Below are 120,828 nucleotides of genomic sequence, written 5' to 3'. Positions count from 1 at the left end.
AAACTGTCAACTGAACAGTGTCGAGTCTTTTTGTTGAACGGAAGAATTCTGGAGAGAGATAGGACAGCAGTCATTTGCAACCATATTTACTGAACTATATAATGCCTTCATTCATTGATGCCTTCATCCAGGTGTTCATTTATTAAGTGCGCCAAATTCGTAACAAGCCCTTTACTGGGAATCGGAAAAATAAAGATGATATGATCTCTGCTTTCCAGTAGCTACGAATGGAGGAGACAGCTCTGGAAAGCCAAAATAAATACAAAATGAAAGTGCTATAATTCCATTTAATAAACGTTCATTTAGAACTTAGCATTAGCACGGGGATTTCATACGTTTTCATCCAGCCCCATGGTGAGAAATACATTTTACATTACAGCCAAATATCACAGAACCCTGTACTCCGAACGTTTCTAGTCTCTGTCCCCACTCCGCCCTGCCCCATGTTGGTTGTCCCTTTGTCATTGAATTTATTACTCAATAATGAGCGATACCTGCAATTTGAAAAAAATACTGGCTAACGCTTAGAAGAAGCACTGTGGTATAATGGAAAGATCACAGGTTTTGTAACCAGAAAACTTGACTATATTTAAACAAATACCGATGAAGCGCTTTTGTAAGGCAGGCATACCACTGAACCAGCTGCATTACCACTTTCTAACCCTTCTGTACTTCACTTCCTGCAACTATAAAATAGAAATAATAGTACCATCCCTGTCTCACAGGCTTATTCTCAGATCAAACAAGAGAGTGTGTGGAACACTTTCAAAGTTTACACTCTGTAAACTGTAATACAGATTGTTATTAATATTATTAGGGAAGAGATGAAGAAAGGAAACATTAACTGTATGTATGTTATCTCATTTATTTATTTATTTTTGTGAGGACAATCAGCCCTGAGCTAACATCTGATGCCAATCCTCCGCTTTTTGCTGAGAAACACTGGCCCTGAGCTAACATCCATGCTTATCTTCCTCTACTTTATATGGGACGCTGCCACAGCATGGCTTAACAAGCAGTGCATCGGTGCTCGCCCGGGTCCGAACCTCCAACACCCAGGCCGACCAAGCAGAGCGCATGCACTTCACCGCTGAGCCAGCCCCTGTGCTAGCCCATTTAATCCTCCACACCCTTCAAGCACTCATTGATTGCATCAGCCTGTGCCTCATTAGATACCTATAATACAATTAAATAAGTGTGAGGACAGAATATGTTTAAAATACTTTAGAAGCACAGATCAGGAAGCGATTAATCCTATCTGGGGAGTGGGAGTGTTAGAAAAGCCTATACAGAGACTTGATATCTGAGCTAGGACTTGTCTGAATAGGAATTTACCAGATAGAAGGGGGTGGCAAATTCCTGGCAATGGGAGGATCATGTGAACTCTCAGGAATGAGTCACGAGTATATTTAATAAACATACAAGCAAATAATTTATGAAGGTTTAGGGCTGTGAAGGAACATTTACCTCAACATGCAGGTGATGTTGGGGCTTCAGTGGGTGTGATGCCTCTGGGCAGCTTTGTCCTGAGGAGGAGAAGCAGCAGCTAGCAAAGTATGTTGGGACCAGACTAGGAAGGGACTGGACTTTATCCCATAATAGACACAATGACAAGACAGTGGGGCTTGGACTGACTTTGACTAGGTTTGCATTTTACATAGGTCATATGCTCAGATGGCATGGAGGATTGTCTGGAGAGGGAAAAATCTGAAGGTAAAAAGACTCTTGCTTTATCGTTAGGGAGAGAGGACACGAACTGAATTAGACCAGTGGCAGTGGGGACGGAAAGGAGGGGTCAGGTGGCAAAGATATTCATGAAACGAAATGGCCTTATTAAATGATTGGACCTAGGGGTGAGGGAGAGAAGGGGGTGTAAAATGACTCAGCTTTCTCCTTCTCTCTTTCACCCCTTATCCAATTACTGAGCGAAACTCGTAAGCATCTCTTGTATGTGCCCACTTTTCTCCTTCCTACCATAACCACCCTAGTCCAATTCAGTAGTCCAAGCCACTAAGGAAACTGTTCACCCCTCATCCGCATTCTTTACACCCTGAGCAATCTTTTAAAAATGCAATTCTAAACATGCCCCTCTTGTTTAAAATCATTAATGACTTCAACTTCCTCCTCAGTGAAGACAATTAACAAAGCTCTCCTAACTGGCCTTCTTGCCCCTGAGTGGCACTTGCTGACCCGCTGGCATTTGCACTTCCTCTTCCCCAGCCCCACCGCCCCTTCACCTGGCTAAGTTACGCTCACCCTCCTGGGCAGCTTCAATGCTTCCTGCCTTGCTCCAGAGGTCTCAGAGGCCTGGAACCAGGCCTTTCCTAGGTTCTAGGCGACAAGCTCCCCTAGAACCCTGTACCTCCCTTTTCATACATGACACCGCACTTGTTTCATCTTCCTGGTTCTTCCAGGTACCAGTTACACAGCCTTTCGCAAGTCATCTGTACCTCTGCTCACTGGCCTATAAATGGAAATCATAATAATACCGAGTTCATAGAGTTGTTGAGAGGAATAAATGAGATATCCATGTAAAGCACTTAGCACAGTTCCCGGCACACAGTCAGTGCTCAGTAAAAATTCCTTTATCTTCCCTGCTAGACTTTAAACTTCCAGAGAAGGGGAGATGGCACTCTTCTGATTTACTGCTATGTTCTCCTGCTTTTGCAGCTCCAATAAATGGCCATGGAGGGAGCGGAGCTGAGTTCAAAGGGATGCTGGTAGCATTCCACCAATCCCTGTGTCCCAAAGGATGGATGGGGGTTGGAGACACTGTCCCCCCTACATCTCCCTCCACCTAAGGCACAACCACACCCCTCGCATTCCACTCCACCCCCTTCCCGGCTTCACCAGCTGGTGAGAAGAAAGCACAGGAAAGGTCAGGCTGTGTGTGTCTGTGTGTCTGTGTGTTTAAGGGGGGTTCCTAACCCCCCTTCTTCCCAAGCTATAGTTCTCTGCGTAGAGAGACATCCTGGGGCTGCCCCTGTAACGGGAGAAGCACGAGAGCTGGTGCCGGAAAGCATAGGTTCGATTCCCTGCTCTGCTACTGGTAGAGGCGCGATCTTGGCCTGGTTCGTCAATCTCTCGCCTCTGGTGAGACCCACTCGCCGGGTAGTTCTGAGCTGCCAGCGAGGTAATGGCTGTAAAAGAGCTTCCGTTTACTGGAACGCGCCGTCGGAGGATGCACGAGGACCATTACGTCGCCGTCGCCGTCGCCGCCCGAGCGGGTCAGGGCCGTCGCCCGACCCGCTCCCCCGCCCGCAGGCGCCGCTGCCTCGCGCCGGGAGCCGCTAATGGGATTTATGCTAATGGGGCGGCCGCGGGTGAGCGCCCCAGCTCTCGAGCGGCGGGCCGCCTGCCCAGAAGTCGCCACAGAGGAACTGTCACCGGCCGTCCCTGGGCAGTGGGGGAGGCCTGGCGGGGCGGGGGGAGACTCGGTCCCTGGCTGCGCTCCGTGTGGTCACCGCCCAGGGTTTGTCCTCATCCTCTCTCCCCCTCTCTCTTTCTGCCTCCCGGTTCCTTCTCATTTGATCTCATTTGATCTCTACCTCCATTCGAGAATTATTAATTCCCTTTGTCAATTAAACCAAGATGTGCTGAGCACTTCTGCGTTCCAGGAAGTGTGCCAAGCACGGAGGTGGGGTGGGGTACAAACAACGCAGAGGGCAGAGGTGGGCACTGTGTTCTGGGGGTTCAGGGAAAGCGAGCCACTTCTGGCTGGGAACCAGGAGAGTCTACCTGGAAGAAGAGGCATTTGAGCTGAAGGATGGATAAGATCCCAACCGGGAGGGGAATGGGAAGTGAAGACATCAGGAAGTGTGAAGAGAAAATGAAGTCAACCCAGTCCAAGGATCTTGATGGGAGGGGTGGAGGGTGGGGGGTAAGACTGGAAGGAATTTTGAGAGCACGGGGTGAGAGACCTTGAACACCATGCCAAAATAAGTTAAATTTAATTCTTGAGGCACTAGTGAGCCATGGAAAGTTTCTAAGCAAATGACAGGCCTGTACTTCCTATTTCTCTAAGAGAAGCAGCAAAGCACAATGGTTAAATGCATGGGCTCTGGTGTTATATGGCCCTAGTTCAAGCTCTACTTGCAGTACTTATGACCTGTGTTATGGGACATCTCTGTGCCTCTATTTGTCTACCTATTAGATGGGGATGATAATTATAGGGCAAAGGGCTGTTGGGAGGATTAAATGAGACAGTTTGCTGGGGCTGGCCCCGTGGCTTAGCGGTTAAGTGCAGGCGCTCCGCTGCTGGTGGCCCCGGTTTGGATCCCGGGCGCGCACCGACACACCACTTCTCTGGCCATGCTGAGGCCGCATCCCACATACAGCAACTAGAAGGATGTGCAGCTATGACATACAACTATCTACTGGGGCTTTGGGGGAAAATAAATAAATAAATAAAATTATAAAAAAAAAAAATGAGACAGTTTGCAAAACTCTCAGCACAGTGCCTGGGACACAGTAAGTGCTCCATAAGTCTTAGTTATTATTATTTTGGTTCTCCCTGTCTTCCTCTCTGTTTCTTTCCTCTCTTTCTTCTGATGACTTTTCTCCATCTCATCAAAAAAATGAAAACAAAAAAAAATCTTCCCAAATCTGTGGTTTTCCCTGCTTCATGCCTAGGAATCACTCTCTCACAATGAATAAAGTGTTAAACTAAACCAGACTCTAATAGAACCAAGTCCCCTTCAGAAACACACCTGTGCCTCTCCAACGTGCCCAGGCTCCAAGCATCTCCACCAGACTCCAGCCTCTTTAAAAACACAGATTCATCTCTAACAACATGCCCGACCTTCAGTGGGTCGCTACGCTATACCAGCGGCTCTCAAACGTTAGTGTGCTTCAGAATCTGCGAGGGTTCTTGTTAACATGCAGACCGCTGGGCCCCACCATTAGAGTTTCTGATTCAGTAGGTCTTTGCGGGGGCCCGAGAATGTGCACTGCTAACACATTTCCAAGTGATGCTGATGCCACGGATCTGAACCACTGCTTTATAATAGCTATCGCATGGCTACATCCAAGAAGGTAAAGTAGCCTCCCCATCCCTTTCTCACGCTCTGCTGGTCATGAGCATCTAAAATATGGATCCAAGGCCTAGAATCGTGAAGAGTGAGACTCAGATTTTCTAAGAACTTCCCAGGTGATTCTGATGGCCCAGACCTTCTACTGCCCCCCACACTCTTGTATTCCCCTCCTCTCTGTGCCCACTTCAGCTAACCCTGCCCCAGGCAAGAGACACTGCCTGCCTGTGCCTTACTCAGAGGACACTCGGCTACTCTGGGTTCAGGGTGGCTGGAACTGTAGGGAGACAGGCTGAGAAGAGGGAGAAGAGAGGAGCTGGTTCAAAAAAAAAGACCAGAGATTTATGTAAATTGTAACAAGTACTACTTCTACTAACTGTTAACCCTAAAAGTCAAGCCAAGAGCCAGTCCTCAAGAGTCAGACCTGGAGTCAAATCTAGGCTCTCTCCCTCTCTGTTCAACTTCTGTTACCTCCAGTGTTAAATGAGAATAATAGCATCTACTTCCCAGGGCTGATGTGAAGATTAAAAAGGAAATTACGGATGCAAAGTTCCCTTCCACAACCACTTTGCTATTCACCCAGAGCTTCCACACGCATTTCCTTAGATTCTCCCAACAGTCCTCTGGGGTGGGAAAGGCATTGTTCCCACAATTGTTCCCATTTGACAGATGACTCTGTCCCAATGACAGAGTCTCAGAGAAGTTAAATGACTTGCCTGGAGTCTGTGCAGTCTGGGAATATGGGGGAAAGGGCTTGAAGCAGAGCTGGCTGCTCCCCTCCACTCATCCCTCTGTTTGTTCTTCTGCCGTCTCCTCCCCTTAGATTCTTTTTGCAGCTCTTCTAGGCACGTTTTACCTGAATTCAGGGTGGGGGCTCTCCGCACCTCTTGGAGATGGTCCTGTTCACCTACCCCCTCAACCCTCTGCCTGCAACTTCCTCCCTATTTAGGCACCTGAATTCAAATTCTGGTGCAAGCCCCTCACTAACTGTGTGAATTTGAACAGTCTCTTCCCCTCTCTAGGCCTGTCTCCTCATCTGTGATGTGAGGAATGGTTTAAATCTGTGGTTCCCAAACTGCAGCTGCCTTGGAGTGATCACAGGAGATTCAGCCCCTGGCTCCATGAAGACGGTGAGTAACCCATCTGGGTGTAACTGATTGTGTAACTGTGTTGTTGCTGGGGATGAATAAAATACAAATGAGTTTTAATGATGTGATTCAGAACTCAGTCATTACATACTTTATCGGTCAACACATCAAAAATACAACTACTAAGATGTCGCAGTTGTGGAAATTCTTGTGGAATTCAAAAGGATGGAAACCTCTGGTCTAAATACCCTCTGAAGGCCCTTTCAGCTGCCATGGTACCACCTGCACGAGAGAAGGAGCTGTAGGCCACCAGGGGGCGCTGCAGCCCTGTGCAATGCGGACACTGAGGCTGTGGGCAAGAAGGCTGCTCCAAACGGGGAGAGGGTGGGGCCAAGGTCCCAGTCCTGGGTCCACAGACCACAACTGACCTGTTACACACCAGGCTCTGCTACACACCAGGCTCTGCAAGAGAGATCTATCTCCAGAGCCGGGGGAGGTAAGGGACCCAGAGGGGACAGTGACCTGTCCCAGGTCACTCAGCACTGTGCACACATCTGTGGTAGTGAGTGGTAATTCTTATCTGGTTGGACCTTGGGTTCCAGTTCCTGGCCTGCCACATAGAAAGTTTCTCACATTTCTCCTCAGCTTTCGTCAGGCAAGGGGAAGGGGGGAGTGAGAGAAAAAAAGGTACTGAACAAGGTCACAGATGACCATCCCAAGTGAGTGACCTTCGCACGAACCTCAGGAGTGCAGGGAGCAGATGGAGACCTGTGGAGCAGGGAAGGCTTTCTGAAGGTGGAGCTGGGGACAATCAGAGAGGAGCAGAATGGCAGTCCAGGCAGGGGGTTCTGGCTAAAGAGGGAATAATTATGAGAAGACCTTTGCTAAGATGTGGGCCTGCCTTTCCCAGCAATAGGAGACAGCAGCTCATGGCCAGAGAGGAGGACAGGAGAGGCCAGCACCCTCGCTCCACTCCCTCACCCCCTCACCCCTCCACCCCAACCCTGAACCCTGGGCAGAGCTCTGACCCAGCTCAAGCTCTCCAGTCAGGAGTTTCTCCCTGGCAAGGGCGAGAGAACCTCAAAGGGAGAAGTGGGCTCCCATGCACACACCCCAGAGGATGAGGCCCTATCACACTCATAAACTGTCATCATCCAGAAGACTTTCCAGCCCAAGCTGAAGGTGCACCCAGACAGACAAGTGCTCACCATGATGGGACACAGGGACTCTCCTTACCCTGGGACAGACAGATACACACACACACACACACACACACACACAAGCGCAAAAGTTCAGGGTTGATTTTAACAGAACAAATGAAGAAGGGCCCAGGGCCTCCAGCCCCCTCAGGCCAGAGGACTGGACACCCCCCAACCTCTGCCCGCCTCACCCCTGTTCTACATGTGCCACCCTCTTCTACTCCCTGGCCAAGCTCCACTCATCTGCTGTTCCCTTCTCATGGACCCCCAACTGGCTCTGAGCAGCAAACTCCTCCCCACAATCACTCTGCCCTACTCAGCCCATCTCCCCCTTTGCCTGGGTTCTGGGCACCAGCCCTGACCCCCAGGCTGAGTGCCTCCCACCCTCCCACACCTCTGGCCCTTCCATGGTGCCTTTCTGAGGTTTGCCAAGCCGGAATGCTCATCTAAGCAGGGAAGACCAGGAAAGGCAGCCAGAGGAGCTGGGGGCATTCATATTGGCAAAGCTTCTCCGGGCAACAGAGTGGACAGCAGGACAGGCGGGGCAGGCCAGTCACTCTGGAGAGTGTGGGCACACCCTGCCTACCCCCATCTCAACAGGACCATCTCCCAAGCTTAGAATTTTGGCTCCGACACACACACATACACACACACACACAAACACACACCAGGCCTGTCAGCTCTGCAGAAGTCTGTTTCTCTGGAGCCCTAGGACCTGCTCCCTCATGGCTCACCAAGCTTTTCCCATCTGCTTTCACAGGGAAACCCTCAATCATGGGTGCCCCCCAGAGATCTCCAAATTCTTGAGTCTCTTTCAGCCTGCTAGAGACAAGGCCAGGTTGAATCTGGGATCACTGCAGCTGCCCCACTTACAGCCCACCCCCAGCACCTCCCTCCCACCTTGGCGCATCCCTCCCGCCTCGGTGAAGCCTTCAAGGCTGGGAGGGAGGTCAGAATGGAGCCCATCCTGGCAAAATGAGAAAAGATTAGAGCAATACATTTGCTGTCAATGGCAATAAGGCTGCCTGAGCAGGGGAGGAGGAATATTTGATTTCGGGCTCTCGGGGGGTCTGCGTGGAGGAGCACTGGCAGCCTGCGGCCCCAGGCCTGATGGAGTGGGGAAGGCTGGTCCCAGCGCCAGCCAACTGGGGACCCTGGTGTCCCAGCCCTCCCATCTCCAGATCGACCCCATCCTCCACAGTCACTGCAGGGTTCCAGCTCCCTCCTCCCTCCCCTCCCATCCTGTGTCCCTTTTCACTGCCAAACTTGTTTTCCTGAAGCAGTTTTTCTACTTGGTGCAGGGTGATGGAGCAGAAAGAACACTGCTCCAGGGGCTGGAGAGGAGGCCTGGGTTCTAACTCCCGTACTGCCTCCAAGCCAGGGACTTCATGCAAGTCACTGAGCCTCTCTGAGCCTTGGGGCAGGTGAGGTGGGGGGACAACATGGTATTTGGTATCCTGAGACCTGGGCTCAGCTCAGCCACTCATCAGTTCAGTGGTCTTGGGCAACATCACTTAACCTCTCTGAGCTCCCATTTACTCATCTATAAAGTGAGAGTGGAGCAAATAACGCCTATGTCCTAGGAGGGAGGTGAGTATCAACAAAGCCAGGATAGGAGAGCTATAAATAATTGTGCGGAGAGCATTGTCTTGTTGTTACCTGGGATTCGTGTTACGTTCCCTGGCTGAAGCATGGGCCTGAGCCTCATCCAGAAGCTCTAGAGGGTTCCTTGCAGCCCCAGGATCCTGGTTCTGGGCCCTGCCCTCCCCAGTGGGTGGAGGGTGTAGTCTCTCCGGGAAAGGCAGATGATTTCTTGGTCAAACGGGCCTGAACTGAGAAGTCAACTCTCCTGGACCAATCCTGGAAGACATTCTGAAGGAAGAGGTTTCAGAAGGAGCTGGTCAATAGTGTCCCTTTCCTAACTCCTCCTACCCTCATGTCCATGTGTAAATGGTGCCCCCTGGAGTCGTGCAGTGTGGTGGGTCTGCCTGGATACCAGTGAGACAACTTCTGCCCAGCCACCAGGTGAATGGACAAGGTGCTGGGCAGGAGAGGGCGCTGGGACGCTAGGAGATGGAATTAACATTTATTTCCAGGCTGCCTGGAAACACACGCAGTGTTTTTCATACAATATCTGGTCTATCCAACAGACGGAGAGGTAGGTGTAATTGACAGGGAGGTTGAATAACTTGCCCATTGTTATCAGCTGGAAGGAACCGCGACTCAGCTCGGCCAATCCCACCCTTCCACACTGCCTCCTGCTGGAGCAGAAGGCTCGAGGCTTCAGTCCCAGGCCTGGCTCCTCGTGGCTGAGCTGAGAAACTGAGCAGATCTTTAAGAGGACAGCACTACTAACCAACTTAGCACAAAGAATGCTTTGGAAAGGGTAGAGCCCTGCCCAAATGCTTTATACCTCATGTGCTGCTTCTCTGGTTTCAACCTCATTTTCCACCGCTCCCCTGCATGGTCCTCTCCTCCGGCCAGATCTCCTCACTCCATTTTCCTCCTGACACATCACACTGATTCATGTCTTCCCCTCCCCCACTCCCTTTCCAGGATCTCACCAATCCTTTGAGGCCCAAATTAGGGGACCTCTCCTCCATGAAGCCTTCCCTACCACCCAAAGTCACAATTAGCATAGATTTCCTTGACTTACTATTCATTTTTTATGAATATGTCTTGATTTCCCAAAAGAGTCCCCAACTGATTCTCTGAGGGCATAGACTATGCCACCTACCTCTTTGTAATGTTGAGGCTTGCATAGAGTCTGGTATATATTGGGTGTTAGAAAGACTTTTGGGACCGGCCCCGTGGCTTAGCAGTTAAGTGCGTGCGCTCCGCTGCTGGTGGCCCAGGTTCAGATCCCGGGCGCGCACCGACGCACCGCTTCTCTGGCCATGCTGAGGCCCCGTCCCACATACAGCAACTAGAAGGATGTGCAGCTATGACAGACAACTATCTACTGGGGCTTTGGGAGAAAAAATAAATAAATAAAATTATAAAAAAAAAAAAGAAAGACTTTTGCAGCTGGAGGTGATGCTTGTGGTGATGGTGCTCATGATAGAATCCATATTCAAGTTTAAAGTAGAGATAGGGATGGTGGCGACAGTGCTGATGGCTGCGATGGCAGTTGTGGAGGTGAGTTTGACAGCATGGTGGTGTTGGCAGTGATGGTGGTGATATTGTGGATGTGTGTTTGAATATGGTGGTAGTGATGGTGGTAATGATGGTGATGGTGGGGATGACAGTGGTAGTGGTAGTGATGGTGGCTATATTAATTATCTATTGCTACATAACAAATTACCCCAAAACTTCACGGCTCAAAACAACACACATTTATTATCTCATAGTTTCTGTGCGTCAGGAATCTGGGCACAACTTAGCTGGGTGCCTTTGGCTCCAAGTCTCTCACAAGACTGCAAACAAGGTATCAGCAGGGGCTGCAATCTCGTCTGCAGTCTCCGGTGGAGGAGGATCTGCTTCCAAGCTCGCTCACATGATTGTTGGCGGGATTCAATTCCTCTTGGGCTCTTGGACCTTGCTGGGCATTAGCCTGAGGCCTCCCTCAGTTCCTTGCCATGTGGGCCTCTCCATTGGGTAGCTGACAACATAGCAGCTGGCTTTCCCCAGTGCAAGTAAGAGTACCCAAGAGGGAAGCCACTGTCTTTTTGTTGCCTAATCTTGAAGTCATGTCCCATCCCCTCTGCTGAAGTGAGTCATTAAATACAGCCCACACTTGAGGGGATAGGATTACACAAGGGCATGAATACTGAGAGGAGGGTGTCATTGGGAGTCACCTTGGAGGCTGCCGACCACAATGGTGATGGTGGTGATGATGACGGAGGAGGAGGAAAGTTGGAGAATGGTAATACTGATGATGGTGGAGGAGGAGAGATGCAGAGTGCTATTGGATCAGGGATGGTACAGTACTGGAGAGTGAAAGTATTGGTGTCCATATTACAGTTGAAAAGTGGTTCCTCCAAACTATATCTGAGCATAGGAATCCAGCTGAGTAGAGCCAGATATGCAAGACCCACCCTCCTCCATCACACTCCAGCCCCATTCCAGGTCCAGATCCATATCCATTCCCCTAGAGTCCTCCCTCCCCATTACTTTCTTTGTTGATCACCCCCACCCTAGGCTGATGCTCTCCTTTAGACAACTAATGAGCTAAGTAATTGCCAAATGGAGAGCAATTACCACCAGCAATCAGAGAGTGGTCAGAGGCCCAGGGGAGACAGAGGGGTGCTGCCAGTTTGGGGGCTGGGCTGTGGTGCTCTGAAGTTGGATAAAGCCATCCATCCTATCCTATACTGAGTCTTCATGTCCTTGGTCTCCAGATCCATATCCCTATAGGACACAGCCCACCACCACTAATTTATCTTCCCTCTCAATTTTTCCCATAGGCTTTAGGCCAGAGCTTTGCTGATCCCAGGGGAACCCATCCTCTTGAGTCCCCTTGCCTCCATCTCCTGCCTCTAATCTCTCCCCACTTCTGACGACCTGCTATTTCTTAAAATCCCCCCAATATCACCCCTGTTCTTTGATAAGCACAGAAGGGTCTCATCTTTTCTGATGGCTCATGCCTTCAGTGACCACTGCCAAGCCCCCTAACCTACCCCAATGCCAGGGCTTTTTGGTCTGGCAAGCCAAAATAAAGCTTACTTACCTGGAAAAGTCTCTTTAGGCAGGAGGTGATATTGGGTGTCATGGGGCCAAGTCCTCTTGCAGTAGGATCACCAGGTTGTGTGACAGAGGTAAAATATATTAGATCAGGAGTCAGGAAACCAGGATTCTAATCCCAGCTTTGTCACCACTAATTGTGCCACTTCTGCTCTCTGGCTTCTGTGTCCTCATCTGTTAAATGGTAATAGTTGAAGGTAGAGGCTGAATTAGATGATCTCTAAAGACCCTGCCAGTTCTAAACTTCTCTGATTCTGATTCGCATGAAAAGGGTAGAGGTTGAATGGAGGGTGAGAGCGACGCCAGAAGGTCAAGGGCCACACAGCTGAGAGAAGAGTTTCTGTTTGCAGAGGATGGTCAAGCCTGGTCACAGTGGGGATCCTTCGTTCTGTGCATTGTAGGAACCCAGGGCCACTCCAACCTTCCTTTCTGGCCTCTGCCCAGGCACCCCACCCCCAGGGTGCAGGGCCTTAGAATCTCCCACTTCCCCTCTAGCCCCTCGTCAGCAGGTCTATCTGCCAATTCCAAGACATCGCTCACCTCTTTTGTTTCCTTTCTCCCTCCCGACACACCCATCCTGTCCCCACTGTAGTTCAGACCTTTGCCTCCTCTGCTGGACCTCAGTAAAGCACACCTAACTGTCCTCGTGCCTCCCACCCCTGGGTCTACGGGACACCTCTCTCTCCTGGTTCTTCTCTTTGACCAACCTTCCTCAGTTCCCTTTGTCTCTCAGCTACCTTTCCTGCCTCCCCTCCTTCCATTCACCCCTTAAATTTGGGTGAACTCCCTAAGGCTTTGCCCTTGGCAGTCTCAGAATGGCAACATAATAACAAAAGCAAAAACAGCTAGGATTTAATGGTGCTTATACTGTACAAAGGGCCTTCCATGGATTTTCTTTTGATTCTATGTGGGAAACTATTCTGTCCCATTGAATAAAAGTCACTTTTGCCTTCATGGAGTCTCTGAAAACTGTCCTTTTCTTTTTATTTATATTGCCACTGCTCTAATTCAGGCCCTTAATACCTGGTCTTAGCCCCTTGCTTCAGCGGCGAGCTGACAATAGCAGCGGTCTTAGCGGCTGACGAGAAGGAAAGGATGTGGTTCCAGTTAACCAATCCACCAAGGGCTTTAGACTTAACTTACAGACCAGACCCACTCGGAACACAGTGGGCTGTACTGTAAAGATAAGACACTCAGAACTAGAATCATTTTGGGGAAAAGATTAGGGTCACACACAAAAATTCAGAATCTATGATTGGTCTGAGCGTTAGGAGGAGAGTTCCTGATGAAATCCGCGAAGCCCTGTATAACGAAGTCCAGGAAAATCTCCTTGGAAGCCCCACCCTGCCAGGACCTTTGTGCTGGGTCCCACATCATCTCCAGTCCATCCAATCTGCAGCCTCACCCTGCAGCAGCAGGTAAACCTCGACTCTCTAGTTTAAGTCAGGAAAATCCTACCCTAGGAAGGAAAAAGAATAAGGATAAAGAAAATAATATTAGAACTATTGAACAAAGAAATTTAACTTCATGATATTGTTTTTGTAATGTGCTTTTTTGGGCAATCCTCATAATATTGTTTGTTTTGTCTGCTTTTTTTTTTTTATGAGGAGATCAGCCCTGTGCTAACATCTGCCTATCCTCCTTTTTTTTTGCTGAGGAAGACTGGCCCTGGGCTAACATCCATGCCTATCTTCCTCCACTTTATATGGGACGCCGCCACAGCATGGCTTGCCAAGCAGTGCATCGGTGCGTGCCCGGGATCCAAACTGGCGAACCCCGGGCAGCCGCAGCGGAGTGCATGCACTCAACCGTTTGCGCCACCTGGCCGGCCCCTGTTTTGTCTGCTTTTAAATATATTTAAAGCTTTTAAGAAAACCTGATTTATGAAGAGTTTGATTTTATTTGTAATCAATGTTTAAATATTTTGGGAAATATAATTTGCTAAATTCATAAGTTTTTTGGTGTAAATAGTATAAGAATATTCAGGGGAATTTTTTTGTGTGTGTGTGAGGAAGATCAGCCCTGAGCTAACATCCATGCCCATCCTCCTCTTTTTGCTGAGGAAGACTGGCCCTGAGCTAACGTTCCTGCCCATCTTCCTCTACTTTATGTGGGACGCCGCCACAGCATGGCCTGACAAGTGGTGCGTTGGTGTGCACTGGGGCCGTCAGCAGCGGAGTGCACGCACTTAACCGCTATGCCACGGGGCCAGCCCCAGGGGAATGTCAATAATTGAATAAAAATTAATAAATTGGACATCAAAGTAGAAAAAATAATGAGTATTCCTCTCCATGCCCAAAAGTGCCTGAGACATTAAAGAATTTATCATCCTAAAACTCCCATCTGTGATTTCTGCTGACTTCAGTTAGTTCCCATTCTATTGCCAACACCTCCATGACCCTGCTTCCTCATCTATAAAATGGGATGATATTACTACCTAAAGAGGGTGGTTGTGAGGATTTAATGAGAGAATTACTTCCACAGCACTTAGAACAATATCCAGCACACAAATACTCAATCATGTTGGCTGTCTTCATCTTTCCCCAATACTACTTTGTTCATGCCACCTTCTGTTCAAAACTCTTCAGTTGCTCCCCAGTGACCCAGACAAATGCAAGCCCCTCCACACGATGTCAGGAACCTTCATGTCCTCACCTCTGCCTGCTCCCCAGCCTTGACCCTCACTATTTTCCCTCACCCACCAGAAAGACGAAATTACTATCTCTTTGCTTCACCCTGGTCCCCTATCATCATTTCTTCCATACTGTTCCTCCTCCTGAAATGCCTTGCCTCCCTCCCATGCCATTACGGCCAATTCAAACTCCTACTCATCCTTCAAAACCCATCTCAAATGCTATACATCCTCCAAGACACTTTCTTGGCCATAATCAATTCCCTCCCTCCTTGGAGCACTTTATTAGTAGCTCTTTCCTGGCAAGCATCACATTCTGTCATACATCAGAGTCAATTACTTATGTGTCTGGTCATCCTAGTTGGGCCATAAGCTTCTTAAAGACAAGACTCACTTCTAATTGATCTTGGGGCACACACGGCTGCCCTGCCCAGGTCCTGGTGTATAATAGGTGCTCAGCTAACAGGTGGTAGATTCCTCTAGCTCTGGGTAGTTGCAGCATCTAAGCAGAAGCAGCAGAGACCTGCAGGCTCCCCAGGCCAGTGTCCCCACCTTCCTTGGCCTACATAAACCATGGGGGCACAGCAAACCGAGGGAGCCAGCAGTCCGCGTGCACCAGGGCCCACGGGGAGGATGGAAAGATAACAGAGCCAGATTCCAGGAGCATGTGGAGCTGTGTCTGCTCAGCTCATCAGCATTCCCCCAGACATTCGGCCCCTCAGTCAATCAACAATTTTTTTAGACTCTTCTGTGCCAGGCCCTGTGTGAGGTGTGGCTGACACCAAGGCTGGTGCCACTTCCCTAAGAGTATGCCCATGTGCTGGGGCTCCTGTGTGTACACATACATGTGCCCACGTGTGCACCCCACAGGCCCCGGAGTCCCAGCCGCTGAGCCATTTGTGAGCCCAGGCTGAGAGGGCCGCCTCTTAGCCTGTTTCCAAACAACTCCCCTTTCTGCGCCAGTCCGCTGCTTCTCCCGTCTGTCTGTCTGTTTGCCCCTCGCCTCCTCCTCCCTCTGTTGGGGCTGCCGCTGATGATGAAATTTGGCTTGCAACACCCTCTTCCTCCCCTTCCTGCAGGCCTGGGAGAGGATTAAGCCGCTGGAGTCTGAAATCGGAAAGATCCCAGCTTCTGCTCCCCAACACCTCCCCTTGCCCCCTCCCCTCTTTGCCCATGCAAAACCAGAAAATTAATCTCCCCTTCTGCCCGTGATATGGCGGGCTGCACTACAAGCTGGGCGTCGAGATAAAGCAAGGAACCGCAGGACGGAGGCCCAGCGAAGGGGCCCCGGGTGGGGCCAGCCTGGGAGATAAGGGCCTCTCAGCCCCATGAATTATTCACTGGCACTGCCTCCTCTGGCTCAGAGGCCGCCATGGGCGCTGAGATTGCGCCTTCCAGAGGGGCCTGGGTAAGGTGGGAGGAGGGTCCATGGGAAAGGTGTGGGCTGTACAGGGGTCCTCCTGTCGGGGGGAGCAGAGAGAGGGAAGGACTGTGCTTAGTTAGGGGACAGCTCAGAGCCACAAGCGCCCTGCAGGGCCAGCTGATGCAGAGGAAGGAAGGTGTCCCCAAGCCTAGGGGACCCCCAGATGCAGCCATGGCCCCCAGGGATGCTCCTCATTTATGCAACTCACTAAACACCATTGAGCAGCTGCAATTGCCAGGCAGGGCCAGGTCCTGGCATCCTAGAGCTGAGACACAGTCCCTGCCCTCGAGGCACCCAGGATCCGACTGAGTGTGGATGGAGCACAGTCCCCTCCCGGGGAGCTTCCTTGTACACACCCCATCCCCCCTTGCCTCCTCTGGAGGTCAAGACAGCCGCTGCCCACTCTGGGGGAACACCTCGCCTTGGGGAGAGGGTGCGAGGGGAGGACAGAGGACAGACCTGCTCCCCGGGCAGCCAGAGCCCATAAAACAGAGAGACAAGGGCAGCTGGTGCAGGAGGGAACTGGAAGTCAGTGCTAGGGTAAGGGATTAATAACCAGGGAAGTTTCCTGAAAGGGGAAAAGCCCCAGGCACTTGGTGGGCCTTTATTCTCTCTTCTCAAAGACCCAGAATTTTAAAGCAGAGTGGGACCTTAGCTGTCTCTTCCCTATGTCTATTTCTACATCTCTCCTTACTGCTTCTCTCCATCTCAATCTCTCTCTCTCTGCTCCCTGCCCCTCCTCCTCCTCCCTCCCAACCCTGCATCTGCCCTTTTAATCTCTGCCTTGGCCCCAATTTCTCTACCTCTCTCTTGTTCTCTGCCTTTCTCTGTCTCTCAACCTCTACGATTTCTCCTTAATCATCCCTTCCCTCTGAAGCCGTGACTCCCCAAATGACATGATGACACACAAATTGGTACTTGTGATGGAAAAAAGGTGACCATCTGCCCGCCCCCAGGGAGGAAGGGAGGAAAAAGTAGTATCCAGCATGGTCCTGAATGTGCAGACGAACTGCCAAGACCCCGAGAGAGGCAGCAGTAGCAGCATGGGGTGAGAGCTCCTCAGAGATGCACTGGCACGGGAAAGAGCCTGAGACACCCAGAGAGCCAGGAGTGAGAGGTGCTGGGAGAGGGTGAGGACCAGAGGCGCCCCCTTCAGTATTGCAGAGGTGGGGACCCAGCCTGGCAGGCAACCTTGAACCCGCTGACTCCTGTGGCAGATACAGAGCCCCACACTCGTGAACCAGTGAACAAGGCACATTTTCTGAGACCCACACTCAAGTTGGAGAGGGAGAGGTGCTGAGGGGAGAGGGAGAAGGGGTGGGGAGTGAAGAGGGGCCAGAATGAGAGGAGGACATGGGGAGGAGGAAAGGGTGAGCCCCTGAAAGATGGAGAAGGCAGTGACTTGGGTGGGAAAGGGAGGAAAAGCTAAGTAGGGGAGGAGAGAGAGTAGAGAGAGGGATGAGGAAGAAGACAGGAGAACAGCACAGGTTGGGGGTGGGGGGAAGGCAAGGGTAGCAGAGAAAGGAGAGGGGAGGGTAAGAAGAGCATTTGGACCTGGAGGGGGGCTGTTGATGGGTCCCATTAGCCTCAGGTCCACAGCCCCTTCCCCTCGCCTGCTAATTAACTCCTTAATTGTCTCTGCATTTGCTGAGCTGGCAGATGAAGCGGATGCAGACAGATTGGGGCGTGTGTGATTTCACGCATGCAGGGAGCGCAGAAGAGCTGCCTGGGAGTCCCAGGGGGCCTTGTCCCCCTCTTTGGCCCTCCCTCCTCTCCCCTGTCTCTGAGAGGCTGAAGGGTGCTTCTGCACCTAGAGCAGATGGGGCCATCTGCAGGGGAAGTGTCCATGGGGAATTTGCCCCCATCAGCCCTACAGGGATAAAAATATTTGCCACTTTCAATGGAACACCTCCTGTTTACTAGGCACACATTGTTTCATCACTGTGGGCATTAGCCAGATTTTATGGTTTCTGGAGAAAGTGAGGCTCAGACAGGTTAAGTAACTTTCCCAGGATCACACAGCGCTGGTGAAACAGAGGTGGGCTTTGAATCCGGGTCAGCATGATACCACAGGCCTGGGTGGGTCCTGGCCAGATGCCTCATGCCAGCGGAGGGAGGAATATCTTCAGGCCTATTTCTCAGCCCCAGGGGAGAAAGGGTACTGTGGTCTAGGGACTGCAGGGGCCAGAGAGGAGGGAAGTGTGGACAAGAAGCCAGCAGGTGAGTGAAGGAGCTAGGATCTGTCACGGCCTGAACAACAGGTAGGTGGGCCTGGAGAAGCAAGAAGGAGCTGTGGGACACTAGTCACAGTCCTTGGATCCCTCTAGTGTCACCTTACTAAAGCCAACTTCCCCTTTTCCTCATCCCTGCACCAAAAACCCGTGTCGGTGAGACTTGCCCCTCTGACACTCTGTGCTGGTGACCCTGGCCGGTCCCTCAATTTCACTCTTGGCCTTTGCACTAGAGTCAGTCGTCAACACGCTCATCTCTCCTTTGACACTGAAGAGATCTTGAAGGCAGGGACTATGCCACTCCTCACCACATCCCCAGGACCAGTCCTGGGGTGTGACACAGGAAAAGCCTCAATGAAGGTTTGCTGAACTGTACAGGTCGGGGAGGGGGGTGTGTGTGTGTGTGTGTGTCTGTGTGTGTAGGGATCCATCTCACCTCAGATGAACAGGAAACAATAGCATGAGAGACTTAGGTTGTGCATAAGAAAGAACTTCCAAGGCTGGGGCCTGTCATACAAGGAATCATAATGAAGCCTTGATTCAGGCCCATGGATTCTGAAGATCAAGGTTTCTCAATATCAGAAGTCTTGAAAAGTTAGGAAATCTTGGCCCCACCCACAGAGATTCTGATTTAATTGGTCTAAGGTGGGGCCACAGCATCAGCATTTTTAGAAGCTCCCCAGGTGATTCAAATGTGCAGCCCGAGTTGAGACCCACTGTCAAACTTGGGGCCAGCCGGGTGGCGCAAGCGGTCAAGTGCACGCGCTCCACTGCGGCGGCCCGGGGTTCACCGGTTGGGATCCCGGGCGCGTGCCGACACACTGCTTGGTAAGCCATGCTGTGGCGGCATCCCACATAAAGTGGAGGAAGATGGGCATGGATGTTAGCCCAGGGCCAGTCTTCCTCAGCAAAAAGAGGAGGATTGGCAGATGTTAGCTCAGGGCCGATCTTCCTCAAAAAAAAAAAAAAAACTTGGCTGCACTGGTGGTTTTACCACTGGATCCAAACACTAATGCTAATAATAATAGTTATGACTTATTGAGGATTTACTAAGTACAAACTAAGGTGCTAAGCACTTCCTATGCATTAGCTCATGTAATCCTCAGAAACTCCTGTGGAATAAATATTATTCCCATCCTATAGATGAGGAAACGGCTCAGAGAGGGCAAGAGACTGGCCCATGCTAATGAAAGGTATGGCCAGGTCTAGAAGCTGAGATTACCTGATTCACATCTCCTATCTTCCCCTAGACGCCTCCTGAGCCTGCTCGTTGGCCTCGATCAGTCCTTGCCAGCCTCCACCTCACCTCATCACCTTTCTTCCACCCCCGCTTCTCCCACAGTAACATCCCAGGTGACTGAAGCAATTTGCAGCCATTTGAAGAAGCTCCACGTGCCACTCAGCTTGCCAGGATAGGGAGTTAGGGGAATTACAGATGCTCCAAGATGGTTCTCCCCTCCTCCTGAGGACACTTGGAATTCAGGAATCAGGCTCTGCCCAATGCTTCATTGACTCCCTGCTTGGGGCCCTCCCAGGCGGAATTCCCACTCTCAAATGCCCCCCTTGGGTTGATTCTAAGAATCTGGGAGAGTGCTGCCACCCAGTGGCTGCCCGGGGACATGGCAGCCCTCGCGCACCTCCTGGTGCTGCTGGACAGCTCCCCAACTCAAGACCAGAACCGAAGAGCCTCCCTTCCTTCTGGCAGCACCGTGCCCAGGCTCCTAGTAAACAGATCCCATTCTCCCTCCTCTACAGTCCTAAGCCCACACTCCCTCTACGGATTTCCAGCTCCCTTCTCTGGCTTCCCATGTGTCCCCTGACCCCAACCTTTCACAACTTTTCATCCAACTTCTTTCCACTGTGCCAGCCCCTTCTCATTTCACGTTCTTTCTTCTAACTTAAAGCCCTGGGAACACACCTCTCACCTCCCTTCTCCCAGAGCTGCACCAGCCTGCAAGTGGAGTGAACAAGTTGCTAGAGATAGAATTCTGGTCCCCCTCAGCCCCTCCTCATCATCTGACACCATCAGACCTCAACAGACTCTGTGCTAAGAGCCCCTAATGAGCATCAGCAAATTAACAACTTCCCTCTGATTGCTCCTTCTCTGTTAATTGGATAGGGAGGGCCGCCCAAGGCCTCTCAGAAAGGAGGAGGGAGGGAGAGAGGTGAGAGCTACAAGAGCAGCTCTCAGGTCTGGGCTCAGGGCCCCAGAATTCTGCTCCATGCCTGAGTACAGCTCCCCCTTCCATCCCTTCCTCCCCCTGTCCACTCTCACCCACCTAACTCTCCATCCTCCCAACACCCCCCTCCTCCCTTCCCTTTCCCTGTTTCTTGACTGTCCAAATTCCTTTGACCTCTGGCTATTTCTCCTTCCTTCTCTCTGCTCCTTCTTTAGAGGTTTGGCAGTGAGGAGCTGCAAATATACCCAAGGCAAGCCCAAGGCTACAAGGATGGGGTTTGGGTAGCCAACGCTGTGTGTTTGTTTACATATGTGCATGTGTGTACGTGTCACATGTAGGTGGGGAGCAGGGATAAGAACAGGTGGAGCAGGGATAAGAACAGGTGAATACGTGTAAGCTCGTGAGTGCCTGCCCTGTGGGCAAGGCCTCTAGGATGTGTGGGTGTCTGTGGGGTGTGTGTGTGGCTGTGAGTGGTGTGGTGTAACTCTGGTCTGTATGTGTGACTGTGTCTCCACACGGGCAAGTGCTTGAATCAGTCAAGCGTGACTCGGAGCTTGCGTGTATGTGTGTGCACGCGCGTGTGCCACCAGAGGAAGCAGTAGCAAGAGGCAGGAGCATCGATCCGGAGGAGACAGCGCGGGGAGGGCTGGGGGCAAACACCCTCCCTCCCGCGCGCGCGCGCGCGCGCACACACACACCCCGCACATAGTCTCACACACACACACACACACACACACACACACACACACACACACACGCCATAGGGCCTCGCAGGCAGGGAGACGGCTTCGGGACCGGAGGGAGGCAGCACCGCCGAGAGCGGCCGGGAGGAGGGGACGAGGCGGCGGGGGGAGCCCTCGGTCCCGCTCCGGGGTCCAGGGGCCCCACGCGCACCCCTGCCCAGAGACACCCTCGCAGACACTCGTAGGCGCGCACGCGCACCCTCTCTCCTCCCCCTCCGCCTCCCCTCCCGCCGCCTCCCGGCCGGACGATGGATCCCTGCAGATCCCGGGGCTGAGAGCACCGCGCACCGCGCACCGCGCACCGCGCCGAGCCCGTGCGGATCCTGCCGAGGCGAGCGAGCGAGCGCGCGCGGGCGGGCGGGCCGAGCCGAGCCGGGCCGGGCCGGGCGGGCCGCTCCCTGCAGGGCTCTGCGCGGCGTGCCGCGGCGGCCGCCGGCTCGCACCCCGGGCCATGAGCCCCTCCGCCGCTCGGCGCTGAGCCGCGTCCGGCCCCACGCCCCAGGACCCGCCGCCGGTTGCTGGGTTCCCGAAGCCCCCTCAGGTAGGTCTCCGATCCCCTCGTCTTAGGCTGCGGGACTCCCCAGTGCCCTGAAGCCGGGACTTTCCTCCCTTCTCGCTTTCCCCAGCTGCTGGGGCGGCTCGGTGGCTGGGGAGGGGGGCGGGGGCCGGGCAGGGGATCTGGCTGCGTCGAGAAGCTGGACAGTGGGGTGGGGGGAGGGTTGCGTCCGGGGCGGGGACAGTTCGTTGTCATAAGGAACCGCGCCCCCCCCCCCACGACGCATCCACCTCAGGCTGCCCTCCAGCCCCCACCCCCCACCCCAAACATACACACATACAGGCTGCGCGATTATGAGAACTGGAGACGCCCGCAGGTGAGGACTCAGGCTGGGCCCCTCCCTACCTCCTTGAGGGATTTCTGGCCCCGCTTTAGCTGACCGGGGGCGAGAGCCCAGTACTGGGGACACCCTTGACCACGAGCTCCTGACCTCGAGTTCAGCCCATCCGGGGGAGTTTTAATCTCCAGGATGGGGTGGACATTCCTGTCCCAGAGTGACCCCACATCTGGAGGGAACTCCTGTGCCTGCCTGTGGGAACATTGGGACTTCCCTTTCGCCCTCGGATGACGGCATCTGGGGTCTCCCTTGGCCTGGGAAGCTTCCCTGGCAGAGCATTTTCTTGGCGTGAGCTGACACCCACCCCCCCACCCCCAGCCCCTGCATTTGGAGTAATCCTCTTCTGGGAGTGTGTTTCTCTGCCAGCCACCTCTGGGCTCACACACCCGGGAAGTCTCCTGCCCCAGAGGCAGTGACCTCTGGAGATGGGGATTCCGGATGGACACATTTGGAGGGACCCCATGTGCACTCTCATCCCAGGACAATGACAGACACCCCCCTCCCACCCCCAGGATCCCCTCTCCCAGGATGGAACTGAAGGCTGAGGAGGAGGAAGTGGGTGGCGTCCAGCCGGTGAGCATCCAGGCCTTCGCCAGCAGCTCCACACTGCACGGCCTGGCCCACATCTTCTCCTACGAGCGACTGTCGCTGAAGCGGGCGCTCTGGGCCCTGTGCTTCCTGGGCTCACTGGCTGTGCTGCTGTGTGTCTGCACCGAGCGTGTGCAGTACTACTTCCACTACCACCACGTCACCAAGCTCGACGAAGTGGCTGCCTCCCAGCTCACCTTCCCTGCCGTCACGCTGTGCAACCTCAACGAGTTCCGCTTTAGCCAAGTCTCCAAGAATGACCTGTACCACGCTGGGGAGCTGCTGGCTCTGCTCAACAACAGGTGGGTGGCTCCCACCCATCCTCCAGCCGGGCTCCTGGAGTTGCATGCATCCCAGCTCCCAGAGACCCCATCAGGGTGCTTGCCCCTCTAACCCACCATAAAGCCCAGGCAATGCTGCCCTCCAGCCCCTTCCCCAAACCTGCCACTGACAGCAAAGGAATTTGGGTACCGCTGAGTGCTCGATTAAGGGCACCCAATCTCTGATCCCAGGATAGTCCAAAACAGCTCTGCCCCTCCCCAGCCTGAGCTGTGAGACATCGTCACCCTCTCTGGAGTGACCTTGCCCACCATCCTGTCACTATATCTTGATCTTCTCCTCACTTGGGAGATGGGGACAGACGATCTTTAAAGGATAGAGACTATAGCTTAAAAGCCACCGCCTTGATCTCTCTGCCCACCCCACCCTTCCCCATGTGCTGAGATGCCCAGCCCCTGGGCAGCCCCTGCAGATCCTTCCGTCTTCTCAGACCCCATGAGGCAGGCCCTCTGGACATGCCCAGCTCTCCTTCCATGCCTATGCCCAGGCCTGATCCCCAGGGCTGGATGCTGCCCTCCCTCCCCTCCCCACGAGGTTGGGTATGGGACACTGGAGGCCAAAGGAAGGAGGAACCGAAGGTCATGCTGATGCATGCGCCGCTCACCCCCGGGCTCTAGGTATGAGATACCGGACACACAGATGGCAGATGAAAAGCAGCTGGAGATACTGCAGGACAAGGCCAACTTCCGCAGCTTCAAGCCCAAGCCCTTCAACATGCGCGAGTTCTACGACCGCGCGGGGCACGACATTCGAGACATGCTGCTTTCCTGCCACTTCCGGGGGGAGGTCTGCAGCGCCGAAGACTTCAAGGTGGTGAGTGAGTCCCCTGGTGTGGGGCGTGGGTCAGCCCGACCCCCAGAGGAGGAGGAGACTTCGGGAGCAGGCAGTCTTCTCATCGTGCTCGCTTGCTGCTACTCGGGGCTGTGTGTCCCTGGGGTTCACTTCTGGCAGGAGGGGACTTTGTTCTGCACAGCAGCGCATTTGCTCTGTGTGATGGCCTGAGCCTCAGCCTTGTGTCCATGATGGCAGGAAAGAGAGCCCATAGCACACAACACACAGTTGCATACACCCCGCCACACACAGCCTGGCATGGCCCTGACCCCGTCAAGCTTACCTTCTGGGCCACAGGTGTCAGAGCTGGAGGTGGTGGTTAAGTAAGCTGCAGCCTTGTTACTCAAAATGAGGTCTGAGGAACATCATCTGGGAGCTTGAAAGAAATGCAGGACTTTGCCACCCCGCTTTCCAGACCTACTGAATCAGAATCTGCATTTTCACAAGATCCCCAGGTGATCTGAATTAAAGTTTGAGAAGCACTGTGAAACACAAGAAGAGAAGCTTTCTCTTAAATAGCCAGACAGATAATTCTCTCTGTGCCACCCACCCACCCACACACACACACACACACACACACACGCACACTGTCCAGTTGAGTTCCCCACCGCCAGCAATAGCCACAGAGCCGGGGGCTGAGAAAGGGGAGATGATTTGGGGTACACAGTCATGGCTGAACTGGAGGCTCCCTTTGCTTCTTAAAATGGAGATCCTCACAGACACTCACACCACCCCCCACAGAGGGGGCTGTCTCAAAGTCAGCACCCCAGGGAGGGTTAGGGGAACTGACTGGCATCTCACGTGTCAGGTGATCCTGGGCAAGTCACACAGATTCCTGAGGGGTTAGATTCAGAGGCTGGAAAGGGACCAGAGAATCTGGAGTTGTGTATGAAAAATAACACCAAATGAGGGGACGATGCTTGTAACTCTTCAGAATGCTTTCTCAGTTCTCCTTCAATCCCCTGGATAAATAGCCATATTATCTCTATTTTACAGATTCACAAACTGAGACACAGAGAGGTAGAATGAGTTGCCCGAGCTCACACAGCTGATTAGTGACAGATTCAGGATTAGAACTCATGTCTCCTTAAGTCCCAATGCAGTGTGCTCTTTTTGTTAATATTGCTGACCCTCGAGTCAGCGTGTCCACTTCTAATTCTGGCCATTGCTCGTTGAAAACCCAGTCACCCCTCGGGCCCCCTTGCTCTCCATGCCTGCCCCAACTCTCCACTCTCCTCCCTTTTCTTCCTGCCCATGTTCTCTCCCACTTGCTTGCTTGCTCCTAGCATTATGAGAGCATGAACTCATTTGTTTGTGTAGAAAGATTGGAGCCATGGTCATGCTTGTTTTTTACTGCTGAGGTTACACAAGACTTCCAATCTCTTTAAGCTCTGCAGACTGGTTTCATTGGCCTTTGTCAGTCCTGCTGGACAGAGGTAATGTGACCACACTCCTTGCTGAGCTGAGCTAATGGGAAGCTTAGTGTGATACAAGAACCACTTCCTTCCCTCTCTTCCTTCTTCAAAACAGGAGAGTTCTGGATTACCCAAAGCCCGAGACCAAAGAGTTCCCAGGCTCACCAGCTATGTTCCCAAAAGTAGTAGAACTGTAGTGAAGTTGGAAGTGAAAGCCAGAGCCCTCCTTCCCTCCAACATACCCAACGCATAAGCAGAAGGGACCACCAAGAAAAATAGAGAAAACCCATTAGTCTGGATGGTTTGTAGTGTTGGATGAGGGAGGGAATTGCTTGGCTCAACCGGAAAGGTGCTAAGATATAAAGTGGGGGTACAATTAATCAATAGAGAGTATTCAATTGAGGCTCCATTTGTCCCTCATGTCCAAAAGGATTCCACGTGGTGATGCTAAGACATGTTTGGCTCATGGAAATGGAGACACTGAAATGTAATTGGTCCATGTTGTCTTAGGGGACAATTCTAAGCAGTCAAATGGAGATATGGTTGGTTCACAAAGTTCTGGAGCAATCAGAGTTCTTCCTCTTGCTGGGGACAGAGATAAACAAGCCAGTAGCCTGCAGGCCCAACACTGGCACTTCTTGGTTCTGGGTTGTCAGGGAAGACCAGGTTTTTGCTGTTTCTGAGCCCATGTCAGAGACCTGACCCTGAGTCTGGCTGGACCCAAACCTCTCAGCCTATCCTTCCACCCTTGTTGGCTGGCCTCACACTGGCCCCTTTCCCTGTCAGGAATTCTACCACTTCTGCCCATAGGGATGTTCCTATGGGAGTTTTGATGGGAGGTTGGTTGTGAGTCCATGTCTGGCATCTCCCGGGAGGAGGAGAAGGGTTCTGGCACTTTCCTCCAGCTCCCTGCTGCTGAGGGGTGCAGACACACCCTGCCTGATGCTCCACCTTCTCTGTCCTCTCCTTGGTCTCCTGGTTAACATCTGCCTGTCCATCCTTGCCATTCTCTGCTAGGCCAAGAGGTGTATATCAGTGCAGATGTGGCACTGACAGAAAACATCTGTCTATCGGGTCAGAGCTTAGGGAGACAATGTTGGCATCTTCTGCCATCTCAAGAGCAGAGGTTCTTAAATGGGGGTCCAAGCCCTAGCTCAAGGTGTTTGCAAAATCTAGTGTGCATGGGCACATGTGAAAGCTTCTGTGGGGTCCAAGGACAATGCTCACCCAACAATAAGAACCCTGCTCCTGGAGGACAGTTCAGGGGGCATAGGAAGGGCACACTCTGGTCCCTCAAAGCCCCCAGCTCCACTGGTGGTAGTCTGCAGTGACAAGCATGCCCCCCAGAAGTGCTTCTGAAGCCAGTTCCACCTCAGTGGAGGGACTGGTGGTCACAGAGTGTTTGACCAGGTCCATTCTCCCACTGGGGCTGAGTCAGCTTGGGAGAGTGGGGTTAAATATGGGGACCCTGGGCTATATCTGAGAGAAACTGGTTTGGAAACCCTTTGGGACTGAAGAGCCAGAGGGCAATGGGGGAAGTCTCCCCACGGCAGTCCAGCTGAGCAGGCCTCAGCAGCTCTCTCCTGAGCTACCAAAAGAGCAACCAAAGAGCCACCCGCAAGGCCCCCGCTTCCCTGGCCCCCTTTTCCTTTGTGGTAGGGTGCTTGGTTTCCCGGGCAACAGGGTCTGAGGCTTCACTCTCCCACTCCACCTCAAGGCCAGCCAGGCCAAGGCAGGGCAGGGGTTCCGTGGAAGGGGGCGGGGGGCGCAGCTGTCTGCTGGTGTCTGGGTGAGAGCCGGGGAAGTGAGCACAGCGCAGCTGGTGCTAGCCTCCAGCTGCACCTTATCTGTCCCTGGCAGTGGGAGCCCCAATGTGGCTGGAATGCTGAACAGCACCAAGGGGAGGGGGCTGGCAGATGGTTGCCCAGTCTGCCCTATGCCACCCCCCTCCTCCAGCTGAGACCCAGAGCCTTTCCCTGGGGGAGAGAGAGGCAGGAATTCATTTCTGGATCCTGGAAGAGAAGGAAGGGGAAGGCAGAGAATGGAAATCCTGAGTGGGTGTGCAGTGGGGATAGTATTCTCTCTCAGGAGGGCGTGGAATTGGGGGATGAGTGATGGGGGACAGGAATCGCTGAGGGGCCCACAGGAGTCCCCCCAGGACCCTGGAGTAGAGGCAGGAATCCCCCAGAGGAGAGGATGAGTGAGGGGGGTGGGCACAGAAATCCCCCTCAAGGTTCTGGAGGGGGACAGGAATCTTCTGGAGCACCTAGTGGGGTGAGATGCTGATATAAGAAGTGGGTGGAGGTGGCTGATCCCGGGACCCAGAGTGGGGAGGGAGAGGTCATCTTAAAGCAAGCAGAGCAGAGCCTTAAAGCAGGCAGGTCCCAGGGAGAGCCGGCACTAGCATGGGAGCTTCCTTATTCCCAGGGTTGGCTCTGCCCCTTCACTGACACCCCTCACACCCACACACCCTAGCTTGCCTCACCCCCGACCCCCATGGGGTTCAGACCAAGAGTGCCTGGGGAATGCTGACCTTACTACTTGGATCTGTTCCCTCCAGCTAGGCAGGGAATGGAGGGGCTCCTGAGGGGAAAGGCTGCCCAGACCTCTAAGCAGGGAGAAAGGAGGGTCACAGGCCACCCTACCCAGAGGCCCAGCGGTCTTGGTGTGTGCGTGGCCAGGGCGGGGGGGGGGGGGCGGGGAGGCGTCAACAGGGGAGCACATATGGATTGCAGAGGGACAGGGAGGCTTTAGTGTAGAAGTTAACTTTGGAGGAGGGGCGCCCCCCACCAGGCGTTCTTGGATACCTCCTCCAGCCTATCCTGCCCATCTCTCCCTCCCTCCCTCCCTCAGAAGTGCCCGAGGTTGGAGGGAGGAGACTGGAATAGAGCCAGTTGCAAGAATCCAGAGAACCCTGGGTTGGAGTCTCCCTCTCTCCCTCTCTCCCTCTCTCCTTGTTTCCCTGCCCCCCCCATCTCTCTCTCTGTCACACACACACACACACACACACACACACACACACACACACAAACATCCTCTGAGTAACTTACTTTCCTCTCTCACCTCCTCCCTCTCTTCCTTCTCCTTCCCAGCCATTTCTGACTCCACCCCTCTCCCAGAGTGCCTTCAGCTAAGAGGCTACTCTAAGTTAATTGATCTCTGGGCTGTTGGCTAAAGTAATAGAGAATTGATGTAAGTAACTCGGTGCCTCTGGGGGCAGAGCCGGAAGCGGAGGGGTGGGGAGGAGGAGGCCTCCATGCCTGTGGAGTACTCAAAGGGATGCCCGGGCGTGGCTGCACCCGGTGTGTGTCCAGGAAGCAGAGGGGAGGCCTGCAGAGAGGTTGGAATGTTTCTGCTATGGGTGGAGGTTGCTTCTGAGCAGGCCTCACTTTTGTTGAAGGCAATTTCAATTCTGGGGCGATGGTGAGGCAGATGGAATATTAGGAACGAGGAGCTGGGATTGGGGAGTGTCAAGTCCACTTGATTCATTCCTGCGACAGACAGAGACAGACAGAGCCCCGTGCTGGGTGCCAGAGGGCAGTGGTGACCAGGCAGACCCTGTCTCTGCCCTCAGGGAGCTTAGAGTTAAATGCAGTACCCAGGGAGGCTCAGAGCTGAGAAGGTGGGGTGGTACTAAGGGAAGCCATAGGGCTTCGGAGCAAGGAGCAACGTGCCAGGGATGAGAGGACCCTCAACATCTAGGTGGAGTCTTTCCAGTCTCCCCAGCTCAGCTCAGCTATTCAGAAACTCCAGGTGTATAGAAGGTGTGGTGGTCCCACCCCGTCCTCCCCCAGCCAATGACCAGCCCAGTTCTCTCTGGCAAGGGTCATTGCCTGCCTTTGGCCAGGCCCCCCAGGCACAAGCCCTTCCTCACTGTATGTCAGAGGTGGCTGATCCAGGAGCCTCTACCCTCTGGCTGAGAACCTTCCAGTCAGGACTCTTGTGTGGGGATTCTGGGAGGCAAAACTGGGAAGGAGGCAGCAAGAATGAGAAGTAGTACCTAGTTGGGGTGGAGGATGAGGCTGGGCGTTGGGAGTGCTGGGTTCTATTTTGGGCATAGTTTCATTGGGCTCCATTTCTCAACTGCTGGGCCCAATTTCCCATGAGGAAAGGGGGCTCTAAGTGGATTGTGAAGTTGTTCTTTGCCAAGGGGCAGCCTCTCCTTCAGCCTCGGAGACTCTAGTAAGCCCATGCTGGCCCATGTGTGGAATGGATGTGCAGTACCAACCTTCGTGGACACATTGCCTTCCTCTTCCTCGTGGAAAATTTTAAAATGAGCATGAAACTGCTGTGCATTCACCTTGAGGGGAAGTTCCCTTAAGAAAATGTAAGGACAGAGACTCTGCCACCCCAGGCTCTCCAAGGCCACTCCTCAGGGAGGAGGAGGAGAACTTGTGATTTTTCTGAGCTCCTGTGAGTTCTTGGAAAGAAAACCCATTCCCACCCTTCTCATCTGTGCCCCCTCAATACAGCTGACAGTCCTGGGGGCCTATGTAGCTTAGCGTTGTGTGTCTCTAGTCAGTGTGTCGCATCATCATGCCAGGCTGGGCACATCCCTCGGGTAGAGACTGCTGCAGTAGTCTTGACCATGGACAGCAGCCAACTCAGCCTTCCTCATGACACACTCACTGCATGTCTGCCCCAGGTGTGCAAGCACACATGTGCAGCTCCCTGTTTGTGTCTGAGAGTCGGAGAGTGGACGTAGACTGGGGTGTGAAGTGGACACGTGGGGATGTGCGTGGGCACACGCAGCTCGCTTTGTGTGGCTGTGGGAGAGAGCCTGAGTGCGGGCAAACCCTGGTCACATGCAGAGCACATATCAGCAAAACTAATCATCTCTTTCAGTCGCACTTTGCAATTTACAAATTCCCTTTACTTCAGCTCTTCTGATCCTCATGATTCTGGGAGGCAAATGTCTTCATTTGAAAGATGAGGAAACTGAGGCTCAGAGGTGTTGGGTGACGTGCCTGAGGTCACATAGATGGTGAATGACAGAGCGGGGCCTTGATTTCGGATCTTCTAAGTCCAGGTTCTTTGTGCCTGACTGGAGGAGCGGGAGTGTGTGTGGCGGAGGAGGGTGCTGTGGGCTCCCCACCTGCCTGTGCTCTGGAAAGAAGCAGTGTGGTGAGGCAGGAAGGGAAAGAAAGGGTGCAGAGGAGAAGGAATCTCAGTCTCAGGTGGAGTACACCAAGTCTTTTGACTCCTCTGCCTTTTCGTTGCACCAGTTGGCCAAGTCCCAACCTTAGATGGACCCATCACTGGCTTTCCTCAGGGTGCCTCCAGGGCTGCCAGGCTCTGCCACAGGAAGTCACACAACAGGCCAGCTTGGAATCATGTTGCTTTCATAACCAACATTCTTAATGGACCTGCAGTGCTGCCTGGCAGCCCCACTGTGTTCTCCTGGTCAACTTGCTCTCCCCAATGATTACTGCAAACTTCTCCACTCTTCTCAAACAGCCACCCTTCCTAGCCCCCTCCCACCCTCAGGAGATGACCTTGCCTCGTGTTTCACAGAGAACATAGAAGCTTCAGACAAGATCTTCCTCTTCCTCTGGGTACCCACCCCCAGAAGGGAACATCCATCTTATCTAGGCTGAAATCTCCACCTCCTCCTATCTTTATAGGAATTTTACCCTAAAGATTCTGCCTCTCCCTCCTCTATAGTCACTTTGTCTCTCCAGTGGAACCTTCCCATTGACATTGAAACATGCTTAAGATTCTCCCATCTTAAAATATATAGTTTTCATGACAGCTAACGTTTATGGAGCACTTTCTATGTATCACACTTTAGCTTAAGGTAAAATCCAAAACACGTTTCTCAATTCCACAGCCCCATCCAGCCCCCACACTCTCTCTCTGCTTTCTTTCACAGACAAAATTCTTGTATATATTCCGCATCTCTATTCTCTCCTCTCTAACTCACTCTCTAATCCACTCCAGGCTGCCTTCATTCCCCATCCCCAGCACTCCACCAAAATGGTCTAGTGAGGCTGCTAATGATCTCCATGTTGCCAAATCCCACAAACATTTTTTATTCTTGATCTCTCAAAAACATTCAAAATGGTTGACCACCACCTCTCTTTTGAACAATATTTTCTGACAACCGTACTCTCTTGATTTTTCTCGTTGGTCTAGCCAACCCTTCCCTGTCTCTTTGCCAGTTCATTCTATTCTACTTGGCCATTAAATGTTGGCACTACTCAAGTCTCAATCCCAAGCTTTCCTCTGCTTTTAAATCGTGAGGGTATGATTTAGTGGTACAACTTGATGAATTTTTCATTGGTATATTTTTACATTGGTGTATCTTACAATGTAATATTTTACATATTACATTGGTATGTATTTAGATTGGTATAAAAGTGTAAAACATTTCCAGCACCCCAGAAAGTGCCTTCAGGCCCTCTCCTAGTCAATGCTACCCCACAAGAGTTAACCATAATTCTGACTTTTGTCAGTATAGGTAAGTTTCACCTGTTCTTGAACTTCCTAGAATATATGTATTCTCCATACAGTATATACACTTTTGTGTCTGTCTTTTTTTGCTTATGATTATCTATGAGATTCAGTCTCATTGTTGTGTGTGGCAGTAGTTAGTTTTTTTTCAATTGTGTAGTATCTCATTATATAAATATACCACAATTTATTTATCCGTTCTATTCTTGCTAGACATTTGGGTTGTTACTAGTTTTTGGCTGTTATAAGTAAAGCTACTAGGAACATCCTTCTTCATGTGTTGGGTTGACATATGCCCTCATTTCGCTTGAGTATAGAACTAGGAGCTGTGGGTAAGTCAGAGGTTAGGGTTCTGTTTAGCATTAGTGGATACTGCCAAATCAGGCCTTTTTCCTATCCTTTTTTTTACCTTTATAGTCTATTCTTGGGCAGTCTCATCTTCACTCATGACTTCAATTACCATCTACACACTGACAACTGCCAAATGTATGTCTCAGCCCAGCGCTCTCCTCTTAGCATCAGCCCCTGTGGCCAATTTCCCACTTAACATCTCCACTTGGATGTCCCCAAGGCTCCAAAAAACCAGCAGGTGCAAAGCCAGATTCATCATCTTACCTCCCAAACTGGTCCTTGACTTGTATTCCTGATCTCATGAGCAACCCCACCATTCACCCACTTATGCAAACTAGAAATCATCCCTGACATTCCATCTCCTCACCTCCCTCAATGGGATTGGCCAACATTGCCTCCTAAACATCTCCACTCTGTCACCCTGTTCCAAGCGGCCCTACCACTCCACATTTCACCTAGACCATGACAGTGGCTTCCTAATGGGTCTTCCAGCAACCCCTCTGGCCCTTCCAGAGTGGGCTCTTCAAAACACTGCTCTGATCACTTGAAGTCTTTCCATGGGGAGTCTCCCATCGTCCTTGGACCAGAATCCTTTCTGTGGCTTTCAAGGTGTTGAGGGGTCTGGGTCCTGCCTGCTTCTCAAGCCTCTTCTTACCCTCCTCTCCGGCTACGTCCTCCTCCTCTCAGTTCTCTTCCCTCAGGGCCTTTGCACCGAGTCTGTTCTCTGGAATACCATCCCCTCATACACACACCTGCAGACCTTCACCTAATTACTCCTCCTTATTCTTTAGATTGCAATTCAAACATCACTTCCTCAGAGAAACCTTGATTCCTCAGTCTGGGTCAGATCCCACTGTCATTCACCCCCATAGAACCATTATTTTTTTCATAGCACTTATCATAGTTTGTAATTCAATATTTATTTTTGCAGTTTTTAAAAACAGAAGTCTGGGCCGGCCCCGTGGCTTAGCGGTTAAGTGCACGCACTCCGCTGCTGGCGGCCCAGGTTCGGATCCCGGGTGCGCACCGACGCACCGCTTCTCCGGCCATGCTGAGGCCGTGTCCCACATACAGCAACTAGAAGGATGTGCAGCTATGACGTACAACTATCTACTGGGGCTTTGGGGGGTGGAAAATAAATAAATAAAATTATAACAAAAAAAAAAACAGAAGTCTGTCTCCCCCATTAGAGGGTAAGTTCCACAAGGGCAGGGTCCTGGTCCTTTATCTGTTCTCCACGCATCCTCAGCACACAGACACTCAGTCAATATTTGATGAGTAAATGAAAGAATGAAGGAGGAAGAAGGGATTTGGAGAGGGAGGACCTAATTCTAGTCTCAAGCCCACTACTTGCTCTCTACGAGTCTTGAACAGGTCACCGTGCCTCAGTTTCCTCATCTGTCAAATGCAGGTGAAGTTAGTCAAACCTGCTTATTTCACTGGATTGTATAAGGATCCCATGAGATATCAGTTGAAAAGCATGAACAGTTCCACAGATATGAGGGGTGGTCAGAGTTGAGACAGACATGTAGAGAAAGTCAGAAACCACACAGCTTAAGAGAGGTAGTGGGTAGGGAGTGGCCTGGGGAAGCGTCGCATCCTTGGACAGAGGGTTCAGAATTGAGTGTCGTTCTGCATGTGTGTCTGCTTGGGGGCTTCTCTTGGGGCCCTCTGTGTATGCTTGAGGGTCTGTGTGTGTTGCTTGATACTTTCCTCACCTCCCCATTACTGTGAAAAATTTGGATTCGTCTACTGGAATGAGATGAGGTAGGAGAGAATGTTAGATGATGGAGGAGGGAAGAAGTGCAGTTGGGGTGTGTGTGTGTGTGTCTGTGTTGCCCCACAAGAGGGCTTTGTGCCTTTGTGTAGTGATGTGTAGGTGTGCAGTGTGGGTCTTTGTGTTGGTGTGAAGGAAGAAGTATCCAGCCATACCAGATTTGCTGTCCTCTGAAGCTGCTCTGTATGTGCATGCCCTTCTGTCTGGTGAGGCCCCACACTGGAAGCTTCCCCTGCCTTAGTTTCTTCTCTCTGGAAGTCCAATCTACTTCCCCTTCCAGGTAGTCTAAAGGAAGAGAACAATGCCCTCTAGTGGGCATGGAACGCATGGGCAGCTGCAGCTTCCCCAGCCCAAGCCTGAGCCTAGGCTGGCTCCACCCCCAACCCAAGTCTGGAACTCATTTCTGAAACACATCCTGGGGACATGCAAAGCCCTTCGAGAGCTGAGGTCTGGTAGGCAGGAAGAAAATGCGTATGGGACAGGAAACAGAAAAGGAACTCATGAATTCATCCACGAGAAGCCTGAGAACAACAGCTGGGGGTGGGGGGCGGTCTCTCCTCATCTCTGCAGTGACTTATCTCAAGTTGCCCTGCGCTGAGTGTTCCTGGTCTCTCTTGGTTCTTGTTTCTCCACATGGTCCCTGAGTCCTACTCTATCAGTCTCACAGTCCCTGTCCTCAAGAAGCAACCGGTCACTACTCATGCCTGAAGGGCCTTGAGCAGAACTGGACCCTTCAGTGTGTCCCCTGGGTGGGCACTAACTCTGCTGTGTGGAGTCAGGGGGGGCTTGTTGGAGGAGGTAACATGTAAGTAGGATCTTGAAAAATGAGTAGAAATTCTCCAGATGGAGTCCAGGGAAGGCATGGGGCTGTGGATGAGCCTAGTGTGTCTACGGAATGGGAGACGGGCATGGTGACTGGACACTGGACTGGGGTGGAGGGGTAGGAGGTGAGGCTGGAGGGTAAATTGCAAAGGCCTTATAGGTCCTCCTGGAGGGGGACTGAATTTTACCAAGCAGCACTGGGGAGTGAGAGGAGGTCTTCAAGCGGGAGAATGGTCAGAATTACAGAGCAGGTGGGGAGAAACTGTGGGGAGGCGGGGAATTAGGGAGACCAGTTGGAAGGCTGTTGTTGAGGCAAAAGAGGAGGAGGCCAGTCTGGGGGCAATAGTGAAGGATGGAGAGGGGCCAGACCTCAGAGGCTGCTCTTCTTCTGGGGCCTCTGTGTCCCTGGCAGCAAAGCTGAGGCCAAAGGTCCCACATCAGTCAGTTCTGCTAGAACCTGGCACCCTGCCTCATGTTCCCAACACACCCCGGGGTCTGCGCATGCAAATGGAGAAGGAAAGAGGTGTGGGAGCAGTGCGTGAGGGGAGAAAAGGGGGTGTGTGGCCTGGGGCTGTGAGATGGGTAAGAATGGAAAGGCCCAAGTAGACCTGCCTGACCCACACTGCTCTTCCTCTGGCCCTGAAAAGGAAGGGTTAATACACTTCCCCTCCCTCCCTCCCTCCTCTCCCCTCAGGTCACCTTTTCAGCCCAGGAGACTTGGCTGGTGGCTCAAGTTTCTCGACCAGTGGCCCTGAGTAATCAGAGCAGAGAGAAGGGCCAGGGGCTGGGGGCGAGGAATGATACTGGGGCCAGGGGGAGCCTCAGAGACTGAGGGGTTAGGGGGTCTGCGAGGCTGAGGATTTGAGGGTACCCGAGGTTGGTTCCCAGCACTCTTCCCCTGACCCAGGACCCTGTCTCTGCTCTGACTTCAGTTTCTTCCACCCACTAGAAAAGAATTCCTCGAACTCCTCTCCTGGACTGTTGGGGGGTGGGCATGCTGGGAGGGGTAGTGGTGATCTGCCAGGAAGCTTTTCAGCTGCAAGAGACAGAGTCCCTTCCCCTGGTGCCGGGAACTGGCCATAAATGAGTCTGTGGTCAGTGAGAGACCTCTGCTAATGGAAGCTGGGCCGCCCCCCAAGCCACAGAAGGGAGTGGAGGAGGGGAAGTGACCTAAGTGTGGCTCATTGTGGGGGAGGGAGCTGACTTGAAGAAGAGCCAAGGGTCAGGGAATGAGGGGAGGAGAAATGGGGTAAGGGACTGACTGGAGCGAAATTGGAGGTCAAGGGAGTGATTGCGGGGGAGTTAGGGGTTCAAGAAGTAACTGAAAGTTAATCGAGATCAGGACAGTGATTGGAAGGGAACTGAGCATCAAAGGAATAATTATAGGGGAACCGAGGTCTAAGGGTGTATTGGGAGAATTGGGGGGGGGGTCAATGAAATAATTGGGGGAGATTATGAGTCAGGGGGAATTAGAGAGGAATTAGAGGTCTGAGAGAGTGCCGAGAGAGTTGGGGGCTCAGGTATCCCACAGGAATGACTGGACCAGGTGAGAATGAGAGAGAGGACCCAGAATTGGTATGGGAAGACTGAGGACCTGCTGAGAAGCAGGCTGGAGGATGGGAGGGAGCTCAAGTGTGTGTCATGAGGGAGGGGCAGGGACTGTTGCTGGCTGAAGTTGTCTTGGCAGCCAGAGCAAAGGACTCTGCTAGGTCCCATCTCACCTGCAGAGGTGGGTACCAGGAGACCCTAGGCTTTTCTAGGGTTTCCACTCTCTCTTCAACCCCCTCTGTCCTGCTGGAGCTGGTGACAGGAGAGGGGCTCCAGCCCGCCTGCTCTCCATCAGCCTCCCTTTCCCACTGCCATCAATTATTCATCAGCCCAGACACCCGCCCTCCCTGGCAGGGCAGGCTGGTCCTCCTATCCACGCCCCGCCCACCTCAGCCACACTGCCACAGAGGCCCTGGAGAGACAGGACGGCCAGCTGGGCTGCGGAGACCTGGCAGAAGGGCTGGGTGGCTGGCCCTGCTGGACCCTGCCTGGGATCACATCTCCTACCCCTTCTCCTGCCAATCCCCCGGTGCCAGGAAGCCCTTGGAGAAGATGCCCATCCAGATTTTCTGCTCTGTGTCATTCACCTCTGGAGAGGAGGCCCCGGGGCCCTTGGGAGATGTTTGGGGTCCCCACCAGCAGCAGCAGTGGGACAACTCAGAATCAGAAGAGGAGGAAGAAGAGAAGGAAAAGGAGGCAGCGAGGAAGGAGGCCAGAAAAGGGCATTTGCCCACGGACTTGGTGGCCTTTGCCAACAGCTGCACCCTCCATGGCGCCAGCCACATCTTCGTTGAGGGGGGTCCAGGGCCAAGGCAGGCCCTATGGGCAGTGGCCTTTGTCCTGGCACTGGGTGCCTTCTTGTGTCAGGTAGGGGACCGCATTGCTTATTACCTCAGGTACCCACATGTGACTCTGCTAGACGAGGTGGCCACCACGGAGCTGGCCTTCCCGGCAGTCACCCTCTGCAACACCAATGCTGTGCGGCTGTCCCAGCTCAGCTACCCCGACTTGCTCTACCTGGCCCCCATGCTGGGGCTGGACGAAAGTGATGACCCTGGGGTGCCCCTTGCCCCGCCAGGGCCTGAGGCCTTCTCTGGGGAGCCGTTTAACCTGCACCGCTTCTACAATCGCTCCTGCCACCGGCTGGAGGACATGCTGCTATATTGCTCCTACTGCGGGGGGCCCTGCGGCCCCCACAACTTCTCGGTGGTGAGTGGGGGCCCATGCCTGGCACGGCACCCCAAGAGTGTTTGCCATGGCTCACCCTGACCATCGCTCCCTGGGGCTAGGCTGGTGACCATCCTGCCCCTCCTCCACCTCACCTAGGCCACCCACCTTCTGTGACATGCCCTGAGAGGCCTGGCCAGAGCTCATCAGGGAGCCCCAGGGTCTGGAGCTGGGCTGCTAGTCCCCAGTCTGTGCCAGTACTGTTCTTCCTGTTAGAATCTTGAAATACATCTGTGCTAGGTGGTAATTAGTTGCTGCCCTGAGGCTCCTGGTGTCTCCCTGAATATCCTCCAGCATCTCCAGCCCTCCCCCAGACCTCGCTGTGATCCAGCAGAGCCTAGGGCCTTACTCCATCTCTGAGGTCAACCTTTGATCTGACGGTGAGTGCCCATGCCTGGCCTTAACAATTTTGACTATCACCCCTGGACTGGAGCTAGGGCAGGTGCCAGCTGGTCTCTGGAGGTGCAGGAGAAGGGTGTGGAAGGGAGGCAGAGGGGTGGGAGCAGCCCCCACCTCCAACCCACCGCACTCTGTCAGCAGCTCCCACAGCAGGGACTTCATTATATCCTCACTTGGTCTTCCTGTGCTCCTCCTGCAGAGTGTGTGTGTGTGTGTGTGTGTGTGTGTGTGTGTGTACCTGAGGGAGAATAAAACAGTCCTCCTCTAAATCGTTCCCCTCTCCCCCAGCTGTAAATGACAGGGATCCTCTCCCCAGCGGAAGTCCTCATGGGACAGTTGGCCTCCTGCTTGCCCTTCCAGTCTGGAGTCTAGGGCCTTCCCTGCTGAGGGACCAGGTGGCGTCCCACCCTCTCTCCAGTTCAGCTTCCGGTTCTGTCTGGCCTGACTCCTCTCCTGCCCCTTCCAGGTGCCAGATGCCAGTCCTTCCCTCCCCACACAGCCATCCCTCCATGCCCTACCTCCTACCTAGTGCAGGGGCAGGGGGGTTATCGTATCAGTGCATCGTGGACCGACTGCAGACAGACAAAGTCTGGAGGTTTTGGCAACTGTGCCTCAGGCAGGCCAGGAGATAGAGGAACATGGGACAAGGAAGGGGTCAACCTGGTTTCCTCTGGACCTAAGGGTAGAGCAGACACTTCTCACACAGGACCACCAGGTGGCGGCAGCAGTCCACTGGCTAGCAGCACAGCCCTCTGAGTCACTGCCAGGCTGTAGCTCCCAGCTGGCCTCAGCCACCTGGAGTCCCTCACATCCCCCGATGGAGGGTAGGCATGGGTGTGTGTCCAGCCCAGAGCCTGTGGCTGAATGCCACAAAACCTGGTAGTGGGGCTGGGGCATTAGGAGTCATCAGAGTTCTCTCTCTACCTCACCTCTAGACCTCACCCACAAAATAATGGAGAGCACATGTTTGCTTTTCTAGAGTGGGGAGGAGGAGGCTGTTCTCGGAAAGGGGAAGAGGGCAAGGACTCTATTTCCTAGTACCCCCACTCCCCCCGCTGCTCCAGTCTGGCCTGATACTCTGTCTCTCTCTTTCTCTGGGCTGTGTCTGTACTCACCTTGTGACTCGCTTTGTGAACTTTGTCACCATCCAGCAGTAGGAAAAGCACATTCACCCCATCTGTGGGAGCCTGGAGACATTCAGGAGAGCTGTGGGGAAAGGGCCATAAAGAATTGGTTCACTCTTCTCTGTGGCTGTGTAATCAGAGCTGTGATAAGGGCCGCTCTAGGGCATAGAGTGGGGAGACTGCCCCCAGGGCTGAGATCTCTTTGAGGCCCTCAAAGTTCCGCACAAGCATTGCCAAACATGCCATGCCCTGGATGCTCAGGACCAGATTCTGCAAACAGAGGTGCTGGTGCTTGGGTGAGCATTGCCCTTGGCATGGCAACTGGGTCTACTTTCAGATTCTGGTGATAATGGGACAGTGATGGACATAAGGGGCAAATGGCCAGAGGAAACTAAAAAGCCTAGCTTGGTTTGGGGCAGGGTCTTGGAGAGAGCAGGATTTCAGAGGCCTGGAGTGAAATCCAGGAGAAGACATGTCTCAGAAGGCCCCAGAAGCTTGGGCTTGAGGAGAGAGTTTCAAGGAGGGACTAGGAGTATGGCAGTGACGGGATCCTGGTGATGGAGGTGTATATGTTAGCCATTTCCATTTGGCTAGTTTCGTTGAAAAGACTTTAACAAAAGGACTGTTTACAGAGCTGTGGGCAGAGTTAAGGAAACCAGTAAGGGGGTCTGAGGCACCTAGCAATATTGGGAAATTGTCACATACAGGCTGAAGGAGCACAAGGAGGCAACAGTGCTGTGCAGGGAGCCCTCCTGGCAGGATTTGTAGTCACAGAGGGTCTAAGCCACTGCTAGAACATTCTCAGAGGGGTGAGGGGTGGGGAAGGATAAGTACCCTGATCTCCCCTTCCTTCCCCCTCTGAACCTTTACTGATACCTCCCCTTGACCAAATCCAACCTGAAGCCCATCCAGGAGCAAAGGAGCACAGGCAGTGAGCCCCACAGGGATCAGCTTTCCAGGGCACACAGCAGGGCAAAGAAGGGCAGAGAATGGGTGGGAAGGAGGACAGGTGGAGAATGGGCTGCACAGGAGGAATCATTCCTGATGCTGTTGAGATTCCAGCAGCTGGGGGCTCTGGGGACAGCCCTTGGTGGGTAGGGGGTGCCAGCAGGACTCTCAGGCTCTCAACTCTGCCCCTACCAGGTCTTCACACGGTATGGAAAGTGCTACACGTTCAACTCGGGCCGAGATGGGCGTCCGCGGCTGAAGACCATGAAGGGTGGGACTGGCAACGGGCTGGAGATCATGCTGGACATCCAGCAGGATGAGTACCTGCCCGTCTGGGGGGAGACTGGTATGTCACCTCTCTCAGGGGCCCCATCCCCATGGCTCCGGGCCTCAGCCTCCGCCAGGGGCCCCCCGTGCTCCCCTGGGGGACGTGAGGCAGGGCTCGGGCTCTCCTTCCTTCCTCCCAGCATCTCGCCATCTCCATCTCCAACTCTACCTGACTGCCACACTCACATTTCTCCGGCTCCCCCTTCCTGGCTCAGTTACTCTCCAAGGTAACCAGCCATCCCTTTCCATCAGTGGCCGCCGCTCACTCTATAAATAACTCCCTCTCTTCTTGGGCTGCCTGCTGTCTGTCTGGTCTTGGGGACCTTGGGGCAGAGAGAGATGGGGGAGAAGGGAGAGAAGGACGGGGAGAAATGGAGAGCATCTGAGACAGTGAGAATGAATTTGAAATACCAAGATGCATAGCCGAAGCCAGGTAAGAAAAGAAGTGTGTAGGACACAGGGGTCATCAGGGCAGCATGAGGCTGGTGACCCCAGAAGGAGGCTGGGGATGGGCTAGGGCCCCATAGACTATCCCCCCTGCCCCCTAGTCCCAGTGTATGCTGTGCTTATTCCCAGGAGAGGTAGGATGCCCCAGCTCTGAAGGAGGTTAGAGAGTCAGAAGCCCTCCCAACACACACCCCCCCTCATTCCCATAGACGAGACGTCCTTTGAAGCGGGCATCAAAGTGCAGATCCACAGTCAGGATGAACCTCCCTTCATCGACCAGCTGGGCTTTGGCGTGGCACCAGGGTTCCAGACCTTTGTGTCCTGCCAGGAGCAGCGGGTGAGAGGGCCATGGGAGGTTGGGGTGCTGAGGGGTCGAGATGGAGTGGTGGGCAATCAATAACAGGAGGGACAGGTGAGCTAGGGCCTGGGCAGCGATCTGACTAGCCAGAAGCATGAATGATCTAGTGAACAGGAATGCTCTGTAACCTCTGAGACCTTCAGAGGCTGTGGAGGGAGAAGGGCAGGACTCCTGAGTTCTGTGTCTTGTCAGAGAAGTCCATCAAGGTGACTCAGGGAGAAGTTCCCACACCCCCCAGCTCCCCGCCTCTCCCAGCAGCTCATCTACCTGCCCCCGCCCTGGGGCACCTGCAAAGCTGTTACCATGGACTCGGATTTCTTCGACTCCTACAGCATTACCGCCTGCCGCATTGACTGTGAGACACGCTACCTGGTGGAGAACTGTAACTGCCGCATGGTGCACATGCCAGGTCCGGCCCCAAAGCTCCAGACACAGTCCTGGGGCCCCGCAGCCTGCACTACCCCTCACCAGCTCCCCATGCATATCAACCTCCTGCCAACATGGAAGCAAGACCAGCTGGCTTCTCCCCACCCCAGTTCCAGCCCCATTCCAGCCCCATGCATATGAAATCCAGCCCCATGCATATGGCTCTTGTCTCTCTGACCTCAATTCCTGCCTGTACCCAGAGGGATATGGTACCCATAGGGATACAGGTGGGAAGGGTCCAGGAGGGATGGACTGTGGGGTGGGTCACCTCCGGGACAGACTGGGGGCTGACTAGTCGTACCCTCCCATCCTTTCCCAGCTTCCAGCTTCTAGGCCTTTGGTACCACCACTGTCACAAGACCCCTTTAATCTCCATCCTGCACCACTGTCTTTTCTCCTCTGTAGGGGATGCCCCATACTGCACTCCAGAGCAGTACAAGGAGTGTGCGGATCCTGCTCTGGGTGAGCGCCCCTGTCCTGGGGCAGTCTGGGGGAGGGAAGGAGGTGCTGCCAGCCACATGCATAGGGGTTTCAGACCAAGCTCCTAAAACTTCAAATAACTCCTGGATCAAGCTTAACCTGAACTCTTCTGTGTCTGACTTTAGCAAGGCTGGGAATAGCATCTCTAGAGGCTCCTGTGAAAAATGAACAGGGGTCACCTAGGAGGGGCCCTCACCCTCTCTCATCAGTACCTCAGCTGGTTGACCCCTGAGGACTCTGAGGGAATGAGATGTAGGATTAAGAAATATCCACGGCGAGGGCTGGCCTGGTGGCGTAGTGATTAAGTTTGCGCGCTCCACTTTGGAGGCCCAGGGTTCACAGGTTCAGATCCCAGGCACAGACCTATGCACTGCTCATCAAGCCATGCTGTGGTGGCATCTCCTATACAAAATAGATGAAGATGGGCACAGATGTTAGCTCAGGGCCAATCTTCCTCACCAAAAAAGAAAGAAAGAAAGAAATACCTATGGGGCGGGTAAGTGAAGATCAACACAGGGTAGGCACAGGGCTGAGGTGAAGGACAAGTCAGAAAAAGAGAAGGGGGCCCAGGGTTCCTTTGGACAGGGCCAGGATGTGTATGTTGGGAAGGTGCTGGCAGAAGGGCACCACTCAACTGGCGCCTCTCACCTGACTGGGCGCAGACTTCCTGGTGGAGAAGGACCAGGAGTACTGTGTGTGTGAAATGCCCTGCAACCTGACCCGCTATGGCAAGGAGCTGTCCATGGTCAAGATCCCCAGCAAAGCGTCAGCTAAGTACCTGGCCAAGAAGTTCAACAAGTCTGAGCAGTACATAGGGTAAGAGCAGGACACGGCCCTTGGGCTGGGACTGTGAAGGGTATGAGTGGGCTTTGATGGGGCTGCCAGAGAGGAGGAAGTTGAGATAACATGGGGAAGGCAAGCAAAGAGTCTGGGGGTGGGCGTGGAGGGAAGATCAAGTCAGAACAAGCAGAGGAAGCACCTTTTTCTCTTTCCTCCTCACTTTACCCTCTATCTTCATCCTCTTAGCCATAACTGGAATCACCTCCTCACACTTACCAGTGTGCAGAGCGTCTTTTCATATACACCACCACATGTAATCCTCACCACAACCCCAGAAGGCAGGTATCCCCATCAGCATCCCATTTGATGGAGATGGAGGCTGATATTCAGAGAGGATAAGTTGCTAAGGTCACCTAGCTAGTAAGGGACAGAGATGTGACTTGAACCTAGGTCTCTTCCTCCAACCCCTTTGCAGGGAGAACATCCTCGTGCTGGACATTTTCTTTGAAGTCCTCAACTATGAGACCATTGAGCAGAAGAAGGCCTATGAGATTGCAGGGCTCCTGGGTGAGCTGCTGATGGCACCTGTCCCCTTCCCATGCCATGGGCATGGAGTGACACCCTACCATCTGAAGTGTCCCATGAGCTCCTCCTCCCCTGCGATCCCCCGGGGCCTTTCCCCAAACTCTGTTGTCTGGGTATGTGGTGGGGGGAGGAAGATGGGCTGTCTGTTAGAGCAAAGTTGAAGAGGCCTGTGGGCGTGAACATGGGACTATTTCATATGCCCTGGAAAATCTGCCCAGAGAATAAGAGTGTTGGAGTATTTTGTAAACAATTATTTTTTTCTGAATAATACCTGTTCACTTTAGAAAAGTAGAAAAATGCAGGGCCGGTCCCATGGCTTAGCGGTCAAGTGCGCGCGCTCCGCTACTGGCCGCCCGGTTGGGATCCGGGCGCACACAGACGCACCGCTTCTCCGGCCATGCTGAGGCCACGTCCCACATACAGCAACTAGAAGGATATGCAACTATGACATACAGCTATCTACTGGGGGGGCTTTGGGGGAAAAAAAAAAGGAGGAAAAATGCAGAAAAGCATAAAGAAAATAAAAATCCCACCAGAATTGCTTTGTGCGCCTTCTATATGAAGGCTGTTGATGCTTTTGCAGGACTTGCCTGCCCCTGTCCCAGTGAGCTCTGCTGCTCCCTCGGTGTCCTGACCCCACTGACCTCCCTGTGTCCCCCATGCAGGTGACATTGGGGGCCAGATGGGACTGTTTATCGGGGCCAGCATCCTCACGGTGCTGGAGCTCTTTGACTACGCCTACGAGGTAAGCGGGGGTGGGGATGGAGGTGGGGCCACGAGAGGGGCAGGGTTCCAGTCCGCCCACCCCTCCACCCCAACCTCCCTCCCAGGTCATTAAGCACAAGCTGTGCAGACGAGGGAAGTGCCAGAAGGAGACCAAAAGGAACAGTGCAGACAAAGGCGTGGCCCTCAGCCTGGATGACGTCAAAAGACACGTGAGAGAGAGAGACAGGGGCGCCCTCCAGCCCTGCCCCTTCCCCCACCACCCTAGGACCACCCCCCCCCCGCCCCCGCCACCTTTTCTCCTTTGCCTCCCCCACTCCCCAGCGTCACCTGTGGCCCTTCGGATAACCAGTCGCTGTCTTGTGCTGTTCCCCCAGAACCCGTGTGAGAGCCTCCGGGGCCATCCTGCTGGGATGACATACGCTGCCAACATCCTACCTCACCATCCGGCCCGAGGCACTTTTGAGGACTTTACCTGCTGAGCCCTGCAGGCCACTGTACCAAAGGCCTAGATGGGGAGGGCTAGGAGAGCAAGGGGGCCCCCAGCTGGCCCCCTGCATCTGCCCTGGGGACTCACTCCCCGCTCCCGAGGCAGCCCCCAACTCCTGGGCAGTCCTTTCCTCTTGTCTGTGGTGAGGAAAGAGTCTTGACCATAGAGTCCTCTCCCTGCCTCTCTCCCATTCTTGTTATTTTTAACAAAACTAATCTAAAAAAGAAACTAAAAAGAGAGAACGGGCAAGTGACCTCAGGCTGCCCCTCTCTGCTCCATGCTGCCTCCCCTAGCTCCCAGCCTGAATTCTGTCTGTCTGGCTGTCTGTCGTCTGAGTGTCCACCTACATTCTGCTGCCACCAGTCACCAAAGCCCCCTCCCAGTGGGGGGTGGAGGGGATCCTTGGGGTCTGGAATTTGGCCCCAAACCAGAGAATGTACCTTGAAGGGGAGGGCTAGTGGGGGGGGACTTCCCCAGCCTTAAGAGACCCTCTCAGCCCACTGACCCCCCCCCCCAACCAAGTCTCCAGGCAGGAACTAAGACCCTAGTCCCCCCAACACCACCATGTGAAGTCTCTTGGGAGGTGGGGGATCCCCTGAAGAAGTGGAGATGGGGGCAAGATGTGGCCCTGGTGCTCTGGCCACATCCTGATACCTACAAGTTCATCCCCACCCCAGAGCTGCTGGAGAGAAATCCCAAGAGGCAGCCCTCCTCTATCACCCATAAAAGATCCAGCTAGTTGGCTTCCAGCTCAGGGAGAGGGGCACTGGTGCCTAACCTCACTGGTCCCTCTCCCAGGGGCCCCTGCAGAGGGCCACATCCATAAATTTTCTTATGGAACTCTCCCAAGTCCTTTTCCCCAACTTCATTTGCTTCTCTCAACAACCTCATCTGCATTTTCTATTTCTATACGATACAGACTCTATATTGCTATATCTCTGTATATACTTTCCCCTAACTCTGTCTGTCTATACCCCATCCCCTCTTGTCTCTAAGAACCATCTTTCCACCCCAAGTTCCCCTTTCTGTGTTTCTGCCCCCTCCCTGGTCTCTGAATGCCTTCACCTGTATAAAGAGTTGGACTCTCTCCCCTGGTGTCTGTACTGTGTACACACATCCCTCTGAGAAGCACAAGGAGACGACACGCGCATTGTAACCTTCGCACTGTCTCGGTGGCGACATAAAGGAAGCTGTGAATCACAAGCTCTGCCTCTTTCTGGCCTCACCGTCTTCCCCCAACCCCAGGCACCCTCTGCCCTCCCTGCAGCCTTAACATTCCCTCCCCTGCTCCACCCAGCCCAAAGTCCTTTGCCTGGCTGATGGTGGCCTCCCCAGGGAAGGAGTTGCTGCAGAGAAAGCCCTCACCCAAGGGATGGAGATCTGCTCTGTACACTAAGGCAAGGGTGTCAGAGACAGAGGAAGCTGTGGATTGGTAACTCCTGCAGCTGGAGCGGTGCAGATGACAGGCAGAAGCTGAGGTCCTTAGTCAGTGGCCTTTCCCTCCTTCTGGGTGCACAGCCCCCTTTCCTCACCTGACATCCAAGCCCACCACTTATATTTTCTGGTGAGGTACGGTTTGGTAGTGGGAGGAAAGAGACAGGCCTAGAGGGGAGCTTGAAAGCTCTGCTCTTCTGTCCTTCTCTTCCTACGTTAGTGAGAAACATAAGTGAGGTAGAGGGCTCGCCACGCCCCCTCCACCAGACACTCCTCCCAGGCCAGAACCCTCCCCCTTCCCAGAGCTTCTCTGCCCAGCTGTCTCTTGGTCTCCAACCCCAGAACAGGAACTGTAGTAGGTCACCTGTGCATTGGCCTGGTGCTGGAGAGGGAGGCTGTAGGATCTTTGGGAACTCTTAGTTTGTAGGAGTTCCTTAGAGATCAGACCTCTCCAGAAGGAAGCAGGAGCATGGCCAAGGGGTGTGCACCAGATGGGGAACAGCAGGCAGGGCTATGGGGGACGCATGCCTCTGGTCTAATAAACTGGGTTTCAACCATCTCCTCTTCAGTGTCGTTTTTCTCTTATTTGAAGAGTATTTAGGCCTTCCCACTAAGTGCTTAGAGCTGAGTTTGGCTTGGAGCCAAACAATCAGGGGAGGAGTTAAGGAGGCTTGAGCAGGGAGACCCTGGTCCTCCTGGGGTGGGACAGGCTGACCATCACACCAAGCATGGTTTGAACCACTGGGCAGGGAAAGAGAGGCATCAAAGGCAACAAAGATCCCAAAGAGAAGTCCTATCACAAAGGATTCTTTGGAGAGGGGGCAGGGTCAAAATTCAAAATAAACTTAAAATCTGGAAGCAGGTTAGGTTAAAGTTCAGGGACAAAGTTGGGTTGAAGTTCTAGGGTGAGGTAGTTATTGAGGCACTTTATCTGTGGAATGAGTCCCAAGCTATGAGCCACAAGATCTGGATTCTAGGCTTCGGCTCTACGGCTAACTTGTTAGTTGACCTTTGCCAAATCATTTACTCTGAGTTCAGCTTTCGTGTTTGTCAAATGGAATAAACAGTGCATTCTCCTCTTCAGCCCCCCGGGCTTACAAACAAAAAACAATCAAAGCGCTTTGGGAAGTTAAATGCACCGCGCCAAGATGAAGCAGTCACTCCATCACCCTCTTCCTCCGAGCTTTGGGGCTGGGGCTGTGGTCCCCTTTCCAGTCCTTGTCTTCCTCCCGTCGCCTGGGGGCGCCCCCTCACAGGGCCTCTCTATCCCGAGTTCGTCTCGATGGTTTCCCCTCCCGGACCGTGAAGGGGGGGAGGGAGTGGTCAGCACGCCTTTTCCGCTAGTCGCCCCCCTCTAGCCCACAGTCTCGCTGCCCCCAGCCTCCCGTGCCGGCAGGCCGGCCGGGCGGACAGACGGGCGCGCGGGGGGCGCGCGGGGGGCGGGGGGAGTTCCGGTTCCGGTTCTTTGTGCAGCTGCAGCCGAGGCTCCGGGGAAGATGGCGGCCCGGGCAGGTTTCCAGTCTGTGGCTCCGAGCGGCGGCGCCGGAGCCTCTGGAGGGGCCGGCTCGGCGGCTGCTCTGGGCCCAGGCGGGACTCCGGGACCTCCTGTGCGAATGGGCCCAGCGCCGGGTCAAGGGCTGTACCGTTCCCCGATGCCCGGAGCGGCCTATCCGGTGAGTGGGGCGGGAGGAGGGGCGCGCGGGCCGGGGGCGGGGCCGAGCGGGGGCCTGGGAGTGACAGGGGTGGGGGAGAAGTAGGAGGACCTCCCCTGGGAGGGATTCGGGCCCTGAGTGGGGGTAAGGGGAGACAGTGCAGAGGAAAGGAGGGGAGGCACTTAGCATCCCCACCTGCTTCTAGGGGTATTGTTTCCGTGGGGAGTCAGGGTATAGAACCCGCGGGATGAAATGGTGGGCATATGAGGGCTGGAGTGCAAAAGGGCTTGGGCAGCTCCAGTGCCCACAGGAACACGGAAGGTGTAGCTGGCAAATTGAGGTCAGCTACAGTGCTGAGTAAATGTAGGACTAGGAGAGCTGTCCAGTGTGTCACATAAAAAACTGGCTGGGGAGAATTTGAGTATAATTTGATTATCTCTTAGCTTTTGGGCTGTACTCTCCTATGGAATCACAACTGGAGCAGAGGAAGCTCCAGTTATGTTTTAAAGAGGGAGAAGGCTCCCCTCCTGTTGTGCTCCACCCCACCCCCAGCCTTGTTTCATTCAAAGAACTCAGCCATCCCCCACTTTACCTTTATTAGTGGGGTTAGTAGGGGAAGCCATGACATCTCTGGGTCCTCTCCTCTCTGTAGAGACCAGGTATGCTGCCAGGCAGCCGAATGACACCTCAGGGACCTTCCATGGGACCCCCTGGCTATGGGGGGAACCCTTCAGTCCGACCTGGCCTGGCCCAGTCAGGGATGGACCAGTCCCGCAAGAGACCTGCACCTCAGCAGATCCAGCAGGTCCAGCAGCAGGCGGTCCAAAACCGAAATCACAAGTAAGATGCCTCAGGGCAGAGGGAGGGAGAAGGGAGGAGGAGAAGGAGGAGGCCTGAGGCCTGTGAGGACACAGGTGGTGGGAGTACCTGAACCAAGAAGCAGTGGTGCTGTGTCAGCAGATGGGTGCTCATTCTTGAGAATGCCTCATGTTGGTTGGGGGCAGGGGGATGTCTTTGATTTGAGAGAAGCTTTGCAGTCTCTCTACTTTACTATAAATGGAGGTGCTGACAGCCTGTTTGCATGTTCTGGCTAGTTCCATCCCAACCTGATAACAGTATTTATTCTAAACAGTGCAAAGAAAAAGAAGATGGCTGACAAAATTCTACCTCAAAGGGTGAGTCCAGGCTTTAGGTCTTCTTGTGGGTGTGGTGGGTTTGAGAATAGAGATGGTCAGCTCTAGATCCCAATGATATCTTTCTGTTTCTAAGATACGTGAACTGGTACCAGAATCCCAAGCCTATATGGATCTCTTGGCTTTTGAAAGGAAACTGGACCAGACTATCATGAGGAAACGGCTAGATATCCAGGAGGCTTTGAAACGTCCCATCAAGGTAACTCGGGAGAGGGCTAGACAGAGAGCCAAAGGCGAGGACTCGGGAACCTTCACTAGGCTCAGGATGAGAAATCAAAGGCGCAGCACAGCTCTCCTTGGCATTTAAATTATATCTCTCCCTTCCGCCTACGAACTGAGTGTTACATTAGAAGCATGAGAACAGATAGCAAAGGGGGAGGGGCTTTTGATATCTCTTGCACCAGAAACGTACCCTCTCCGGGTTTTTGCTTTAACAGCTCTGCCGCCTTAGGAACCTGGCACCTTGCGTGAGTTTGTCCACCTGGCATCCCAGTGTATGCACTTGCACTCAGGCCAATGGCCAGTACTCCTCTTCTAGATGGACTCTCCATCCACCCACCCCAGGGACTGGGTAGACAGTACTCCTGTTAGGAGTAATTTTGGGGTTTGGGGAGACCCTTGTCTTCAACATCAAACCACTGAAGCCCCACCATCAATCCTGTTTCTGCCTTCCTCAGCAAAAACGGAAGCTGCGAATTTTCATTTCTAACACTTTCAATCCGGCTAAGTCAGATGCCGAGGATGGGGAAGGGACGGTGGCTTCCTGGGAGCTTCGGGTAGAAGGACGGCTCCTGGAAGATGTGAGTTCAAGGTCCACTGTGGTTGGCATCTAGGGTGGGAGCTGCTGGGAACAAGCAGTGTTGTCTGATTGGCAGGAAGCCTTACTGGTGCTCACAGCCCTTGTTGGGAACAGCAGGGAGAGGTCACAGTGTTCCTGTACTAAAAGACAATGGTTCTTTGTGTCTGGTTCCCACAGCTTGGCCCTCACTGTGGTATCATATCAAGAACGTTATTGTCCTGGGATTTGATTTGTTGTTTACCTTCCTCCTGATGCCGCTGGCCATTGGGATGTAGCAGTATCTGCAGATTATTCAATTAAGTTTTGTTTTTTTTTTTTTAATCAAGTGAGTTTGCACTGAGCATTTGAGGCCATGCTTTCCTCTCTGAGTCCTTGATTCCCACTGGCATCTCCATCTTCCCAACTTTCATTGGAGACATCTCACAGTTTAAGTGGGATAGATTTCTCTGACAGGCTCTTTGTTGCTTCGTGGGGAACATGAGCAGACAGGTGATAGCCCCCAAACTTCCCACCCCAGAAGCTCCTTGGGGAATCTCACCTTTCATTCCCTTACACTCTCTGGCTCTCTATTTTAGCTATTCACAGGCAAGCTAATTTGAATGCATTTTTGCAGGAGAACCAGGGCTCAGTGTCAGCCTCCTTCTTTTCTATATAGGTCCAGTCCATCTGCTGGTGGTGTCATTCCATCCAAAGAAAGCTGTTTTTGTTCTGGCTGCTTACTGCCTGTGATTCATTTCCCCTCTAGAGTCAGACTTTTCTCTGTTCAGACTCGCTTTGTTATGTGCATCGATTTGGCTTAACTTGCCTCGTTTCTCTTGGGGAAATGAAGTGAGTAAGTCAGCGACCCTGTACATGTTATAGGCTGCTTCTTCAGGGTTCTTTTGCTACTGTGACTTGTTTAATACCCACAGATACCTACCTTGCCATTTCCTAAGAAATACTCAGATGACATTTTTGAGTTTTTCCCCATTGTTGTTCTGGGTTCCTTTTTTATGGGACTTTGTCTTGGGGAATTTCTTCTGGCCTTTTCTAACATGACTTCTCCTCTCTCTCCTCTAGTCAGCCTTGTCCAAATATGATGCCACCAAACAAAAGAGGAAGTTCTCTTCCTTTTTTAAGTCCTTGGTGATCGAATTGGACAAAGACCTGTATGGCCCAGACAACCATCTGGTAGAAGTGAGTAGTTCTGCCTTCTAGGTGTTGACTCTGTGACTGGAGGATGATGGACTTGGGAGCCAAACTTTAATGTCTAGGGAGAGGGGAGGTATATTAAATAAAGGGTTACCCCAGATGTACAGTACTACCATTGCAGTTTGCACATTGACCTCCTGGTGGCACTGGCTGTGTTTAGTTCTGGTACTGTTTGGACCCAAGAACTCTTACAGTCTGACTTGTTCCACCTTTTTAATGTTACTATCCTGGTTGCTGCCCCCTCTTTCAAGGGAAGTTCTAATGGAGGCCTCTTATGCATGCCAGGCCATCTCTGCATCATGCTTATAAATAATGGTGAGCTGTAGTTATCCACACACCATTCATACTTTTTTCTGGCAGCAGGTGCTGTCATGAAGGGGCTTAACTAATAGGGTTCTAGTCCTTGCCAAGGTTACCTTTATAGATCTTGGACTTCCTTCTGGTCTGTGCTCTGTTTAGATTCACATGCCAAATCATCAGAAATCCTTTATTATAATGCCTGATTACACAGTGTTCTAAAGACCATGTTAGCGAGTGTTCTTTGGGATACAGTCAAAGCCAGAGGGAGACAGTCCCATGCTCCAAGTGAACTTAACCTGCTCCTTTCTTTGCCAGTGTAGCTGCAGCCCCTTAACCTCAACCACTAAGAGACATGGGAAGGTCTTTACCATCTAATAAGGGAAGTAAGTCATAGAATCAATAGAAATTTGTAAATATATTTACCTTAACTTTATAGCAGTAGAGCATAGTGACTGAGAATGTGGACTGTAGAATCAGACACACCAGAGCTCAAATCGCAGCTCCACCATTTACTGGCTGTTTGACCGTAGGCATGTCACTTTCCTCTTCTAAGCATTAGTTTTCTCATCTGTAAGATAGGCTTAATCATGCCTATCTTTTATGGATGTTGTGGGAATTAAATGAGATGATCCAAATAAATGTCTTAGAATACTCTTGCACACAGTAAGTACTCAATAAATGATAGCTACGTTATTTTACTGTGCACATGTGTCTTATCCATTTTATGGATAAAATTAACGCTGAAAATTCAGGCTAATTTAAATGTGACCCCGAGGGGCCGGCCTGGTGGCGCAGTGGTTAAGCGTGCACGCTGCACTTTGCAGGCCTGGAGTTCACAGGTTCGGATCCCATGCGCGCACTGACGCACTGCTTGTCAAGCCATGCTGTGGTGGCGTCCCATACAAAGTAGAGGAAGATGGGCACGGATGTTAGCCCAGGGCCAGTCTTCCTCAGCAAAAAGAGGAGGATTGGCATCGGATGTTAGCTCAGGGCTGGTCTTCCTCACTAAAAAAATAAAAATAAACAAACAAATAAAAAAAAATGTGACTCCGAATAGTCAGAATTAAAAGGTTAATCTACTTATACACAGACAGTAATTCCAAAACCATCTGCGGTTTTTAAAAATGTCTCATGCTGTTGCTCTTCTCCAATAGCCTCAGTAATCAAAGTTGAATATTCAGTCATTACAGAAGCTCTTCCCTCCCACCCCAGCTCTTCCTCTGGGAGAGCACCCCCTGACATCTTCCTCTCTGTAGTGGCACAGGACCGCCACTACCCAGGAGACGGATGGCTTCCAGGTGAAGCGGCCAGGAGACGTGAATGTACGGTGTACTGTCCTACTGATGCTGGATTACCAGGTATTCTGTGGTGATGTGAGGGGGTCCAGCTTTCACACCCACATCCCCTCAGTAGGCTGACATTTAAAGATTTTAAGTCTAGGGGCCGGCCCGGTGGCGTAGTGGTTAAGTGCGCGTGCTCCGCTGCGGCGGTTCGGGGTTCGGATCCCAGGCGCGCACCGACGCACTGCTTGTCAAGCCATGCTGTGGCAGCATCCCATATAAAATGGAGGAAGACGGGCACGGATGTTAGCCCAGGGCCAGCCTTCCTCAGCAAAAAGAGGAGGATTGGCATGGATGTTAGCTCAGGGCTGATCTTCCTCACCAAAAATAAAAATAAATAAATAAAAAATAAAAGTTTAAGTCTAGTTGTGGATAATTTGCCACCAGACTGTAAGGTCCCTAAATATAGGGATAGGGTCTTAGTCATCTCTGAGTTCCTCCTAGTGTTTTTCTGCCCCAAAGAAAGCACTACATTAATGCTTATTGAATGGCTTGAATGTATGGCCATTTATTTGCACCGCAAAATGCATGTAGCCCCAGCTCACTAATTTCATCTCTGTACTTTTTGATTCTCTGCAGCCTCCCCAGTTTAAATTAGACCCTCGCCTGGCTCGGCTCCTGGGCATCCACACCCAGACCCGACCAGTGATCATCCAAGCACTGTGGCAATATATTAAGACACATAAGCTCCAGGACCCTCACGAGCGGGAGTTTGTCATCTGTGACAAGTACCTCCAGCAGGTAAGAAAAGGATCCATTCTTTTGCTTATAGTTTGTGGAGCACTAGTGCTCAAAATGCCGACTTCTTAGCTGCTTCTCCTCTTTCCCTCAGATCTTTGAGTCTCAGCGTATGAAGTTTTCAGAGATCCCCCAACGCCTCCACGCCTTGCTTATGCCACCAGAGCCCATCATCATTAACCATGTCATCAGGTAAACATGCGTATGGGAGGCAGTGTGCTGGAGCTGGCTTGTACCTGCTTGCACAAGCCAACTGTTAGATTTTCAGTAATTTGCAAACAGGTTTTTTTTTTTTTTAATTTTTATTTATTTATTTTTCCCCCAGAGCCCCAGTAGATAGTTGTATGTCATAGCTGCACATCCTTCTAGTTGCTGTATGTAGGACGCGGCCTCAGCATGGCCGGAGAAGCGGTGCGTCGGTGCACGCCCGGGATCCGAACCCGGGCTGCCAGCAGCGGAGCGCGCGCACTTAACCGCTAAGCCACAGGGCCGGCCCATCAAACAGGTTGTTAAACACAGCCGTTATTTAAAATTATAAACTTACAGTTAAATATATTATATTAAAAATGAGGTGGGGCCAGCCCGGTGGCGTAGTTGTTAAGTTTGTGCACTCTGCTTTGGCGGCCCAGGGTTCGCAGGTTCGGATCCTGGGCATGGACCTACATTCCTCTTATCAAGTCATGCTGTGGCAGGTGTCCCACATATAAAGTGGAGGAAGATGGGCACAGATGTTAGCTCAGGCCTGTCTTCTTCAGCAAATAGAGGAAGATTGGCAACGGATGTTAGTTCATGGCCGATCTCCCTCACCAAAAAAAAAAATGAGGGTAATATATACTCAATAACTCATCATTTCCTAATTATTTTCTTATATCTTACAAGTATTTGTGTTTTTGAGGTTATGTCTATTGTGTCTGTGTGGTGGAAATAACTGTATAGTAATGTATTACTGCACATCTCTTCCCAACTCGTTTATCAGTAATGTAATGGCAGCTTGAAATCAACCATGTTGGGAATATTTAAACTATAGAAATTGGCAAATGCTACAAATCAGGGCTTTTTTTCCGATTCTTTTGGAAAAATCAGTTGTTAGACATTTATCAGCTCATCACTGATGGGCTACCATCTTTTCTCTGGATGGCAGGACATTCCAGTCTGAGACTCCACATCCATTACCTCCCTCTACTTTTTTGTTCAGAAGATGGATGAGCAAGGCATCTGTAGGCAGATATGGAGTAAAGGAAGGCACCGCCTCCTCAAAGCTGCATGTCTCTCTGGTTGGATATAGTCTCTCTGCCTTCTCTCCCTTACTCCACATTAATTCCAATAAAGGCCTTCCTTTCTTTAGACCCTGAACCATCACTTAGCCAACAGTAATTTTTACAACCTATATGCTGGGTCAGTAGAAGCTATAGTAACTCCTACAACCTATACATTGGGTCAATAGAAGTTGTAGTAACTCCTACAACCTCTACATTGGGTCAGTAGAAGCTAGTCTGTCCTGTATTCCTGTGCTTCAAGTTAGGCCGCTCTTTATTTTGTGTGGTTTGTGTTTTGTTTGAATTTATTTTCAGGGTCAATTTTAGTTTAACAGGGAGAAAGATACACAAGATACTGTAGTAGTGGTCTCCTTTGGGGAGGGAGAAACTTAACTTTTCACTGGATATCGTGTAACATTTGAATTTTTACCATTGACTTTTTTAAAAAATCAGCTTTATTGAGGTTCATATACAATAGATCACACCTGTTTAAAGTATAGTTTGATGACTTCTGGCAAATGTGTATACCATGTAGCTACCATCACAAGGAAGGTAGAGAACATTTCTGTCACACCCAAAAGTTTTCTTATGCCCTTTTTTTTTTTTTTTAATTTTATTTATTTTTTTTTCCCCACAAAGCCCCAGTAGATAGTTGTAGGTCATAGCTGCATATCCTTCTAGTTGCTGTACTTGGGACGCAGCCTCAGCATGGCCGGAGAAGCGGTGCATTGGTGCACGCCCGGGATCCGAACCCGGGCCGCCAGCAGCGGAGCGCGTGCACTTAACCACTAAGCCACAGGGCTGGCCCTCTTATGCCCTTTTGCAGTCAACCCCGTTTCCTTCATTCTTGGGCCATCTTTTTGACCCTGTGTAATTAGATCTTGGAGTACAAGTCCTTTACCAGGCCCCTTTGGTTTCCTCCCCAGTGTTGACCCGAATGATCAGAAAAAGACAGCTTGTTATGACATTGATGTGGAAGTGGATGATACCTTGAAGACCCAGATGAATTCTTTTCTGCTATCTACTGCCAGCCAGCAGGAGATTGCTACTCTAGACAACAAGGTAGGGGCCTCCACTCTGGGTAGTTTGGGTGCCACCAGCCTCCATTGCAGCGTTTTGATTCTTGGTATTCATTCAAGATGTATTGACACCCTGTATATGGCAGGCACTGCTTGGTGCTGGCTGGAGCCAGACACACGAGTTCTGATTCTGCCTATACCTTTTAATAGTTTTAAGCCTCAGCTTCTCATCTGTGAAATAGAGACCATAATACCTATTTTTATAAGGTGGTTATGAGGATTAAATGAGACAGTGTATGTAAAGACATGACACTGTATCTGGCACATAAAAACAAATGGTAGCTGCTGCTCCTGTTGTTATTGTCATTATCATCATTAACATTATTAGACATAGTCCAAGCAAGGAAAGCCAGAAATGCTCTGGGAATACAAAGGAGAACAGGGAGGCTTTCCTGGAAGAGTTGATGCCCCAACTAAATCTTGAAGGACAAAGTGGGAGTTAATGAAACGGAAGAAAGGATAGTGGTGCTTCGGAGCATGGGAGGCAGAGGACAATCCAGAAAGAGAGAACAGAGTATGTAAAGATCCAGAAATGAGAGAGAGCCTGGTATGTTCAAGATGTACAAGCCATTTAGCGTGTTAGATATAGCTTAGGGTGCCAGGGATGGGAAGTTTGGGGAAAGCAAACGGGATAGAGAAGCAGGAGCCTAATCATGAGGAAGCTTTGAGGCAGGGAAAACTGGTTTATACTTCGTCCTGAAGACTGGAGGGACTGATGCTACTTGGATTTAGAATGATCACTGGCAGGAAGGTGGAGAGTCAGTTGTAAGAGGGGCAGATCTGGAGGGAGGAAGCCCAGTGAGGAGGCCAATGCAGTAATGTATGTAAGATATGTCGAGGGCCTAAACCTATGGTACTGACAGTGCGGATGGAAATGAGTAGACAGAGTTGAGAGGTGTCAAAGTAGAATTGAGGGATTTGGACACTGGATGGGGATGGTGGGGTGAGGCATGAGGGAGAAGGAGGCATTTATGATGTCCCAGGTTTTTAGCTTGGGTGCGCAGTAGTATTCATTCAGATTGGGACCAGGAGGAGAAGCAAGTATTGGGCGAAAGGAAGTGAATTTAGTTTTGGAGAGTGTAAGGTACCTTGAGATGTCAAGCAGTTGGATTGGTTGGAGTTTAGAAAATGGACTCCGGTCTGCAGACTGGGGACTCATTACCCTGTCAGTGGTAATGGAAGACATACAAATAGATGAAATTGCTGTGAAGAGTAGGGAGAATAGGAGAGGGCAGAGAACAAAAGCCATGGGCCACAGCTTTTGAGACAGACAGCCTTCCATACCACTTCTTTTCTACCTAAGAGTGTTTTTGGACCCATTTGTGCTGTGGATTAAGTATTCACCGTGTAGCTTCACTCTATAGTGGACACTGTAGAAACTAAAAGGAAAACTTTCCTCACGTGGGGTCTGTAGAGACACAGTGCAAATTACCTGTGGAAAGAATGCTGAGTGCCGGAGCCCTTGGGGCTCTGCACACGTGCCATTTCTGGGCAGTGCACTGCACGCAGGGTGGGAGTGGCTCATGGAAATGTCAGACACTGTCTGCTGTTTAACTTTGCGTTGCCCCAGTTTGAAAATGTTATGAGCTTCCTTCCTCCTTTCAGATCCATGAGACAATAGAAACTATCAATCAGCTGAAGACCCAGCGGGAGTTCATGCTGAGCTTTGCCAGAGACCCTCAGGGTTTCATCAATGACTGGCTTCAGTCCCAGTGCCGGGACCTCAAGGTAAAGAACCCAGGAGAGGTGTAAAGGGACTTAGGTCAGTGAGGCACACATTTGCTCTATCTCTGTAGCATCTGGTAGAAGAGCCAGAGGGGGAAGTGAGGGACCAGATTCTTTTTAGCATGTTCCGGGGTCCATTTTTCAATTAAGTAGGGAAATGGAGGTGGACCCATCAAGTGTTTATCTGGTACTTACTGTGTGCTGTCACTGTGCACCGTATTGTAGGGGATACAGAGTGGAAGCTTTGATCTCTGCTTTCAAGGCGGCATGCACTTTCTTTGGAGAAACTACGCTAATATGATTTTTTTTTTTTTTTGTGAGGAAGATCAGCCCTGAGCTAATATCCATGCTAATCCTCCTCTTTTTGCTGAGGAAGACCAGCTCTGAGCTAGCATCTATTGCCAATCCTCCCCCCTTTTTTTTCCCCAAAGCCCCAGTAGATAGTTGTATGTCCTAGTTGCACATCCTTCTGGTTGCTGTATGTGGGATGCAGCCTCAGCATGGCCGGAGAAGCGGTGCGTCACGCACCCGGGATCCGAACCCGGGCCGCCAATAGTGGAACGCGTGCACTTAACCGCTAAGCCACCGGGCCGGCCCTGCTAATATGATTTAAAAAAAGTAGTAAGACATTATCAGAATTCCTCAGTACCAATAAGATAATTCAAAGAAGGGAGATCAGTGAGGCTAGAATAGCTGCGGAGGGCTTCATGGAGAATTTGGGATTTGAGCTATTTCCCAGAGAGAGGAGCACCATAAGCTCAGGCAACAAGGTAGGAATGAGCACAGAATGTGTGAAATGTGCCCTCAGTTCTCGCCTTTCCTGTGGTGACTGTGACTACAATTATAGAGGCTGAGCGGAGGGGCAAGGAACGAGGGGTGCCAGAAAGGATCCCCGAACAGGCAATGACTTGTTGATAGCTGGGGGTGACTCTAGGTGTTGTATTAGTAGTTTGCTAGGGCTGCCATAATAAAGTACCATAGACGAGGGCGTAAACAACAGCAGTTTATTGTGTCACAGTTCTGGAAGCTAGAAGTCTTAGATCGCTGTGTCAGTGGGGGTTGTTCCTTCTGAGGGCTGTAAGGGAGGCTCTGTGCCAGGGGTCTCTCCCAGCTTGCGGTGCCCTCAGGCGTTCCTTGGTTTGCAGATGGTGTTCTCCATGTGTGTTCACATTGTGTCCCTCTGTGCATGTCTGTCTCTGTGTCCAAGTTTCCCCTTTTTATAAGGACGCCAGTCATATTGGATTAGGCCCACCCTAATGACCTCATCTTAACTTGATCATCTGGCAAAGACCCTGTTTCCAAATAAGGTTACATTCACAGGTGCTGGGGAGTTAGGATTTTTGACATCTTTTAGGGGGATATAGTTCAATCCATAACATAACAGATGGGAAGGAAGGAAACAGGTCTATTCTCCTCTCTCTTCCCCTCTCATCTCCCTCAGACCATGACTGACGTGGTAGGTAACCCAGAGGAAGAGCGCCGAGCTGAGTTCTACTTCCAGCCCTGGGCTCAAGAGGCTGTGTGCCGATACTTCTACTCCAAGGTAGTCGCCTGGGGTGCACAGGGGAAACTGACAAAAGGTCAGGGGTCTGCACCCCTGACGGGGGTCTGTGATATTAGGCACCAACTTCTGGTTTGTCTCAGCTTCCACTCCCTCCACTGTTTTCTCCCTAGGTGCAGCAGAGACGGCAAGAATTAGAGCAAGCCCTGGGAATCCGAAATACATAGGGCCTCTCCCACAGCCCTGATTTGGCTGCACCGATTCTTTATTTGGGCCCTGTGCTGCCTGCCTCATAGCACCTGCCTTGGTCTTGCTTGGGGCCTTCCAGGGGATGCCGTTGGTTCAAGGACAACACCAGAATGAAGAGGGTCTCACGTTGCTGTCTCACAAGACACCTATTACCCTCTTCTCCACCCCATCCCTTCCCACCTCCCAGCTTCCCTTTGCCCCACAAAGTTCCCATGTGCCTCTACCCTCCCCTGGTCTACATAGGACCTCTAGATAGTATTAGAGAGAGAACCTGTAGTGGTAATCAGTGCATTGACTGGATTGGGCCTAAAGCCAAGTGGTCTTCAACGGGACTGGCCACCCTGATCCTGCCCTTCAGAGACCTAGGAGTTGGGAGCCTTAGTACCTTCTCCGAGACTCAGGCCTAGGGGCACTCTATAAGCTAGTTGATCTTGGCTCTCCTGATAACAGAATCCAATTTCCTTCCTTCCCTCCACAGGTTTGGAGCAAAGTCTCCCTTCACTTGTTGCCCTCTAGCCCTGAGCCCCAGGTCAGTCCGCAGCCCTCTGGATCGGCCTGCTGTCTCAGTGCTTCTCTTACTCCCTCGTAGGGGGTCCACATCAGTATTGGAGTTTGTTCTTTAACTGTTGCTCCCCCCAGCACACTCCTTGTAGCTGCTCTTTCTGGGATTCCTTCCTGTCTGTCCTAACCCAGGGCATTTGGGTGGCGGAATCTTGCCTTTCCCTGTCAGAGCCTCAGGGATCTAACCTGGGGTACTGTCATTGCCAGCAGAGGCTGTTCCTTCCTGCTGTTGCTTGGAGGTGTGACTCATTCACTCCACCCTGCCTGCCCTATCCCTTCATGGAGAAACAGGCCTAAAATCAAACGGGTAAAAGCCCTGGGCCATCCCTGTCTTCTTGTCCCTGTCTGCCCAGTTGACACCCACTGGTGACTTCTAGGGCATTGAGGAGTGAAAGCGCCTGGGGCTGGAGAAGAGCTCTGAGCGGGTCTGTGACTCTGCCTCTCCCTGCCTCACAGGATCGTGACTCCCCAGCCCCTGCCCTCAAAGCTTCAGACCCCTCAGGTAGCAGCAGGACCTTGTGATCTTGGCCCCTTGGAACTGAGATGGTTTTGCATCTTTCCAGGAGAGCCTCAGATTCTTCTTCCAGGTTGTATTGCCCCCGAGTTAGCATATCCCAGGCTCGCAGACAACATAGCAGGGTGGGAGACAGCTGGGCAGAGGGGGATTTCCGTTCAGCATGGGCTCTAAACCCACAGAACTGACAAAGCCCCTGCTTCCCCACCCCCTCCTCAGGCTCCTGCGAGCACATCCCCCAGCCCCATATCCCTGCCTGTTCCACACTGGGAACAGCAGAATTTTCTCCCCATCTTCTCCTTCCTGCCATTATCCCACACCTCCCTTGAAAGGTTCTCCCCACAGTGACGCTGGACCACCTCTGTCCTTGGGGCTGGAACCATGAGAAGGAAGCTGAGCACTCCTACAGTGTCCCTGTTGAAGATAACTGTTTTTATTAACTGAATTATTATGTTTTTTTCATGGACCAAAATTTTTTTGTACTGTCCCCTTATCAATGTCACCCAGTTTTAATAAAAGACTCTTCCAAAGGATGGGTCCCCCTACCTACTGAGAGAGAGCTTTTCCCTGAGCTCTTTCTATTCCAATACCACTAGCCATGCTCATGGTGTTTGTTCATTTTATTTGACAAACGTTTCTTGAGCACCTGCTGTGTGCCAGCTGTGGTGCTAGGCACTGGGGATGTGGTAGAAAACAAGGTTTCTACCCTGTGGACCTCAGGTTCTCACCTTAGAGCTTGCTCTGTCGGCCCAGTGGTCCAAGCAGGCCAGGTGGTGGTTGGGAGTATTGGGCTTCATCATTAGATCTTAGAGTTCTGCCTCCAGTTCCCTTTAGGAAGGTACTAACAAGACAGTGGCACTACCATCTTCCCCCTTGTCCTGAGCTCTAGGGCACCTGCTCGTTCAAGTGTGCTGCCCTTGGGTGCCTTTGATCCCTTAGGCTTGATGAACGTGTCTCTAGAGCAGTTCCACTTCTCAGGGCTCCTCTCTAGATAACAGGCCAGGGCCTGCACAGCTAAAGACATTTGTGTCCCCTGTGCCTGCCATTCTTTAAGGTCCCACTTTCATGGCCCTGATGAAGATTTCGCTTCTTAAGGTCAACATGGAAGTGCTGTGTTGTCATCCTCATACTGTAGACAACCAGGCCCTCATTGGCAGAGTTGGGAAGACTGCTCAAGATTGATACTCCCATTAGCATGAAATTCTGCTACAGTTCCCATCATAATGTGCCTGCTTCCCACCTGGTGGCTCATTACTTTCCTGCTTTGTACCATTATCTAGCTTAGTTCTACCCAAGGAGGTGGTTTAGAACATAGGATGAGTGCAGCCATATTCCGAAGTTGTAGCTAAAAAATTATCCTTGGCCTCCATGGATAGGAATACTCAAGTATAGCCTGTATGTAATCAGACTCAACAAGGAAACAACCACTGTTCCCAATCTGGAACTTGGGGGTTTATCAGACGTGAGTAGGGAAAGCAGAGAAGAATGTGTGTGGGTGATAACTTGGAGTGAAAAAATTGATGTCAAGGACATAGAAATGGCATCTGTTTTTACCCAGGCTAATTACATGTGTAATGAATGGCTGATGAACCATTATTAATTTCAAGCAAATAATCTACAGTTTGCTCTTGGGAAAAGAGCTCTAGTGGTACAGATAACTTCCTGTGACGAGCCAAATCTGAATCTCTGCACACTTTTTATTCCTGTATAAATGAACAAATTCTTTGTCTCCACACTACTTAAAATGATGATTGTAGGGGCAAAATGAGAGGTGGAAGCAGTTAGGCGAAAACAAGGGGGTTATTTTATGCATAAACATCTATTCTTTGGGGTTCCCATCATATGTGCCAGGGACAGAAGCATTCTCTCTCTTCCATCACCCATAATCAGTGCTCCCAGCTGGCAGCCTGGCACTGGTGCCTTTGTCTCTGTGCCAGTGCAGTCGCAGTGATCTGTGGGAAGCTGGCTCTTAGTAGGCACAACTTTGTTCCTAAGGGAAACAGTCAACCACCGATTTCACACCCTGGCCATGGGAAGAGAATACAGTGGGCTTTTCCTGGGCAGTCCCTAGAACTTAGAAAACCATTTCTCCCTAGTCTTGACCTCATGCCCCAATCCCTCTTCCCCAGTGGTTGCACACAGACTCCCCTCTTGCCCGCCAACAGCAGCCCAGGGGGATGGAAACACCCACTAAGCCATCTGCCAAGCCCAGAGGTCGGCATGTGAGCACACAGTGGTGTCTGCCCTCTAGGCCAAGGTGCACAGACAGCTGGAGTGTTAGGGGCCTTTGCCCCACTCTCCAGATCAGCCTAGAAACCACAGCTCCCCCACTTAGTCAAACAGATGGCTACGGGGCAATATGGCGCCCTGAACTGCTCAGTGTGTTCCTTTCGTTCTCCCCCTCCCCCCAAAATCACACACCCCACCTGCTCTCAGTTACAGGATCTGAGACCACAAAGTTCCAGAGGTCACAGCTGCCCCAGGCACTGCCTCCCTTCCCCTTTCTGGCTTCTGCAAACTAGCCACTAACCTGAGGGAGCCCCTAGTGTGGTAGCTTGGAAACCCAAGGAAGAATTGGAAGGGAGCTCAAAGCCTCTCAAGAACAGTGAACACTTGGCTGCCTTCTCTTCTCTCCTGTCCTCTTCTTCCTTAAGCCCAGAGTCTGCAAAAGGAGAATTGTGGGCTACCTGGCATTAGAGCCTCTACCTTAGACCTTTCCACCCTCCCTTCCTGGAAGACATTCAGGTGGCAATCCTTTGAGATGAGGAGAGGCCCACTAGTGAGACCCTGAGATGTGGGTAACTGAGATGACCTTGTCTCTCGGGGCTCCTGGGGTCTCCTTATCCTTGGTTGGGTTGCCCCCAAAGCAGGCCCTTACCTCTTAATGTGGTCTTAGCTTCAAAAGTGGGCCCACACCCACCCACCTCACTCACCCACGGCCCTGCAGTGGAGCTAGTGTGGGGCCAGTGACATGTGGTCCCTGCCACTGCTAGAGGACAAACCTGTAGAGTCGTTTTGGGGGTCCTGGGAGGATATGCAGGGCAATTCCTCCCTTGGAAAAGAAAGCATTCCTGTATCTGCTACTAGGGCTGAATGCAGTTTATTCCAGGGCTGGGGGACAGGAGGGAGTGAGGGGGGCCAGTCACTTGCTCCTTATCTGGGCTATTTCTTGGCAGACCTCAAAATGAGACCATTGCGGGGACGGGGTGGGAAACTGGGGCCAAGGGAGGATGCTTGCCAGCACTGTCAGCTGTTAAACCTAAGAGGAAAAGCGGGGCCTGGTCTCTGCCCCATTCGTGGTCCCCACCTGTCTCTACGCGCTCCTCCCCTTTCCCTGGCTCTGCCAGGCTGTCTCCCTGGGCACTCCCCACCCACCCTGGGGGGCGGGGCTTGGCTGCACCCACATGTGGCGGAGTTATATGTTCCTAGCCGGCAGAGGAGCTGGGGAGTGTGGCACTGAGCTGGCTCAGGCAGAGAAGCGCCACCATGGCCAGCAAGAAAGTCTGCATTGTAGGCTCCGGCAACTGGTGAGCGGCTCTGTCAAGGGGTATGGCGGGTGGGGAGGGGGTTCTCCCAAATACACAGTGGGCTGGGGAGGGAGGCTTGGTGGGCAGGAGGCAGAGAGTAGGTAGGAAATGCCCTCCGGTTCCTGTTCCACCCCTGCTGCTATCTTCTCCTGTGCCTACCCCCTCAGGACAGACAGTGCCCAAACCTCTTCTGGCCCTTGCCTGCCTGGGCAGCTGCACCTGTTCACCACAGGAAGGGAGCCTCCAGGGTGCTCCCTGCCTGAAAAGCTGCTTGGGTTTGGTGGGGTGGGGAGATCACAAGGCTGGCCCCCTTCTCCAGCAGCAAAGTGTGAAGTAGACTGAGTCTCCTGTCTACTGCCAGGTCACTAGGGACACACTGTCACAGGGGTGGGGGTGACAAGGAAGGTGGCAAGTAAATAATCTGGTGGGCTGCTGTGATATCCTGAGGTGGAGCACTGCCCCCTCCCCTGCCCCCGTTCCCTCCCTCACGCCCCCACTCCTCCACTTTCTGTGCTCCCCCTCCTGCCAGGGGCTCAGCCATCGCCAAGATTGTGGGTGGCAATGCAGCCCAGCTGGCACACTTTGACCCACGGGTGATCATGTGGGTGTTTGAGGAAGACGTCGGGGGCAGAAAGCTGACAGAGATCATCAACACGCAGCATGAGAATGTCAAATACCTGCCAGGGCACAAGCTGCCCCCCAACGTGGTGAGCCGCAACACCCTGCAAGGAAGGGAAAGGGAAGTGGAGGGGTGCCTCCTGCTGAGAGGGATCCATTTCAGGTGCCACCTGGACCTGGGGAACATCTCAGGAGGGCTGCTGCATGCACAGGGCACCCCTATGCACAGCCCCCAAATTGCTCCCCTGGGCAATGTCTGGGACTGAGGAGAACCTGAATGTACCCCCCTCCTCCCCTTTAGGGACTCCCAGGCAGGAAGGGGAGAGGGAGAGGACAAAGAAGTTGGTCTCCACAGCAACAACAACCTCCAAAGACAGGTTCTCTGGCTCCCAGACTTGGGGTCTAATCCTGTTATTCATTCACTGGGTTATTAGCAGACTTGGACGCTGTTTCCTGGACTTAAGGTCTTTGGTCAAATCCATGTGGCTTGCTCCCCACCTGGAAAGGGGGAGCAGAGAAGACAGCAGGAAGACTGGGGCTCTCCCTTCCCAGTTGGGGCCCTAAGGAGCAGGGTGATGAAATTACTTGGCCTCTTCCTCCTGCCAAGCCTAGGTCTCCTTTGGCCTCCCTCACTCTCCCACAGCCAAGGGCTAGGAGAGTGCTGGGGGGAGGTTTCCAGGAGTCCTCAAGGGCCCAAGATAGCTGAGGCTGGAGGGAATGAAGGCTAGGAAGAGGGAATAGAGTGTCTTACTCCTCCAAGTTCAGCCCTTTCAGATTCAGTCCCCAAACTGCCCTTCCTTCTCCCCCACCAGCCTCACTCTTTGGCTCCTAGATCTCCTGAATGGGGTTCCATGGGGTCTAGAAGAAGTCTGTTAGGCCCACGAGCACTGGTCACCCCCACAGGTGGCTGTCCCAGATCTGGTCCTGGCTGCAGCGGATGCCGACATCCTGATCTTTGTGGTGCCCCATCAGTTCATCGGCAAGATCTGTGATCAGCTCAAGGGCCACCTGAAGGCAAACACCATTGGCATATCTCTTATTAAGGTGACAAGGACAATATGAATGGGGCTACAGCTAACTGTTGTGGGGCTCAGGGTGGGTGAAGTGAGGACAACAGAAAATGGCAGAAGTAGGCCAAGAGTTTTCTGGAGAGAGGAGAGGAGTTGACTTTGGGGAGGCTTGAGAAATAGTCAGATGCTGGGGGCCGTTGGGAAGGGGAGGTTGGTTGGGGAGTGGATAAGAGATTGTTTGGAGACAGATGTCTCGGGGGTTTAGGAGGTGTACAAAGGATGCCTGGGGGGTATGAGAAGCCAGCTGGTTTGAGGGGTGTGAAAGGGGAGTTGGTTTAGAACAGTGGCTGGAATGGAAAGTTGGTTTGGGATACTCAGGAGCAGGTCATTTAGGGATGTGGAGGGGATACATTGCCTTGGAGAGGTAGGTTGATTGAGGGTGTGTGGAAGGAGAGTTTTCAGATGGATTTGTTTTCTCATGCTGGCTCCTTACAGCAAGCTTTGGCTGGGTTGGAATGGGGCAGGACTTTTGGGGAGAGACACTGATGAACAGTGGATTTGGAAGGGGCAGGATTTCTGGGTGGGAAGTCCTCAGTTGGGCATAAAGGGCACCTGGCCTGAGCTCCATCCTATGCCCAGGGGGTAGACGAAGGCCCCAACGGGCTGAAGCTCATCTCTGAAGTAATTGGGGAACGCCTTGGCATCCCCATGAGCGTGCTGATGGGGGCCAACATTGCCAGCGAGGTGGCTGATGAGAAGTTCTGTGAGACAACCATTGGTGAGAGCCCCACCACTACCCACATACACACGCAGCTCCAGTTACATCCTTTTCCCATACCCCCCTCAACTTAGCCATCTTCTCCCTGTAAGGCAGGCAAAAGAAGAAGACCCAAGCATCAGAGGTGGGGGAGGGTTGGGACACCTCCAGGGAACGGGTTGCAGCTCCTGCTTAGGGCAGTTGTGAGAAGAAGAGTCAAGAGTCTCCCCTTAAAGCCTTGTCCTCTCCCCACTTTAGGCTGCAAGGATCTGGCCCAGGGACAGCTTCTGAAAGAGCTGATGCAGACACCCAATTTCCGTATTACCGTGGTGCAAGAGGTGGACACAGTAGAGATCTGTGGAGCTTTAAAGGTGAGAGGGGTGCAGAGGCAGCTATGGGGTGGGGAGAAGGTCCTGAAGGAGGGCCTGGCTTAGCTATACAAGGTACTCCAGACTCTCACTCTTGGGCAGTTGCTCCCCTTCCCCAAGTCCCACACACATAGGAAGAGCTGCAAAAGCAAGGCCAGGGTCATTCAGGCCTGCCAATTACTCACCGTCAGACATTGGACCTCCTTCTTCCTTTCTCTCTATAGCCCCTTGTGGGACATCCCTATCTCTAGCTCCAGGGGGTAGTCTGGGGGAAGAGGACATGCCGTGGGGGAGCATCCAGCCTAATGGGAGACAAGATGTCCAAGACACTCAGACTGATGACCAAAACTCTGGATCCTGGACAGAGCTGTGGATATCAGGGATAGAGAACAGAATAGTCATAGATGGGAGAGCTGGCTGGACAGATTGGTTTTTGGGAAATGTCCTCAAGGATGGAGTATGGGACAGGGGTGGGGAGCCAGGAAGCATAAGCCCAGCCTAAAAGTAGGGGGTGCAGCAAGTGGGAAAACCAAGAGGTGGAAATAGTTGAGGAGCCCCTCCACTATTCCCCACTTATTCAGGAGGTGTGTCATGGCTGATGGAAGGAGCACGAGGCAGGTGCTGAGGGCTCCAAGTGGGGCCTGCAGGAGGGGATTCTTTCTCACCCGTGACCTCTACTCCCCAAAGAATATAGTGGCCGTGGGGGCTGGCTTCTGCGATGGGCTGGGCTTTGGCGACAACACCAAGGCGGCAGTGATCCGACTGGGGCTCATGGAGATGATCGCCTTCGCCAAGCTCTTCTGCAGTGGCCCTGTGTCCTCTGCCACCTTCTTGGAGAGCTGTGGTGTTGCTGACCTCATCACTACCTGCTACGCAGGACGGAACCGCAAGGTGGCTGAGGCCTTCGCCCGAACAGGAAAGGTGCGCCCCAGGGAGAATGCAGAATGGTGGGTGGGCCCTGTAGGTGTCAAGCTAGAAGAACTTGGCTTGAGGCATCTCTTGAGCACAAACATTAAGACTGCTGTGGGGGCCGGCCCGGTGGCTTAGCGGTTAAGTGCACGCGCTCCGCTGCTGGCGGCCCGGGTTCGGATCCCGGGCGTGCACCGACGCACCGCTTCTCCGGCCATGCTGAGGCCGCGTCCCACATACAGCAACTAGAAGGATGTGCAGCTATGACATACAACTATCTGCTGGGGCTTTGGGGGAAAAAATAAATAAATAAAATCTTTAAAAAAAAAAAAAAGACTGCTGTGGGCCGGCCCAGTGGCTTAGCAGTTAAGCGCGCGCGCTCCGCTGCTGGCGACCCGGGTTCAGATCCCGGGCGCGCACCGACGCACCGCTTCTCCGGCCATGCTGAGGCCGCGTCCCACATACAGCAACTAGAAGGATGTGCAACTATGACATACAGCTATCTACCGGGGCTTTGGGGGAAAAAAAAAAAGGAGGAGGATTGGCAATAGATGTTAGCTCAGAGCCGGTCTTCCTCAGCAAAAAGAGGAGGATTAGCATGGATGTTAGCTCAGGGCTGATCTTCCTCACAAAAAAAAAAAAAAAAAAAAAGACTGCTGTGAACATTCCCAGCCTTTCTTTCCTTCTAAGACAGCACCTCCCATCTGAGCCCCAGACTCTCCACCTCATACTGACAACCCTCCTCTCCCATTTCCATCCACCCATCCTGTTTTCTTCACAGTCCATTGAGCAGCTGGAGAAAGACATGCTGAATGGGCAGAAGCTGCAGGGGCCCCAGACAGCCCGGGAGCTACACAGCATCCTCCAGCACAAAGGCCTGGTGGACAAGTAAGCGTCTGCCACAGCCCCATTGGTGGAGGGAACCACAGCCAGAAGTGCTCTCCCCATTCATCATCATCTGAAGTGGGCAGAGAGGGAACTGTATCTTGTTTACAGACAGAGACTATAGAGCTCAGAGAGAGTCTGGCATGCCTGCTGTGCCCCAGCTAGTTCATGGACTTTGAACTCTTTCCAGTCTAGTGCTCTTTATATCACATTGCTTGGAGTCCTCTGCGTAGCCTCCCTTCTGTCCTTTCCTCTTTGTCCTCTGCTATGGAGGTTGGAGCTCTCAGGCAGCAGGAATAAGCTCATCTGACTATCCCACCTCTCTGTCCATCACCCCCAGTCTAAGCTGCTCCCCAGAGGCCAACCTTTCTGTCCCCTGAATCCTATCCTGGGTGCTGAAGTGTGAGGAGATGGAGTTGGACACTTCAAGGTGTTCCTTTTCAGGGAGTACAAAGACAGTGGGGGTGACGGGCTGATCAGAGCAGAGCTCTGTTGGTCTGAGACAGAATCCTAGAATAAGAGAGTATGAAACAGGTTCAGAAGATCAGCTCATGGCTGGTCAGGATAAAGCCTCCTGATAAAGGGAGCAGCCTGGGCAAGAGGATGGGAAGAAGGAAGCTGGCACTTATTGAGCACCTGCACCTAAGACATAATCACTTCTCCACTGCTTTCGTATATTGGCCCCACTTTTCAGTTGATGATACTGAGGCTCAGAGAGGTTAAGTGGCTTGCCCAATTGGAACAAAAAATTCATGCCAAGGAATCATGCAGGTTTGATACGATAGGGAGCAGGCCTAGGAAGTTCATATTCTCAGCAATTGGAAGTTGAGAGCCAGAGTCTGCCTGAGCTCGAAGGCGGGAGAGCAGGGGAGTGGTGGATTAGGGGGTGAGTGGGGAGTGTGGGGGTAGGGGGCATACCAGGAGGCTAAGCTGAGTCTCTCCTTCCCCATTCTAGGTTCCCTCTGTTCATGGCTGTCTATAAGATATGCTACGAGAACCAGCCAGTGGGTGAATTCATCCACTGCCTACAGAATCATCCAGAACATATATGAGTGGGGCTGGGGCCCAGGCCAGGCAGCTTCTTTACCCCAATGGAGACAGGAAGAAGCTTGGGGTACCTGGCCACCAGGATCTCTGGGACTCCCCACAAAGTAGCCACTTCTCAGTTGTTCACTGGAAGACAGGAGGCTGTGGGGCCCAGCTACCTGCTTGGAAATCCAGAACCACCAAGCAGCCTGTAGCCTCTTGCCACCACATTTCACCAGAAATGGAGTTGCCTTGTCCCTCTCCAGATGTGGGGCTCTCTCCCTGTCCTCTGGGAGGGGTAGACTCAAGCCCCAGTGCTGCCTGCTTTCAGTGTGTGTGTAGGGGGGGTGGGGAGGTGGAGGGAGAGGGAGGCAAGGGCTCCCCACTGCTGCTTCACACAGACCAGGAATCCTGTCCCTAAGCCCAGTTCAGTGGCTAAAGAAGTACCTCAGCCACAAGAGGGATGAAGCAAGGGCTGCCAGGGCGGGGTCTGGGCTTTTGAGCTGACATAGGCCCCAGGAACCCCTTTGCTCTGACCTCTACCAGGCCTCACACAGCATCAATGGATCTCAGTGTTTGTTACCAAAATACAAAGATCTCAAACAAGCTTCTTCTAGCTTCTCCTAGCAACATCTGCGTACTAGGAAACCTCTGGTCGTCCCCTCCCCCCTCCCCCAAACTGCCCTGGCACCGAAGTTGCTGCCATGCTGGCATCTCTGGCCCTGAGGCTTGTCATTCTCCCCAAGGCCTTCCTGGTTCCTAGTTCTCTGCCAGCTCCTCCCCACCGTGTATAACCTTTCCGAGCCTTCCTCCACCTTCCCCGCCAGCAGGAATTTAATCTGCTGACAGAGCTATACCTTTTCATAGCAGGCTCAGATCATTCTGCTCCCTGTGACCTTTGTTATTTGCCCTGCCTCCCTTCTCAGGAGCTCTAGTAGGGGGGAGGTGTCAGCTGGGTCCTTCCTGCTGCTATGTGCCCAAGGACATCCTTGGCTCTACCCCTTTCCTCCTTCCAAACCCTGTACCTATTTCTCAGCTGCCTCCAGAGCAGCCAGGCAGCTAACAAGTCCCTGTACCTGGAGGCCAGGGGGCCAGAGTGGCCCAAAGGCTGACAGGGGCAGGGAAGGGTGAGCAGGTTCCCATGTTGGTAGGTCCTGACATTCCAAAACCAGCTCTCCTTTGTCATCTGAAGGCCTTCTTAAGAGGTATTGACTACATCAGCACCTCTCAGGAGCTGGGAAAGCCAAGGAGGAGGGAAATAATTAAAACCACTCTCCCCCCTGGGGTGAGGGAAGAACAGGAAGGGAAGGAGGGAGCGGAGTGTGCTTTGCACTGGCCTCGCTCCAGGATGCGGTGGCAGCCAGGGAATGTCACAGGTCAGCAGCCTGGGCCCCTGGCTATAAATAGTCCCCAGGGCCTGAGAGGCTCCTGCCATGTCCAGCAAAGAGTCTCAGCTTCCTGTGTGGCAGCACCTGGCACACTGTGGCCCTGGCCAGCATTGTGTTAACCCTCCCTCACTCCCCGCCAAACCAGGGAGGCAGGCTCCTCTCAACCCCTGAACTGTCTCACCAGTGGCTGGCAGAGCTGCCTGGATCAGGCAGCAGGAGTGAGAAGTAGTGACCCCACATCTAGCTGAGCCCAAGTGGGGGCACTGACTGAATCCAGAGCTGCCTCCCTAGGAGGTCAGAGTGGCTGCAGCTGCGACCTTGTTAGATAGTCAAATGCCTTTGCCTACTTTTGTTCAGTCCACAGTTAACTGAATCTGAGGCTTTCGAATCAGGCCTATTGTCTACCCAATAAAGGGTAGTTTTTCCAGAAACGAGTTGGGGAGGGGCACTTCAGCGCATGTTGGCAGGGCGCATGCTGTGGTGGATGGATCACCGCATGTATGTTTCACTCACACTGTAGGAAAAGTGAAAAAAGAAGAAAAATCCCTGCTTGATACTCCTGGCCACTCTCGACCCCTAGCAGGGGTGCCCACGGGTCCCCCTCTTCCAAATGGCACCCCTCTCTCAGCCCCTTCCCGCGCTTCTTTGAAGCTTTATCACGCCGCCTGCAATTGGGAAGGTCACGCATGGGGCAGAAACGTTAGATATTCGTCCCTTGTGCTCACTCCGTGGCCACAGCCAAGCCTGCCACATCCTAGGCGGTCCAGGCCTCGCGGTCCGGTCGGGTTCCTACCTGAGCTCTGCAGAAGCCCGGCCAAGGGGAAGAGGGCAGCACTAGGCACCAGGGGGCGCGCGGTCCACCTCCAGAGGGCTGACTCCGAGAGAATCACCTAGCTACTGGGGACGTCACCGTGCAGTAGGCTGGAGATTGGCTGACTCTCTTTGAGTGGGAGAGAAAGATCGTCTTTTGTATCGTGCTTGAGCATCCTAAAAGTTCCGGTTCCAGACCTTGAGTCAGCAAAGACCCTCTCTCAATGGAGAATGACTACAACCCCCAGGATTCAACGGGGCTCACCCACCGGAAGGGAGGCTGGCCCGGAAGCCGGGTGTTCAACGGCGGCCGCCAGCCGGAGCCGCGGCAGGTGCGGGCTTCCGTCTCAGTGGGCGGGGTTGTCTCTCGCGTCGGGAGCGGACTCCTAGAGAGTGAGCGGGGAGGGTGGGAGGGAGCAAAGGCGGCTCTCCGCTCCAATAGCGCCTCAGCGTTCGGGGTTGTTCCTGGGCCGCCAGCCTCGCGTGGTCTGGTCTGGGGCGCTGCGTCCGTCGGCTCTAGGAAGTTACGCAGCCTGCGGCGGTAAGACCCTGCCCGCGGAGGCCTTGGCTGCGCCGGAGGGAACCGCAGCATCCAGGTACGCCGTCGGCTAGGGCCCAGCAGGGGCCGCCTGGCCGCTGAGGCGCGCCGCTCGGGCCGGCCTTTGCTTACCGCATCCTCCTCTGCCCGAGTTTTCAGGCTTCGGTGCCCTTGAGGTCATGGGCGTATTCTGCGCCGCGGAGCGCAGGCCGCGATCTGCACTGCTTCCAGCTCAACGAGCTCCTTGCAGCCCTAGGTTCCTGTCGAACCTTGACTCCAACCGGGCATCTTGGCCCTCCACGCTCTGACTCCAGGAGCTCTGACCCTTCCTTGCCTTATAGTCCGCAGCACCCTGATATGTGCCTTTCCCGGGCACCCTTCAATGCTTAGCGATTTTCCACCTCCACTCCTTTGCTGCTTTCAAATCCTGGAATGCTCTCCTTCTCCCTCTTCTCTGCTGGTATAAATCTTGCCCACCCTTCTAAAGAGACAGTGCCACCCATCCCCATCTCCCTTTCCTACCCGCTTCTGCTAACTTTTCTCGAGCCCCCACTTTGTCTCTGAACTCTCACAATGCCTCTTCTGTTTTGGTTGCCGCCATCTTCTATCTTGTTTAACAGAATTTGGGATACGTAGCTTATCCTCATTAGACCATAAGCTCCTTTGAGACAGAAGGCATATTCTTCTCTGCGACCTTCATAGTACGTGTAAAAGGTAGACAGATAAATGAGTCAGTCTAAGCTGAGGTAGATGAACCCATTTCAGGAAGTGAGTTTTCCAGAGGAGAAACCTGAGCCTTGAGGTCCTCCCATGTTTAGGGGCAGAAAATGAGAGACGAGCCACGTAACCTTCACAGATTGCACCCCTATGGCATTTTCCGTAATGGTTCTTGCCATTTTTTTCCTGTCTTTTTGAAACCTTCAGTCTAACCCATCACACCCATAACAGACCCAGCTTTGAGCTTTGTTGAGAAAATGGATGATCCTCAGATGAGAATGTTCTGCTAACCTCAAAAATTTCCCTCATTTCCAAGGTTAATCTTTCTACCTGGGCTTCTAATTTCATCTTTTCCTGGGCCATCCTGGATCTTGTTCCATCCCACCCACCTCACTTATCCTCAGTTTAGCCATGAGCTTCTTTCCCTCTGACAACATACTTGAATCTTCCTTATCAATAAGCAAAATAAAACTAGAATTTCCTTGATCTTGTTACCTTCTCAAGCTGCTGCCCTATGACTCCCATTCCCTTAACCAGCAAATCACAAGAAAATGGATTCTTATCTTTGGAGTGAGGGGGTTTGATCCTTCTAATAATCTGTTTCTCTCTGTCCCCCAAAAATGCATAGATGCATGAACCTTGGAGGGTGGTGGGGTTCATTGGCCTGCTGGGGCCCTGGCTAAGAATCTGTGCTCTTTACTTAATGCCTGTTCCAGTTCAGTGCACTAAATTGACTAGTTCTACACTAGGTTTACTGGTGCCCTCGTCACCTCTTCCCATCCATTGATGCCATCTCACCAGTCTTCATAGCACTTACCTTTTTTTTTTTTTTTTTGTGAGGAGATCAGCCCTCTGCTAACATCTGTCAACCCTCCTCTTTTTTTGCTGAGGAAGACTGGCCCTGGGCTAACATCTGTGCCCATCTTCCTCCACTTTATGTGGGACGCTGCCACAGCATGGCTTGCCAAGCAGTGCGTCGGTGTGTGCCTCGGATCTGAACCGGCAAACCCTGGGCCGCTGCAGCGGAGCACGCGCTCTTAACTGCTTGCACCACTGGGCCAGCCCCTTCATAGCACTTACCTTTGTAGTGGTTCCCAATTTTCATTCTGGCCCAACACACCTGAAAGATGCAGCACACCTCCATGAGTGGCAGTGGCTTGATACAGCAGTGATTTTCAACCAGGAAGGGGGATGTAGGTAAATGAAAAAGCCCTCCAGATGTTTCTAGAATTTCCTACCTGCCTTTTTTCCCTGATTGTTTTCCTTCTTCCAACTGGCATTCCCTTGGCCTCTCTTTCTGGTCTTATCCTCTGCTTTTGTGTCACTTGTTACCTTGATCAGTAACTGAAGCCTATCCTCTCTCCCAAGATCTGTCCAGATTTGCATATCCATCTGCCTGACAGACATCATCTCTTGAATGTTGTGTTGAGCATCTTAATTTTAACATGTCCAAAACCCAGCTCATGATCTTCTTGTCTGACGCTCACTACCACCCCACCCCAATACACACACCTGTTTCTTCTCATTTCTTATTTCTATTAACAGTATCCCAATCTACAAAGTTTCCTAACTTCCTGCCTTGGAGATAATTTCAGCTTTGCCCTAATCTATTCAGTTAATAAATCTTGTTCCATTTCCAAAAAAACTTCTGCATCTGTCCTCTCCTTTTCTACTGCTCTGCCTTAGCTCAGGGTCTGTGAAGAGTTTTTGTTCATTTGAAAATAGGAGAAATCTCAGGTTGAATTAGACAAGAGATGGAAGTGAGGTTCTAGATACCACAGTTACGTCTATTAGTAGGTGTTCTGTCACTCGTCTAGCCAAGCTGTACCATCCTGTTTCTTTGTTGGCTGGTGAATGCTTCCAGCCTTCTTCCTCCAGCCCCTCGAAGAGGTGGTCCCAAAACTGGTTAGCATCTGGCCAGGGTAATGGGGGATAGGAGGAGAAAGAGTAAGTGACGAGGAGGTTGAAGGCTGCAGGTCTCTTTGCTGGAGCTGGTTTACTACCCTAGTGTCCTGCTCTGTGTGTGTGTTTTCTTCACTGTCTCACAGCTTGGGGTCTTTTCAAACCTCAGATAACCTGAACACAACCATTTCTCATCTTGAACGTGTGCCCTTTGGTTTTCTTCCTCTGACCATATTTAGTGTCACTTTCCATAGTCACTTGGAATTATAATTCAAGGAAGCTGTGCCTCAGCTCAGCTTGGGATCCACCCTCAAAGACTGGCTCAAAGGCAATGTTCAGCCCATAGGACTCACTCTGAGAAGCATTTAGATGTGTCACCCTACTCGTGACCCCCCGAAACCAGCTAATCCTGAGCTTTTCTTTTTCCGAATTCTTGACTCTTAAGAAACCTATTCTCACTAATTTCAGTCAGTCTTTTAATTTCAATTCCGTCAACAGAGAGGAGCCTAAGAACACACTCATAGTCCCAAACTGAGGAACATTTTGTTCAGAATGAGAGATTCCCGTGCTAAACTTTCTCTTGTTCCCTAGCTCAGAATATCCAGGGAACGGTTAAATTAGAAGTAATTTACCTGGAGCCAGCCCCGTGGCTTAGTGGTTAAGTGCGCGCACTCCGCTACTGGCGGCCCGGGTTCGGATCCCGGGAGCGCATTGACGCGCAGCTTCTCCGGCCATGCTGAGGCCGCGTCCCACATACAGCAACTAGAAGGATGTGCAGCTATGACATACAACTATCTACTGGGGCTTTGGGGGAAAAAAAGGAGGAGGATTGGCAATAGATGTTAGCTCAGGGCCGGTCTTCCTCAGCAAAAAGAGGAGGATTAGCGTGGCTGTTAGCTCAGGGCTGATCTTCCTCACACACACACACAAAAAGAAGTAATTTATCTCGTTCAATTGTGAGTTAACAATTTGCTGGGAACTTAGTTTCTTTTTAGGTCTTGGGATAGGTTCTTGGTGTTATGTTTGGAACGTAGAATTAGTGCTGTAGAAGGTTAAGTATAATTGAAATAATATAAACATACTGTTGGCACTATTTCAGGTACATTATGGCTTAAACAGATGCTTGAAGGCTAATCTGGGAACCTAACCACCGTGAATAAGATTGTTATTATGGGAAAACAAATTGGATATTGCCTAGCAGGTTCCCATTTGATCCTCCTAGAGAGAATAACTCACTGCTAATGTTTAATCCCTGGCTACCTCCATTAATTCCCTACTCGCTAGAAAAACTGATGCACGCTTAATGTACCAATTAAGAACATTTCTGGGTGGTCCATCCCAGTCACTTCTCTCCACAAACATGGAGGGCCAGCTGTTAGCTGTGATGTCGAGGCACCTGGTTCCAGCTGTGTTTCTGTATCTTGTATGCAGACTTTATTTGCCCTTTTGAATCTCAGAGTTCCCGAAAGGTATCTTCCAGTATAAGACTGCATATGTTCATATGCAGGGCCGTTCAGAATAGAGTGCAGGCAGACTAAGCAGGATGCAGAAGGTATGGGATGGCCTTAAACAGGGAAGTGGGCTCAGCAGATGAGGCCCTATCCTTGGGTCTAAATCCAGTCTGTCTTTGTAGGGGACGACATGCCAACTGCCAAGCAACTAGCTGACATTGGCTACAAGACCTTCTCCACCTCCATGATGCTCCTGACTGTGTATGGGGGCTACCTCTGCAGTGCCCGAGCCTACCGCTATTTCCAACGGCGCAGCTCCCAGCGCCAGGCTGCAGAAGAACAGAAGACCTCAGGAGTCCTGTAGAACTGGAGGGCTTTTTCCCGTGAGCAGAGGCTTGAGGCATGCTGTGGAAAAACCTCACCTGTAATCATTTCCAATTCAAGAAGACTAGGGCCTTAATGGTTTTCAAGCCCTGCTGGGAAAATGTGCCTATGTTTTCTCTGGTACTGCCAGCTTGGGGAGGCTGTGAATCATAATAGGAATGGGAGGGTGAGGCACACCTACAGGCATTAAATATTTTGCCATGTCTGTGTCTTGGTGTTTTTGTTTACTTAAATAGGGTATGGACCACAGAGGTTGGGCCTTGACTACCAGTCTTCTAGTCACAGACTAGATTTCTATATCTTGACCTTTTAGCACCCATGAAGTGGAGGATATACAGTTTTAGGTGTAGTAATATCAACTCTCATGATCTCAGAGAAAAAACTGTCCCAGCATCTGTATAAATCACCTCAAAAGACTGTAAAGACCAAATCTCTTCGTTGGTCAGTGACCCTTCCTGGACCAGTGACTGTGTCCCGGTAATGGGGTACTCTGGCCAGCATGGCTACACACGCACCTCTTGAGTCAGGGAAGGCAGAGGCCCTTATTTAACAGCCCTGTCAAAATGGCCTGAAGTGGAGGAGCCATAGTTCCCAGAAGGAACTGTTGGTGGGCAACCCGTAGTAACACAGTCTACCTCTTTCAGCTCGGTGGGTATACGATCAGCATAAGGGTCAATTTCTCACTGCCACTGCACAGGAAATCTACCTGCAGGTCTTAGTGCAGAGTTGTAAACAGGGTTTGAAAGAAAACACAGTACATTCAAGGTAAAACCCAACTTTGAAGAGAGAGAGTCTTGCCACCATTCCATTTTGAGCAGAGACTTCCTAGTTCATGTCCTTGGTGATCGCCCAAAATATCAACCCCCTTGGACATCTGTCCTCTCTCATGCTTCATGTGCATACTGCTCTGACCTTTGTCTTCCTACTCCTAAACCTTTCACCGGAAAGCCCTCTTCTAGCTTTCCTGTATCCTCACCCGTTACTCCCATCCTGTCTTTGTGTGTTAACCAAGGACTCTACTGCCTCCTCTACTTTCTCACTTGCCTTACAGTAGGGTCACCATTCTCCCAGCTCCCCAGTGCCACTTTCAAACAATATATTAATAAGTTTTTTTTTTTAACCTTTTTTTTTTTTTTAGGGAAGATTGGCCCTGCGCTAACTTCTGTTGCCAGTCTTCCTCTTTTTTCTTTTGTCTCCCCAAAGCCCCAGTACATAGTTGTGTATCATAGTTGTAGCTCTTCTGTATGGGAAGAGCCTCCACATGGCTTGATGAGTGGTGAGTAGGTCCACACCCAGGATCCGAACCGGCAAACCCCGGGCCACTGAAGTGGAACGCACAAACTTAACCACTACGCCACTGGGCCGGCCCCAAATCAGTCCTTTTTGAGGAGCTTTCTTACATGGTCATTTCCACTCTATTCTAGAACTTGGAGACTTCAAATCTTTTGATTCCTTCTATTTTCTTCCAATCTGTCAGCCCTTTCTTGGCCTAAACTGCTTCTTTGTCCAGCCTATGCCCATAGCTGATCCCCTAAACAACTCCCCTGCAGTCTCTGCCTCCATCCTTACCCTTCTCAACCCCAGACTTTGCTCCATTAGTTATCTCCCCAACTCACTCTCTTCTTTCTTCTCAGTATATAAACTTAAGGCCCCCTACCCCCACCATAATAAACTACTCAAGATTATTTGAGAAGTCTTACGTGATACCGCTTCCTCGGACTTAAATTTCCTTCTGCCTCCACCACTCTATTGAAACTGCTAGTTGACATCGCCTCCATTGTGCCACACCCACGATGATTTCCGTTCTCCCCTCACTGTTTCTCTGCTGCACTGAAACTCTACTTTGGCCACAGAGAGGGACCACTATCTTGTTCCCTCCTAGGCCTTTGGCTTTCCCTTTTGATTTCCTTTACGAATTTCTTTGCTCACTTTAAACACTGATGTGTTTCAAAGTTTTGTTCTTTGCCTATTGCTCTTATTCTGTGTGTTCTCCCTAGATTATTCAAGGCATTCTGGTTTTAACATTAGAGTAAGTAGTTATGTGCTCCGTGTTGGCATCCTGGCTCCACCATTATAGCTGTATTGTAATAGGCCAGTTACTTACTTTTTTTTTTTTTTTTGTGAGGCGATCAGCCCTGAGCTAACATCCACCAATCCTCCTCTTTTTTTTTTTTTTTGCTGAGGAAGACGGCCCTGGGCTAACATCTGTGCCCATCTTCCTCCACTTTATATGGGACCCCGCCACAGCATGGCTTGCCAAGCAGTGCCACGGTGCGCGCCCGGGATCCGAACCAGCGAACCCCGGGCCGCCGCAGCGGAGTGCGCGCACTTAACCGCTTGCGCCACCAGGCCGGCCCCAGTTACTTACTTTTAACTCCTCAATTTACCTCTCTCAAATGGGGACAAAAAAATAATAGTTCCTTATTTAAAAGATTAGTTTGAAGATTAAATGAGATAATTCATATTAAGTATTTAATACTCTGTCTGGCACATGATAAGCACTCAGTAAAGTCAGATAGTAACACGTGCTGCTGACCTCCAAATCTGTGTCTTCCAGATTGACCTTTTGAGCTTCAGATATAACCAATTGCTTGAGACATCCACTTGAATATCCTACAGTCCTCTCTAATTTGACATGTCCAATGTCCATGACTAACAGCATTTCTTCTCATCTCCAGGACCTACCAACTCATGTGTTTTTCCCTATTTTAGTTAATGGCACTATCATCCAAGTCAGAAATATAGGAGTTTTATTAGACTATTCTCTGTACCCTACTTCCAACAAAGTAATTGTCTTATTAATTTTTACCATTTAAATGTCCACTTAATCAGTTCTGCCCTTATCATTTTTTTTTTTTTTGTGAGGAAGATCAGCCCTGAGCTAACATCCGTGCTAATCCTCCTCTTTTTGCTGAGGAAGACCGGCTCTGAGCTAACATCTATTGCCAATCCTCCTCCTCTTTGTCCCCCAAAGCCCCAGTAGATAGTTGTATGTCGTAGTTGCACATCCTTCTAGTTGCTGTATGTGGGACGCGGCCTCAGCGTGGCCAGAGAAGCAGTGCGTCGGTGCGCTCCCGGGATCCGAACCCGGGCCGCCAGCAGCGGAGCGTGCGCACTTAACCGCTAAGCCACGGGGCCGGCCCTACCCTTATCATTCTTGCTTTCACTTTGCAGAAGCCTTTAAGTGGTCTTGGTTCCAATTTTGACCTCATAAGCTTTATTTGCCACATTGCTATCAGCGACATCTATTTGGAACAAATTCGATTATGGTACTCCCCTGCTTTAGACTCCCTCAACCATAGACAATAAGTTAAGAATCCCTGACCTATAGGATCAAGACCAGACTCCTTAGCATGGCATATGAAATCCTTAAGACCTGACCCACCTTATGCTTCTGCCTCGTCCTTCATGTTCTGGTAATAAACTGCCTGTATGGTTGCATGCTGTTTCTTATTTCCAAGCCTGTTGTGCTTTTTCTCCAAATGGAACATCCTCTGTACCCTCAGCTGTCTCTTTTTCCAGAAATGCGTCTCTGACCTTTCACTCTCCCATGCTGGGCCAGGTGTCTGTAGAAGATACCACTTTTCCTCTAAAAAAATCTTTAAAAGCACCAGTAGCTAAGACAGTTTTGAAAAGGAACAAAGAAGATGGGTTGGGCCTACCAGATATCAAGACTATAGTAGAAAGTATGGGGCCGGCCCCGTGGCTTAGCGGTTAAGTGCGCATGCTCCGCTCCTGGCGGCCCGGGTTCAGATCCCGGGTACGCACCGACGCACTGCTTCTCCGGCCACGCTGAGGCCGCGTCCCACATAGAGCAACTAGATGGATGTGCAACTGTGACATACAACTATCTACTAGGGCTTTGGGGGGAAAAAATAAATAAATAAATAAATCTTTTTTTTTTTTTAAATATCAAAGTTTTATTTATTATTTATTATTTATTTATTTTTAATTTTTATTTATTTATTTATTTCTCCCCAAAGCCCCAGTAGATAGCCGTATGTCATAGTTGTACATCCTTCCAGTTGCTGTATGTGGGATGCGGCCCCAACATGGCCGGAGAAGCGATGCGTCGGTGCGCGCCCAGGATCCGAACCCGGGCCGCCAGCAGCGGAGCGCGCGCACTTAACCGCTAAGCCACAGGGCCGGCCCCTAAAAAAATCTTAAAAAAAAAAAAAAAGACTATAGTAGAAAGCTAATAGTACTCTAAATGGTGTGGTCTTAGTGCAGGAGTAGACAAATAGACCAATGGCACAGAATAATAAACTCAGAAACAGATTAATATATATATGAGAAATTGAATACAATAGAGGATACATCGCAAACCCATGGGGAAAAATGAGGTTGGAACATTGAAAACCATCCATACTCTGTTGTTTCTGGGTGCATATATTATCGTAAAGTATAAGGAAATGGATTGAAAGGACACACCAAACTCACAATAGTAGTTGTCATATTGGGAGGGAGGTGAGGTGGCGTAGGGCACAGGTTAAAGAGGTCTTAAATGAAAACTGTTTACTCACAACACTCCTGACGCCAAGTATGTGAGTTTTTCCCACACCAAACAATTCTCCAACTCTCTAGACACCAACTGGGTGTCGTACAATTCATTTCTGCTACTAGCTTCCTGGAGTTAGCACAGACCCCACAGCTGAAGGGCTTAGTCCCACAAGACTGCCCACTTCAGATACCAATCACAAGTAGTGTGTCCCCAGGTTATCCACACTTGTGCCTGATTTGGCTACAAATTGGTTCCCACAACCTCCTCCTTAGGTTTGATAATTTGCTATAATGGCTCACAAAACTCAGGGAAACACTTTATTTACTCTTACTGGTTTATCGTAAAGGGTACCACTCAGGAACAACCAGATGGAAGAGACCCATAGGGCAAGGTGTGGGGCCCACCACTCTATCAACACCTTAATGTGTTTACCAACCCGGAAGCTCTCTGAACCCCATTTTTTAGGGTTTTTATGGAGGTTCTATTACATGAGCACAGTTGATGAAATCATTGGCTGTTGATGATAGCTCAATCCCCAGCCCCTTCCCCCTCCCTGGAGGTTGGAAGAGTAGGTCTGAAAGTTCCAGCCCTCTAATCATGCCTCCTTCTGGTTCCTCTGGCAACCAGCCGCCATCCGGAAACTATCTAGGGGCCTACCAAGAGTCACCTCATTAGCATACAAAAAGATACTTATCACTGGAGATTCCAAGGGTCTTAGAAGCTCTGTGCCAAGAACCTGGGACCAAATATATATTTCTTATATCAAACATCACAGGTCTCTAAGTTTTTATTTTATTTTTTTATTATTTATTTATTTATTCCCCCCCCCAAAGCCCCAGTAGATAGTTGTATGTCATAGCTGCACATCCTTCTAGTTGCTGTATGTGGGACATGGCCTCAGCATGGCCAGAGAAGCGGTGCGTAGGTGCGCGTCCGGGATCCGAACCCGGGCCGCCAGCAGCCGAGCGCGCACACTTAACCGCTAAGCCATGGAGCTGGCCCGGTCTCTAAGTTTTTTATTTCTTTTACAAATAAGATTGGAAATAAGACAAAATGTTAGAGATATTAATTCTGGGTATTGGAAATGTGGGCGCTTAGAGTATTTATGTTTTCCTGCTTTTTTTTTTTTTCAATTTCTCAAAGAAAACTTAAGGGGAGAAAAAATACTTTTGATGGCTTCCTATTATTTATGTCAGTGGCTCTTAGCAGAAGTGGCACCCCCCACACAAGACAAGTGAAAGTATTTTGATTGTCACAATGCTTGGGAAGCATCTCTGGCATTTAGTAGGTGGAAGCCAAAGATGCTAGACTGCTTGCAATGCCTGGGATGGTCTTGCATAACAAATTGTCCCAAGTCCTACACAACTATCAAATGTCCCCAGAGATATTCAAGTAAGTGAAAAAACAGTTTATAATTAGCTGAGCCTATAACCTAACTCTCTTTTACATATAAACACAAAGTATTTTTTGCACAATTTTAATGTATTCTGAATTCTCTAGGCATGCAACTACTGTATTAATGGGGGGAAGATTGTACAGTAGTTTGTTTTATTCAGAACTAATATTTACCATTTCAGAAAACCATGCTGTTGGTGGGAGAGCCTGTTCTTGGTATTTGAGTCTCTAACACAATTGTATCAGTCTGCATTTGTAGCCATTGTATTCATGGTGAATGTACAGAAGTGCAAACAAGCATTTGAGTGCTAGTATAACTATGTCCAAATATTTATATATGGAAATCATTTTATTATAAATTTTTGAAAAATTCTCCTTTATATTACTACTAGGGCATTATGCTGATTTTTAAAAATTATGTGTGTAGCTAAGTTAAATATCTACTGATTGTGTTTAAGGATAGTAAAGGGAGTGTTACAAATATTTGTTATACAAAGTAAGTGGTTTAGAAATAATCCACTCACATTTGGTCAACTTTTGCTATGGTGCTGAGGTCATGTTAATTTTATGCATCAACTTGACTAGGCTGTGGTGCCCTGTTGTTTGGTCAAACACCAGTTTGGATGTTGCTGTGAATGTATTTTTTAGATTTAATTAACATTTAAATCAGCAGACTTTGAGTAAAGCAGTTCAGCCTCCCTAATGTGGATAGGCCACATCCAATCACTTGAAGGCCTTAAGAGCAAAGACTGAGAGTTCCCAAAGAAGGAATTCTGCATCAAGACTGTAACATAGAAACTCTGCCTGAGTTTCCAGCCTGTAAATCTTGGACTCAGGGCTGCCACATCAACTCTTCTTACCTGAATTTCCAGCTTGCCGGCCTGCTCTACAAATTTCAGAATTGCCAGTCCCTACAATTGTGTGAGCCAATTCCTTAAAGTAGATCAGTCTGTCTGTCGCTCGCTCTCTCTCTAACCTATTGGTTCTCTTTCTCTGGGGAACTCAAATAGAGCAGATAATGCCGATATGTATCTGTCCAGTCTTGCCTTTTGGCCTAGGTTCCAGTACCTCCGATTGTCTAATGGTCATTTTCACTTGGAGCACCTACTGTCGTTTCAAATACGGCTTGTCAAAACCTAAACTCAAGCAATTGTTTAGTATTTACTGAGCACGAACTGTATTTAATCAAGAATAGACATATTTGCTGTTAAACTAAGATGAAGGCATATAATCAAGTTCATCAGTTATTACACCAAATATCAATAGACTGAATTCTCTCATTAAACAACAAAGACTAATAGATTGGGCTAAAAAAGCAAATTGAAGTTATATGTAGTTTCTAATAAACATACTCATTATTAATAAAGGAAAGTTGAAAATAGATGGATAAGACATACTAGACGAATACAAACAAGTGTAAAGCAAGAGTGATAATATTAAGAAAAGTTAACAAACACTAAACAGAATAAAGAGATCATTTGGTAATGCAAAAAGACAATTTATGAAGAAGAGATGATTATCATAAATTTGTTTGCAACAAACAACAAAGCAACTAAAAAACTAAAGCAAAAATTCTTAGGAATGCAAGGAGAACAGATAAAAATATAATTATAGTGAGAGGCTTTATTATACTTTGTTTAGAACTGAACGGTACTAGAAGAATAAAATAGGACTGAGAAGAAATGAATGATACAAACAACAAACCTGATATATATATATATGCATATATGTGTATATATAATAAATATAGAACAGATAATTTTCCATAAATATCTATAGAACATGTAAACATCAATTGTATATTTGGCTATTCCAAAAAAAATTTTTTAACAAATTTAAAAGTAGGAATTTTATAGTCTGCATTCTCTGATCCATCCAATAAAATTATAGATAAATGACAATCTCAACTACTTAGAAATGAAATATTCCCGGGCAATCCTTAAAGAGAAAAATCAAAACTGAAATTTTCAACTATCTTTAAAGCAATGAAACAAAATATTTCATATAAAACTGCAGGACACAGCCTAACCTGTTGTCAGGAAATGTATGCCCTTAAATGCCTTCACAAGAAAAAAAAAAAAAAGTAAGTGTTGGGCTTTATAGAGATGAGTACCACTGGCTACTGGGTCAAGGTCAGATTCGCTGTCACGATATTCAAGACCTCTTGGGCTGACCGGATGGCGCAAGCGGTTAAGTGCGCGCTCTGCTGCGGTGGCCCGGGGTTCGCCGGTTCAGATCCCCGACGTGCACCGATGCACCGCTTGTGAAGCCATGCAGTGGCGGCGTCCCATATAAAGTAGAGGAAGATGGACATGGATGTTAGCCCAGGGCCAGTCTTCCTCAGCAAAAAGAGGAGAATTGGCAGATGTTAGCTCAGGGCCGATCTTCCTCACACACACACACACACACACACACACACAAAACCTCTTTTGTGCTCCATAGCAACCAGTATATACCCCTTTCATAGCACTTTTAATATTTAAATAATACAGGGCATTCTCTTGTTAATGGCAATATGTTTGTACAGTCTTTCTATCAAAAGTTTAAAGTGTCTATACCCTTTTACCTAGCTATTTCACTGCTAGGACTTAAAAATATTCACACAACTGCTCAACATATTTGTACAAGGATATTATTTGCACCCTATTATTTTAATAGTACAGAATCTTAAAGAATTAGTTAATGAATAATGGTATACCCATAAAGTGGAATGTTAGTCAAAACCAACAGAATATATATGGTATGATCTCATTTTTGTTTTAAAAGAAACATATTTGTATACATGTGGTTATCTGATAAGTGTTCTGGAAGACTATGTACCAAACTGTTAACAGTGATTGAGGAGAATAGGGATGTCGTGTACTTCCTTAATCACATTTTTTACAATAAGCATGTATAGCTTTTATAATAAAAATAGTTTTTGAGTTTCAAACATATATAGAAGCTGAGGGAATAGAAATAAAACACTTATACCCATCCCTCAGTTTTAACTGTTATCAACATATTGCCAGAATTAAGGACAAAAAAAAGAAATGTGTTCATTTGTATCATATCTACTAGTCTGTAAGCTTCTTAATTTTTTTTTTTTTTAATTTATTTTTCCCCCAAAGCCCCAGTAGATAGTTGTGTGTTATAGCTGCACGTCCTTCTAGTTGCTGTATGTGGGACGCGGCCTCAGCATGGCCGGAGAAGCAGTGTGTTGGCGCGCGCCCGGGATCCGAACCCAGGCCGCCAGTAGCAGAGCACGCGCACTTAACCGCTAAGCCACGGGGCCGGCCCTAGTCTGTAAGCTTCTTAAGGTCAGGAATACATGAATATATGTTCAATGTAAAATATTTAAAAATACAGATAAGTAAAAGTACCCCTTTTAAAAGTCACTCCCCTTCCTCCCCATCCCATTGGCCTACTCAGAAATTACCAGTGTTACAGTTTGGTGTATTCTTCTAGACCATTTACAATGTGTTTATGTCTACATAAAGATATATAATGTATGTTGATTGAATTCTCTTTTCTCTGGTCTGTTCTACTATTCAGAGGCCAAAGACTCAGGAGAGAAGCACTAATGGGCAAGGCCTGGGACACCATGGCTCTCCTCACCCTCTGTTAGTCAGGGTCAGTTTTGGTAGCAGGGTTATGGCTTGTCATGGGAACCCTATTGGAGGGAGGGGACACTGAAGGAAAGAGGCCAGGCAGACAACTGAGAGCCACAAAAAGGAATGTCTCCATAACTATGTGAGCCAATTCTTATAATAAATTACCATCAGACAGCAGAGCCATGTTCTGCCAAAAAGTTTAATGTTACTGTTCCCTAAATGACTTTCACAGACCAGTCATTTGAGCGAAGGCAGATCCCAAATCTGCTTCTGTTTTTATAGGCCTGGGGCTTGTGGCTAAACTCTTCTTGATGAGGTCTACCCTACGAGAGACGTTAGTGAACAAGAAGAAAAAATAGGACTATATGCAGATGGCTGAGATGAAGGTGGTACAGATTATAAACTTACTATGTATTGGCCTATGCCAATTCATAATCTCCTTTGTTATAAAGCCATTTCCTGTACCTAAGATCCAGTCCCAAGTCATAGGATAGCCCTCTCCGTGACTGCTTTTAGGAGACTCATTTTGCTGCCTTAAACCTTTGAGGGCTTCCATGACCTACCAGCTAAAATTGAACTCCAGCATGATAGTCAAGGTTCTTCACAATCTGGCCGCAAGCCGCCTTCTTATTCTCATCTCCTGCCACTTTCATCCAATTCCAACAAATTACAATTCCCCGAAAATGCCACGTACTTGTTTTTACATTTTAAAAAAATGTTGAAATTATGAATTATTCCAAACTTACTGAAGAACACCAAAAATAAAATATCATACCATATACTCATCTTGCCCACATCCTCCCTCCCCAAAGATAAACACTATCCATCCTTCAGTTCCTGTATATGTTTCTGTACTTTTACTAAAGTACCCTTAATATTATTTTTGGGTTAAAAAAGTAGTGTTCATTGCATCAAATGGGACATATTCTTTTGCAACTTGCCTTTTTCATTCAATGTTATGTTATTTATATTTATCCATTGTGCTGGTTAATTTTATGTGCCAAGTTGACTGGACCATTGAGGGACCAGATATTTGGTTAAACAGTATTCTTGGTGCATCTGTGAGAATGTTTCTGGATGAGATTAACATTTGAATCTGTAGACTAAGTAAAGCAGATTGCCCTCCCCAGTGTGATTGGGCCTCATTCAATCTATCGACAGCCTGAATAAAATAAAAAGGTGGAGTATGAAAGAATTCTTTCTCTTCACTTGACTGTCTTCCAAAAAAATTGGCCATGAAAACCCTGTGAATAGGTTTTCATGGTTTTAAATATCAGACGGTAGAGCCCTGTCTCATACAGCAGGCAGGTGAGAGGATGGCACAAAAAGACTGGCAGGGTTTCACTCTGCTGTACACAGGGTTACTAGCAGTTTTAATCGACTGGACAGCGCTAACAACAAACTTGACTGTCTTCGAGCTGGGATATTGGTCTTCCCCTGCCTTCGGACTCAGACTGTAACTTACATCAGTTCTCCCGGTTGTCAAGCCTTTGGACTCAGATTGGGACTATACCATCTGCTCTCCTGGGCCTCCAGCTTGCTGACTACAGATCCTGGGATTTCTTAGTCTCTATAAGCATGTAAGCCAATTTCCTTGTAATAAATGTGTTTAAAAATTTATATATATATATATCTCCTATTGGTTCAGACTGATACATCCATATTGACAGGAAAACTTAGTTCATTCATTTTAATTGCTGTATAATAATCCAATTACAGGGCCGGCCCCGTGGCTCAGCAGTTAAGTGCCTGCGCTCAGCTACTGGCGGCCCGGGGTTTGGATCCCAGCGCGCACCGACGCACCGCTTCTCCGGCCATGCTGAGGCTGCGTCCCACATGCAGCAACTAGAAGGATGTGCAACTATGACATACAAGTATCTACTGGGGCTTTGGGGAAAAAATGGAGGAGGATTGGCAATAGATGTTAGCTCAGAGCCAGTCTTCCTCAGCACAAAAAAAAAAGGATTAGCACGGATGTTAGCTCAGGGCTGATCTTCCTCACAAAAAAAAATAATAATCCAATTACATGAGTAAATCAATTTATTCCATTCCTCTAGTGAAAGATGATTGGGTTGCTTCCATTTTTTCCCTTTTATAAATAGCAATGCAATGAGTATTCTTGGACGTTTTCTTGGGCCCATGTGCTGGTTTCTCCAAAAGAGGAATTATTACTAATATTTAGCTTTACTAGTTATTAAGTTGCTTTTCCAAAGTGGTTATGTCAGTATCACTCTCACCAGCAACATGTCCCTATTCTGTTGGTGTGAAGTGGTTTCTATTCATTTTAATTTATGTATCAGTGATTTCCAGTAAGGCTGAGCACACTTTTATTGATTTATTACCATTAGCATATTCACCCTCTAGGAATTGCCTATTCTTTGCCACTCCCCACCCCACCGCCTTTTTCTTGCTATTGGGTTGTCTTTGTTGTTTCTTTAATTATACGTATTCTGGATACTAGTATTTTATTAGTTATATGTGTTGCAGGTCTGAGATCATCTTTTGGAGTTTGTTTACTTGGGGGGGTGGTGGCAGTGGTAGTGGTGTAAGAATCCCACATTGAGTGCATCATCATGCACAGGTCTCTTCAAAGCAGGCCCATAACTGATCTGAGACCCATTTTCATGCAAGTTCTTACCTGGGATGGCGTGGGGGTTCATGGTGTTTCCCAGCCCACACAGGAAGTGTCCCTTAGGTTCTCAAATTCACATTAAGTGTGGGTCTAGAATTTGAGAAACTTCTCAAGAGTCTCCCGACCCCACAAGCCCAAACATTCAAACTTCCTTGCTTTCTCCTTTTGCCAGCTGGGTGATTTGTAATAGTTCTGCCCTTTCACTAAGGCTGTTGCTCTTGCAGGGTTCCAGCTTTATCTGGAGGGCCCAGTTCCAGCTTCCTGCGTGGGACCACAGTCTTGTCTCTTGTCAGCATTAAAACTCAAGTCCTTAAGTTATATGCCCCTTATCCCTCCAGTAATTGCATCAGCTGTTTTGCCTTCTGCTTTTGTGTCCCTTTCTTGGAAGCTCAACTATGCATTAAAAAATAAAACAAAACAAAACAAATACTTAATCCACCATTTCTAGATGTTTGTCTCAGGTTATTTTAGTCTGCATTAAGCTAGAACTGATATCTTGCATATACTCTCACATGTCTTCTAAACACAATACCTTTCCATTCCTGTTTTCTTGGCAAAACTGTACTCATCTTTAATGGCCCAGCTCCACTTTCAAGTTTTCTCCCAACTTGCCAAGAATAATTTAGAATAGTTTTTTTTTTTTGGTGAGGAAGATCAGCCCTGAGCTAACATCTGACGCTGATCTTCCTCTTTTTTTGCCCAGGAAGACTGGCCCTGAGCTAACATCTGTGCCCATCTTCCTCTACTTTACATGGAACACCGCCACGGCATGGCATGACAAGCGGTGCATCAGTGCGCGCCCGGGATCCGAACCCGCAAACCCGGGCCGCCAAAGCGGAACGCGTGCACTTAACTGCTTGCCCCACTGGGCTGGCCCCCTAGAATAGTTCTTATCACATTGTATTATCTCCCCCCCCCCCATTACCAGGGTATGTGCTCTTTGAGGGTGGAAACCAGATCTTGTTCATCTTTCTGTCCCTAGTTTCTGTCATATTGCACAAAGTAGGTACTTAATAAATGTTTTATTGAACTGAAACTATCTCCCTGTATGAATACTGGATCTAAAGGCTAAAGAACTTGGTTTAAAATCAGCATACTATCACCCACTAACTAAACTCCTGTGATTATTTTTTAGGATTGTGACAATATGAAAACTCATGATACGTGATGGGCAATCTAAGGTGTTTGTGTTTTTTAAAGAACTTTGGAAAGTGTTTCCTCATTGTGGCAGACTGAATTTTTCAAAGATGCATGCAACTGTATCTCCCATTCCACATGCTCTTCTGCAGTGACCTTGCCACTCCTTCAAGAGGTAGAGTCACCCCCTTGAATCTAGGTGGTCTGCGTGACCACTTTGATCAATAGAATACAGTGGGAATGATGTGTGCCAGTTCCAGACGAAATTCTTAAATGGCCTAGCAACTTATGCGTCTTGCCTCTTGGACCACAACCACTTGTGCAAAGCCCAAGATGCACCGAGGGGTCATGTGTACGTACTTTAGTTGACAGCCCTGACTGAGTTCCTAGGGAACAGCCAACATTAACTTCTAGCCAGGCTAGCAAATCATCTTAGACATCAAGCCCAGTTGAGTCTTCAAATGACTCCATTCCCAGCTGCTATCTGACCACAACCACATGAGATATCTCCAGTTGAGCTCAGTCAACCAATCAAGCCATGAGAAATAATAAATTGTTCTTTTAAGCCACTGTATTTTAGGGTTGTTAGTTACTTAGTGATAGACACTCAGAACACTCATTCTGGAATGGGGATAATAATCCCTACTTTTACACAAGTGTTTGGAAGTTCACTTTTTTTGATGTATGTGAAATCCTTTTCTAAGCAGTAAAGCACTATACAAACATAAGTTTTTTTTTCAATAAATAATAAAGTTAAAACCCGTTTATATTCAACAGAGGAGAAGTAATGCCTTGCTTCTCTTACAGCTATTCCTAGTTCTCTGGTAGGGATGATGTGAGTCTGCATCTAACCCGCTCTCCACTGATTTGGGTCCTTCCTATCAGGCATGAAACCTTCCCAGGCCATCTACAAAACTGGCCTTCTGACAGTCTTGTTGTTCCAGTAACACTATCTTCTTCCAGTTCTGTATTCAAACCCCCTAGCGCCCTCTCTCTTACCCCTCACTCCAACTGTACGCATACAGTACCTTTTCAAAACAAGACCCTGTTCCTGTAATTAACCCTAATCTCAATTCACTCATCCAAGGGAAACTCTGATCAGTCTATGCCTCTGTCTAAATGTTTCTTCAGTATCTATTCTTCCTTATTATGACATCTTGGGAAGTGGATAGTATAGTGGTCAAGAATAGAGACACTGAGTGTGACTCTTTACTAGCTGTTTGACCTTAGGCAAGTTAACCACTTTTTGCTTCATTTTTTTCATATGTAAACTGCTTAATACAATGCCTGGCATGTAATAAAGAGCTATATGTTAGCTATTTTTATTTTTATTATTATATCACTTGGTTGCATCTTTTGTCCGATTAAGCAGGCCAACTAATCCAGATTGTATTTACAAAACAAATGTTAAAAAATTTCAAAAGGCAAACTATGTATCTTGTCTGACTTTCAAAAGCATTTTTCATTCATATTTCACAATTACTAGTCTATTCAACAATATGGCAAGGTGAGGAACTAAATCTAAGACCTCGGTCTTTTAGTCTTCCTGACTAGCTCTGACCAACTAACAGTGTAAGATTTTTTAGAACTTAATTTTCCCATGCCGTATAGTAAGTCTTCTTAAAATCCAGCCACTCAGTAAGTTTAATAGGGTCAATATCCCAATAATGTTAATGAACATCAAGTGAGTATCTGATTCTTAGAACAATAACATATTTCTTTCAATTTTCATGCATCTCCCTGACAATGAAGCACTCCATATGTCTTAATATACACAAGAGCATCTGGAAATATTCTGATAATCTGAATATTCACTAAATGGAAAACTATTCTGAGAGATGAATACCACTATTAGTGATTTTGCCAAGACCTCAACTAGAGAAAAATCTGGATTAGGAAGACTGTTTCTCCATGGGATAAAAGAGAAAACAGAACCAAGAAAACATCTGCTCAGACTCACTTATCGCAATCTTACAATGTTAACTGGCAGTCTCTGTATTCAATAATATGGAAAATACAGGCATCTAATTAAAGGTGTTTTAGCTCTTCAACCAAAGCCTCTGTTGGTTTGGCATATACATGCTTTTATCTGCTCAGTATTTTTGCTTGTAACCACTATACATGTTTATTTTTTCCTTAAAACTTAAAACCCTAGGGGCCAGCCGGGTGGTGTAGCGCTTAAGTTCACGCGCTCTGCTTCAGCAGCCCTGGGTTCGCGGGTTCGGATCCCAGGTGCGAACCTATACACCGCTCATCAAGCCATGTTGTGGCGGCATCCCACATACAAAATAGAAGAAGACTGACACAGATGTTAGCTCAGTGACCATCTTCCTCAAAGCAAAATGAGGAAGACTGGCAACAGATGTTAGCTAAGGGCCAATCTTCCTCACCCAAAAAAACAAAAACCACCTTAAAACCCTAAAATGTAGGTACTCTTTTCCCAGCCTGCAGAGAAAGGAAAAATTTGGTGTCCAAGGGCCTCTAGAATCAGACCTGAAAAAATTCTTAATTAGCTTATGAATTCAGGGAATTGGGGATAGTTTCATTAAAAGTGGCTGAGACAGCAAAGGAGGGTTGAAGCACTTTTAATCACAGAATAGTAAACAACAGTATAAACCGTTAACAGCTCACCCAGTGGCCATTGTCCTCTAGCCCTAAGCTCACCCTCTCCCACCCCCAACTCCCTGCGTACCATTGAGTAAAGAGCAGGGTAGGAAGCGGATCTAGCTAGGGACCACAGCAATTCTGGCCATCCATCCATGCTTGTCTGTTTCTATACAACTTCACGTGAAATATTCCAGCTCCGAAGAAGGAACAGTGCAGAACTTTGAGCTGAACTTGGCTGCTCTATTCAGATGGCCAGAGCCTCAGGAGCCATAGGCAACAAGGAAGGGGACAGTCCGGAGCCAGCATAATTCAAGATGTAGTCAAATCTGGAATTGAGGTGGGTTCAAAGGGGACCAGGCAAGGCCTAGTGGCCCCAGTCTAGAATTGTGCCCCAACCCAGGCAATGAAACTCATGCATATGCACAAATGCATATGCACACGAATACACACAAACACACACACACAGAGCAAATAACATTACTGAAAGAACCTGGAGGCTATTAAATACAAAATGGCAGAAATTTTTTAAAAAGTGAAAATATTTGCTTCTTTGATTCTCTTCAGTGCCCTGCAGACCCCACAGTCACAGGAGTGTAGATGGGGAGAGGCCCAAGAGGAGTAGGCTGCCAGTGTCCTACAAGTCCACGTGTGCTGAAGTCCCCATACCAACTGCCTTACTCTTCAGCCCAGTAGCTGCCTCCCATGTGACCATTCACCCGATTGGCACCATTGCTGGAGTTACTGCTGCAGGGGCTTTTTGTGCTGGTGGTCACATCTTCTTCCTCTGAGCTGCTCTCCACATCACTGCGATCATCCTTAGATACCTGGGTGGGATGGGGCCAAAGGTAGGAAAGGTGAGGATAGAACTTTTCTGGAATCATAAGACAGACTAAGCCCACAGAGCCCATCTTTGGGTACTATTCCCAATCTGGCCTACTTTCTGGTGGCACCTGACTCAAAATATTATCTGGACCATGGCTACTGTTGTGAATATCCTTTGTCTGCTTTCTGGGTTTCTTTCTCATCCTCTCTGATTCTGTTCTCTATGGAATAAGTTGCTTTGGTAGAGGGGTATATCTTTCAGGAGCAGCCTAAGAAAGCTGAAATCATTCACTGAGGTTAGATTTGAGGGAAACTCCAGACACCCTTTTCCCTCTTTCACCTCAAAAAATAGAAAAGGACACACAATACATATGGCTGTCATCACTGCTTCTATCTGCTGATGGTTGTGGCCACTGCAGTTCATACTGGTTATCTTAAGTTTTGCTTTATTGCCAAAGAAAGCTGATCCACAACTGGGCCTTTTTCAGTAGTTCTACTCTTCATGGGGTCAACTATCACTACCCCACAACACCATTTCTCCAGTAGCAAGATCACTTCTCTTATGCAACTTCAGCATCCCCAAGATACACATGGTGAAAAGAAAAGCAGATTGGCAGTCAGTGGGAAAAGAATCCCAGCCCTAATCATGCTACTACCTGTGAATCTTTACCTCTTAACCTCAGTTTTTTTGTTTTGTATTTTCAAATGAAAAGTTTGGATTAGAGCAGTGTCTCCCAATCTTAACTATCCTGCATATTAAGCAAAGTATTTCAAACTCTCTACCATGGACCCTAAAGTAAAGGAGAAAAATCCAGTGAGACCTATGTCAGACTTCTGATCTCCAGAACTGAAGGACAATAAATGTGTGTTTTTTTTAAAAAAAGTAAAAGCAAGAGAGGGAGTGAAAAAGGAAACAAAACTACAATTGCTGTTGCCAAGGAGTGGGCCACTTGCTTTGGTTAACTGTAAGGTTCTATAGCTGTTGACCTCTGAATCCAGATAACTAACTACCTGATCTTTAAGAAATTTCCACCAGAGGGCAGAGTGTGTCTAGATTTGAGGTAAAGGGAGGCTCAAAAAGGGGAAAAAGATAATAAAAAAGGAAAGGAAAAACAGAATAGTCTTGCCTCAATTTAGGAAAAAGAATCTGCCAACTTCAGCTCCAGTCAACAATGGCCCCACAAAGTCAGGAGAGAGAGCATATTCTGAGACAACACAGGGAACAGAAAGGAAAGCAGGAAGGAAGAGAAACACATTCAGACAGACATGCTTCACGGAATACTAGAAGCACAGTACACTTACATGCAAGAGATGAAACTGTCCAGCTCCCACCAGGCATAGAAAAAAGGAAGGAGGTGAGAAAAGAGTGGAGAGTATAGAGTCTGGGTCTAATCCTTCCTGGATAGGTTACCTGGTCAGGAAAGAAAAGCAGGGGAGAAAAGAGATGTCCAGTAGCTACAGCAAGATGCACAGGCACACTGAGCAAGTTCTGAAACCAACTGCAGCCATAAGGAACAGTGACACAGAGATCATATATGCCTGAGTAACATTCCATCCCTTTGTCCTAGAGTCAGTGTCCTCTCTAGTAGAACCCCTTCCCCTTGGGACTCTGTCTTACTGAGGGCTGAATCCCCAGCCCTTGGGCTAATCAAAGCCTGACTGTTTCAGAACTTGGAAAATTCAGTTATGAGTTTTATCATAAATGACACCTTTCTTTGTGCTTTTGGGCTCTTGGCATAAGATGAGCATTTGAAACCCTAAATACCCATCTCACTGAGGACACTTGCCTCATACAACAGTGGGGTAAGGCTGGTACTTAGTCCCTTGCATAAACCATATCTTGAACATCACAGTGTGGTCATCTTGGGGTAGCTTGTGAACTACCACACCACTCCTAGGCAATCTAACATCTCTGCTTTTATACAGTTTATATCTTGGAGCTCTGCATATGATTTCCTTTGAAAAAAGGCTCCCACATTAAAAACAAAAATATGAAATCCATTGACGTAGGTAGGTAAGGGGTAGGAAATGGTTGGGGGCATCTCCAAACTTAATCCTGTTCATTATTTAACAACAGATATTCCTAAGGGACAGGAAGAAGGCAGATCCTTCCTTTTGCATCTAAGCCATGTTTTAAAAGGCTAAACACTCAAACTTATAAAAAAGGTGAAAACTTTGGAGCCCTAGGCTTTCTGCTGGGTCTGCTTGTGTAGATGGGGCTCACTAGGCTAGACAGAGAGGTCTATTGAGTAATACGTATCTTCCCACCCAGCCCCAAAGAAAGAAGCCGTCTTTCACCCTCACCTTTCCTCGGATCAAGGCTTTGAAAGCAATGCGCACAATTAGGTAGGACCAGATGACGTGCAGAACCTGTAGGATCAGGAGAAGCCCATTGAAGAGCCACCAGGAGGCATAGGGCCCGATCATCTCCCAACTCTCAAAGAGCGTCGTGTTCAGAACCCTAGAAGAGGGAGGCCAATGGTCAGGTTCTAGAGTCAAAGCCAGGCAGACAGGGATGAAGCTGAGTTTCCTGGGAAGCAGAACCCTGTGTGTTTCCTCCCTCTATCTTCTATCAGTTGAAGTTCCAAGGATATTCATCCACAGTGAGAAAAGAATAAAGAAAAGGGGCCTACAGAGTTTTCTATCTTTAGGGACAGGTGAAGATACATAAATCTTAAGGACTGATGGAGTAAGTCATATTATTAATTGCTTCAAATATGCAGAATTTCACGAAATTGGGATGGCAACAGGATCATAATCCTAGGAATTACTCAGCTCCTTAGGCACATATAGGATAGTTGGTAGAAGATTCCCTCAGACGAAGAAGAATCTCCAACCCACAGAGTCATTCACTTTGTGCTATAAAGTAGCGAGTGTAGAAGTGACAGTGTGTGTATGCTGGTTAGGGTGGGGAAGGAAGAGGGTACAGAGCAGGAAAATAAGCAAGAAGAGCCTGAGAATTTTGTAATCAGTACAAAAGAAGGGAAAGGAATTACTCAGGCATAAAATGCAGACTGTTCCTGAGAATGAGTCAGGAAAGCCAGAGCCAAGTGAGTTGGATTCTCTGAGTCTGGATCACACCTCACTAGAAATATCGTGCATGGGAACTGAGGTCCTGTGAGAGTCCATAAAGGGTCAGGTTAGGCCAGGGAAAAAGCAAGCAATAGGGATCTTGGTGGTCTGTTCCCTAAATTGGCAAAAGATATCATTAGCTACCTACGTATCATAGCTCCACAGCCCTAACACTTACCAGAATGGATAGATTCCTAGACGAGTGGCCACAAAAACAGCACCGAAGATCACAAAAAGGGTGTCACAGAGGCGCTGATACTTGGCATAATTGGCCAGCTTGGCTGCCTGGAGAAAGGAAGATAAGAATTAAGTTGTGGAGATAGCCAGTTCTCACATAGGAAGAAGAGGAGAGAAAGAAAGGTATAATAAGGAAAGAGGGGTCAGGGTCTTACCTCCAGCAAGAAGTCTGAGGCATCATGTAGACACATGACCAGAGTTCCCACTCGAACCATGTTGTTGATGTAGGAGAAGGTGATGAGCCCAATGGTGGCCAAGTGATGCACGAACATAATCAGGAAGTCCTAGGACGGAATGGAAATAGAAGAGGCAGGTCAAGGCAAGGCCACAGAGATGCTATCCAACTCAATGCCCTGCACTGTTCTCTGAGGATCTTATGCCAACCCTTAGAGGTTTCATTCTGTTTTAGGGAGCTCCCTAGCATTTAATCCCAAACTCTCTACATTAGTGACTGACCCAGAATTTATGTTAATATAGCTCAAAGCACAGAAAAGATCAATTTTCTTTGATAGTTGCAGAATATGTGGAGCATGGATGCTGAGCTGATACTTGGGAATAATTTCCCAGGTGGTAGTCAGACATATAAGCCTTAGATATCCCTGAGATTCTAAGAGTCTTCTACTTTGATGAAGGAAATTTCAACCAAAGGGACCTAACAGAAAGGAGAGGTTTGTGGAGGGGCAAAGCCAAACTGTTCCAAAAAGTTTCAGAGAAATGCTAAACAATCCATCTTACTGCAAATACTTCCTGCTTTGATTTAAAGCTGTAATTTCCTCCTGGGTTCAAATGCCAAGGTTAGACCTGGAGAAATCTCTGAATACCTGAGTTATCAGACACATCTAATAAATACTCAGCCCAGTGAAGGACAGAGAGTGGGAGAAGACAGGTGAATTTGGGTCAGAGAAACAAGAATGAAAAGTCTGTGCTCTCTCCCCACAGATACAATGGTATGTTCTAATTCTTGAGCTGGGAATAGGTTCAAAAGTACACATTCTAGTATGTTTTAAAACTTACAAATATATTACAAACCTTTTTATATGTGTCATGTGTTAAAATAAAATTTTATAAGGGGACCTGTGTCTCCTGACCACAGGAGAGGGAAAGGCATCTGAACTAAGTATCAAGCTTCTAGGTTACACAACAACTAATAACCCAGATTAGTTTCAATCCATTCCCATAAATGCTAACCCTGGTTTTCCTTACCAAAGATAACCATGAGTTAGTAACAGATTAGGGATTAGGGTTAGAGCTGCTGGAACCATATTATGTCAGGTGGACACCAATAAAAGGTGAAGATTCTGTCCTTTCTGTCTGCTTATAAAAAACTTAAGTCATTTCCAACTTTGTCACTATGTGGGCAAGTCAACTCATTTCTCTGAATCTTTGTTTCCTAAAAAATAGCAAGAAAAGGGTAAACTAAATTATCTAAAACCCCTTCTAGTTGACATGCTTTGAGAATTGGGGTCACCAAGAAGGGAGAGCAGAGAGAGAACAAGGGTCCCTAATGCCAAACAAAGCCAGATCCAGCTTTTCTGGAATCAGGCCTTTTTCTGGATCAGGCCTTGCTATCCCTAAGTTCTGATTAGTTTCCTGAGCTTTATATATGTAAGAACCTTGGAGAAAAATAAGGAAAACTGGATGCTTCTTAGCTGATTAACTGTTCTCATCCTGGCTGCTCTGAATGTCTCAAATATACCTCATCATTAGTCAGGTCTCATTTCTGAGAACATGACAAAGAGCTAATAGTCCCAGCAAACCTACTTTCTCCCTCTTTTGTGATCCTATCAGGGCAGAGAATCCCTCACAAATAGCAGTAATGTAGCTGCTAGAAAGGAGAATGCAATAAGTTAGGGAGTTGAAGGAACCAATGTCCTTACCTTTCTTTTAATGTCTGTAAACTGAGAAAACATAAGAGACCAATAGAAGGCCAATTCCATGATATAATAGTAATAAAGCCCACTTGTCAGAGACTGGAAGAAAAAAAGAGGTAGTTAGAGTACTAGCTAGTCAGAGATTCATTCCATTTCTACAATTTTCTTTGTCTTGGAGGACCAATATTAGACATCCTTCCTCCCTATTATCCCCCAAGATCTGCAATAGCTAACAGACTTTGGATTGGTGTGGAGACTTAAACCTCTTCCCTCTGCCCTTCCACATATATATCTTCAGCTCTCATCTTTTAGAGATCAGATAAGGTTAAACATACTATAGCACAATCAAATCAGTGTGCCTAGAATTCTGGGCAGTTGATGCTCTTCAGGGGATTAACATACTGAGGCCTTCCCTTCTTCCTCTCTGTTAGCAGCTCCCTGACATTTTTCTAGTATATATTAGAAGCAAGATGCTCTTGAGGGGATTCCAAGTTATCCTTGATTCAAAAGGGATGCCTGAACCAGAAAGCACCTCATTAAGTGCCAGGAAGCTGCTTTTCTTTCCAGCTCAATTAGGATGAACACAATGGGGAACGTGGAACAAAAAGATCACTATGTTTCACCACTGTGGGGGCCCCAGAAATAGATACCTTGAATATACCACGCAAAGAGACTCAGCCCCTAATCCCTCAAGAATACCAAGGAAACATCCCATTGGCCCTGTGACTGGCAATGCACTCTCCCCCACCCCACCTTACACACCCACACAAGGCCCCTGTCTTGAAAGGGTTCCAATCCTACCTGGTATGGATAGCTATGCCAGCACTGTCTGGTGTCCCAGAACCAAGGTGACTAAGAGAAAAAAGAAAGACAATCCAAGTCAGCCTTCAGGATTCTCTCCTGGTTTACCTATATAATCCCCTTCTCTCTAGGCTAGGCGCAAAAGAGAGATGGGAAGGAAAAAGGCACCCCCCCTTGACAGAATTTAGGGATCCTTAAAGAGTCAATAAATAGCTATATTTTTCTTCTAGAACAAAAAGTGTTATTACAAATAGAAAAACCATGCTTTGAGGTAAATAAGAGCAGGGAGAGTTCTAGGATAATTTTTGGAAACACTGTCACTTGGGATATAGGAAATAGGGAGGTAGGAAGGCAACAGTTCCATTTGATAACTGAGAGAGATCCCCATGCTGAAGAGTCAAAAATCAACAGCAATCATCTCTAATGCAGTTTCAATTATGTCCTTGAAGGAATTTGTCCATTTCATTTAAGTTGTTGAATTTATTACTATTAAATTGTTCATAATATTATCTTATTATCCTTTCAATGTCTACAAGGGATCTGTAGTGATAACCTCCTTTTCTTCCTGATATTGATAATTTGTTTTCTCTCTTTTTCTTTTAGGGATTTATCAATTTTAATTAAACCTTTCAAAGAACCAACTTCTGGCTTTATTAATTTTTCCTGTTGTTTGTCTAATGCCTATTTATTTCTGCTTACTTTTTATTATTTCTTACCTTTAACTTACTTTGGGTTTACTTTGCTCTTCTTTTTCCAGATCTTAAAGTGGAAACTTAGCTCACTGATTTTAAAGCTTTCTTCTTTTCTGATATAAACATTTAAAGTTATAAATTTCCCTCTAAGGATATTTCAGCTGCATCCCACAAATTTTGCTATGTTGTATTTTTAGCATCATTTAATTCAAAATATTTTCTAATTTCTATTGTGATTTCTTGTTTCATTATGGGTTATTTAGAAGAGCTGTTTAACTTCCAAATATTTGCTAGATATCCTATTATTATTGATTTCTAATTTAATTTCATTATGGTCAGAGAACACATTTTGTAAAATTTTAATATTTTAAAATTTACTGAGACATTTTGTGGTCTAGCATATGGTCTGTTTTAATTGATGTTCCATGTACACTTGAAAATTATATATATTCTTCAGCTGTTGGTATAGGGTTCTATAAATGTCAATCAATTAGGTCAAATTGATTGTGTTATTCAAATCTTCTACATCATTAGTGATTTTTTTGTCTAGTGATTTAGTCAATTAATGAGAGAAGAGTATTAAAATCTCCAACTATGATTGTGTATTTGTCTATTCTCTTCCTTCAGTTCTGCTACGTTTTGCTTCATGTATTTTGAAGCCTCAATTATATCATTTAGAGGAAAATACAGTGAAAAAAAACATGAAATCAGTAATCAAAAAGCCTGAAATTCTTCTTTGATTCTGACAATTAACTGGAAAGTGGGAATAATACCTGTTTCTCCCACTTTAAAGGGTTACTGATTCCACTTCTGTATCTGTCTCGTCCTTGGAAGAACAGGATTTTTGTCAAGTGCTTTGCAAACCATCATGTACTATGCTGATTTAATTAACACTGATATCATCAGTATTATTTAGCGAAGAAACAGTAGAGTTATGAGGCTACTGAAGTCAGGCCCCAGCCAGAAGACAATCTATTTAGCATATAAACTTGGGCTATAGGCATCACAAAGAGAGAGGAAAAAAAAGGGAAAAATAAACGTCTAAAGGTATCTCTTATCTCTAGAGATGTCAGCATGATTAGAACTCAACAGAGGACCAGAGGAAGTTTAGACTCACCGACCAGAGAAATCTAATTCCGTAGCAGAATATACATAAATAAAAAGTGAATCTCCACCTGGGTGGGCAAAGAGTAGAGGTTAGATGAATATCCACTCAAAAGAAAGTCTTTGAGGCCAGGGAAGTCAAGATAGCAGATTTGGGGATAAGACAGTTTGGTGAGAAACAGGATAAGTTCCCAGAATAAAGACAAATACTGTTACCTAAAAAGCCAAAGACAGAGATACCTTCCAGCCTCTATTTAAAATAGATTTCCACAAGTGTCTACTGGTTTTAATCTTTTCTTCCATATCAGATTCCCTAATGGTAGTTCCTAATATTTTCTTTTTGCATGACAATGATCAATACAGTGCTCTGTTTCCAGAGAATAATTAGTAAGAACCCAGTAAAATGAGGTATAGTATGTCCAGAAAAGGGATGCTTCCCACCAAAATGTCAATTTAGAGCAAGCTGGTACTATCTCTATCAAGGTGTACAAGGGTGTACACATCTACCTACATAAGTGCAGTTACAGGAATTCACTCCCAATCTACTTGGGAAAGGGGAGCAAAGTGGAACTACATCTAGCTCAGCAGCAAGCATGTCCAAGAAACTAAGGGTGACCAGTCTTCCAGTTCTCTTCTTTCCTGCCTATAATACACTGAGTTAGCCCTCCAAATCCATTGACTGCTGTCCTAATAAGAGAAGTGATTTCCAAAAAGAAAACTTCAGTCCAGTCATACCCCACCCTTCTCCTCACTCCCCACCTCCCTCTGCACACCTACATGCTTTCACAGAATTTAGTGAGCGTTGGGGGCTTGTCCTGATTCCTCCGATGGCGAAACCAGCACTGGATTTTTCGGACATCCCAGTCCAGTTGCTTTGACAGGCCCTCCAGCCTTTTCTCATCAGGATACTGTAGATGTATGACCAGAGTCAGAACATCCCTTTCTCTTCAAACCTTTTATTAAATCCTTTTGACTAGCTGAGTGGCAAAGAGGTGATAACTACAGCAGATTAAGGGATGTTTATCTTTCCACGTTTCATCCCAAAAGTCATTTTTAGTAAAAAGTCCCATTTCCAGGGCTGGCCCAGTGGCGCAAGTGGTTAAGTGCGCGCACTCCACTGCGCTGGCCCGGGGTTTGCCGGTTCGGATCCCGGGTGCACACCAACGCACTGCTTGGCAAGCCATGCTGTGGCGGCGTCCCATATAAAGTGGAGGAAGATGGGCATGGATGTTAGCCCAGGGCCAGTCTTCCTCAGCAAAAAAAGAGGACGATTGGCAGATGTTAGCTCAGGGCCGATCTTCCTCACAAAAAAAAACAAGTCCCATTTCACACATTACAGACCTTTGCCACTCACCTATACACATCCTTGTTTGGTCTTCTCCCTTCAGCCCAAGATGAGCAAAAAAAGACATTACAAACCCAAACTACATTCAGTACTGTGCCCATCTTAATTATGTAACCAGGTAATCACAGAAGCTGGAGCAGGGAAAAACACCATCAAGATATGATGTGTGTGGGGGAAGAGGGGTGGTGGTGGCTGCTAGGCTTAAAACTCAATTGTATGACTTCTTTAAGGGGTCCTGGCCCAAAGGTATTCCCTGAGGGGATAAAGTTCTCCTTATAGCTGCATGGACTACCCAAATGTGAAAGATCACCCCATCCTATCCTTACTCTTGAGACACTTGCTCTCTATCCTCCCCTGCTCTATGAGGGCAATCCCTCACATGAAATCTCCTCTCTGTTTCTTTGCCCACTTACCTTAGTAATAGATATGAACACTTTTTCAAGGATGGCATTGGGTTGGGTCTGATAAGGACCACTGTCCAGGATGCCAACATGGCGTGCACAGGGTTTGGCAATAAATCTGTAATAGAGAAAACCCAAAAGCCAATTCTAAATATGGTTTGCTAAGCATGAAGGAAAGATCCTGATTAGGGGACTGATGAGAGAGAAAAGGGGAAACACTTGGCCAGGAGGCAGGACTTTTTGATTTAGTCCTGAATTCTGCCATCGACTCACTTGAGAAGTGACCTGTTTAAGAAATATTGGAATATAAGCTCTCTTTCCATTTTTCCCTGGCTTCTCATATCACATCTTGAGCTGTAGAGTCAGAAAGACTTAGATCAAATCACTAGTCTACCACTTACTGCCTGTATGAACTTGGGCAATTTATTTAATCTCTGTAAGCCTCAGTTTTTTCATCTATAAGATGAAGATAATATCAACATCTTTGCTACTCAATATAAGGGCCACAGATCAACAGCATTATTGGCTTTTCCTGGAAGCTTTTTAGAAATGCAGAATCTCAAACCCCATCCCAGACCTGCAAAATCAGAATTTGCATTAACAAGATCCCCAGGTGATTTATATGCCCACTAAAATGTTAGAAGCACTGGTCTATTTTACAACAATCTTATAAGTATTCAGTGAGATAATATATATGAAGACCCTGGCACAAGGGAGGTGCCTAATAAATGGTAGTTTTCCTTACAGCAAAAGATCAAGATCTTAATTGGAGGGAAAGGAGAACTGAGACTGAGCTCTTCCTAAATACAAATATCTTGGGTTGTGGTCATCTTTCTGCCTAATCAAAAGATTATGGAAATACTTAGAACATTCAGGAGTCCTGAAGATAGAAATCAGGAAACTAGGAAGGGTAAGAAAGAAATTATCTATTAGTAACTCAATTCTAGTCCCAGATCTACCACTAAATCATATATGCTTGGTCAAGTCACTTAACGCTTGGGTCTTGATTTCATCATCTAAAAGAAGCAGTTATATGAGATGATTTCTAAGATTTTTTCCCTATATCTAAGATTTCATGTTGTTATCATTGATTGTAATTAATTTCTAACTTTTAGATCTTTGAAAATTGAGGAACTAGTCCCTGGTTCTTCAAGAAAGATCTCCCTCTTGTCCACAACCATAGATTTTTGTGAGAATCGGCTCTAGGAAAAGCTCTATGTAGTCACTTTCAGGATAAGTCAAAACCAGTTTCAACTCTCCTAACATCTTAGGGAGTCACAAGATGAAACTATGACTGTGGGAGCATAAGATGAAGTGCTCTTGACCTACTTTCTTGATCTGCATTTGGATCCAGAATTTATCTCTTAGGGAAGGACTGAGAATAAGAAACTTTGTTTATTATCTTCCTCTATGAAAACTTCTTTTACCCTTATCACCCAAGTTCCCGAGCCATGGGGAAACATTTATTCAGAGCACAAAGTTAGCCACATCTGTAACCCCTTCTCCTCTCTCTTTTACACAGGAGGTACAAAACAGTTTCATTCCAAGGCCAATGCTAATAGATACTTTAATTTATATTTGCTGGTATATTATTCTGTGTACAAATATTTTACCCCCCACTCATGTTTAAACTCCTTGTAAACAGAGAATACACAGAGAATACCAGTTTTGTATTCACCAACGTTCTGTGCTCAGTAGTTGCTCAGTAACTGACAAGTGACAGTTCAAGCAAATCCCACCATTGTTCTATTAGAGCTCAGTTTGAAACCAGGATTGATCAGCATCCAGAAGAGTAATTAAGGCAATCATTCTTTGCTGTTGAGTTGGTGCCATATCAGAGACAAAGGCACTGAATCATCTCTCGCTGTCTCCTCCCATCTATATTACCTGTATGAAGAGGTATATCCAAAAACAAAAACAGCTTTTCCAATTCCTACTCTTACCCCTGATCCAGGACTCTTCCTCAATCCAGAAGCAGTCAGGTGATTAAAGGTCCTGGAGTTAGATTTTGCCCGCTAAGAGACTTTGTGGAAGTTACTCACCTATAGAATGGGGATAATAATATCTACTTCACAGGGTTATTTTAAAGATGAAATGACATGATGCATGCCTAGCCTGCACCTAACACTTACTAAATATTCATTAAAAGGCAGCAATTATTATTTTTATTAGAAACAGATAGTTCAGTCTGAGTATCCCCAGATGGCACCTCCGGCAGAAGGCAAGAAGAGCAAGAAATCCTCTTTCATACAACAGGGATAGGTTTGTACTCTGCTCCCCTGGGTGAAGCGAAGATAATTTTTTTATTATCTGGTCCTCAGAGCAGACTTAATATCCTAGAGTTATCATTAACTCACATCCTGTACTCATTAGTTCAGAGTTCAATGAAAGACATAAAGCTACTGGCATCCAGTCTGTTCTAGCTGTACAGACCCTAAGAAAATTTATTTGACAAATATTTATTGGGCACCTATTTTGTGCTATAACATGAAACATAAAACCAAAAATAAGGACTTATGGTTGAAAAAGAATTTTTCCTGTGATAAAAAATTAAATACATAGATTCATTTATGTACTTAATGAATTACCTTAATGAAGAAGGTGAAATTATTTTAAACCAGAACTTTGAGAAAGTTCAGACTTAATCATGTATCTATTCCATATCATTCACCTGGCATTTAAAATAACTTAGGTATTTCGGTTGGTCAAACTCCAGACAAAGAGTCTAGCATTCATCCTTTCTGCTAGATCAGCATTTCTCAAAGCATGCCCTGGAGACTCCCAGGGGTGTGAAAGATCCTTTCAGGAGGCCTGCAAGGTCAAAACTATTCTCAAAATAATTCTATAACTTCGTAATAATTATTTTCTCTCTCATTCTCTCACGGGTGTGTGGTGGAATTTTCCACAAGTTACATGACATATCACAATAGACTGAATGCAGATCCTGACATGAGAATACAGCTGCCAGATATTAAAGAGACTTGCAAAAATGTAAAATAATGCTATTCTCACATTTTTTTTTATTTTGGAAAAGTTATTTTTCATGAAATGTTAATTATATTACCAAGTAATCAATTTATTGTTATTTATAAATGAATTAATAAATACGTTAACATTTTTTCCATTTTAATTTCTAAAACAGTACATATTGATAGATATTATCCATATAAACAAAAACTCTTTGGGGTCCTTGATAATTTTTAAGAGTGTAAAGTCTTCCTGACATAGTTTGAAAACGGCTGTGCTGGATAACATTGAGAAATCAAACTTATTTTGTGATTTTCTATCCTCTCCAGGATAAATTTGTCGCTCAAGTATTAAAATAATTTGTAAGACCAGACTTTCCTTTGCCTGTAGGTCTGAATAAGTAGGCAGTGGTCTATAATGGTAAGCTATTCCCTTCCACATGCCAGTCCAGGAACATGAGTCTAGTGACCCAACCTGATTGTAATATTTCTGTCCTGCTTTGTAGAGATCATTTCATTCTGCCCTTTTCCTGCCCTCAGATACATAGCAGCCGCTGACCTAAGCCTGGGTTAATTAAAATGAAATTACTGCTTTGCTTTTTCATACTAAAGACAGGAGCTATACTAACAATTCTATCTTCGTGATCCATTGCAACATCATTGACAGATATGAACTATATACAAAGAAATTTGAAAGTCTAGATCAAGCCTCAACTGGGGTATCATGGCAAGTAACATAAATGGGCTATACTTATGCTGGGATATTGCTCTTAGCTCTCAGGGTGGTCCATGAGATCTGGGGTAACCAGAAACCCTTAAGTCTGTATGTAGCCTTTGGCCTCATATACCCTACTGTGCAATGCAAATATTATTTTCTACATTTGCAGCAACATGACCTGGTTGGAAAGCACTGGCTTAGATCAATTTCTGGAAAAATATAAAGTAGTCAAAATTTTTATATAAAAAAGAAAACGATCAAAGAAGGTAAAATAAGGAATGGGATGAAGAAGGGAAAAATACAATAAAAAGGGAAAGGTGGTATACAGACTGAGGATGGTGTATTATTAGGTGAAGAATATTGAGTAACTAAATCATCTGAACCTGAATGCTCCCCACCATACACATACACACACACACACACACAAGTAAAGAAGATAGCTGAGATGTTTAAATAAAGATTCTTAGGGCCAAATAAAGTCTGTGTAGAGAATTTAATCCTTAGGTACACAAGCAGCATTTGAAAATTCTCCCCCGAGACATATGTACCTCCAAGAGGCACAGGCAGAGTCCCACAGGAAACAGATTCAGAAAGTCCTTTCCCTTTACAACTCAATTCTTAATAAACCAATCACATTAAAAATTTGAGTGGCTTCTGAGGGTGGAAAGAGAAGGAAAAAGTAAAAGAAAGGACATTCAGGGAGAGGGAACAGCAAGTACTATAGCAGAGAGATAAGAAACAAAGTATGCTTAGAGAACTGTGTAACGTACAAAGTGGGGGTGGGAGTAGCGGCACTAACAGGCGAAAAAACTCCACAGGTAGGTAGGGGCTAGATCACAGGTGCCTTTATGTTATGCTAAGCTTGAACTTTATCCTATAGTTGATGGAGAGTCATTGAAAGGCTGTAGGCCAGGGGCAGAGAAGAGATGAATGGATCTGTATATTAAACAAGGAGCATGATCAGCTAAAGGCTCTTGTAAAAAATCCATGCTATAAGTGATAAAGCACTGAGCTAAGGCTATAGAAATGGAAAGGAACGGATAGATTCAAAAGATACCAAGGACGTAAAATTGATAGGATTTAGTGACTGATTAGATATGTAGGAGGCAAAAGAAAAGGAAGAGTCAAGTGTGCCTTCCATATTTCTGTCTTGGGAAACTAGGTTGATCATGGTTCCTCAAACAAGTAGAGAATAAGATAAGAAATGCAAATTTAGGAGTGACAGATGAGTTGTGCGTATGCTGAATTTGAAGTACCCATGGGACACTGAAATGGAACTGTCTAGTGGGCAAATAAACTTGGAAAAGGGGCTTAAGTAGGATACATACACACACACACACACACACACACACACACACACACACACACACACATCTGAGAAAGAAAAAGACAGAAAAAGAGCGAGAGCATATAGGTGGTAGCTAAAACTGTGGGGGTGGATAAGAAAACAATATAAACTGAAAAGAGAACCAAGGTCAGAATTCTGGGAAATATCCGCATAAAAGGTGAATTTAGGAGACAGGAAGGCTAGAGGTGGAGTCATATCAAATGAGGCAGAGATCAATAAGAGAAGGATTTTAGTCTCCACTGGACTTAGCAATTTGGAGATCTATGGTAACCTTAACCAAAGAAATTCCAGTAAAATGGAGACTCTAAAAGATAGTAGCGAATTAAAGCACTAGAAAGCTATAAGGAGGAGGATGAAAGAAGTGGAAATAGCAAAGACTCAAGAATCTTGGCCCAGGGCCGGCCCCGTGGTGTAGCAGTTAAGTGCGCGTGCCGCCGGGTTCGGATCTCAGGCGCGCACCGATGCACTGCTTGTTAGGCCATGCTGTGGCAGCGTCCCATATAAAGTGGAGGAAGATGGGCACGGATGTTAGCCCAGGGCCAGTCTTCCTCAGCAAAAAAAGAGGAGGATTGGCATGGATGTTAGCTCAGGGCTGATCATCTTCACCAAAAAAAAAGAAAAAGAATCTTGGCCAGGCCAGCCCCGTGGCGTAGTGGTTAAATTCATGCATTCCACTTCGGCTGCCCAGGGTTCGCTGGTTCGAATCCTGGGCGCGGACCTACTCACTGCTCATCAAGCCATGCTGAGGCAGGGTCCCACAGAGAAGAGCTACAACTCTACAACTACAATACACAACTATGTACTGGGGCTTTGGGGAGAAAAAAGAAAAAAGAGGAATATTGGCAACAGATGTTAGCAAAGGGCCAATCTTCCTCAAAAAAAAAGAGAAAGAAAGAAAGAAAGAATCTTGGCTAAGAAGAGAAGGGAATGCCTTCAACTTCCTGCATCAGAACCACTCTATCTAAAACTCATATCCTGGGCCGGCCCTGTGGCTTAGCGGTTAAGTGCGCGCGCTCCGCTGCTGGCGCCCGGACTCGGATCCCGGGCGCGCACCGACGCACCGCTTTTCCGGCCATGCTGAGGCCACGTCCCACATACAGCAACTTGAAGGATGTGCAGCTATGACATACAACTATCTACTGGGGCTTTGGGGGGAAAAATAAATAAATAAATAAAATCTTTAAAAGTCATATCCTTGTGCTTTAGATCCATTCTCTTCCTCATCAGAAATTTCATTCTAGTGGGCCGGCCCCGTGGCTTAGCGGTTAAGTGTGCGCGCTCTGCTGCTGGTGGCCCGGGGTTCGGATCCCGGGCGCGCACTGACGCACGGCTTCTCCGGCCATGCTGAGGCCACATCCCACATGCAGCAACTAGAAGGATGTGCAGCAATGACATACAACTATCTACTGGGGCTTTGGGGGGGAAAAATAAATAAATAAATCTTTAAAAAAAAAAAAGAAATTTCATTCTATTTATTCCTCCTTTTTTCTGTTTCTTCACTTCAGCCTCACTCTCTACTTGTTTCTTCTCATCAGACCTTAAACATGCTCAAGTTTTTCCCATCTTAAAACAACTCTCCTGAGAGATCAGAAATAAACCCACACATCTATGGACAGCTAATTTTCAACGAGGGAGCCAAGAACACAATGGAGAAAGGAAAATTCTCTTCAACGAATGGTGTGGGGAACACTGGACAGCCACATGCAAAAGAATGAAAGTAGACCATTATCTTATACCATACACAAAAATTAACTCGAAATGGATGAAAGACTTGAATGTAAGACCTGAAACCATAAAACTCCTAGAAGAAAACAGAGGCAGTAGGTTCTTCAACACCAGTCTTAGCAGTATCTTTTTGAATACCATGTCACCAGGCAAGGGAAACAAAATATATAAACAAATGGGACTACATCAAACTAAAAAGCTTCTGCATAGCAAAGGAAACCATCAACAAAACAAAAAGACAACCTACAAATTGGGGAAGATATTTGCATATCATATATCTGATAAGGGGTTAATATCAAAATATATAAAGAACTCATACAACTCAACAACAGAAAAACAAACAACCGGATCAAAAAATGGGCAGAGGGGGCCAGCCCGGTGGCATAGTGGTTAAGTTTGCGTGCTCTGCTTCAGTGGTCCGGGGTTTGCGGGTTCGGATTCTGGGTGCGGACCTATGCACTGCTTGTCAAGCTATGCTGTGGTGGCGTCCCATATAAAGTAGAGGAAGATGGGCACGGATGTTAGCCCAGGGCCAGTCTTCCTCAGCAAAAAGAGGATTGACAACAGATATTAGCTCAGGGCTATTCCTCCTCACAAAAAATAAATAAATAAATAGGCAGAGGATATGAACAGATCTTTTTCCAAAGAAGATATACAGATGGCCAACAGGGGCACATGAAAAGATGTTCAGTATCACTAATTATTAGGGAAATGCAAATCAAAACTACAATGAGATATCACGTCATACCGTCAGAATGGCTATAATTAACAAGACAAGAAATAACAAGTGTTGGAGAGGATGTGGAGAAAACAGAACCCCTCATACATTGCTGGTAGGACTGTAAACTGGTGCAGGCCACTGTGGAAAACAGTATGCAGATTCCTCAAAAAATTTAGAATAGAACTACCCAGCTATTCCACTTCTGGGTATTTATCCAAAGAACATGAAATCACTAAGTCGAAAAGATATTTGCACCCCAACGTTCATTGCAGCATTAGTCACAATAGCCAACACTTGGAAACAACCTAAGTGCCCATCAAAGGATGAATGGATAAAGAAGATGTGGTATATGTACACAATGGAATACTACTCAGCCATAAAAAAAAAAAGATGAAATCTTGCCATTTGCAACAATACAGATGGACCTTGAGGGTATTATGCTAAGTGAAATAAGTCAGATGGAGAAAGTCAAACTGTATAATTTCATTCATAAGTGGAAGATAAAAACAACAACCAACACATATAGAGATTAGATTGGTGATTACCAGAGAAAGGGGGAGGGGAGAGGGCGAAAGGAGTAAAAGGGCAGATGTGTAAGGTGACAGATGGTAATTAGTCTTTGGGTGGTGAACATGATATAGTCCACACAGAAATCAAAATATAATGATGTACACCTGAAATGTACATAATGTTATAAACCAATGTTACCACAATAAAAAAATAATAATAATAAATAATAATTTCAAAAACCAACTCTCCCTGTTCCTGGCATCCTCTGGCTCTCTCCCACCTCACAACTAAAAGTTCTTGAAAAACTTCTCTCCTCGTGACTTCTCTTTTAACTCCTACTCATTCCTCAACCCTCCTCCCTCTCTCTGGCTTCTGTCTCTACACTCCACTGAAGCTGCTCTTGCCAAAATCGTCAATGATCTCCTCATTGTGAAATCAAAGGGATGCTTTTCAGTCCTGTATCTTGCCTGACCACCCAGCACCATTTTACATTATCGACCATGCCCTCCTTCTCTTAGCTTCCGAACTGCCATACTTGTTCTAGTTTTCTCCCTCTCTCTCTCTGGCAGTAGAACTAGACTGCTTGGTATGCACTGTTAGTAGCGTCACCTTGGACAAGCTACCTAACTTTCTCTATGCTACAGTTTTCTCATCTGTAAAATAAGGATAACAAAAGCATCTAACTATCTCATAAAGTTACTATGAAGGTTCAATGTTTAGCACTTAGAACAGTGCCTGGGACAAAGTAAGTACTTATTAAATGCTAACTATTGATATTATCAAACACTGTACAGCTGCCATACCTCTTCTCTCCTTTTGGGTTTCTTTTTCCTCTCCCTTTTCCTAAAACATGGTGTTTCCTCAAGGTTCTATGCAGGTTCTTTTTTACTCTACACACTCACCCTGGGTGATCTCATTCAATTACAGCAGAGGGTCTCAAAGTATGATCTGTAGATCCCAAAGAGTCCCTGAGACACTCCCTGGGGGCCCATAAAGTCAACACTATTTTCATAATAATATTAAGACATCATTTGCCTTTGTTACTCTGTTGATATTTGCAACAATGGTGCAAAGCAATGGTGGGTAAAACTTATGCCACCTAATAAGCACAAATCAAGGCAGTGGCACCAAATTGTAGTAGAAGTTACTGTATTCTTCCTTGCTATGTCCTCTTAGTTTAAAAAAAAAAAAAAAAGCCAGTTTCACTTAAGAATGTCCTTGATGAAATAATGCAAATGATTAATTTTATTAAATTTCAACCCTTGAGTACATTTTTAAAAAGTATTCTGTGATAAAATGGGAAATATACAGAAAGCACTTTTGCTGCATACCAAAGTATATGGTTGTCTCAAGGAAATGCCCTTGTTTGACTGTGAGTTGTGTGCTGAACTAAATCACTTTTTTCATAGAACACCATTTTTATCTGAAAGAATGACTGACAGGTGAAGTAAGGTTATTCAGATCTGGGTATTTAGGAAACATTTTCTTGAAAATGAATGAAATAAGCCTGTGACTTAAAAAAACAAACACTGTTGCCAATGATAAAATTCAAACTTTCAAGTGAAAATTAGAATTTTAGAGAATTTATATCTGCCTTTGAGCTTGACAACTTCCCAATACTTCAAGACTTTTCTGATGAGATTAACTAATGTGATTTTTAATATTGCATAATAAAACGTATTGACAATTTAGAGATCTGTATAACTCAATGAGCCAGTATTTTCCAAATGACCCATAAATGATATCCATTCAAAGTGCAAGAATACCAGTGGATTTTAACAAGAGAGAATGAAAAACTCATTGATAAAGTTTCAGATTCCACAATACAACCAACCTTTAAGAAACTACTACTTGTTAAGTTTCAAAGAAAAAATACTTCTCCTTTCCAATGACATAATCTGTGTGAGGCTAGCTTTTATTTATATACTTCAAGCAAAACAACATATCACAAGAGAATGAATGCAGAAGCCAGCGAGGAGAATCTGACTGTCTTCTATTAAGCCACACATTAACGAGATACACAAAAATGTAAAATCAATGCTGTTCTTCTAAATATTTTTTATTTTGGAAAATAATTATTTTTCAAAAACATGTTATTTATGTTAACATATATTAGGTTTTTAATGGAATAACTACATTTCTTAAATTTCTCAATTTTAACTTTAAATACAGAAAAATTGGTAGGTATATGTAACCCACATAAACAAAAGCTCCTTGGGATCCTCAATAATTTTTAAGAGTGAAAAGGAATGCTGAGAACAAAAAGTTTAACAATTACTAAATTATACTAATACTATTCATTTATGTGCTGGTGACTCCCAACCATACATTATTTTGTCTATTCTCTATACATATACATCCATACCAGTGTATTTTTCTGAGTAAATTCTTAGGAGGATGGGGTTTGCTATGTACAAGCAAATGTGTTGTACACATATGTATACACATATGTGTATACAAGGTACTGCACTTTCCAAGGACACCTATATCACCAAATCCAACCTTCTTGCATGGTCTGTGCTTAAGTAATCTTTGCAGTTTCTTTTGAGGACTATTTTTTTAAATTGGCAAATTTGCTCTTAAAGCAGCAACAGACTAAAAAGAAAAGGACCTCTATGACACATACTATCCTAAACCACGACAAGGCACACACTGTGGATTTATACCAGACTATCCTTCACTCCTTCTCCAACTTGCAGCAAAGCTATTTTCACTTAGTCCTTATAGGATTATAGGACTAAGTGAAAATACCTCTGCAATTTGATGAACCTACTAGGTACTGTGATGAGAAAGAAGGATCAGCATCCTGCTTACATTTTAACATTATAAGGGAAATAAGTCTGGAGATAATAAAAATTACTTAGAGTTAGTGAGTATGTTAAAATGCTTCAGACAGACACAAACTAATTTAACACTAAGTTGCAGTTTTATTGTATAGTGGCTAGTGAATATCTTACTTGCTGTAGAGCAGCAGTTCTTGACATGTGGTTGGAGAACAGGTGGGAGTCCCTGAGACTCTCATTGTTTAAGGATTCCTCCCTTTTCCAACTACTACATACATATATTTCTTTCATTAAACATTTTATCTTTTTTCAATGGATGAGTGATTATACAACTCAAAACATTTGCTTCAAGTAGAAACACACAAATGCACATGTGCCAAATAAGAGGTGGATTAGAGAAAAAGGTTAAACATTTGCTTAAAGTAGAAACACACAAATGCACATGTGCCAAATAAGAGGTGGATTAGAGAAAAAGGTTAACAAAAAACTCTTCCTCAAGAAATTTTTACCATCCTTCATAGTCCAAGCAACAAGTGTTTGTTAGTGAGACATCAATGCTATATTTTAGACAACTGTTGAAAGGAACTGAATCCACCTCTTCCAGACTCCCATAACTTAACCTTGTGCATACATCTATTACATGGTATTTTAACCACTGATTTTCTTGCTCTCTTCCTGAGGATAGACACTATGACTTATTCACCTTTTTATCTTTGGCATGTAGAGTTTTGTATCTAGCATACACTAAGCTCTCAATAAATAATTGTTATAGAATGAACAGATGAACAAATGAATAAAAATTTAATTCTCAACTAAAAGGTGAAGTATTTCAAGGAAATGTGCCACCTATCCTCCTGGGTCATCAGATAATCTACCAGCTCCATGTAGGAGAAGGTCATTGACTTCTGGAGAAGCAGTAGAAATTCAAGTTAACCACTTTCAGTCTATAACTGGAGATTTCCCCAAGAAGAATTAAACAGAACCACACTAATATGATTTAGTTTCAGACCCTCTGTGCCTATAATGGAGACTTCTTACAAATGCTGACACAACCCAAAAGCTAAAGACTACAAGAAATACCCTTTTTAAGAAACTCCATAATTTTGAGAAGCGATATGACAGCACGATTATTCTCAACGCCTTATCAGGGCTGTGCAGCACCCCATGGACATTTAACTACTTGACAAACTTGTTTGTTTACAGAACATTAACTACTAGACTGAGAAGATATATGCAGAAAAGCAAAACTACAGAGCAATGCTTGGCTAGAAGACACTGTTAATCGAAGATTACTCAAAACAGACTATAACTAGTAATTTAAATCATTCAGGGAATGATTTACATTTTAAAAATCCCATTTTTACTACAATTTATTTTAGAAAGATCTGTTGTTTAAAGCATGGTCCAATATACTTAGGACCGATCCCTTTCTGGACCTAAAAAGCTGAATCAAATGTGAATTTACCTTCAAATTCTCTTCTTGGTTATTAATATTTGTTTGAATCACTATCATCAGCACTGCTCAAAAGAAAGAGAATGTGAGCCACATATGTAATTTTAAAATTTCTAATAGCCACATTAAAAAAGAAACAGGTGAAATTAATTTTGATAATATACTTTGTTTAACCTGACATATCTAAAATACTATCATGTCAATACATAATCAATGTTAAAAATTGATATACATTACATTCTTTTTTTTCCCTGCACCAAGTCCTCAAAAACTGGTGTGTATTTTACACTTAGAACACACCTCAATTCTGACCAGTCACATTTGAAATCCCCAAAAGCTAGTAGCTATGGGTACCAGCTAGTGGCTACTGTCCTGGACAGCACAGTTCTAGATAATTCGGAGACGATTCTTCTTCATATCTGGGAAAACTGCCTTCGTAGCTAGGAAAACTCACTTGAGATTTTTTTTTTTAGTTATAAGTGATTATGGTTAACTCCTTTTGCAGTAACACTTCAATTAACTTTCCCAGACATAAAGCAGGAGTGGCTTCAAGCAAAAAAAAGCCCAAAACTCAGTGAATTCTCTAGAAGGCAGCTTTTATCTGCCCAAAAATACCTCTGGAGAGGAAGCCAAAATAGGTATATTTCCCCCTTCCCACTCTATAAGGAGGGTACAGATTTCACTTGCTGCCTCCTCTTCATTCATTTCTTCTTTACCCATCTAGGAGATCCTAGTTTTCTGAATCAGGAAGTGGCTAAAGCAAAAATATCTGGCATGTTTCTTTTCAGTGAGGAAAATATTGTCTCCAGGGATAAGCCAGGAACCTGACCTCAGGCATGACAGTATTCAGAGTTGTCTGCAGAGCATCAACACCCACTGTGCAGAAGGGCTGGGGAAAGTTTTCCCAGAGAGAGGAGCGACACATAAGGCTTCTGACCATCTGGAGCTTATTAAGAGGTAGATTCTTAGTTAAGGGCAAAGCCATGTGACCATCTTTTTCAATCTCGCTCTGCTGGATCTGCAAACTTGATTTCATTCTGTGATTTACAATTCAACAATGCTCAACAGAATACCTTTAGGGATGCAGTGAAATGGGTAGTCTCCCTTACAGCCTAGTCAGCAGCTATGCCCATTCTTCCCAAAGCCTCTCTCCCGTCAGGAGGACCTACTAATACTGGGTCACAATGCTGTGACATGACATGGATCTGGGAGAACAGCAGCAGGTCTCTCATGAAGAGGAAAGAAGTTCTTCCTCCGCTTAGACAGCGGAAGTGGGGGAGCACAGGAAAAAAAGGCAAAATGCAGCAGAGGTAGCAAGGCTTACAAGAGGAGATGAAATGAGTGGTTAAGAAATGTGCACAAAAAAAATGAGTCACTACTCTTGTTATCAGTTACATGACAAGCCAGCAAGTGAGTCTGTTCAGTCCCCAGTGAGAGAGAATGGTATTGAGAAGGCTCTTCAGACATCCCAATAAGGTTGCCTTGGAAGTGACAAGAGAGAAGAGGGGATTGGAATAATGAATGAGCAGCAGAGACAGATCTAATCTAGCTCCTGTATAATTCACAAAATAATCCTCTTCTGGCAACATAAAGCTCGTATTGCAATACTATATTCAAAAAAATGAGCCCATATAGCTCTGATGGTGTCAATATTAAGTCTCAAGCTCCTACTCAATCCCAAGGAACAAGTGCTCAAGGGACTAGATATTAAATTTCAAACAATTTTAACTTTAAGATCCAATTTAAGTAAGACATAGCAGACCTAGCTTGGACCACTCTTTCTCTCAAATCTCAATCATCAACATAATATTAAAAGAAGTTTCAAAAAACAGGTGGAAGAGGGGCCGGCCCCGTGGCCTAGTGGTTAAGTTTGGCACGTTCTGCTTCGGCGGCCTGGGTTTGGTTCCCAGGCGCGGACCTACACCACTCGTTGGTGGCCATGCTGTGGCGGTGACCCACAGACAAAACAGAGGAAGACTGGCACAGATGTTAGCTCAGGGTGAATCTTCCTCAGCAAAAAAACAAAACAAAAACAGGTGGAAGAGTTTCTTCTCTCTCTTTTGATAGGGTACAGGGTACCCTGCACAGGTACAGGTAGCATGAATTTATGTACGGGGGGGGGGGGGGTGGCAGGAGAAAGAGAGAGAGAAGCTGTAGAAAGATGCACATGTAAATATAGTATAGTGAAATTTAACAGAAACAAAAGAATTATAGATTTGTCTCTATCAAGCCAAAGATCTATTTCAGGTTGAAGATCTAGATTCTGATTACTCCTCTGAGCATCTGAGTAGATGAGGAAGAACCCCTCTCAAACATTCGATAAGTATTTATTGACCACAGGCTACACCTGAAGCATTTTGCAAGGTCCAGGCCTCTACAATGCAACCAGTCAGCAGCGGCCCACAGAAGAAAGCCTCTGTTCTTTGGTAGGTAATAATCTCCCACCTGCAGTTCTTTAGCAAAATAGTTAGCTAAATACTTTTTTATGGTCAGGTGGCTTTTCAAACCATCCCTATCACGTGAGGCTGCAGTTTTCGAGGGCATGTGGGAACTTAAAAAATAAATGCTCAGTGTAGCTGATAAGAAGGAAGAGAAAGTAAGACCAAATTGTAAACTCTCTATATGCTCTTTGGGAGATCCTTAAAACAATACAAACAGAGATAATTCATCAAGGGGCATAGTGTAAGACCTTAAAATATGCAGAACAATTTGAAACAAAAAAAAAGGAATATTCAAGTCAAACACATTATATTAAATAACCAAAAATAATATGAGCATGGATTTGTTCTCCAAAACCTAGAATACTGGGAATAGGAGGTTAAGTCTTAACCCTTGAAAGGGGTTAAGGAAAGACGGCCACACCACACAGTGGAAAGAGCGTGAGGCTGGGGAAAATGATAGGGATCTTGGTTCTGCCTTCTTCCCCAGGTGAGTATGCAACCTCTGAAAAGCTGCAGGATGTTTCTAAGCCTTAGTTTACTGTCTGTAAAAGGAGGTTAGGGTTGTAGCTCTTACAGTCCATGATTACTACATGAATTGCTTCTAGAAAATAAGTAGGTGGGATCTGAGAAATGAGAAAATGTAGGAAAGATGACTAACTGTATGTATATTTCTGATATGTCTTTTACTATACTCTAAGAGTGGCTTCTATTACCTTTATGCAAGACTAGCACAGTAAGAGAGCAACTGGTAATCCAGCAGTCAATTCTATAGCTAACTAAGGTATCAGGTCTTAAAGAGAAACAAAATAGCAAGACTGCTTCTAGGGTTAAACAATCCTAAAATCAAACATGAGATGAAGAAGGTACCTGTCCTTACTAGCCAAGAAATATACTAGAATGCTTTCAGCTCAGTGTTCCCATCCACCCCCACTCCCCCCGACACTGGAGCACCATAGAAACATTCAGATAGAATTCCCACAGGTAAAGGATCTTTTCCAGTGGCTCTGCCAGGGGATATGTAAGTCTTCGGCCATCTGGGAGAACTCTGGAAATCTGAAGATATATGTAAGTTTATATAAAATGAGTGTTTATAAGCAAAGGACTATTTCCTCTTACCACTAATGTGGAGAAATTTCCATATTGGTATATATTTATATGATAAGCAGAGAATATTTTCCTAGGACAATGAACTTTTTTTTCTGTCCTGAATTGTGTATTTTCCTTTTTAGTCATTACATTGTCTTTCTCTTTTTTCAGCCCTCACATACAGATGGTAAGGTGGAAAGTACCTGGATCTAGGTTACCCCTAAGAGAGACAAGTGGTTTGTGCCTCCACCCCCCGGAATACTTAATACAATGACTACACTTAAAAACTGCACCACTAAGTTCCAAAGGACCCAGAAAAGGCATTTAGATCTTCGGGTTTCATTTGCTTCAGTTAAAAGCATCTTTATTTTTGCACTTGAACATCTGGCAGAGCACTTTGATGACAATATACAAACACTAAGGATAAATGGATGAATGACAAGCTAGCTACATATAACAAATATTTTTGAAAGATTGTGTCAGAAATAGTAGGTAAATCAAAGAAGTAATCCAAAACTGACAATCCTAATTTTTCAGAGAGTAACAGATTATTTTATCTGCAATATATTCCCATCCTAGAAGGGGCATTCCTGCTCTATATAAAGGCCAAATGAAGAAAAGATGTCAAAGCCCCATCCTCATTACCTGAGAACTATGCGGAAAGAAGTCTGTCCCTGAAGTCTGAGTAGACTTGATCAAACTCACCCACAGGTGTAAGTCCACGTTATAAAATCACCACATCAAGTCCTCAGTGGATATCTTTATCTCGGACAGAATATACAACCACCCACTCAAAGAAAGGTGAAATCACTTTTACCAACAACACATGGTCCCACAAAGTATGCTGTGTTCCACTCAACTCACTTAGATGCTGGCCCAATACAGCTGTCCTCTAATAAGCCTTGTGGCTCTCCATCCCTTCAGGATGACCATTCCTCCTTCCCTCTCAGGCCTCCAAGGCCTGTTCTGCAACTCATCTGACAACTTTTCCATACTTTGGAAGCCTCAGGCTCCACCACACCCTACCCCAACCAGATTTCTACTCTCCTACGGGCTCTGGCAGAATTTTATTGACATACATATACATACACAAACAAACCTCCGTCAGCCCACAAACCAAGGCTTAGGGCCTAACTAATCTTGTTCCCCTCAACCCTCAGAAACTACAGAGCCCTCGCAAACCTTAGATTCCCATGAACCCGGAATTAGAACATCTTGGAACGTCTGGGTCTTGCGTGGACCCTTCAGCTTCCATGGCCCCAACTAGCCCTGGTTCCAGTGGCCCTTTCTTGTTCCTTTCATCGGGTCTTGGCCGCAGCTCACACTCAACCCGCTTCCTCGTCTGTAGACTCCATGGAGGTTGGGAGGAGGCCTCTGAGACCCCCCAAGCGACCTCCGGGATCTAAAGTTGAATGGGCCCAGCGTCCCCCTCGACTCTGTCTTTCACTTGCCCACTCCCTGTGTTCACCTAGGCTCCACGACCACCGCGGCCACCCTCCGAGCATCCGCGCGGCGGCCCGGGCTCCCCCAGCCCCTGCTTCCGGGCGTTCCCAGCAGGTCTGCTTCCGGTGCTCGGCCTCCCCCCACGAGGCGCCCCCGACCCGCGCCCCCGGGCCTCCGCGCCGCTCGCTCGGGGGCTCTCACCGCTCGAAGAGCCGCCTCACGAAGAATATGCCCGCCGCCAGCGGGAACACCGAGAGGATGTGCCGGGCCCGCGGGTAGCCGGAGCCGTCGGCCGGGCCCTCGAGATCAGCCCAGCTCACGTTCTGGGGCAGCCAGAAGCGTTCGCTCCACAGCCAGCCCCACAGCAGGCCCAGGGCTCCCGCCACCGCTGTCGCCATCTTACGCCCGCCCTGCGGCCACTGCCGCCACAGCCTCAGCTGCCGCCACAGCCAACGGAACCCGCGGGGAGGCGGTCCCGGGGCGGGGCCGGACCGGCGGCCACCCCCTTCCGGCCCCTTCTTGTTCTCCGCGGGGCCTAGCCTCTTCACCGCCCATCGCGCTTCCCCGCCCACCTCCCTCACCGCAGCCTCCCGGGCCGCCTTTCCTTGGAACCCCGCCCTCAACCTGGCCACGCCCCCACCTCCCCGCCCCGCCTCCCTCCAGCCCTGGCCCCACCCCTCAGGCCCTCAACTCTGGTCCCGCGTTTTTTTTGCTACCGGTTTCGGCCACGCTTCTCCTCCTCGCTCAGTCGCCCATCCAGCTACGGCCACACCCCTTATTTCAGGCCTAGCTCCCTTACGGGGACATTCCTCTTTCTCAGCCCGGCCCACTCAGAGCTGTTCCCGCTCCCAGGCAGGCCATACCTATCTCTCTACTCCCAGCCCCGCGCCCTCTAGGGCCTATCTCGCCATCTCAGCTGGTCCCGCCGCCTCCTCTCCACCACCAGTGTTCTTTCTGCTCCCAACCTTTTCTTCCCTTAGTGCCACTTCGCGATCTTAACCTCCCTTCAATGTTTTATCCCTTAAAATGGACTTTAAAAAATCATTTTTCTCATGGGGAAAA

At 48.1% G+C, this 120,828-nt stretch overlaps 5 protein-coding genes across 13 annotated transcripts; 4 read left to right on the top strand and 1 right to left on the bottom strand.

Moving 5' to 3' along the window:
- Nucleotides 1–22,626: 22,626 nt before the first annotated feature.
- Nucleotides 22,627–46,647, top strand: ASIC1 (acid sensing ion channel subunit 1). 2 transcript variants are annotated; one of them, XM_058558296.1, is made up of 11 exons: nt 22,627–22,992; nt 23,647–23,842; nt 40,120–40,270; nt 40,908–41,035; nt 41,315–41,465; nt 41,888–41,944; nt 42,625–42,778; nt 43,218–43,309; nt 43,993–44,072; nt 44,158–44,262; nt 44,428–46,647. In XM_058558296.1, exons 1-11 carry the CDS (start codon nt 22,631–22,633, stop codon nt 44,530–44,532), a joined length of 1,581 nt encoding a protein of 526 aa, XP_058414279.1. In that variant the 5' UTR covers nt 22,627–22,630; the 3' UTR covers nt 44,533–46,647. The 2 variants fall into 2 exon arrangements, with proteins under 2 accessions (XP_058414279.1, XP_058414278.1); XM_058558295.1 differs by lacking the exons at nt 22,627–22,992; nt 23,647–23,842 and adding an exon at nt 36,662–37,435.
- A 784-nt stretch (nt 46,648–47,431) lies between these two features.
- SMARCD1 (SWI/SNF related, matrix associated, actin dependent regulator of chromatin, subfamily d, member 1) lies at nt 47,432–60,627 on the top strand. Of its 5 annotated transcripts, none has more exons than XR_009222543.1 (14): nt 47,433–47,647; nt 48,279–48,466; nt 48,759–48,801; nt 48,896–49,018; nt 49,497–49,619; nt 50,678–50,794; nt 52,366–52,467; nt 53,029–53,190; nt 53,282–53,379; nt 55,370–55,505; nt 57,128–57,250; nt 58,689–58,790; nt 58,922–59,526; nt 60,015–60,627. XR_009222543.1 is itself a non-coding variant. In XM_058558297.1 (13 exons), the coding sequence occupies exons 1-13, from the start codon at nt 47,471–47,473 to the stop codon at nt 58,973–58,975; spliced, it is 1,548 nt and encodes a 515-aa protein (XP_058414280.1). In that variant the 5' UTR covers nt 47,433–47,470; the 3' UTR covers nt 58,976–60,627. The 5 variants fall into 5 exon arrangements, 3 of the variants coding, with proteins under 3 accessions (XP_058414281.1, XP_058414282.1, XP_058414280.1); XR_009222542.1 differs by having other exon boundaries at nt 58,922–59,865; XM_058558297.1 differs by having other exon boundaries at nt 58,922–60,627.
- Nucleotides 59,080–69,515, top strand: GPD1 (glycerol-3-phosphate dehydrogenase 1). The gene is made up of 9 exons (XM_058559248.1): nt 59,080–59,088; nt 59,423–59,526; nt 64,129–64,306; nt 65,121–65,261; nt 65,867–66,005; nt 66,243–66,355; nt 67,040–67,273; nt 68,043–68,149; nt 69,102–69,515. Exons 1-9 carry the CDS (start codon nt 59,080–59,082, stop codon nt 69,196–69,198), a joined length of 1,122 nt encoding a protein of 373 aa, XP_058415231.1. The 3' UTR covers nt 69,199–69,515.
- A 2,297-nt stretch (nt 69,516–71,812) lies between these two features.
- LOC131416103 (cytochrome c oxidase assembly protein COX14) lies at nt 71,813–76,571 on the top strand. Its single transcript, XM_058558294.1, has 2 exons — nt 71,813–71,966; nt 76,161–76,571. The coding sequence occupies exon 2, from the start codon at nt 76,169–76,171 to the stop codon at nt 76,340–76,342; it is 174 nt and encodes a 57-aa protein (XP_058414277.1). The 5' UTR covers nt 71,813–71,966; nt 76,161–76,168; the 3' UTR covers nt 76,343–76,571.
- Nucleotides 76,572–92,189: 15,618 nt separating this feature from the next.
- Nucleotides 92,190–120,240, bottom strand: CERS5 (ceramide synthase 5). Of its 4 annotated transcripts, none has more exons than XM_058558289.1 (10): nt 119,968–120,235; nt 102,585–102,690; nt 101,604–101,734; nt 100,840–100,897; nt 99,031–99,081; nt 98,236–98,328; nt 96,514–96,642; nt 96,300–96,406; nt 95,354–95,510; nt 92,190–93,051 (listed from the first exon to the last, which is right to left on the bottom strand). In XM_058558289.1, exons 1-10 carry the CDS (start codon nt 120,162–120,164, stop codon nt 92,902–92,904), a joined length of 1,179 nt encoding a protein of 392 aa, XP_058414272.1. In that variant the 5' UTR covers nt 120,165–120,235; the 3' UTR covers nt 92,190–92,901. The 4 variants fall into 4 exon arrangements, with proteins under 4 accessions (XP_058414272.1, XP_058414275.1, XP_058414274.1 ...); XM_058558293.1 differs by lacking the exon at nt 92,190–93,051 and adding an exon at nt 93,069–94,460 and having other exon boundaries at nt 119,968–120,240; XM_058558292.1 differs by lacking the exon at nt 101,604–101,734 and having other exon boundaries at nt 119,968–120,056.
- Between the last annotated feature and the right edge of the window lie 588 nt (nt 120,241–120,828).

The sequence above is a fragment of the Diceros bicornis genome, chromosome 17 (assembly GCF_020826845.1).
Source record: "Diceros bicornis minor isolate mBicDic1 chromosome 17, mDicBic1.mat.cur, whole genome shotgun sequence".
NCBI classification, from domain to species: domain Eukaryota; kingdom Metazoa; phylum Chordata; class Mammalia; order Perissodactyla; family Rhinocerotidae; genus Diceros; species Diceros bicornis.
The sequence above is the reverse complement of the archived record's forward strand: the minus strand, read 5'-3'. Positions and strand labels throughout refer to the sequence as shown.

Coding starts and splice junctions, on each gene's coding strand:
- ASIC1 (XM_058558295.1), top strand. CDS start 36,779: ATGCCCATCCAGATTTTCTGCTCTGTGTCATTCACCTCTGGAGAGGAG. Junction 40,271..40,907: donor GCCCGTCTGGGGGGAGACTG/GTATGTCACCTC, acceptor TCATTCCCATAG/ACGAGACGTCCTTTGAAGCG. Junction 41,945..42,624: donor GTGTGCGGATCCTGCTCTGG/GTGAGCGCCCCT, acceptor GACTGGGCGCAG/ACTTCCTGGTGGAGAAGGAC.
- SMARCD1 (XM_058558297.1), top strand. CDS start 47,471: ATGGCGGCCCGGGCAGGTTTCCAGTCTGTGGCTCCGAGCGGCGGCGCC. Junction 49,620..50,677: donor AAGGACGGCTCCTGGAAGAT/GTGAGTTCAAGG, acceptor TCTCTCCTCTAG/TCAGCCTTGTCCAAATATGA. Junction 53,380..55,369: donor ATCATTAACCATGTCATCAG/GTAAACATGCGT, acceptor TTTCCTCCCCAG/TGTTGACCCGAATGATCAGA.
- GPD1 (XM_058559248.1), top strand. Junction 59,527..64,128: donor CCTCTAGCCCTGAGCCCCAG/GTCAGTCCGCAG, acceptor CCCTCCTGCCAG/GGGCTCAGCCATCGCCAAGA. Junction 64,307..65,120: donor ACAAGCTGCCCCCCAACGTG/GTGAGCCGCAAC, acceptor TCACCCCCACAG/GTGGCTGTCCCAGATCTGGT.
- LOC131416103 (XM_058558294.1), top strand. CDS start 76,169: ATGCCAACTGCCAAGCAACTAGCTGACATTGGCTACAAGACCTTCTCC.
- CERS5 (XM_058558293.1), bottom strand. CDS start 120,164: ATGGCGACAGCGGTGGCGGGAGCCCTGGGCCTGCTGTGGGGCTGGCTG. Junction 98,329..99,030: donor GGCATAGCTATCCATACCAG/GTAGGATTGGAA, acceptor TTTTTCTTCCAG/TCTCTGACAAGTGGGCTTTA. Junction 94,461..95,353: donor AAGCCTTGATCCGAGGAAAG/GTGAGGGTGAAA, acceptor TTTCCTGACCAG/GTAACCTATCCAGGAAGGAT.